The sequence below is a fragment of the Pinus tabuliformis genome, chromosome 4_2, assembly GCF_031772625.1.
Source record: "Pinus tabuliformis cultivar Carrire ecotype Pingquan chromosome 4_2, CPIR1, whole genome shotgun sequence".
NCBI classification, from domain to species: domain Eukaryota; kingdom Viridiplantae; phylum Streptophyta; class Pinopsida; order Pinales; family Pinaceae; genus Pinus; species Pinus tabuliformis.
In genome coordinates, this window is record NC_142304.1 from 111,051,043 (window position 1) to 111,195,221 (window position 144,179).

A 144,179-nucleotide genomic window follows, 5' to 3' on the forward strand; every position below is an offset into this window, starting at 1 on the left:
GGATGAGACATCTTCCAGCACAGGTGAGACACCCGTGGTGACAGACATTGAAACTCCGATCCCAGCTACCTCTCCACTCCCTCCACGATATCAGTCAGTGAGGGATAGGATAGCTGCTAGAACTACTTCTACGACTATATGGGATCCTAGTCTTATTGCCACCACGGGGCCCTTTATTTCGCGACCTCTTAATACGCCTGTTACCTCAGGGCTTAATACGCCTGTTACCTCAGTTCCTACCAATCCAACCGTTTGTGTAGCGCACTCGACTCCGGTCGTCAGTGCTGTGACAGCATCCTCATCTACAAACCCTGGGGCTGGTCCCTCTTACAGTCAGGGCCAGCCAGGGGTTTCGTCTGGAGTCATCGATCCTGCACAAAGTGCTCAGCCCTCTTCTGGTGGTGTTCCAGGAGCAGGGCCGTATGATGCCCATGGGCAGCCCATTGTGGACCCAGATTACCAAGGTCCACTCTTTTATTATGATGCTAACGGTCAGTACCTCGAGAACGTTTCATCCCTGCCTCGTCAACCTTTCGTTGAAAACTCGGCACCGTTGGACGTTACGTATGATCCCGTTACTCATACTTTTCGAGGGTGCCAGAATCCTCCCAGACAGCCCCAAGGACCGCCAAATCAAGGCCAGTTGCCTTATGTGCAAACCCCTCAAGGGCAACCACTTTATGGCCCACCTTACCCAGGAAAATCTGGGGGCCAGCAGGGACAACCCTACCCGGGACAACCCTCGGCCGTTGGGGGTCCGTCGTTTTCATATCAGAGTCAACCTTATGGATATCCAGGGCAACCTGGTACCCAGCAAGGTTACCCAACTGGACAACCAGTGCAGCCTTACATTCAACAAGGCCAACCCGGTTTCCAGCAGGGGTACCCATCTGGACAAGCTGGACAAGTTTACACTCCTCAAAGTCAACCAGCAGTCCAGCAGGGATATCCTCTTGGGCAGGGGGGACAACCCTACTTACAGCAGGGCCAACTTACTGCCCAGTCTGGTCATCTTTCTGGGCAGGGTGGGCAACCCTACGTTCAGCAGGGTCAACCCGCTGTTCAATCCATGCATCCTTCTGGGCAAGGGGGGCAGCCTGCTATACAGCAAAGCCAGCCCTCTGCTCAGTCTCTGCACCCTGGGGGGCAGACGGGCCAACCTTCTATGCAGCAAGGTCAACCCGCTGTCTGCCCTAATCATCCATCTGGACAAGCTGGCCAACCTCGGGGTCAACCAGTTGTTCAGCCAGCTCAGTCATCTGTTCCGCAAGGACAACCCTTGGTGGTCCACGGACAACCTGGCACCTAGCAAGTTCATCCTGCTGGCCAGCCAGGTCCATCCCAAATCCAACCGAGTCAACCTTCGGGCCAGATGATCCAAGCCCAGCTGGTTCAAGGACATTATTCTGGGCCTCAAACTCAAATGGGTTATCAAATGCAAGGTGGGCCACAGCCTCAACCTTCTTACCAGATGCAGCCTCCTTATCAGGCTTAGTATGGGGCCCAGCAGTCATATGGCTACCAGCAACCCCAGGGGCAAACTCAGTTTGCTCCTTATCAAAATTATCAACAGCCACAGGTCACTCCTTACCAAAATTATCAGTATGCTGCACCTGTAGGGCAAGCTGCTAATACATGGGGAGCTGGGGGGCAGACACAGGGACAACTGTCCGCATATGGCCAGAATCCGTATGGACAGAACTCCTATGGGCAAAGTCCCTATGCACCAGGTCCTTTCGGGCCGGGTCCATCTGGACAGAGCCCATGGGGGCAACCACCACCTGGTTGGAACCCTAATGTTGCCTCGAATCCGCAGCCACAAATGTCCTTTAACCCTCAGTTACCATTCTTAGCGACGTTGGAACTGCCTGATGTGTTCAAGTTGACAAATGATCCTATTTTGCATAATCCATATTGGCCACCGGTTCCAACCAAAATGTCAGGTGATTGTCCAAAGTTTGATGGCAAAGCTGGAGAAGATCCTCAGGCCCATGTAATGACTTATCACCTTTGGTGTTCATCGAACTCATGGCTTGATGATTCTATCCGACTCTGCCTCTTTCAGAGAACTCTCACCGGTTCGGCCGCTAAGTGGTACATCGAACTGAATCGCGGCATGTTTCAAGATTTCAACTCGTTGGCTATGGCCTTCTTGACTCATTTTCAGTTACCTATTCGGTACGAGACTGAGACACATCTCCTCACGTCTCTCAAACAGGACACGGCTACGCACATCTCTGATCATATACATGAATGGAGAAGGCGTCGTCGCCTGATCAAATTTTGGATTCCTGATCAACTCCTGACCGATTGGTTCACGACTTCCTTTGTCCCTAAGATTGCAAAAGACATCGCAATGGGAGCGTGTGTAACTGAAGAGCAAGAAATCGTGCGAGCTCAGTACCTCGACTTAGTGTACTCTCAGTCGGGTACTTTGTATGAGTATTTGCCAGATGCCCCGAGGCCTGGACAGCCCAAGGCTCCACCAAAGCCTTCTGTTGATGGAGTCATTGGTTCTGTGAATTCGTCATCAAAGAAATCGGCCGCGAACCCTGGGAAGCAGAAACAGAACGCCTCTAACGAAAATGCTTCTCAGGGCCAATCAATTTCTGGGAGTACCTCCGAGGTAAACGCCGTTCAGTCCACCGCGGCGGACAAATCCTCAAAAGGGAAAAAGAAAGGGAAAGCTAAAGATAAATCTGGACAGCCCAAGCAGGATCCCCCTAAGCCTCCCTCCGAGGAAGGAGCTAAGCGGAAACCTAAGTATCATTTTCTCATCTGCGATGAGGATCACTATACCAAGGATTGCCCAAGGCGGTCCGAAGTTAGTCGACTTTTGAAAGGTGCTCCGAGGCCTCCTGCTGTGCTAAAAGAGCCTTTCCCTTCCCAGCAGACCCAAATGGTGGCAGATCCGTCTCAATCCTCTTCCTCGTTCGGTTCTCAAGTGTTCATGGCTGGAATGATTCCCATCCATGTTTCAACTTGAGCGAAAGATTATCCATCTCAAGCCGGGAAAGAGCCAGAGGTCCCCTCCAGCGCTCCTCCGTCCAGTTCTGGTCCCCTTCACATCGAACGGCCCAGCACCGAGACGATCCCCCGACCCCCTCCCAAACGTGTACTCAGGAAGTCATCTTATAACCCCAATGCTCGTGCTGCCCAGCACTATAGCATTGTCGAGGACTTAGCTCAGGCTCCGTCTGCTATGTCCGTGTTAGAAGTCCTCCAGAGCTGCCCCTCCCAGAGGAAGTCCTTGCTATCAGCCATTGGTGGCGTCGACCCGGCAGATTCAGATTTAATTTCTTTTGATCTCGAGGGTTTCACACAGAGACTGCCTCACCAAGTGGCTTTCCTTATACAGGTCCTCATCAATGGCAAAACGATTCATCGTACAATCATTGATGAGGGTGCCTCGACCTGCATCATGTCTGTTGCTTGCTGGAAGGCTATTGGTTCTCCTGCTCTGAGCCAGTCTCCTACGACCCTGGAAGCCTTCGATGGAAGAGAATCTCGTCCATATGGTATCCTCCCGCGATTGCCTATCTCTTTAGAAGGGAAAACCGTAGAGGTAGAGGTTGAAGTTGTCGACGCTAATCTCACTTACAATCTCCTCCTTGGACGAAGCTGGACATATGCCATGCAAGCCGTGGCTTCCTCCTTGTTCCGTGTCATCCGCTTCCCTCATCAAGGGAGAATCGTCACGGTGGACCAGCTGTCCTTTTTTGCTTCTTCTTCTGAAGGTAATGTGTCGTTCGTGGAACATACCTCCAAGTCATTAGTGAGTGTGGGTGCCGGACTGTTCAAAGATACCTCCTTAATGGGAGTCTTTCCCCTCCCACCTCCGAATCTCGCCCCTGTTAACATGATTTCAGTACGTTCTGGTCCATGGGTTCTTCCTCCCTTGAATCAGGAAGACTCTTGGGGTGATATGATGCCGTTGAGTCCTGCCGAGCTCAACTACATCGAGATTGTCGCTGCATCAGCTCCCCCTCCTAAACCTGCTTTTCTAAGCAGTGTTCCCGATTCATATGATCATTTCCCTTGGCTGGGTGATGAGGCCACTTTGGATCCCCTGAAGGAAACATTTCCCTCCGATGAGGCCATCATAGAGACTATGTCTCTCGAAGAGCTCCCTTGGTCAGATCACCACCATCGCTCTTCGTTTCTCCCTCCACATTCGGAAATGGTCGCATGTCTCGAGCGGTTTGCTTCATGTGTCCCATCTCCGCCCCTCCAAACACCTGTTCAGCTATATCAAGTGTCTTCAGAGGGCAACATGGGTAACATCACGCAAACCCAGCCTATCGACATCTCTGTTAAACCAGGGATTGTCGAGAATATTTTCATTGGAGTCACATGCACTCCTGAGGAAGTTCAACTCTATACTGCTTTATTTCATGAATTCCGTGATGTCTTCGCATGGTCTTACGAGGAAATGCCTAGCATTGACCCTAGTATTGTGGTGCACGAAATACCTACTTATCTAGATGCTAAGCCTGTTCGTCAGCACTTACGTCTAGTGCACCCTCAAAAGGCTGCAGCCATCAAGGCCGAAGTCGAAAAGCTTCTTCGAGCTGGTTTCATTTATGCCATCCCCCTCACGGAGTGGGTGTCCAATATAGTCCCTGTGAATAAAAAGTAGGGCACTATCCGGGTCTGTGTTGACTACCGCGATATCAATCGTGCCTGTCCAAAAGATAACTTTCCTACGCCTTTCATTGATCAGCTCATTGATGACTGCGCAGGAAGTGAGATTTATTCATTTATGGACGGCTTCTCTGGCTATAACCAGATCAACATAGCCCCTGCCGACCAGCATAAGACAACTTTCATTTGTCCTTGGGGCACCTTCGCTTATAAGAAGCTCCCTTTCGGTCTCAAAAATGCCGGTGCCACTTTCCAGCGTGCGATGTCATATGCTTTTCATGATATTCGACACATCGTACAGCCTTACCTGGATGACCTCCCAGCTCATTCAGCTAAGTGTCAGGACCATCCATCTCATCTACGCGAAATTTTTCTTCGCTGTCGACACTACCGTATTCGACTCAACCCGCATAAGTGTGTCTTCTGCGTAGAATCTGGCCGACTACTAGGGTTCATCGTCTCCTGGGAAGGCATCCGTTTGGATCCCCTCAAAGTCGAGGCCATCTTGAATCTTCCTCCCCCTGCCTCTTTGCAGCAATTGCAGAGCTTGCAGGGTAAAGCTAATTTTCTCAAACGATTCATTCCAAATTATGCCGAGGTGGCTAAGGGTTTCACACGGTTATTAAAGCAAGACACACCCTTTCGTTGGGATGCTATCGCCCAGGAGTCTTTCGCGCGCCTTAAAGACCTTCTTGTCTCAGCTCCGCTCTTAAGACCTCCGAACTACCACCGTGATTACACTCTCTATCTAGCTGCCGCTGACACCACCATCGGCATGGTTCTAGTGCAGGATGATGATGCCGGCACCGAGCACGTTATCTATTAGCTTAGTCGCAACCTTCTGGATACGGAAACTCGCTACGCATATGTCGAGAAGTTGGCATTGGCAGCTGTATGCGCCGTCCAACGATTCCGGCATTATATCCTGTTGCGCACAACGACCGTGATCTATGACTGCAATCCCATGACCTACATTTTGTCGCGTCAACTACTGGGGGGCAAATACTCGAAGTGGATTGTAATCCTCCAAGAGTTTGACTTGGAATTCGCTGCAGCCAAGTCTAAGAAATCTCTGCTCTTTGCTGAACTGCTCTATTCCTTACCATCTCACTCTGCACCATCTCGTTCGGAGAAGCATATCTCGGATGAAACATTGTTTCTCATCAGCACCCTCGACCCGTGGTACGGGGACATTATCGTATATTTGCAGACGTCTTCCTTCCGTCCAAATGTATTGAAAGATGCTCGACGGCGAATTCGTCACCAATCTCAACCCTATCGCATTTTGGGCGATACCCTGTACCGCCTCGGCGTTGATTCTGTTCTCCGCCGATGTTTGACTCTCGAGGAAGCTGAGCGGGTGTTGAATGACTGCCACTCTGGTGCTTGTGGCGGTCACATGTCCGGATATGCTACCGCCCAGAAAATTCTCCGTGCTGGTTACTTCTGGCCTTCTATCTTCAAAGATTGCATTCTTGCCGTTCGCGCATGCCATGAATGCCAAGTATACCACCGGAAAATGCGTGCTCCTCCTGCACCACTGCACCCTGTTGTCACCATAGGTCCATTTGCCAAATGGGGCATCGATTATACGTCCTGTAACCTTCGTTCGGCCGGGGGGCATGGGTATATCATCGTTGCCGTGGATTATTTCACCAAGTGGGCCGAAGCGATGCCTACATTGAACGAAGACGGTTACACAGCGGCGCAGTTTTTATTTAATCATGTCATTACTCGTTTCGGAGTCCCTCGGGCTATTGTCACGGATCACGGAAAACATTTCCATAATCACATGATGACGGAACTAACGACCCAACTAGGCTTGCGTCAAGATATTTCGACACCATACTATCCACAATCCAACGGTGAGGTCGAGGCCGTGAACAAAGTTTTGATCACTATGCTTCAACGCACCGTCAATACGCACAAGTCTAATTGGCATCTGATGCTGTTCCCAGCCTTGTGGGCCTACCGGACTTCCGTGAAGGATGCCACCGGTTTCACTCCCTTTCAGTTGGTTTACGGACTGGAGGCCACCCTTCCCGTTGAGTGTGAGATTCCTTCGTTGAAATTAGCTGTCGAGTTGCTTCCCAACACCACTCCGGTGGAGGAACGGCTTCTTTACCTAGAACGGTTGGACGAGACTCGTCGTTTAGCTTCTCTGGCTATCGAAGCGCAAAAGAAGAGAGTCAAGGCTCACTTTGACCATAATATTCATCCTCGTTCCTTCGTTGAGGGAGATCTAGTACTGCTCTATGATCAAGCTAAAGATAAGCTGGGGGCAGGAAATCTCGAATCCATGTGGCTAGGTCCCTATATCGTGAAGAAAGTTTTACAAAAGGGTGCATATGAGTTGATTGATTACGAAGGAAATCCTCTTGACAAGCCTCGCAACGGGCTTTATTTGAAGAAATATTATGCATGACTTCGTGCACTCAGTCTGTACATACGCGTGTTTAGTGTGTTTTGTGTGCATGATTTCATGTTTTGCTTTGGTGTGAAGGCGTGTTTGCCTCTTATTGTGTTTTCTCCTTCTTGTGCAGATGTCTAGTGCACCTTATGTTGGTTTCGCTGATGGCGCCTGCCGTAGTACTTGCAATTTGTCCTCTGCGGCGTGGGCAATTTATGATCCTCACGGAGAGTTGCTAGATCTTCAAGGAGTCTGCCTCGGTCGTACCACTAATAATGTTGTCAAATACAGTGCCGTAATTGAGCTACTAGCCGAAGCAGTTGATCTCGGCATTCGTGCAATGATGGTAAACCTGGACTCCCAGCTTGTCGTTCATCAACTCAACGGGCGATATTCCTTCAGAGATCAACGTATCCTAAGGTTGTATCTACGTGTCAGATTGTTAGAAAGGAATTTTGACTATATCACATATCAACATATTCCGAGACGATTAAACACGTTGACTGACGCATTAGCAAATCATGTGTTAGACAGACATTTGCGAAATAGATAAACATCATACAAGAAGACATAGAAAGCATAATAAGACCATAGAGTAAAGCGTATGTAAATAAGATATTTTCCAAGCATAGTTTGCATGCGTGTCGTGTGTGCTTTTTGCATTTAAAACATTAAAATACATGGGTCATGTCATGTGTTGTGCAATTCATACATAAGATTACATTTGTACTGAACATTTGCATAGCATAAGCAAAACATCATCATATGTAACAAGATCCATCCAAAAAATCGGTATGTATATATATATATATATATATATATATATATATATATATATATATATATATATCGTGTGGCGCACTAAGGCACTCAAAAATAAGTGTATATGTCAAAAATAGAGTCATGGTCCTCGATACATCCGAGACATATGTCTCTCAAAACATCGGTGGAAATAAACCTAGGCGACTACTGTGCTGGGTTATGCTCTTTGTAGCATACAGCTGCTCGTGCCACCCGCCTCAAAAGGCGGTGCATCCTGGGTGCCACCCCCACTGTGTGGATCTGATGCTCTATAGGGACCTCCTCGACCCCCTGGTAATCCGGCACTCCCTCCAGCAAACCCTCAAGGTTGCGAGCCACAGTCTCCGACGTATCCACTCCTGGAGGAACCAAGGCCAGGGCTCCAGCTCCTTGCCCCTCTCTCCGTGCCGTTGGGGCTAGGCCAATGGGTCTCACGGGTCCCACATCTGCATACAGTGACATTTATTAAGACATGTACATGAAAAATCAAAAAATATTAAAAAATATTGAAAAGAGATCAAGTATCATACCTCCGTCGTCCCAATGCTCTCCTGCAGGCAGTGGCATGTCAGGATCGTTGCGGAAGTCCATGCCAGCATATGGCCAGTCCTCCACAATGACAACCTGGCGGTCCAGCCACTCTCTGAAATACACTCCCCAAGATACTGGGCGGCCTCCACCTCCACGTGGCATGACACGGGCCCATCGGCTGGCCCTCGTCTCCCGGGGACCTCTAGGTGGATCCACAGCCATCGTCTGTAACTGTAAAGCTGGCACCCGCTCCAGCATGAGCGGAAGAAGAAGCGACCCGTACGCAAACTGCTTCGTCTCTCCGCGACGGCAGTTGTTTAGTTGCCTCTTCATGCTGTTAGTCACAGCTGTCGCCCAGTTGAAAATAGTGGGCTGTAGGCACTCCAAAGCTAGCAGTAGTTGGTTCTTCGAGGCCTCATGATTGGCCAAAGAACCCGCTGCTCGTGTCACTAGGAAGAGTATAGTGCGAAGAGGCATGTCTCGCACTGTCGGGATACCAACCTTCCCGCTCCGTGTTTTCGCGGCTCCTGGGCATACTCGAGCCATCAGCTGGTCCAGTGTCTCACCGCTGGGTCGCTGCCCCTCCAGGATGGGCATCTGACCCCGGCGTGACAATCCAGTCAAAAAGTAAATGTCCGTGGAGTCAAACTCGATATCCTCACCACGGATTCTGAATTTCCCATCTACGGGGTTCCAAGCTCTGATTAGGAACTCCAGTAAGTCAGGTTGCGCCCTCAGGCGCGGAGTCAGGAAGAATTTCAGGAAACCGCATGCCCGCATTGCATTTCGGCATTCGGGAAGTGCATAAGCCGCTATATCCTCGTCATCATGGGATCTCTCTTGCCACACAAAAGACATTTTGCCCTGCAATACCATGAAAAAACATTAGAGTGCTAATTGTGGAAGTTTGAACGTTCATTTTATTAAATATCAAAATTTTCCGCGCCAGCACGACTGTTTTTAAAACAGTCGCGCTGAAAATGGCGCCCCTTTGTTTTTTCCTTGGGTTAGCGCGGAAGCACACGTTTTTTCCGCGCTGACCCAAGAGGTGGTACGTGTAAAAATAAGTCGATCAGCGCGGTCCCGCGCGGGAAACCCGCGCTGACCGAGAGCGCACCAACGCTCAAAAAATCCGCCCATAGGGCCACATTCCACCATGGAATTGCTCAAAAAAATGCTCAAAATGAAACGCAGGGAGAGGAGAACCTACCTGGAAGAAGCTGCCGGATGAATGGTGTCCGCACGGGCTGGAAATCGCTCCGTCAACTTTTCAGCTCCTCAACGTTCTTCACGATCCAAAATGGTAACAATGGTAAAAAATGACTTTTACCCCCCTATTTATGGTAAAAAACTCATAATTTGCTATAATTTCTTGTCAATGTGGGTTTTTGTCGTATTTTCACCATGGATTTAGCACTAATGCCACTGTATTATGCCTTTATGCATGTTTTAATATGTTTTTACACATGTCGAACAGATTTATGCGGGTGGTGTTCTTGTGCAGGTTTAGGTACCCGGCGTGGTCGTAAGCAGTCTTTCGTATACTTGGTCCCAAAAATGTCGTCTTTGAGCTCTTTTCCGACATAAATCAAGAAAAGATTACCGAGCTTCCTTTCGGCTCGTTAAAGGGAATGAGAGGTGGTCGTTTTAAGCTCTTTTTCCGACCGTGTAACTTAAAAAGATTGCCGGGTGTTTTTCGTTTCGCACTCGTTATTGGCTCTAAAACGACGTGCTTCCAACCGCTTTTTTACTTTTTCGGGTCGAAGGCACTATTCACGAAAAGTACTCCTTGATCGTAATGGTCGGGCGGTTCTTTCGAGCATTGTTTTATACTTTTTCGGGCTCGAGAGACACAACTTTACGAAAAAGGACCCCCCTGGAGTCTCCTTTTCCACTGTCTTTTCAGACTCTATAAACAAGAAAAGACGCCGAGTTTTTCCTTTTTTAGGCTCGTTAAACACTTGATGACATCGGGCATCGTCGAAATGACACTCTTCAAGCATATGTTATCCTCGTCAAGCTTGTCATCCAAAAATAACCGGGGTACCTGCCAGAAATGGTGGGGAAAATGGAACTGCAATTGTCGTGTCGGCAGTATGTCGCTCTTGAACATGGCACTGGTCTGTATTCGTGTCGGGTGGGAATTTCTCATTTTGTTTCACAACTGACCTCCGTGGGTACGGGTTATCCTATTTGACCTCTCATTTTCTCATTACCATACCCTCTGCTCATTTGATGTCAAATACTGCCAAATCCACTGTTGTGCCGCTGATATGTTCAAGAGAAGTGGACCTCTACAATAATACAACCTCGTCTGCTATCTCACACAAATCATTTTACCTCTGTCTCGTGTCGATGATGTGGGAGACATTATGGCCCACCTTCGATCAGGTTTACTTCCTGTCGACTTCAGCTCATTATCCAGGAAAGTGACCTAGAGACTCCCTTCAGGTGCCTTAGAGCCTGCATGCCTCAATGGCAGGTTCTTCGTGTTCGACGCGAGGTTTTCATCATTGTCCTCCGATCGGATGATTCTGCGGGTGTTCGACACCAGCTCATTGATTCACACGCCGCAGATTGTACCTATAGTACCTTGAGGACCATTGTCATTATTGGTGGTACCTCTCGCGTCTGTTAACAGTTCTCATTATTGACTAGTAATCAGACGATGTCCATGCATGTTCGAATTCAGCTCATGTATTCACATGCTTGGACTTGTACTTTGTTCAGGTCGGGACGGAGCGCAAGACCCTGGATCTCTATCTGTTATGGTCCAGGTTGCGATTTTGTGGATGATCTTTACATGATTCATTGATGGATGGTTGTGCCCATACCTGAGTCTTCATGGATGGCTACGACCATACCTTATCATTATTCTGGTCTCTTTAGCTGGGTGGCTGCGTCCATTCCACAGACCTTTCGCACGTCTTTCGGATGGCTACGCCCATGCCTAGACTGCATGTACTTGATTATCAGAGATATTTGATCCTTCCTGGTGGTGTTCCGGTTCGGCAAGTTTTGTAAAGCATTTCACCCCTCCTACTCTCTCGGTCTTCATGCTTTAGGGGGCATCTGTTACACAGTAATTTGTCACTGTCTCCCTGTCAGTCACCCTACTGTGTCAGGAATTCACAATAATCAAGTTCATGCCTTCTGAACTGGCCAAAAACCGACTTTTCCAAAGTTTTCCTCATCAGCGCGTCTGTTTCTAAAATACCCGCGCTGACTGGCGCTTCATAACAGACCGCGTGCGCTGCCAGCGTGGAAGCACACGACTTCTCCGCGTTGATCGAATTTCATGACCAGCGCAGCCTCTGTTCATATTGAACCGCGCCGACGTGGCCCTTTCCATTATGTCTTTGCGACGTCAGCGTGTCAGCACAGTTATGCACCCGCGCTAATCCAGTTTGGGCGAATTTGTTCCAACAGCCAGCCTTCCAGATAACTCTAGACTTGGTTGTTGGCCTTGTGAGTATCGACTCCCTTCTATGGCATGTCTGTTCGACCCTTTGCAACTACTTCCCTTGAAGATAATCTCATCCTTCCACATGTTATCACTGGGGACTGCAATTGCATGTATATAAGTTAAGTCCAAAATTTCATGGGTAAAAATGAATGTTAAATGGTTGTTCTCCTATGTTTACCACTTAGGGGTCATGTTCTTCAATGATATTGTTGAGAATCATTTTCAAAACCATTAGTCATCCTCCATCATGATTGATTAAGACATGTCTTGTCTCGTATATGTCATTTGTCCTTTTCGCAGTTTCGCAGCATCTTTTCGCAGTTTCGCAGCACCGTTTGATTGGCTGATTTTGAAGCATAGTAATGTTTTAGCCTTTTCGTAGCACCAGCCATTTCGCAGCACATGTCGCTAAATTATAACTGTCTGCGCTACGAAATCGGGGATTCGGGGATTTTGCAGCGCACATTCTTGAAATGTCATGTCCGGGGATGAGTCATTGTGTCCGGTTGGATTTTTGTCAGTTAGTGTACCTTCCAAGCACTTACGAGGCATCATTCCACCAATAGGTTCAGAGTCATGCACATTAAGTTCATTCAAACGTTTTTGTCATGCATGGTTGTGTCATGATGTTCTGTTATTATTACTTGAAGTGGCCAGCTTATATGTTAAGTTATTTGAATTGAAATGAGCCCGAGTTTCTTCTTCAAGAGAGCTGCATTGCAAGCGAGCCTGTGTTCTAAAGTTTGAAGTTGCTTTTCGAGTTGAAGCTACCGGTGTTACTGTGTGCAAAGGAAGCTTTATTGCAAATGCATTCTGTTTTAGTAAAAACAACAGTTTCGTAGCGTGCTACGAAACTGCTGTAGGTGCTGTTTTATAAGAAAAACAAGGAGTTTAATGATGAGGTCAGCAAATTTTTGAAGGAAAAGCCTCAAGGACATAAGGGAAACCATAAAAGACTCTCCAAGCTATTCAGAGAATGACAGATGTGCATTTTGAAAAGGTGAAATATTTTGTTTCTAGCTCAAGTCTCGTTAAAGGTACTTTATGACCGAATTGTTAGGGTTCCTGTTAAGGTTATCGGAGATTTTTGTTTGTACACTTGTTCAGCTCACAAAGCTTCCAGATCATTGGAGAGTATGGTGATATGTGTTGTTTATGAAGAATTAGAGAGCAGGGGACATGTTCTTTAAGAGATGAAGGATGTTGGGAGACAGGGACCGTAAAAACAGAGCACTTCTCTTGGTTAATTAATGAGCCATCTGCGCAACAAGAATCCAAAGCCAGCTCGTTCAGTGTATTCTCTTCCAAAATACCTCAACCAAAGCAGATAGAGGACATGTGTCAAGACTCAGAAGAGCATCATGCTACGAGGAGGACAGATTTGGGGTTTTGAGTAAATTAAGACCATTTGTAATTACAGTTCAGCAATCATGTAATTAATGAATTAGTTATACAGTAGATAAGGATAGTGAATAGCAACCTTCAATGCTCCCCTCATGCTGGAGGAGGAAGCTCAAGGTGGTTAAGCATGTAGTCCTATATATGAATCAAACTAGGATGTAATAGGGGTTGGATGTTTTTTGGAAAAAACAGAGTTTATATTGGCTTATGTAAAGACTTGTTATAGTAATATAAAAGACTACTTTTTTTCTTCTCAGGATTCATACTTTGTTCAGATGCTCAAGATGTATATGGCTTTGTCTTATCCTTTATGTTTTACAGCTCTATAGATATACAATCACTCTGAATTCACCTAGTTGCTCAGATTTTCTGTGTATATTTATGAGTTGAGGTTCATTTGAGAAATGTTTTGAGTGTTTCGACTTTACATGCCCTGACTTCCATGAATGAGTAGTTTATAGTTTACTGAAATGGTGTTTGACTCCATGAGCCCAATGGAAGAAATTTTATATTGTCTGTCCAACCAGCATGTTTATTAAGCTTTCATTTCAAGAGTTAGCCCTCTTAGTGTTAATCATGATCAATAGTTTGTTTTGAGAGAGCCCTCTCAGGTTAGGGAGGCTAATCCTTAGCCAGGAGTCTGGTCTGAAATAGTTACATAGAGTCTAACTGATTGATACTTCATCTCTAGTGTCACAAAGAGATAAAGAAGAGTTTTGGAAAATTGTCACCTTTGAATTGTTATTAGAGGAAGAAGATTTGAAACAGCTTAAAGAGCTTGACCCTTTTGAAGTTTTACTTAGATCCAAAACTGGTTTACCTCTTCCAAATTGGAGTTCTTTTGTCAGTGGCTTACAAAGTCCCAATAGCCCTTTCCGTACTCATACTTTATCTTCTGCCTCTGCTAGTCCAAATACTCCTCAGTCAACATCTCATACTAGTTCTGGTCCTCCTAGTCACACAGTACCTGTTATCCCTGCTCCTCTTTTCATTATGGCTGTGCCTGCTAGGTATGCTCCTCTAGCTCTCCCTGCTGTTTTGCATGATCTTCCTAGTAAGTATGCTGCTAGGATTCCAACATGGGGAGGAGATGATGAAATTTCAGCTGAGGAACATGTGGATAGATTCAATGACTTTGTTGATAGGGAAGAAGTAGATGATGAAGATGTAAAGTTAAGACTGTTTGCTCAAACCTTTATTGGGGAAGTCCGAAAATGGTTTAAAGCCCTTGGAGCTGGTAGCATTCATAGTTGGCTTGAATTTGAAGATAGTTTTCTGAGAAAATGGGGAAATAGGACCAATCCTGTTCAAGCCCTCAATGAATATAATGGTTTAAGAAGAGCTCCAGATGAAACTGTCCAAAATTTTTCCAAGAGGTTTAATAAAGTATATAATTCCATTCCAGCACATTTGAAACCTCCTGGAGCCTTGGCACAGTTAAGATATGCTGAGTCCTTTGATTCAGATTTCTCTCTTTTACTTAGAGAAAGAGAGTCTGCTACTCTTGCTGACATGCAGAATGATGCAGTTAAGGTAGAGGGAAATATACTAGCTGCTAAGAAGTCAAAGATGGCAAAGGCTAAGATAAAAGAAGAAGAGAAACCTTCTACCTCCGCTCAAGAAGACAAGTTTGAAGTCATGATGAAAACCATGGAGAAACTAATGGATCAATTAGCACTTGGGAACGCTGTTGCTCCTCAAGCTCAACAAGAACCTCGGTTTAGGAACCCTCAATTTAGAAGGCCTCAAAATCAGCAAAGGCCAAGGGAAAATAGAAATCAGCCAGCAGATGCTCCAGTGAGACCTCCTTTCCAACAAAACATGGTAGATGAAGAGGAAGATCCTGAGGTACCTGAGGAGTCTATTCATTGCTTTGGTGAAGAAGACTCAGAAATTTTCTTAACAAAAGAGGAACATGATGAGTCTAGTTTGGTAAAGACAGAAGAGGAACCCTTTGATTTCTTAAAGGGTTATCAGCATGCTATATTTGAAATTCAGAAGAAGTACAATCTCAGAAACCGAGATGTCCCTATTATAGAAAATAAAGTACAGCCCAAGAAAAATGTTTCAAAATCAGTTGAAGACAAAAAGGAAAAGTCAAAGCAGACTAATGGTAAAGGTGATACTTCTATTGATAAAAAAGATATTCAGAACCCTGCAGTTCTTAAGGAGATTGAAAGGTCTACTTTTGTTTTTAATATAGAAAATGAGATTGCTAAGATTAAAATATCAGTCCCATTTAATGAAATTCTCAAAGTAGACAAATATAGAAGTAAGATTGTGGAAATGCTTAATTCTCCACCAGGAGGGGCTGACATTTTAAGTGTGCAAGAGGATAATCCTATTATCTGTTTAGGACCAAGACTTGAAGATGAGCAAAGTGATGAGTTTCCTCCTTTTTATATCAGCATCAATATCCATGATATGACTCTACATAATGCCATGTTGGATTCAGGGGCGTCACATAACCTCATGCCCAAGGTAATCATGGAGAGGATGGGATTAGAAGTAACTAGACCATACAAGGATTTATTTTCTTTTGATTCAAAAAGAGTCCATTGCATTGGGTTGATAAAAGATGTTGTTGTGGCTTTAACACAAATCCCAGCAAAAACAACTGTCATGGACATTGTTGTTGCAGACATTCCACCTAAGTTTGGGATGCTCCTTTCAAGATCATGGGCTGCAAAAATCAAGGGTACTATGCAAATGGATCTGACATATGCTACTATTCCAGTATTTGGCGAACAAAGGAGGTTGTATTGTGAAACAAGGATGGCATACATGGTAAGCAGCAAGGACAAGCCTCAAAATTTTCCTATTTACTCATGTGATACAGGCCTGGGGTCAGCTATCTTGTTTCATGAGTCGGTTGATAGAGAATCACAAGATGAGCATGCAGAAAATCAGTGTCAGGAGGAACAACAAAGTAATGCAAGAGATATCAATGGTTGTTGGTCCTTATACTTCGATGGAGCAGCAGGAAAAGATGGCGCTGGGGCTGGAATTTGGATTATTAGTCCAACAGAAGAAAGTAAGTTTCTATCATACAAACTTAACTTTGATTGTACCAATAACATGGCTGAGTATGAGTCTCTGGTGTTAGGCTTGGAAACCTTGATAGAGTTGAAGGCAAAGAACATTGTTGTTTGTGGAGATTCTGAATTAATTATTAAGCAAGTACAGGGTACATATCAAACAAAGGATGTCAGGATGAGAGCCTACAGAAACTTAGTATTGGAGCTGTTAGAAAAGTTTCAATCCTTTTCCTTCAGCATTAAGAATAGAAATCAAAATTCTATTGCAGATTCTCTTGCTGTAGCAGCCAGTCTTTTTGTTATTCCCAAACATTCCTCTGACAGTTATGATGTGAAGGTTCACCATAGACCAGTCATCCCAGATAATATCATAAATTGGCAAGTATTTGAAGATGATCAGCAGGTAAGAAATTTTCTTGAGTTGAAAGAGGAGTTTGAGAATAATCAAATAAATCAGCAGAATATGTTGGCTGAGACAAAGGGAAAGTCTGAAGTGTTGCAGCTGCAAAATAACTCAATCCCCAAAGGCTTCATTCCTCTTGAAAAGCTATTTGATCAGAATGATGTGTTTAAAGCGCCAAGGTTGCAAGCTAATGAAGAGGAAATAGAAAGTTGTAATTTAGGTGACTCAGTTGTGCCTAAATTAGTCAAGATTTCAAAGTTTTTATCAGCTGATTTGAAGGTCAAGTATGTTGAAATGATGAAAAAGTTTATTGATGTTTTTGCATGGAGCTATGCTGATCTGAAGCAGTATGATTCTTCAATCATACAACACACTATTCCAATTAAGCCAAATGAGAAGCCTTTTAAGCAGAAATTAAGGAGAATTAATCCCCTTTTGATGCCACTGATTGAAAAGGAGGTGAAAAAGATTTTTGATGCAAAGATCATTGTTCCAATCAGATTCTCAAATTGGCTTGCTAACTTGGTTCCTGTCAGGAAAAAGAATGGGGAGATTAGAATTTGCATAGATTTCAGGAACTTGAACAAGGCTTCACTGAAAGATAATTACCCTCTTCCTAAAATGGATCTTATTTTGCAAAATATTGTTGGCTCCCAAAGAATGTCTATGTTGGATGGTTTCTCAGGGTATAATCAGATCCTTGTTCATCCAGAGGATCAGGAGAAGACAGCTTTCACCACACCTTGGGGCACATTTATGTATGCAAAGATGCCCTTTGGTCTCATGAATGCAGGAGTGACTTTCCAGAGGGCTATGGACATTGCTTTTGCTGAAGAAAAAGATAAATCAGTGGTGGTATATCTTGATGATATCACAGTATTTTCTAAGAGGGAAGAAGACCACTTAAAGCACCTAGAAAGGATCTTGTTGAAGTGTAGAAGGTTTGGTATTTCCTTAAATCCAACCAAAAGCATCTTTGCTTTAACCTCTGGTAAATTACTTGGGCATATTATTTCTGAAGGAGGTATTAAAATTGATCCTAATAGAGTCAGTGCTATTCAAAGACTGGATTTGCCAAGAAGCAAGAAAGAAGTTCAATCTTTTCTTGGAAAGGTTAATTTTGTTAGAAGATTTATTCCTAACTTTGCCGAAGTGGTCAAACATATAACCAAGATGTTAAAGAAAGGATCAGATTTCAAGTGGACAGCTGAAGCAAGGAAGTCATTTGAAGAAATTAAAAAGGCCCTCACTCAAGCACCAGTCCTCATTAGCCCGGATTTTACCAAGGAATTCATAATTTTCACATTCGCCTCTGAAGATACAATTGCTGGAGTTTTATTGCAGAAAGGAAGTCAAGGTACTGAGCAGCCCATCTCTTTCTTTAGCAAGACATTGGCTAATACTGAGTTAAAATACAACATTTTAGAGAAGCAAGCATATGCATTAGTAAAGGCAATTAAAGATTTTAGAATTTATGTGCTGCATTCTCATATTGTTGCATACGTGCCAAGTGCTGTGATAAAAGACATCCTTACACAAGCAGACCCGGATGGAAAAAGAGGAAAGTGGATAGCTAAGTTGTTAGAATATGACATTGAGATTAGGCCCACCAAGTTGGTGAAGGGTCAAGGCTTGGCAAAGTTACTAACTCAGTCAAATCTGGACTGTATTAGTATCAATTTGAGCACAGAAATATCAGAAATTTCCGAGAATGAAGAAGAGTTGGTCCAAATCAGTGAAATTTTTTTAACATCAGAATGGTATAGGGATGTGGCATTTGTGTTGCAGCACAATAGAGCCCCTGATAACCTCTCCAAATCTAAAGCTCGGTTCACCAAGCTAAAATCCCTTAGATACTTTGTGTATGAGCAGAATTTATTTTGGAAGGATGCTGGAGGGATTCTTTTAAATTGTCTCATTGAAGAAGAGGCTGATAAGGTGATTGATGAATTTCATAAGGGAGATTGTGGAGGCCATCATTATTGGAAGGCCACTGCAAATAAAATTTTGAGAGCTGGATATTTTTGGCCAACTATGTTCAGAGACATTTACAAGAAAATAGCAGCCTGCCATGAATGTCAAATATTTGAAGGAAGAAGAAAGCTTATGCCATTACCATTGGTTCCTATCTATGTAGAAGCACCCTTCCAACAGTGGGGATTAGATTTTATAGGTGAGATACATCCTCCTTCATCAGGACAGCATCGCTGGATACTCACAGCCACTGATTATTTTACAAAGTGGATAGAGGCGATACCTACCAGGCAAGCTAATGACTCAGTGATAATTTCTTTCCTAGAAAATAATATTTTATCAAGGTTTGGTTGTCCAATCAAGATTATCACAGACAATGCCCAGGATTTCAAGTCTAAAAGGCTGATAAATTTTTGTTATCAATATCATATTTCCCTTGGTCATTCCACTGCCTATTACCCATAGGGAAATGGTTTAGCTGAAATCTCAAACAAGAGTCTTGTGAGGATTGTCAAGAAGCTGCTGCAGGATAATAAAAAGGCATGGCATTTGAAATTGAAGTATGCCTTGTGGGCTGATCGAATTTGCACAAAGAGGTCCATTGGAACCTCTCCCTATGAACTGGTGTATGGAGCAGAGGCAATTTTTCCAACATCTCTTGGGGTACCAGTTATGAAGCTAATTCAAGGATTAGAAGAAGAACCAAATGCCATACAGAGGAGGATTAATCAGTTGATAGCTTTGCAGGAGAAGAGGAATGAGGTGTTTGAAGACCATCAGCAAAATCAGAATAGAGTTAAGCGAGCTTTTGACAAGAAGATCAAAGAGGTCACATTTCAAATTAATGATAAAGTCCTAAAATGGGAAGCCAGAATTGAGGAGAAAGGCAAACATGGCAAATTTGAGAATTTATGGAAAGGGCCATATCAGATTTCTGCTTTCCATGGAAAAAATACTTACATTCTGTAGGAAGTTGATGGAACACCATGTGCTGGAGGGCCTGTTAATGGCAGGTTCTTAAAGCATTACACTCAGTAAAGGTCTGCCAACAATCTCATGAGCATTGTATATATCCGTTTTATGAAGTTTCTTGTTAAGAATAAGTGATAAGCTGAACAGAAGAGCTTTAGCCCGAGGAGAAGGCCCACAAAGCTTGAAAGAGAAGCTTGCCAGTTGTGTGTGTGTTTTGTTTTTTTTAGAAAATGGACAAGGCACTGGTTCTACGAGTTCTTAGTGTACTACAGGAGCACACTATCCCAAGTGGAGCCACTGTTATCACTGGGGACTGCAATTGCATGTATATAAGTTAAGTCCAAAATTTCATGGGTAAAAATGAATGTTAAATGGTTGTTCTCCTATGTTTACCACTTAGGGGTCATGTTCTTCAATGATATTGTTGAGAATCATTTTCAAAACCATTAGTCATCCTCCATCATGATTGATTAAGACATGTCTTGTCTCGTATATGTCATTTGTCCTTTTCGCAGTTTCGCAGCATCTTTTCGCAGTTTCGCAGCACCGTTTGATTGGCTGATTTTGAAGCATAGTAATGTTTTAGCCTTTTCGTAGCGCCAGCCATTTCGCAGCACATGTCGCTAAATTATAACTGTCTGTGCTACGAAATCGCGGATTCGGGGATTTTGCAGTGCACATTCTTGAAATGTCATGTCCAGGGATGAGTCATTGTGTCCGGTCGGATTGTTGTCAGTTAGTGTACCTTCCAAGCACTTACGAGGCATCATTCCACCAATAGGTTCAGAGTCATGCACATTAAGTTCATTCAAACGTTTTTGTCATGCATGGTTGTGTCATGATGTTCTGTTATTATTACTTGAAGTGGCCAGCTTATATGTTAAGTTATTTGAATTGAAATGAGCCCGAGTTTCTTCTTCAAGAGAGCTGCATTGCAAGCGAGCCTGTGTTCTAAAGTTTGAAGTTGCTTTTCGAGTTGAAGCTGCCGGTGTTACTGTGTGCAAAGGAAGCTTTATTTCAAATGCATTCTGTTTTAGTAAAAACAGCAGTTTCGTAGCGCGCTACGAAACTGCTGTAGGTGCTGTTTTATAAGAAAAACAAGGAGTTTAATGATGAGGTCAGCAAATTTTTGAAGGAAAAGCCTCAAGGACATAAGGGAAACCATAAAAGACTCTCCAAGCTATTCAGAGAATGACAGATGTGCATTTTGAAAAGGTGAAATATTTTGTTTCTAGCTCAAGTCTCGTTAAAGGTACTTTATGACCGAATTGTTAGGGTTCCTGTTAAGGTTATCGGAGATTTTTGTTTGTACACTTGTTCAGCTCACAAAGCTTCCAGCTCATTGGAGAGTATGGTGATATGCATTGTTTATGAAGAATTAGAGAGCAGGGGACATGTTCTTTAAGAGATGAAGGATGTTGGGAGACAGGGACCGTAAAAACAGAGCACTTCTCTTGGTTAATTAATGAGCCATCTGCGCAACAAGAATCCAAAGCCAGCTCGTTCAGTGTATTCTCTTCCAAGATACCTCAACCAAAGCAGATAGAGGACATGTGTCAAGACTCAAAAGATCATCATGCTACGAGGAGGATAGATTTGGGGTTTTGAGTAAATTAAGACCATTTGTAATTACAGTTCAGCAATCATGTAATTAATGAATTAGTTATACAGTAGATAAGGATAGTGAATAGCAACCTTCGATGCTCCCCTCATGCTGGAGGAGGAAGCTTGAGGTGGTTAAGCATGTAGTCCTATATATGAATCAAACTAGGATGTAATAGGGGTTGGATGTTTTTTGGAAAAAACAGAGTTTATATTGGCTTATGTAAAGACTTGTTACAGTAATATAAAAGACTATTTTTTTTCTTCTCAGGATTCATACTTTGTTCAGATGCTCAAGATGTATATGGCTTTGTCTTATCCTTTATGTTTTACAGCTCTATAGATATACAATCACTCTGAATTCACCTAGTTGCTCAGATTTTCTGTGTATATTTATGAGTTGAGGTTCATTTGAGAAATGTTTTGAGTGTTTCGACTTTACATGCCCTGACTTCCATGAATGAGTAGTTTATAGTTTACTGAAATGGTGTTTGACTCCATGAGCCCAATGGAAGAAATTTTATATTGTCTGTCCAACCAGCATGTTTATTAAGTTTTCATTTCAAGAGTTAGCCCTCTTAGTGTTAATCATGATCAATAGTTTGTTTTGAGAGAGCCCTCTCAGGTTAGGGAGGCTAATCCTTAGCCAGGAGTCTGGTCTGAAATAGTTACATAGAGTCTAACTGATTAGCAGCCATCAGTACGTGATTTTGTGATAACACCACCATTCAAGGAGACTCCTTCTCCTATATAAACCTCTACCATTACCATGAGTAGCTAGTTTGGAATAGCTTGGATTGTGTGGAGCTCATAGTGCTCAGATTGCTGCTACTATAGGTAGTTGGTGTGATAAGTGTGGAAGTGTTTGATTGCTTAGGGAAGGTTGTGTTGTGTTGCTTGTATGAGAGAGAGAGTTTCTTGTCTTGGGAGAATCATTTCCAAAGGTGAATTCTTAAGAGACTTGCTGACTGGCCCCTCCTGAGAAGGATACCGACGTCAGAACATTTGGTTGTACTCTTCTCTGTTTGATTAATAATAGATGACTACTACTATTGTTCCATTCTCATTTGTCTCTGCAATGGTTAAATGTGAATTACATCCTTTCTGACTGATGTATGGTTGCTTTTATTAGATTTCACTCTCGTGTTTGTCTTCTCTTCGTGTGTGCAGGTATCTATTCGCGGAGATCGCGGAGGATCGTGACCAGCTAGAGCGAAGGAGCGAAGGTGGCATCTCTTCATCAAACAACAGCGCTGGAATCCAAGTAGGTGTTCTTTGCCTACCTTTTAACTGCAATTAGGAACTTGCATAGTAGCATTGACTGATTGTTGCTAGACCCACTCTGGGCTAGTAGGGATCGCCTCTATCCGTAGAGGGGATTTGCCTCTCCAACACTAAGTCCTTTAGATCGAAGCATACAATTAGCCATTTCCTTTAAGGTGTGATTCTTCCTTTCAGCTACACCATTTTGTTGTGGAGTATATGGAACAGTATGTTGCATTTGAATTCCATGCTCAGTGCAAAAGTTAATGAATTTGTTGTTAACATATTCTCCTCCATTATTAGATCTTAGCTTAAGAATTTGATGTCTAGATTGTTTCTCAACAAAGGCCTTAAAGGAAAAGAACATGTTAAATACTTCACTCTTGAGTTTTAAGAAGTATACCCAAGTGTGTCTGGAGAAATCATCAATGAAAGTTAAGAAATGCTTATAGCCAGAGAATGAAAAACTGGAAGTGGACCACATAAATCACTATGCACAAGCCATAGAGGGGTTGAGTTGTGCCAAGAGGCACATTTTTCAAAACTATCCCGATGATGTTTTCTGATTACACATCTGGAACAAACACCATCTTTGCAAGATACCATAGGAAGACTGTCACCACATTCTCTTTACATAGATTTTGAAGGGAGCGATAGATTAAGTGACCAAATCACTCATGCCAAAGTTTGTTCACTTCATCATTATGAAAAATAAATACCGAGGGAAGTGTTGATGACCCAAAGTTGTTAAAATTATACAACCTTGTAGAATCATCAACAATGCCAATAGCTAAAATCTGTCTAAGATCTCTTAGGTCCTTAATTACAACATCATGAGGTGAAAATTCAATGGTTTTGCCTTCAACTGAATGAGTTATCTGATATACAGATAGAAGGTTGCAGGATAAGGTAGGAACACATAATACATCATTAAATTGACCATTTTCTAGATGAAGAGTTCCAATCCCTAAAACACTAAGAGATCTATCATCGCCAACATATATATTTTTGGTGTTACAATTATTTAAAGAAAAAAACATGGATTTTTTTTCTCCATGTGATAAGAATCTCCATAACTGATGAGCCACTCATGAGAATGAGAAGAAGAAGATATATTTAATGAATAACCACACCGAGATGCTTGACAACCACATGTAGAAAGTGATATTCTTGAAGATGAAGTTGAAGTTGAAGAGTGCTCCAAATGGATGTTATGCTTCTTCATTGTTGCTGCCAAGGCTTCCATCTTCTTAAAGAATTTGGATTCTTTTTAGGATGCTTCTTCTTAGGATTCTTTGAACTTGGTTGTTGTTAGGCAGCTAAAGCTTTCTTAAAAGAGTTTCCAAGATTAACAAGACCAAGATGTAAGAGTTCTTCTTGTTATCTTATTAAAGAATCGCAAAAGGCATTAAAATAGGGGGACTTGTAGTCTTGTCCTAGAGAAATAAAGGTTTCTCTAGTAGAATGGAAGGTGGAAACAAACACAGAGTAGGCTAGTCCCAACTTAGTAAGAATGGAATAGATAAGGTTATCGTCTTCTTTCTTAACCTTAACACCTTCCAAGAGAAGTCTAAGGGTCTTGAACTTGGAAAAAAATATTCAATGGAAGAAAAATTATTGGGGTCCAATGTAAGCAACTCATTTTCGAGTTGATGGGCTATAATTTCATTTTTAATTCCAAAAACTTTATTGATTTGTTTCATTGCTTCATCAGGGGTATCAAGTTTTGTGGTATGGAATCTAAGGTCTAGAGAAATCCTATCAACCCACATGCTTGATCTTGCCTATTTTCCCATTTGGCTTGCTTATCTTCATCTTTAGGTTTAGACTCTTGGCCTGAGGCTATTCTATAAAGACCTTTACTTCTAAGTAAATCCTCCATGTAGGACACCCATTGGAAGTAGTTGGTGCTGTCAAGAATAACTTGGTCTGGACTTTCCATTTTAACATAAACTGAAGTTGTAGATGTTGAAACTAAGTGTTCCAATGGAAAGATCTCGAAAAATTAGGCTGATTAAAAAAAATCGGCTTTGAAAACGACTTCTGGATGAAGAAGTTATCGTTTTTTGAAGAAAAGTTGTTGAAGATGCCAACGAAGTACGTGAATGTGTGGAAGTGAATGATAATGTTTATTTAAAAATAAAAAAAATCTCTTCCAAACTTAATTTAATTAGCTAACTTTAAAAAAATTATTTTATGTGACCCACTTTTATAAATAAGTGAAAGTCACTTTTATAATGGTACTTTATGAGTTGCCCACTAACTTGTAACTTAAATAAAAGATAAAGTGATTTTAGAATTATAAGTGACTCACATTTTGTAATGGGTGAGAGCACTTTTACATAAAGTAATTTTAAAACATAAGTTACATGTGTTTTTTTAAAAAGTAACTCAACAAAAAGAAACAGTTGAACCCAAGACCTCTATTCTCATAAAGTAACTTTGGACCAAGTGAGCTAGTTTAAAAGGTTGGTAATTTTTGGAAAAGAGGAAGGCGTTTTCTTTAGCCACTGAAGCTTTGGAGTGTGTGCTTACTTGAAAAAAACCCTTTTTTCCTAAAAAACAAAAAACCACACAACCCAACATGGACATGCAAAAAAAAACAAACCTTATGGCTTAAAGTTAGCTTTCGCCGAAAACTATATATTTTCCTCAATGTTTTTGATTTTTTGAGATCACACTAAGGCGTGGTGGAAAAGAGCATACCCATGAGAAAAATCCTTCCTTTTTGTTTCCGATTTGCTCAAATCGCACATAATCGCGGGGCAAAGAGCATACGTAGAAATGAAAGGTATAGATCCAGTAATAAAAAACAAAGAGATAAATAAACCGAAATAAACACAGAGATAAATAACAAAAAATGAAAATAAAGATTGTATACCTCTAGATCTTAGCGTAAATAGGGCTACCAGAAACCTTTTTCCATGAAATGAAAGGGGTTCCTCACTGGAACAAGTGCTCCTAACACAATAGAGCAATCCTCTTGGCCCGAAAGTGGTCAGAAATAGTAGATCTAGGAAACGACATTTGGATGCAGTTGTATAGGCTTCAGATTTGGATCACCAAGAGATGTGGCCCTCAAATATCTCTCATACCATGTAGGAATTTATAGGGTAAGTTCCCTATATAGAACACCAAAGGACACCGCTCACAAACAGATCACAAATCAATACACTAGTATTCTTGACGTGGTTAAAACCTTGAAAGAGGGGAACAGTCCATGGCCTGACCCTTACAAATGACCCTCCATTCTCTTTAAAGAGATATCATGGACCAATCGAGTGTTAAGCCATGGATCAAGTGTTGGTAATACCGAGGATAGAATGAACCATGATATCACTTCATGTCTAGAACATATCGTGATCGTTGGATTGTAACTTACAAAAGTACATAGTAAAGAAACACACTTTACTTAACTCTATACTAGACCAAGTTATATTTAACTATTTCCTATGTGTCAGAATATCCTAACACAACCATCTAGGAATGGGAGAGGATGAATTTATAGGTTGGGAAAGGGAGATAGGACCTCTCCAAAGATAGAATTAGGCCCTCATTTCAAGGAGGTAGCTCATAGGGATAAGACCAAGAAGCTAAGTAGGGAGGATTCAACCTCATCTATGCCAAACAACCTCCAGCTTGTCACTCTGGAAGCTTCTAGATCATGAAGCTTCTCATCCTCTTTGGGAAAATTACCTCTTTGGGATCATCGCAGGTATGCAAGGGAACAGAGCGATGCCATCGCTAGACAATCACAATGCAACATGCGACCATCGTTGTTTTAAGCCTTACAAGAGCGATGATTCTCAATTTAGGCTTTTTAGAGTTATTTCTTTAGGGAAAGCTCAAGGCATTTTCCAATCAATGTCTTAGGAGGGATCTGAGCTGCATACATGAATGACTACACTACATAACGGTCATGTTTGGGGCAATTCGGGGTATGTCACAAAGAAGTGCAGGAGACGTGACAAAATACTATGTAACAGATGACCCCTAAAGCATGAAGGTAGAATGAGAAGTCAAGGATGAGATTCTTTACGAGCTTTGGTAAGGACGAGGACACACACTATCAAGAGACCTGCAAATCAAGGACGCATATACATATACATATCTGAGATCAAGACATGAATCTACGATATGGATGCAGCCATCTGGATGATGAAGAATATATGAAAATATCCATGGTGTGGTCACAGCCATCCAAATGAGAAGGATCATATGCGAACATAAGATCTAAGGTATGGTTGTAGCCATCTGATATAGAAGGATCATCATAAATGTAAAGTCTCACGGTATGGTCACAACCATCCGCATAGCAGAAACATGTGTACAATCATGAATAACATATAACTCCATGTAGTCTGAGTCATATCAAACAAGACTCGGGGTCTTGTGCTCCATCTCGACCTGATCAAATTAAGAATCCTAACTTGTGAATAAACATGTTGAAGTCTAACATGCTAGAAAACCACCTGATTGTCGGCTAATGATGTGGATTGTTAACTGGTACAAGAGAAACCATCAATAATGAAAATGGATCTCAAGGTACGATAGTACAATCCGTGAATTTTATAATGAAACTGAAGTCAAACACTCGTGGAATCATTGAATCGAAGGTCAATCATGAAGACCTGTCATCGAATACGAAGAACTTTCAATTAGGGCAAGCAAACTCTAAGGTACTGAAAGGGAGTTTCTAAGTCATCTTCCTAGATAATGAGCTAAATTTGACAGGAAGTGACCCGTCGAAGGAGGAAAATGATGAGCCCATCATCACCGCAACGAAACAAGGAATAAAGTGTAATGAAATGAATGAGATCCAAGACTGTAACAATGGGTCAAACAATGTATAGGTAAATATCTGTAGCTTGGAATTCTCTTGAACACTAACAACACGACTTCGAAGGGTGGAAACATCTGACTCAACATAGGACTAAAGGTCAAGATGACAAAATGGAATAGTCAAATGAGAGGAAAAAATGGATCACCCAAACCCAAGAATACAATTGATTGAGTGAGGATATCCCAAACCCGACATGAGAGCAAAAGAGTGTCATGTTCAAGATTAACATGTTGCCTATACAAAGGATGCTTCATCTTCATTTTTTCCCTGCTATTTATAGTGAGTACCCCAATTGTTTTATCACAAGATTTAAGGGGATATCATATGCTTGTCATGTAAGTTCATTCTTTGAATGAATCCATTCTAGTAATTTTTACGAGCCCTAGAAAGGAGAAGCTTGCTCTCATCATGGTGACGAGTCTTTCATCGTAAAGTTTTAACGACTCTGAAGTAAGAATAACTCGACATCTTTTTCACATTTAGAGAGTTTGAAAAAGAGACAAAAAAGAAAAATCCATCATGGCCCTTTTTGTGATTTGTCTCTTGAATCCGAAAAGGTAGAAAATAATATCCAAGAGAACCTCTTGACCATGTTGATCAAGGTGTACCTTTTTCGTAAATAGTCAATCTTAGCCCAAAAAAGGGGTAGACATATACTGAGATGACGTCGATTCATTTACTTTAATGAGTTAAAAATGACAAGTACTCAACAATATTTTTCAGTTTTTCAAAGTAAGAAAAGAGCTCAAAGATGACTCCAAGGGGGTTCCTTTTTCATTTATTTAATGAGTTCAAAAAGAAGATAAAACAAAACTCGCAATAATCAGTCAATATTGATCATTGTTCACCTGAAAGTACCTGTAACTGCACAAAGAAATGCACCCATCACTGATATCAAAAAATAATAATAAAATATTATGAAAATATTGACAAAAACGACTTGCAAAACTTATAAATAACCAAAAGTAATTTTATTTTTTACCATTTTACCATAGTAAGCTCTGAAAGTGCATTTGTGTCGTAATTCCCTTGATTTTCAAGTGGCCATTATGGGAGATCAAGAGTGCCATTTCGTGAACCATTCGCAATAGGTAAGAGGCCCATATTTTATCTTGCATGTTATCACCTTTTTATGTGTTTTTAACAGTAATTTATTGTTATAAGGGAGGATTTTCAATTTTTTAGGGCATTGGCGATCATCGCAAGTATTGTCATTAGACTCACGATGATCTTGCTTGAGCCAAAAGTCTCACACGATGATATCACTATGTTTTTAAAAACAGGTGCAATGGCATCGAGCAGAGTTCTTAGAAGAAAAAACCTTATTTTCAAGCAAAAATCTTTGATTTTAATCCATGAAAAAAGCATTAATTGGTGTTAAATGATGTTTTGGAGGAGATCATGGTTCTGGAAGGGAAAGAAAGAGGCCATGAGGCTGAAGACCACCAAGCAGCTCAGGATCCTGAATGCATCAATGCTCTAAGGAACTGTAGATTGCTAAAGTTCTTCAGGACCACAGGGTTAAGGGCCCAGATGGAATTGCTGCCCTATTTTATCAATCTCTATGATGTAGATCGAGAGATCTTCATCATAAAAGGCCAAGAACTAGAATTTGAGGAGGTGTATATCTACTTCATCACATGATTATCCTAAAGAGTAGAAGCAATCCAACACTTTGGATCTCACCCAGGGGGTGAGAGTACAAGAACTCTAATCCAGAGGCAATTTTTAGGTGCCGAAATGACCAACGGAGGGAAGGTGAAGACACTAACAATCACCAATAATGTTCCCTTGAGAACGATCTTGTTCACTATGGCATGTGTATCTAGCACGCAAGCCTTGCATGAGGATTCAAAATCCTAGTTCCAATATGTTATTGCATGTTTGACCCCCACCATATTTAACTAGTGGAGGCCTTCTGACAAAAATGAAGAGACAGTTGTCCAAGGCGAAGCATGGACACCTGAAGAAATTGGGGTTTTGTTCAATATTGGTGACCTTTTTAAAGCGAGTGCCCTTATTATGGTATCAGTGGGCAGTAGTACCAAATCCTGCCCCCGAGATCCGAGACTAGTGAGATGGAGTCGACTCATGCATTGAGGAGGAACGGGTCAGCATATGCATTACCCACCACAATTTTTCACTTGGCTAGAATGCCAACTACTCATGGTAGATGAATATGCTTATGTTGGTATGGATTTCAAGTGGGATCTAGATCTACCTCTTCCACCAGGAGAACAGTAGACAGATGCAGGTAAAAAAATTGCTTTTTGGATTTTTTCAAGTTTTTTGGATTTTTTCAAGTTTTATGATCTTTTGTAAAAGTGTAAACTGAGACTAAACTTGTGATAAATGTGTAGATGTGGGACCAGAGAGGCCACCTAGCACGTCGCCAATAGCACGGCGAGTTTCTCATCAGATAGTGGGCACAGACTATGAAGAAGGGGCAAACCCCTTAGGTGAAATGGAGCACAACCTAAGGCGATAACTCAAGGAGTCCTAGAGTATGCCACTATTGATGAGGTGCCACTGCATTGGCATAGACACATAGTGGGAGTATCTGCGAGACTGTGATGGCTATTAGGCTGATTGATCAGAGCGGTCTTGTGCTAGCATGAGCACCGTGCAGGCTAATAGCCTTTCTAACTCTTTTACACATTTTGTAGGCTTTGAAAGCCAAGTGTTCCGAACACTCTATTTTTTGATATCTTGATGTAAACAATCTAATAGATGTGATATATATATATACATGTTTTATTTTCTACTTATGTGTCCATAATATGATCAGTTTTATAAATGACGCAAATTCCTATCAAGAACAAAATTTGCTAATGCATCTGTTAATGTATTTAAATTACGTGGAATATGTTGATATGTGATGAAATCAAAATTTCTTTCCAGTAATCTAACATGTAGATACATACGCAATATTTGTGCATTTCTCACTAAGTAATGATTGTTTAATTGTAACACAACGAGCTGTGAATCCAACTTGAAAACTAAATCCCTAATGCCAAGAAAAACTGCTTCTGACACGAGTTCAATGACTGCACTATATTCAGAAATATTGTTAGTTGTTCGACCAAGGCATATACCTTGTAAGTTAATCATCTCGCCATTAGGGGCATAGGGTACCCATGCTACAGAAGACACATTCAATGTTCTACGACAAGAACCATCAACAAAACCAACGTAATGGCTTGATGACATCTGCAAACTGAGTAAGCATAAAAATACATGTCTGCAAAGCAAAAAAACACACCAAAATTCAAAACGCACACTAATGAATTGACACACTAATGTACAAAAATTCATTACATGAATTTCACGCATAATACTTCTTCATATACAACCCATTTCGGGGCTGTGACAATGGATTTCCCTCATAATCACATAGCTCATAGGCACCTTTTTGTAGAACATGCTTGACATTGTAGGGTCCATGCCACATGGGTTCGAACTTTCCTACTCCCAATTTATTGTTGCCTTGATCATAAAGAAGTACCAAGTCGCCTTCAACAAAAGTGCGTGGAGAAACAGTTTGGTCAAAATGAGCTTTGACACGTTTCTTTTGAGCTTCGATGACCATCACAGCAATGCGACAAGTCTCGTCAAGCCTCTCAAGATACAGTAGTCGTTACTCTTCAGGTAAGGTATTCGGAAGGAGTTCGATAGCTAATTTGAGTGAAGGGATTTTGCATTCGATTGGAAGAGTTGACTCTAAACCATATACTATTTGGAATGGAGTGAATCTAGTGGTTGTCTTAGCGGAAGTTTTTTAAGCCCAGAGAGTTGAGAATAGCATCAAATGCCAGTCCTTTTTGTGCTTCCCAATCATACATTGAAGCATATTAATCTAAACTTTATTAACTGCTTCGACTTCACAATTGGTCTGTGGATAATAAGGAGTTGAGCTATCATGATAAAGGCCCAACTGAGCAGCTATCTCTGTCATCATGTACTGACAAAAATGTGATCCATGGTCAATGACAATGGCTTGAGGAACACCAAAACGTGTTATGACATGGTTAAAGAGGAACTGAGCAGAAGTGATACCATGAGCATTGTATGTAGGCATCGCCTTGTCCCATTTAGTAAAATAGTCGATGATGACGATTATATAACCATGCCCCCCGGTTGAGTGAGGTTTACATCTCATGAAATCAATGCCCCATTTAATGAATGGGCCAATGGTAACTACTGGGCGTAAGGGTGTTGGCGGGGCACGCTACTTATGGTTAAAAATCTGGCACTCATGGCATTTATGAACAGCTAGAATACAATATTTAAAGATAGAAGGCCAGAAATAACCGGCACAGAGAATTTTCTGAGCGGTGGCGTAGCCTGACATATGACCATCACAGGCACCTAAGTGGTAATCATTCAAGACCCATTTAGTCTCTTCTAGGGTGAGACACCAGTGAAGAACAGAGTCCACACCAACCTGATACAATGTATCACCAAGGATCTCATAGGGTTGAGACTGCTGTCGAATGCGGCGTCAATCGGGTCGAGACAACTCAGAGCGGAAAGTTTGGTTTTGAAGAAAAATGATAATATCTCCATACCATGAGTCAAGAGTGTTGATCAGAAACAAAGTTTCTTCGGGTATTTTCTCAGTGAAATCAGTAGAAGTGCTTGCAGACAGAAGGGCACATATCAACTCAGAAAAAACAAGCGATTTCTTTGATTTGGTAGTAGTAAACTCCAAATAAAACTCCTACAGGAAAACAATCCATTTGGAGTATTTCCCCCCAAGTAATTGATGAGTCAGTATGTAGGTCATTGGGTTGCAATCGGAAATCACTGTGGTTTTCCGTAAAAGGATATAATGTCAAAATCTTTGGACAACATGGACTGTTGCCAAGGCAAGCTTCTCGACATGGGCATATCGAGACTCGGTATTAAGAAGATTTCTTCTTAAATAATAAACCACATGCTCATTGCCATCATCGTCATCCTGAACTAACACCATAAAAATAGTACTTTCTGTTGCAGCCAAGTATAGGAAATAATCACGTCAATAATCAGGGGGATGTAGTAAAGGAGCATTGATAAGCATGGATTTCAACGCATCGAAGGATTTTTGGGAAACTTCATCCCAAATGAAAGGGATCCCTTCTTAATTAAGTGAGTAAAACCCTTGGCGAGTTCAACATACTTAGGAACAAATCGGCAGAGAAAGTTAGCCTTTCCTTGTAGGATTTGCAATTTTAGCAATGAGGTAGGGGGGGTAAGTTGACAATGGCCTCAACTAATAAAGGATCAATTTAGATACCTTCTCAAGACACTACAAAACCCAAGAGTTGACCAGATTCAATGCAAAAAATGCACTTGTGTAGATTGATACAGATGTTATAATGTCGACATCACAGAAAGCTGGAACTTAAGTGATTTGGATGGTCATGACACTTAGCAGAATGGGCTGGTAAGTCATCAAGGTAAGGCTGAACAATGTGTCGAATATCATGAAACGCATAGGACATTGATCTTTTGAAGGTAGCGCCAACATTTTTTAAACCGAAAGGGAGTTATTTATAAGCAAAAGTGCCCCAGGGACAGATAAAGGTCATTTTATGTTGATCAGTAGGTCAAACGTTGTTATGGTTGTAGCCATAAAAACCATCCATGAATGAGAAAATCCCTCTCCCAACGCACTCGTCGATGATCTGATCGATGAATGGAGTAGGATAATTGTCTTTTGGACATGCGCGAATGATATCGTCGTAATCAACACAAACACGAACCATGCCCTACTTTTTAGCAACAGGGAGAATGTTTGACACCTAATCTATCAATAGGATGGGATAAATAAAACCCACTTTTAAAAGCTTCTACTTTAATAGAAGCAACCTTTCGAGGATGCACGGGGCAAAGTCGTTGGAAAATAGGCTTGTTACCAGGATAAGTCGGTATTTCATGCACCACTATTGTTGGATCAATACCAGTCATTTCTTCGTATGACCACGCAAAGATGTCTTGAAATTATTTGAAAAGTTGAGTGTAAATCTTGATCTCATCAAGAGAACAGGAAACCCCAATATGAATGTTCTCGACAAATCCAAGTTTAATGGAAATGTCAAGAGGAATAGTAGTCGTGATGTTTCCCATGTTACCCTCCAATAGGACTTCATGCACGAGGACAGGTGTTTGAAGTGCAGGCGTTGGGAAATGAGAAACAAATGCTTTAAGACACGAAGGCATCTCACCGAGGTTGGGAAGAAAGGAATAATGATGATGGATATCGTTCCAAGGAGTTTTGTTCAAATACATAACCTCAATGATACTCTCGTCGGTGGGGAATGTCTCATTCAAAGGATCCAGAGAATCCCAATAACCAAGCCAAGGAGATGGCACATAAGTATCCTGGTTCATACTGAAAACAACATGACTTTCTGAAGTGGCCATTCACAAGGACAACAACCCCCGTATGACGGATAGCGAGGAGCGAAGATCCACCTACTACACATCAACACAGAAGATCTGTCATGGTCAACTTCCATCTCAAGCGAGCGAGGCACCAGCGAGATCGAGGGTTCACCTTTCTCTTGGATGGCTAGATGCACGTGCATGGTACCAGTGGACTACTCTTTTGAGTAGATCTTATTATTTGTGTTCTTCCCATGTTTCGGGGATGAAACATGCTAAAGGGGTGGAGTGTTATATACTTAGGGGGGATAATATGGGGTACCAAGGGAGGTACCCAAGGTAATAATGTAATAATGGGATGGGCCATAGTAATAAATGAGGTGGTTAACCCATATCATGTAAGGGACCACAAGTAGTTAATAATAATGTAATGGTCCCATGGTATTAGTTTGATGGTATGAGGGAACCATGGTAATGACCCATGGTATTGTATGTATGAGGCCTATATAGAGGCTAGAGACTCCATGTCAAGGAATATAGTGAAGGATTATTGTATGAATAGGCATATGGCTTGTGGAGTGTTCTCCTTCCTTAAGGAGTGAATGTATGGTGTTGCCCTACCTTAAGGGTTTGATCAATAAAGAATCATTTCATATTATTTCTGGGTTTATTTGCATTGTCTTATATTTTCATATGAGATCTATAATATTCTGGGTTAGATCTATAACAAGTGGTATCAGAGCTATAACAATTGAAGCCAAGACAATTTCTTGATAATTCTGCTCCAATGGACTTAAAGGCATAGGATCGCCAAATGAATCAATTTGATCTGGAGTAGGAATAATCCAAGGATCCATAGAAACTGAGATCATATTAATTGATGTAACATTCGAGGTGGGAGAGTAAAAGTACCCATTAAAGCAGAATCTTTGAAGAGACCTGCCCCCATATTCTCATAAGGAATCTCAGTATTTCCCGTGTAAGGGAAATTGTCGTTGGATGAACTGGAAGAGAAAAAAGACAGTTGGTCAATGGTGACAATTTTTCCTTTGTGAGGAAAATGAAGCACACGAAACAAAGAATAAACCACACAAAACATAGAGTGGGTCCAGCTTCACCCGAGAAGAAGGTTGTAGTTGACATTCGCATCTACAACTTCCACTTCTAGTTCAACGGTCTTTCCTTCCAATGTAATTGGCAAGTTCGTGAGAATACCGTATGGATGAGAGCCTCTGCCATCAAAGGCTTCCAAAGTGTTCAGTGACTGGTTAAGAGAAGGAGATCCAATGGACTTCCAACATGAAATAGGCATGATGCAGGTGGAAGCACCTTCATCAATAATAGTTCGATGGTTCGTATTTCCTCTGATAAGAACATGTATCAAAAAATAAATCTAATGAGGAAGACGAGGAACGTGGTTTTCAAGATCAAAGGTAATCAGACTTGAATCAACAGGATCAATAGCGCCTATAGTAGACAACAATGATTTTCGCTGCGTTAGACAGGTTTGTAGAACCTCCAAGGAAAACATCGTCGAAGGTGCTTAAGCTAAATCCTCAACAATATTGTAGTGTTGTGTAGCTCTAGCATTCGGATTATAAGATGATTCCCGAAGTACACCCTTGGGAGGTGGTCGAACCATGGACTCACTATTAGGGCACTCAATAAGGAGCGGACCAGAATTGGACAAAGTAGAAGTAGAAGGTACGTCAGTGACTTCTTTCTCCACCATCTGCTTATGCAGGGTTTGGTAGTTCTTTTCTCAAGTAATAATTGAAATAGGTGATGGACCTTGCATCTTGAAAACTTGGGAACCAGAGGAGGTAGAGGATTGTGGTTGGTCTACCAACTGTTTCTGCTGAGATGGAAAAGGTTCTTTTAAAACAGTCAGAGTTCCTTTCAATAAGCAGTTAACTTCATAACATCGGGGACAATCCTTGGCGTAATGATCTTCCAAATAGATGAGGCAAGGATATTTCGGCTTCCTCTTAGAAGCATCATCATCAGATGATTTGGGTGGATCCTATTTTGGGGCTGTTAGATGATCCAAAAATACAATTTTATCATAGGTTATAAAATTAGAATAAAATAATTATTAATTTAAGATATTAAATTAATAATTATTATTCTATAATGTTTAATTATTTAATGGAGACTTTTAGAATTAGCATATTGTTGTAACTAGATATGACTCTCCAAATGTGTCGTATCTTAGGCTCTATTTTAGGAGATTTTTTAGCTAGTTCGTTTTTATAGCATTTATTGTAAATGGAAACTTGTTATTTAATAAGTGATCCATAATTAGAGGTAGTTAGGACATGGAGCTTATAAATAGCTCATTGCAAGAGTGTTTCTGTTGTTCGGGTGTAAACTCTTGCAAAATCATATTATGTAATTGTTTTTTCTGATTAATAAAATTATGTGTCTGAGGACACTTCTGCCATTATTGTGGTATCAGAGCTCCAGTAATGTTGCAGTTGATTTTAGGAGGAGATTCCAACTCTATCAGATCGTGGAAAACTCAACTCCGTTGAAGTGATCAGCAAAAGATTGAGAAGCTGTCAGATGGAGAAACACCATCATTGCCTTTCTTCTTAGCATCATCCATGGCCACTGAAAACAATGCTGAGGTCTTCCAAGAATTGTTTAATGCTTGCAGGAAGAATCCAAACCAGGTTTGCGCAGTTCTGTGTGTTCTGTTTCGAGGACAGCGTGAAAACAGTCAATCCTTTTTTGTTTGTTTGTTTAATCCACGCATTTCCATCACTATATGCAAATCCTCTCTCTGTGATGCCTTTGTCATGACCTTGAATGTTAACGGAGAAGTGTAATAGATCATTGGTGCATTCAGATCTATTGCGAGAGGAGGCCAGATTAGTAATATTTGTTCGTTGTTTAAAATTGTTGTTTGAAAAGTGTTGGAGGTTGTACATGTCAGAGTGATCTATGTTGATAAGAGATGTTGTAGGCCATTGGGAAAACCAATTGTGGCGAATGTAATCGGATCGGAGAAGTGGAGGTTTATACCGAATCGGAGACAGTTGGAAAGTGCATGCGGTCGTCGATGTTTATAGAGTCAGAGGTATTATAATTAAAATACATATATTTCTGTGTGTTGTATTATGGTTTGTGATGGAGTTTTATTACTTGACACGTATCTTGTATGCTTTTGACGGTTATAAATGGCGTTCAAACGCTGTTGTTAAGTGGATTAAGGGGATTCCTGATTAAACAAAAAGAAAAAACCAGAAGTTGATCGTTGTTCCAAGTTCATAGACCGGAATCTGATCGTTGTTCCACGCATTAATTTGAAAATTAAAAGTCTAATCGTTGTTCCTCGGTGTTCATGTGTTAATTCAAGAATTAGAAGTGCGATCGATGTTCATAGATCGGAAGCTGATCGGCGTTCTTCGGTGCTGTGGCCTTTTAGGCGTGCTGAATTTTTATCTTCGTGCAATATGCGGTGTTTGGCTGAAGCATCGGATCTCTAAGTTGTTGTCTTTTTTTTTTTTACCTTCCCATGTTCAAGCTTTATTTGTGCTTCTCAACGATAGTTTATTTGATGTATCAACATAAAATAACCGATTTTGTCATGAGTGATATGGTGTTAAACAAAAGAAAGTTTAAAGTTAAATTGTAAAGTGAAGAAGCAGAGAGATAAGGATATTTTAATATTGTATTTTGGAGAGATATGGAGTTTTTTAATTCATTGTTTGTGGAGTAATAAGGGGATTTGTAAATTTTTGGATTTTAATTGTAATATTTGTGGAGGAATAAGGTCATTTGTAATTTTTGGAGTAAGAAGGAGTTTTATTTGTAATTTGTAAATTGGAGACATAAGCTGTGTTGGGTAATTCGTTTTTAAGAATTTCTTTTTTATTTTTCAATTGGGATCATCACATTGTAACTCAAAGTAATTTTACTTTGAAGGGGGTTAACTTTTTTTACCAGATTGTGCAAAAACACCATTGTAAAAGTCAAATTTTGGAAGCTGCCCTGTAATTTTTGAGAAATTGACTAGAGCCAAGTGCAAAGCTAAGTCAATTTTCTCCTGTTTCGACGACTATTCGAGGGTTAAGGCCAAGCCCCGATAGATCATGTATTTTGCGTGGTGTGTTGTGTTGACTATCTTGTCATTTCTGTTCTAATTCTTGGTGCGACGCTTCAACGCTACAATGTCTAAGTTGATTAATTTGTTTTCTGATTCTAACAAACTTGAAGGCACAAAATCTTATAAAACATGGCATCATCTCATCGAAAGAACTCTCATTTACAATGAATTATGGTAGGGTATATGTGATGGAGATGTTAAGCCGAATAAACCCACAGATGCAGCTGCACTAGCAAAATGGGAAATCAAGAATGCTAAAGCCTTAGTTCTTATTAAATCGTCTGTGAATGATGAAATGTATGTCCATATAGAAAATGCTACAGATGCATGGTTTGCCTTGAAAACTTTTAAATACCTCTTTGATACTCAGCCTAAATCAAAGAAAGTTGATCTACAATTAAAATTGTTGCAATAAGAATTAACTGAAGGCGGTGATGTTCTTGAATATATCTCAAGACAAGAATATTAGGCAAGAAATTATTAATGCTGGTTTTCCCGCAATTGATGATAGATTTATGGTAACAATTGTAATTGCTAGACTTCCTTCTTCCTACACGCATTTTTTGGAGACTCTACAAGTAACTGGGAAATTAGAGAAAATAAAGTTTGATGAACTCTGTGAAATGTTGACTCAACATGATAAAACTTTTGGGAAGAAGAAGAAAGTTGGTGAAGATGTTTTTCTCACAGAGGCCAGCAGTAGTAAATCATCAGCAGACAGTTCTCGAGGCAGAGGTAGAGGGAATTAGAATCAAGCAGCACATAATCGAGGTCGAAGCCAAAGTAGAGGAAACAATTTTAACAGAGGAGGAAGAAATAATTTTCAAGGTAGAGGAAACAACCAAGGAAGAGGCAATTTTCAAGGACAAGGATATAATAATCAAGGTAGAGGACAATCTCAAAATAGAAGTCAAAGAAGAGGCAGAGGAAAATCTTCAGGAAGAGGAAGAGACTTAAGTCAAATTGTGTGTCGAAGATGTAACAAAGTTCGCCATTATGTTGAAGATTGTCGAACTTCACTTAATAAAATTCCTAAGTTTCAGCAGCATTCAACGCAATTTGCCAATGATCAAGATGAAGATAACTCAGAATATGTTTTTACTTCCTCGCCAGCATCACAACTTTCATCCCATCTTAGAAGTGACTATGAAGATGCCTGGATCATGGATTTCGGGGCAACTCAGCACATGACTTGTCAATGTGATTTTTTCTGGAATTTTCAAGATTGCCAACTTAATTCCATTTTTCTTACTGATGATACAAAACATACTCCTTATGGAAAAGGAGTAGTAAAAGTTTTTCTCCCTGGCATTGGAGAAAAAATGATTTCCAATGTATGGTATATATCGAGTTTTAAGAAAAATTTGCTCTCTTTAGTCACGATTCGACAAGCGGGACATCAGGTGATTATGGAAGATGGTTTAGTCAATATTAATTCAGTCAAACAGAACTTGAAAACAGTCATGACAGGTTATGAAGATGGAGATGAAAGGGACAGTTATTCCAAGGCATTTTGATTTTGCAGGGGCAGTGACTACAGATACTTCACCTAAAAGACTATGGCATGTAAGATATGGACATTTAAATTTTGAGAGTCTTTCTCAATTGCATAAACAAGGAATGGCTAAAGGACTCCCCACTTTCAAAAGGGAAAATGCAAAATGTGAAGCTTGCATTTATGGCAAACAAATCGAGAAAGTTTTCCAACAAGTTCATGGCGTGCAAACAGGCGGCTACAACTACTTCACAGTGATGTTTGTGGACCACTACAAACTTCCTTTGGTGGATGCAAATATTTCTTACTATTCATTGATGATTTCAGTAGAATGACTTGGGTTTACTTTCTGAAGAACAAGTTAGAAGCATTTGATAAGTTTAAAATTTTTCGCCAACTTGTTGAAAATGAAGTCAAAGAAAAGATAGGTACTCTCAGGACAGATAATGGGGGAGAATTCACTTCAAATGAATTCAAAATTTATTGCGGTGAAAATGGGATAAGATGCCATCTTACTAATGTTTACACTCCACAGTAAAATGGAGTAGTCTAAAGAACGAATCGCACTTTGTTAGGAATGGCGAGGTCCATGTTAACTTTCAAGACGTTAAGTCCAACATATTGGGCGGAAGCAATTCATACAGCTGTCTACTTAAGAAATAGATCTCCAACTGCTTCTTTAGACGGAATCACACCTTATGAAGCTTGGTTTGGTTTCAAACCTCGAGTTAAACATCTTAGAATTTTTGGGTCAGTGTGTTATGCCTTAGTTCCGAAAGAAAAACGAACTAAGCTTGACTCAAGAAATTTAAAATGCACAATGATTGGCTATTCTGATGAGAAGAAATGGTATCGTCTTTTGACCAATGGAAAATTCATTGTGAGCAGGGATGTCATTTTTGATGAAACTGAAAGTAAGAGTGCTGAAGAAATTGAAAATCTTCTTCACAAGTTAGAAACTAAGGGAAGTAAAAGAAATGGAAAAATGCAAAGTCAACCAACTTCACCAAATTGGTATGAACTTGATTTTCCTTCCTCTGAAGATGAATCATCCAGTCCATCTACATCAACAACATCATCTGGGTCTTCTAGCAGTTCATCCACATCTCCAAGTAGCAGCAGTTATTTTGACAGTGATTCTCCACATTCTTCACCTGAACGATGAACATCAGTTTATATTAATCCTCTTTACAATGATGGATACTTTACAGAAGCGCAAACAAGTGAGCACCAACTTCCGAAATGGGCAGTCCAACTTTTGAAAGATGTAAAGCCTGATAAACAGAATAAAATAGGCACCAAAAGGGCACATAGAAGTGAAGGCAATTTTGCCTTGATAGCAAATGATTTTTCTGAACCTTCCACATACAAAGAAGCAGTAAAACATAAAGAATGGCAACAGGCTATGGTTGAAGAATATCAAGCAGTAATTGATAACAACACTTGGAAACTTGTTGATTGTCCAGCAAATGTTAAACCCATAGGATGCAAATGGGTTTACAAAATTAAGTATAATCAAAGGGGAGAACTTGAAAAGTATAAAGCACGACTTGTCGCAAAAGGTTTTGCGCAACAGGAAGGCATTGATTATGAGGAAACTTTTGCTCCTACAGCTAAACGGAACACCATCCAATTAACACTTGCATTGGCCGCTTAGAGAGGATGGAAAGTTCATCAAATGGATGTGAAAAGTGTTTTTCTCAACGGGGATTTACAGGAGGAAGTGTATATGACCCAACCGCCAGGTTTTGAAGTTGAAGGACAAGAACATAAAGTCTACAAATTGATCAAGGCTTTATATGGATTAAAACAAGCTCCTCGAGCTTGGTATGCAAAGATGGATGACTACCTTAAGAAAGTTGGTTTTCAACGAAGTGAATCTGATGATACTTTGTATGTGCGACAACAGGGAAAATATCTGGTAATTCTTGTTATGTATGTAGATGATTTGATCATTACTGGCAACCATGATGATCATATTGCACAAGTGAAAAAGGAGTTACATGCCAGTTTTAAGATGACAGATTTGGGATTACTTCACTACTATCTTGGAGTTGAAGTCTTCCAACGTCCACATCATATTTTCATTTCTCAGAGTAAGTATGCGGCAGAGGTTCTTCAGTGATTTGGCATGCAGGATTGCAAGCCCGTTCTTACCCCCATGGAGCAAAACTTGAAACTTTCAAAATTTGAAGGGAGGAAAGGTGGACAGTACAACTTACAGACAGTTGATTGGCAACTTGATTTATTTGACAAATACTTGTCCTGGTCTATCTTATGCAGTGAGTATTCTTTCACGTTTTCCACGAGACAGCCACTGGAATGTAGCCAAACGAGTTCTTCGATATATCCAAGGAACAAAATATTTTGGCCTTCTTTACACAAAGACTAAAAATTTTGTACTTGGTGGATATTCTAATGCCAACTTTGCTGGGAGTATTGATGATCGAGCATCAACATCAGGTTATGTAATGAACATGGGGTCAACAGCAGTATCTTGGAGAGAAATAGGCTACAATGGCCACTTCTTCCGCAGAAGCAGAGTACATTTCAACATGGGAAGCAGCATGTGAAATTGTTTGGTTGCGTCGAATTTTGCAGGACTTGGGCATTTCTCAGACAAAAGCTACATCATTATTCATTAACAGCCAGTCAACCATCAAACTTGCCAAGAACCCAGTTTTTCATTGAAAGACAAAGCATGTGGACACCAAGTATCATCATATCAAATCTCTCATTGCCAAAGATGTCCTCAAGCCAGTGTATTGTCCTTCTGAAGATCAGATCTCCGATATTTTCACGAAACCGCTTGGCAGAATAAAATTTACTAAGTTCAGGAATGAACTTGGTATCTGTTGTAATGTATCTTTGGATCATAGGGGCGAATGTTAGATGATCCAAAAATACAATTTTATCATAGGTTATAAAATTAGAATAAAATAATTATTAATTTAAGATATTAAATTAATAATTATTATTCTAGAATGTTTGATTATTTAATGGAGACTTTTAGAATTAGCATATTGTTGTAACTAGATATGACTCTCCAAATGTGTCGTATCTTAGGCTCTATTTTAGGAGATTTGTTAGCTAGTTGGTTTTTATAGCATTTATTGTAAATGGACACTTGTTATTTAATAAGTGATCCATAATTAGAGGTAGTTAGGACATGGAGCTTATAAATAGCTCATTGCAAGAGTGTTTGTTTTGTTCGGGTGTAAACTCTTGCAAAATCATATTATGTAATTGTTTTTTTCTAATTAATAAAATTATGTGTCTGAGGACACTTCTGCCATTAGGGGCATTGGCTTTGGCTTTACGTTTTCCCTTTTTCTTACCTTTAGAGGCCTTATCTGTTGTTGTAGACTGAACCACATGTACCTTAGAGGTTTTACCAGGACTTGATTAATTTTTCGAAGGATTATTGGAATTGGTGTTTGAAACAGATTTCTGCTTTGAGGAATTCTGAGACATAGAACCAATTACACCATCAATAGGTGATGCATCAGGAGATTTTGATGCTTTCAAATCCGAAGATGGTCTCAAAGCATCAGGCAACATCTCATACAACGTGCTACATTGCGAATAGACTAAGTCTAGCTACTGAGTGTTGGCTTGAGGGGGCTTGACCCAGGTTCAGCGTTAATTATCCAAACAAATCCCTACACTACTGACCCTTTCGGCATCAACCTATGGAGTGAGGACCAAAGTCTCACCCGAAGCAGTATGGGGGGATGCTGGAACCAAGTTTCTGCACCCTGAGATGGTTGTGATGTCGTTTGATTCCCTCTATTCATGCCTTTGCGCAAGTCACTTCTCTCTAGGGCTTGAAAGACAAGACCTTTATTTGTCCTTTAATACTTCCGCAAAAGGGTATGATCGACCTTCGCGTAGCCCTAGCTTGTTGCTTAGATACTTTCGCTACTATGGCAGCGTGCCGTGCAGATTCCCAAATTACTCTAAGTGACTTGCTTATCTTATCCAATAATTATAGTTATCACCGCATAAACAGATAATCGTAATTGCGTTCAATTATTCAATGTAATTGCATTCATTCACACATCACATAAGCATAATAAAGGAAATTCATACATAACATATCAAGATGCAATAACAGAACAAAGACATAGGAATTTCAAAATATCTTTCTTTATTAATATCTTCCAAGTGTTTACAACTCTGTCCACCTTGCGCACACAGTTGCAGGGGTCTACGCACTCAGCTGTGGACTTCTACCCTAGGCCTCTACGCATTCAGTTGTATAGCATTTACCTACGCTACAACCCAAGACTTAGACTTCTTACTTCAGAGCTACCACTCTCTTACATTATTCATCATTCTATGTCCCCAAAACTACTTAGAGCTTAGCTCTTTTTATACAATCCCATGGTCCGTGGACCATGGGTAGATCTCTTACATCTGCTTTACTTTTCAAAACTAAGGGCGGACTACCCTTTATGACACCTAACGCCTTCATGCTCTACGACCACAAAATGCGGAGACTTTACCATTTTATTACAAAATTTAACTCAAACATGGGCTTTTAGCCCCAAAACTGCCCTTGGGGGATCCCACTCCCAACAGGCCCCCAACACAAACATCGTGACTTGCCCTCGAGTCACTCGGTAGGCATGAAGATCTTTGCGCAAATCCCATCCAGCTCAACCTGTATGACCGCTACCTTGGCCATGCACTGAGCTGCCACCTGCTTCATATCTTCCACCGTCTTCTCAGCCACTACTCCTGCGCTGTCATCCTGAAGCTTTTGTTGCGTCACTTGTAGAGTCGTAAGCTTGCCTTAAATATTTCTTGTTACTATGTAAGCTTCCTCCATCCACGTCTTTAGTCGCGCCTTCAACACTGCTTCCCTATGCGGCACTGCATCCACCTGTTCCTTCAGCTTCTTGGCCTCCTGCAGCTTGGCTAGCCTCTGTGTCAGCGCGACGGTTCGCGTTATGCCCTTCACTTCATCGTAGCACTCTTGTAGCTCGTGTGCTTCCATTTCCAGCCTCTATCCATTTGGGTCCTCCTACAAGCTTGTTAGGACCTCAAATGATTGCTCGAACAACTGTGTGTAGTCATCTACTACACTTTCCACCAACACGACTACCTCTATGACAGCGGTCGCCCACTGTTCCTTTACTTCTGGAGGTGTGTAGGGTTGGGACCTTAGCTATAGCTCGGTAATTTTCATGTTCAACTCCAGCTGAACCTGCGCCATCTTCGTTTGAGTGTCGCGCACCCCTGTGGCCAACTTGCGGATGCAGACCTCGACTGGCTCTTCCTCGGGAATGGCCAACTCTAGGACCATTCTGCATGCCTCCTCAAGGACCTGCATGATCTTCTTGCTCTGGTTGGTTGCCTCAGTTTCAGAGGCGATGGCAGCATTTCTCTTTAGGGCCATTTTTTAATTATTGATCCATTGTTTGTTGATCACCTGGAGGGCGCAATGCTCTCGGGCCCTCATTTATGCAATTACTCCATCCTCCAAGAGGTGGAGTGCTTCGTGCAGAAGCACTGCCAGGTTTAGCCCAACTCCCTTCAAGGCACTGATAGTGGACCTATTAGCCTCATTTCTTGTGGTCATTGCTCCATCCAGCAGCACTATCGCACATGAAGCCTTCGTGCGGATCATATCGGCAGCCTATGAAGTGCCGATGGCCAAGTGTGTAGACACCGTACCAGCCTGTGACGGTCGGGTCTACAACTCCTGCAACCCAGTCTGGATAGCCCCTGGTATGATCTGTTGTTGTTGTTCAAATTGCTGCAGGGCCTCCATGGTGACATCTCTGACTATGTCACTGATATCATGTAAGTCACCCTCTGTCAATGTGATAGGGTCCAATGAGATCTTGGTTGCCTTGGATTTCTTTCTAGACCCTCCATTTTCTAGCTCTCTCAGGCCCTTAATGTGAGTAGACATCTCCTGAGGGTTCGTATCGTGCTACTTTGTGTCTTCCTCTTTGGTCTCAATTGAAGGTGACCGCACGCCTTTGTTAGAGCCTCACTCTGTTCCACCTGTTTTTTTCGTGTCTCCTTTCATGCCTGCTCTGCCTACGCCTTTTCAGCGACCTCCTTTTTCATCTTTTTGACCAGCTTGGCCTCCTCCTTCTTCTTTTACGCGACGGACTTGCTTCCACCCACAACCAAGTCCGTGATAGTGCGCCACTCCGGTGGCCATTTATCAAGCACTGCATCAATGGCATCATCTGTGGCCAGATACAGAAAGTCATACCACTTCTGCGTAGGGTCCTTCTGCGCTCTAATTGATACTCGATGGAAATCAGATTTAAAATCGACATAGCTCTGCAGGTTAGCATATACCATGGGCGAAAATCGCGGCTTGCGATTAATGGCCATCCTAATATTCATCTCCATCAAGATCTAGAAGGTCTTGCTATCCCGAACTCACTATGCATCCTTTGTCGCCCATAGCGAAGCATACTTCGCTGCTTCAAGGAGGTTTGGCACGATCGAAGGGAACTGGCTCTCCTCTGGTAGCTCCCACGCTACCAGCACAATTTGACAGCAAGAGCCACACGTAGTGGAATGTCTTGATTTTCTCTTGTGCTTCGCGACAATTCGCCAGGAAGTCTCTACGAAGGTAGTCTGACCAGTTAAACTGGACTCCTTCCACGCACTACTATGCGAGCGTAATGACAGGCATCGGCACCTCATCGGTACGGCACTTCCACATCACCTTCCCTACAAGGATTTGCGTAGCTACCTTCATTGTGGGGTCATAGATGCTGTAGATAGCGTACCCACGCGGCTTCTTCACCAACTTGAATTTCTCTTTCATTGACTCTGCAAGAGCTTGCTCACCACCCTTACTGCCAAAGATCATTACTGGATTCTCACCTGTTTATGGCAAGTGTTATCCGGTGAATCAACATATTTGTGATGGGTATCGACTCCTCCAGCCACAGACAGCCATCATGCACCAAGAATAGTAGCTGCTTGATGACCAAAACTGTCACTACGGTACGGTTAAGTGTGGCACACAGAGCAGGTTCAATAATCTTTCCTTCTCTACCCCTTTGAGCCACCTTCATAGCTCCAACGCAGTCATTCCTTTATTTGTTTCTATGATGTGGCGCATCAACTGCTTGGTCACCAGGTGCGGGAACTTCTTGTGGTATACCAAGTCCCAGTCTTCTAGCTTCAGTATCGACACCCGTATCAGGCGCGGACCGTCAAAAGAAATTTCATCCGGTAGCAGAGGGGTTTGCAGGGGAGTCTTACTCTCATAAATGTCCTTTGGGACCTTGGACTTAGGCTTGCGTGGAGGGACATACTCTGGCAACCGTGTAATAGGGTCCACACCCTGGGTTTCAACCTCCTCTACTTTCATTCCCACATCCTCATCATCCATCGGGATGTCTTCGATATCTTCCTCCTCGGCTTCTAGGTTTATAGCCTTGCCTTTCTCTTGTGCAGTGGGATTTGGTGGGTTTTGCCTTGGTGAGGTGTGCACTGGTATGGTAGGTTGCTTGCCCTTCTTGTCCTTCCTAGCTTCCTTGGTTGGGGTTGGCTTTGGTCTCACTGTTCTCGGTGATTTAGGGACCTCTGCCAATACTTCAGTCACTTGTAGAGTAGCTACTTCTGCTTCTATGTCCATTTCCTATGTTGACTCCTCTAATACTTGCTCAGAATTTATAACTTCTGGAGGTGCTGACATAACAATCTCTATCAGTGCTCGCGACTTCTCGGGCAAGTTCACAAATGCAGGAGTCTGTTTGAGAGCCTCAAAGAACTCAGGGTCCATATGTGTCTGAGAGCTCAACAACTAAATACTCAAAATGCCAAGTGTTTCTTGCTAGAAAACCACTTGTAATTTATAGGGCATTTTGAATGCAAATCCAACCATTCCCCCCAAAATTGGTTCATTAATGTCGGATTGGTGGTAGATCTTCAAGGATCTAAGCCATAAATTTTGTCTGAAATGTCGGCCGCCCACTTCATTTGGCCTTTCTTCTGCTGTATTTTCATGAGCAGTGAACGTAACGGTCACTTTCCGAACAACCTGCGTGATTTCTCCCAGGGTAGTGTAGCTCCCTCTATGTTGTTGCAGACCCAGTGACACTCCCTTGCTTCGCACCATCTTCCAATTGCACATCTCCCCAACCCGGGTAGTGTAGTTTATAGTCTTGTGCCTTCTTTCAGCTGCCTGGAGCGCTAAGACTATGCTACCTTCATTTAGTCACATGGCCAAACTACCGGTATATGGCTTCCAGCAACTGCCATTCACCTTTCCGGGTAAGGGTTCTCCATTCAATTTGACCAGCTACACAGCTCCTCCGTCAGTAATCTCCTTAATAACATGGGGCCCTAACCAATGCATCCTGAACTTCCCTAGAAATTTATCAAACTTACTATCATATAACAAAACCAGGTCATTTACCTTAAATGAGCGCAGCTTAATGTGTCGATCATGCCATGCCTTTTCACACTGCTTTTGGACCTACTAGTGAAATCCAACCAAAAATCTCTCTTCTTCAAGCTCATCCTACTGTGCGAGCCTCTCCTCCAGGGCTCCGTGATCCATCATCCCTATGAGCGCTACTATGCGCAAACTAGGCATGATGTATTCCATAGGCATTACTGCTTCAACCCCATAAATAAGCCTAAAGGGGGTTTGTCCAGTCAACTTCTTGCATGTCATTCGATAAGCCCATAATACTGCAGGTATGTGTAGGTCCCAATCACTTCGTTGAGCATTACAAACCTTAGTCAGTGTGTTTTTGAGCACTTTGTTGAACGCTTCCAGCATCCCATTAGCCTACGGGTGATAAGGCGTGCTCTTCTGGTGGTATACCTAAAATTCCTCCATTAGTGCGCTGATCGTCTCATTCAAGAAGTGTGTACCATGATCACTCATCAAGATCTTTAGACAGCCAAATCGTGTGAGTACATGCTCAAATAGGAACTTCGCGGCAGTTGTGCCCATGCAATCCTTCACAGGTTGTGCCTCTGCCCAACGAGTCAAATACTTTGTCGTGGTGATAATGTTCCTTGCTCCCGTCTTTCCTTGGGGCTGAATGGGTCCCACAAAATCTATCGCACACTTCTCAAAGGGTTGCAACATCATCTATGGATTCAAAGGCATCTCATCCCTCTGCGATGGCCTGCCAGTCCTTTGACACACATAACATGCCTTGCAATATTCCTTTGAGTCCTGAATGAGGGTTGGCCACCACAACCCTGTGCGTAGAATCTTATGTGTGGTTTCTCTCCCTACATAATGTCCTCCCGCAGCACCCCCATGAGTGTTTGTGAGGATGTTGATTCTTTCGAACTCAGGTACATACCATCGCAATATCTCATCAGTCTCCATCTTGTACAGATGCTCAGCAATGACAGAGAAATCTACCGCGTGCACCACTAATTCCTTTTTCTGCTGGACAGTGTATCCTTCTGATGCAGTACCTGTCGTTAGGAAATGTATTATATCTTTGAAATGACCATCCACCACGCGCATTGCAAATAGTTGCACATCAGGCAATCCTTCTTCCAAGATGGTAGGTTCCTCCCCTATTTCGATGTGCAACAGATGGTTTGTTCCCACATTCAGTCATCCAATCTTCATGACAACTTCAAAATCATACTCCTGGAACAATAAGAGCCACCTACACATTCTCCCCCCCAACACAAGCTTATTGACTAGGTACTTCAGCGCAGAGTGATCCATATACATCTTAAAATGGCCTCCCAGCAAGTATTGCCTATACTTCTGGGGCGCATACACCATAGCTAGCCCTTCGCGCTCAGTGGTGGAATAGTTCTTCTCTGCTTTGGATAATCTTTGGCTTGCGAATGTGATAGGATGATCCAAGCCTTCTCCGCCAGCTTGTGTCCAATTGGCCAAATGCGCATGCAGATCATCCTACCCATCATATTTGTCTGTCATTCGCATCTTCGGCTTCCCAAAGTGGATTCTCATCATTCCCCTGCATTTGCGCCAATCATCAAAGCTTCCCTTATGTGTACCCCACCATCTTGCGGGTGTAGCGGGCAGTGCCCAATCCAATGCCTAGAAGCGCTACTTTTCTGGTATCTCCCTTTCAAATGCATCCAAAAAGATATCTACCTCATTCAGACCATCATAAGTAGGCAAATTTCTTACCTCTAACGACACACATCATAGCGATTGGGTCATCATGTTACAGTTCAGCGTAGTCACTTCATGTAACCGGTTCTTCCAGTGCTCTAACTCTTCATCAAAGTCCGAAGTGCGGAACTCTCATGATCCCATGTAATTCGTCCATCCATGGTGGGATTCACCCAATCTTGATCTCGTGCTGTTATCTTATAGATACAGTCCAAATCTTCATCGCTCTCATAATCGCGGACTGGTTCCGCATAGCGCAATCCCTCAGCGGGATCTAGAGGTACTATTACATGTAGCGATTTCTTCTCAAAGATCATCTTTCGCTTCTTCAGATTGATTACCTTGTTCATAACAGTAGCCTAGTTAATTCCTAGGAGCACAGGATAGGGATTTCTATCATCCACTATCTCTATTACTTCAAAATCATCCAGCGTGCTCACTCCCTCAATATTCATGGTCACCCCCTGCATCCGCCGCATGGGGATGATATTCAGTTGATTGGTCATCCTTAGCTGAATTCGAGACCATTGCAGCGCAGGTCTCCCCATTCATTCCCAAGTCTGCTTTGGTAGGACGTTCACGCCTGACCCCAAGTCCAAAATAACCTGTTCCATCTCATACTCTCCTATCTGCGCGGTCAATCTCATCTCCCATCCCATTCTTGTTTTATGCTTTCCAATCTTTCGTACTACGCGTGGCTCACCCCACGTAGTTCCAGCGCATTTATTGATGAGCTCTTGTAACCCTTTCACAACCTTACTATCGCATAGTAACTTCATACAGGTCTCCATGAAATTTGTGAGCATAGAGGGGTCCATCTCCTGCTCAGGCTTATCCTTGCTTCCTAAGGTGGAGGCCTTAGCGAAGTTCTTCTTAGCTTCCATGAAGGTTTCACGTGTGCACTCCAAATCGAACTTAGCCTCCTTCGTCGGAGCTTTACGAACCCATGTACTGTCTTCTGGCTATTTCCCCTTGTCATCTCCTATCATGATTCCACTTCTAAGCACTATATTTACATTTGGATCCTCTTCGTGTGGCTCAGACCTCATCATCTATAGGTTCTGAGTCGGTGGAGGTGGTAGTGCCCCTTTGTCGCATATCCTAGCTATTAGCGTAGGACAGTCTTTTGTTTCATGATCAAACAGTGTGCAATACTTGCATGACAGACATGTTGGGTTACTGCAATCACGGGCATAATGTCTTGGCCCTTTGCAATTGTAACAAATCAACTATCCCCGACCTCTACCGTGTCCTCCTCTACCTCGGCCTCTTCCGTGCCCCTGAAATCCTATCCGTGCCATCCATGTGCTCTGGTCAGGGGGTCGTGTTTTGGTTTGGACCCTATAGGCAGGAGTTCTATCCATCATCAATTCATAGTTCCTGCAAGTACGCTCATCTAGCCCTACCAACCTACAAAAGTTGCAGAACAGCTATTGTGGTGTCTGTAGAAACTTTTGTAGCAAGTGACAGTTATCCGTGGCATTTTTTCTGGCTACCTGACAGATAGCGCACCATAATGCAAGCCCTGCGCTAGTTCCTGCTTGAGATTCTAACCTTAAAGGGTCCCCCTCCTACAATATAGTTCGCAAAGACCGAGCAATGGTCCTTCTCATGCCCCTGACTCTTACATGTCAAGCACCATACATCCTCACACACCTCTAGTCGAACTGTCTTGTCCTACTTCAGACTTTTCATCTCAAGGCACAGATTCTTCAACCACGCATGGATCTGCTGAACTCCTAGATTTGGATCTTGCATCGGAGTTTCAGTAGTCTCATGGAAATCTCCAAGGCCTCTGCCTGAGTGGTTATCTTCTGTTGCGACAACGCAACCCTTAATTGTGGCAGGAGCAAAGCAACAAACCACTCATGATGTTGCATGTCTGTTAGGTTCATGTTGGCTTCATAGATTGTACATTTCAATCTTTGATCTAGTTTAAAAGGTGTCTCGTATGGCTGGATCACGATTTCTTTGAATCTCGCAACTGACTGCACCTCAGATTTAGGACGACTGAATTCTTTATTCAGTGTTGTTTGGATGTCTGCCACTCCAGCATTCGGGTTATCATTAGAGTACTTAATATACCAGGTTAGCGCACGACCTTGCAGAGCACTAACCAGCATCACCTTCTTTATATGATCATCTGTAACACCTTGAGCTTCCCATGCAACTCTTACAACGAACCATAAATGGTCTGGGTCCTCATTTCCAAAGCCTTTGAACAAAGGTAGCTTCACTGTATTTGCCATATTGAACTGTCGTGGAGGTAGAGGTGGTACAGGTGAAGTTGTAGGTGATGGTGGTGAGGTCGGAGGTGGTGTGCGTGGAGGTGGTATTTGTGGTAATCCTTGTCTTATTAACTGAATAGAACTTCGCAGAAAAACCTTCACTATTTCTTCCTCGTCACCTCGTGGAGGTGAAATCAATGGACTATACTCCGGACCCTTTTTTCCTTCATTTCTATAAGTTTTTCCGCTTCGCGTAGTTCCAAACATCAAGATAGTTGCATAACCTATTTTTCGCACAATAGCATTTTAATCCATGTATTCAAATATTTTACGTACTTACCTCGCGGTCCCTTGAAAAGCGTCACTCCACCTCACTGTAGCTGACTGAGGTTTCGACTGCGAATTCATTCACAAATCCTCCTATGACACGATCAAGCTAATGATCGACAGCGCAAGTTATCTTATCCTCCGATGCTTCCAATTTCTTTATTAGCTTCGGGGTCCACACAATAGGACTGTCAAGTTTCCACCTTCCTTGGCTATCTGCTAGCTTCGTGATCCACTCGTATAGCTCAATAGGGAAGGAGAAGAAAAATATCTCATGGATCTCTGTATACAGGTATCTGTCCAACCACTATTCTTTTGTCGGTCACAGGTTTCTATTCTCCTGCGCTGCAAATTCCTGGATCTTCCTATCCAACAAGTCTCTGATCTCCTTCTTAGTTGGATTCTAGTGATACGACATCACACATCTCTTATTTAGATTTCAGTCTCGACAACGAAACCATTTTTTGGATTGAGGGGGCCTGACCTAGGTTCATCGTTAATTAGCCAAACAAATCCCTACACTACTGGCCCTTTCGACATCAACCCGCGGAGCGCGGACCGAAGTCTCACCTGAAGCAGTATGGGGGGATGCTGGAACCAAGTTTCCACATCCTGAGATGGTTGTGATGTCATTTGATTCCTTCTATTCCTGACTTCGCACAGGTCACTTCGCTCTAGGGCTTGCAAGACGAGCCCTTTATTCTGTCCTTTAATACTTCTGTGAAAGGGTATGATTGACCTTCGCACAACCATAGCCTACTTCTTATGTACTTTCATGCTGCTATGGCAGCGTTCCGTGCAGATTGCCAAATTACTCTAACTAACTTGCTTATATTATCCAATAATTATAGTTATCACCACGTAAACAGATAATCGTAATTGCGTTCAATTATTCAATGTAATTGCATTCATTCACGCATCACATAATCATAATAAAAGAAATTCATACATAACATATCAAGATGAAATAACAGAACAAAGACACAGGAATTGCAGAATATCTTTCTTTATTAATATCTTCCAAGTGTTTACAACTCTGTCCACCCTATGCACACAGCTGCAGGGGTCCACGCACTCAGCTACGGACTTCTACCGTAGGCCTCTGCGCACTAAGTTGCAGAGAATTTACCTACGCTACAACCCAAGACTTAGAATTATTAATTCAAAGCTACCGTTCTCTTACATTATTCATCATTCTATGTCTCCAAAACTACTTAGAGCTTAGCTATTTTTATTCAATCCCATGGTCTGCGAACCATGGGTAGATCTCTTACAGCTGACTTTACTTTTCAAAACTAAGGGCGGACTACCCTTTATGACACCTAACACCTCGCACTCCATGACCACAAAAGGACGTGATCTGAAATAAGGGTTTAACATTTTGTTATACTTACAAGAACCTCTCACTCTAAAGCTTAACAATTATTTGATCTAGCTTAAGTTGACAATTGCGGAATTAAGTACTTGAAACAGGTGTATGTCTTTGTTTGTTTTTAAGTGTTTAAGTGCTTTAAGTTGATTTGTTTCTGCTAATATTAGACTCACATAACATCCATATAATGTAGCAAATAAACATCAACACATGACAGCAAATTTAATCTAGGAGTTCACCCGAATATCGTGGGCTACGTCTCCTTGAGATTCTGTCAATTTGACTTGGCTCTTTGGGATTATGGCTTCAATTCTTTTACAAGTTCCACACTCAACTCCTATGGTTATTGACTGAACCAATGGGCTTAGAAAACCATCAATATCCCTGTCATGGCTATCATCATTCTGCAAACAGATCTAAGATCCTTTATACTTGATTTCTTCAATTGGTGCACTGATCTTCCCTAAGCTTCTTGATGGCACTAACTCCTTCATAATTCTTCAACTATATCTAGAACCTCTTCCATTGTCTCCAACACATATCAGACATCAAAAATTGACTGTTCATTTGCTCAAAATGAGCACTGCATCCCCAATCTAAGCCTTCCTCCACGGTTGGCACTAGGTTGCCTCAAACTTCCCTGTAGCATCTCGGTCTTTAGAAGTCTTCAGATGCTTTTGTAAACCCTTGCAATGGATTTAGAAGGTTCATTATAGTCAGGAATAATTGTTGGTTCACTGAGAACAGATACTGGTAGCTCTCGCAACTGCCTCCAACCCCTAGTGGCCCTGAGCTCCAAAATCTCCCTGGATGAAAATCTCCTTGAAGATGGCTTCTTCAGCTTCTCTGGACTATTCCATTGGCTTTAGAAGTCCTCAATTAGCCTAGCTAGCCTCTTTTTTCACTCTCTTAGGTCGAAAATCACTTCTGGAGTGCATTTAGACAGTTTCTCCTAGAAATACTCCACTAATTTTGGCAAACTTTAGTTAACTGTAACTAGATTTGGAAAATTTCGCCTTTTTGTTTGCTCCACCAAGCTTGACCGCCAGGCTAACCATTACTGGAACCATTGGCACGTGCACATGTGGTGGTTAATCCGACGGTTATGGAGGAAGACTGTTAAGCTGGCAGTGAGTTGACATGCCACTGCGTATGACTATTTGCAACTAGCGGTTAACCACATCAGAACATGTGAATGGTTCATTTGGGACCACTAGTGGTCCTGACCCTCAAATCACCAACCGTTATAACATAAACATAACCCGGGACCCTTAGATGTTAAGAACCACCGTTAGCAGAGTTGGTAGACAGCTATGCTGGTTTGCCAAAGGTCACGGGTTCGATTCCACTGGACCCCGTAAAAATTTTACATGACCATTCCAGGGCCACGTGGCAGCCTCCGAACTTGCCACGTGTCAGCACCTGATTGGTCAGTCAAAAGAAATATTTCGAGGAATATTCCTTGGAATATTCTTTTTTTAATATTTTCCAAAAATCAATTTATTCTTGAAAATTGCAATTTACTAGACTTTTTCAAATGGCGATAACTTCTTCATACAGCGTCAATTTTGCGAACCATTCACGGTGCCGAAATCAAGAAGACGATATCTATCCGGTCATTTAGGTACAACACTCTTTTGAACACTTTGAAATTTGAGCTATCATTAAAGTCCTGGATCAATATCTAATTACTCGTCCCCATTGGGAACCTTTTGTACCCAAAAGACTGATATACTGATCTAAACAATAGAGGAGAGTACAATACCCTCTTCTTTCAGCCTTCATACATTTTCCTGCATGGCGGGTGCCTTTGAACCAAATCTCGAAGGTAGTCGACACTTCCCTTCCTGCATGCGCTTGTCCTCCTGTTAAGAATTGTCTTCCTTGAACTCATTTAGAATTTACAGAAGGTAGTTGAACATCGCTTCCAAGCAACTTCCATGCAACCTTTGCTGCTACAAATCTCCTTCAGTAGACGATGTCAAAATACAAGAAAATAACTTGACGACATAAATTCTTGCTTCACCAAAAGAAACAAATTTCACATCATGTGAATCATCATCTTGTCTTTGCATCTTGTGCACAAATGATCGACTAAATCCCAAGTTGACAAAAATCATGCCTTTTCAAACATTTGACCCTTCAAGTCAAGCATGTACAAAAACAATTTTAACGATTCTTTTACAAAGATGAAACACTTCATCATTATCTCCCTTTTACATTATTAGAGACCAAATCAACTTTTCCATGTCAACATGACATTACATGCATGTTTAAACAAAACAATATCATGGTCGATATCTTTCCATCAAGTCAATTACATACATGTTCAAATACAAGGAAATCATTAACATCCCTGTGTTCATACATTCCATCCTGATGCATGTATTTGATTCTTCAACTTTCTATCAAGTACAATCATGAGTACAAGATCCTCGATCACATGTACATGTACTTTCAAAGCTGAAATGAAGATAGTTTTGCTGCAATAAAGTGAGTCTAGATACTCGAATTTTCCATCCTACAACTTGCATTCCATTAGAAAAGAAATGCAAATAGACGTGACACATTTCTTTTCTCATCAAAAAACATGTAACTTTAATTAGATAAGAACTCTAGCCATTTCTTACCAATCCACACCAAAGGTTCTTCCTTTAATTGCACATTGACATCTACATGTGGATCATTCTGAAACACATCGATTATGGAAACTTCCTTTCCATTCTTACCATACTCTTTCTCTGCTTTCTTCAGATTTCATGGAAGCGTTGTTGGATTCATGAAAGTCCAACACCTTCCAACAATATGCCCTTGCTTATGGCAGTAAGTACAACACATATTCATCTTCTTGATAACATAACTTTGGCTTCTTGCCTTCTTTCCCTCAAAATTTTCTTGTATGTGGACATTCTCTTCCAACTTCTAGAAACACTATGGTTAACCAAACCACAAAAGGAACATGCAATTCTTTTCCAATGCTTATGTGGAAATTTATCATGCTTAACATAATCAAAAGAAGTGTGATGGAAATCAGATTTATACCTTTCTCTTTCACCTTCATTACCTTCATGAGGAGGTGAATCAAATGAAGAAGTAGCTCCCTTTGGAACACCATCAATCCCTTCAATGGTTTTAGAGCTTTCACAAATCTCTGGTTCAAGTGCATGCTTATGAACACCTTCTTCCTGCAAATGATGTTTCAAACAATTGCATTCCCCAAGAATACAATCTTCACAAACTTGAGGTAGAGAACCTGAAATGAAACTCCTTCCAAGAACTGTTTCAATTGCCTTCATGACTGCTTTGGAACTTTCTCCATAAGATTGTCCATAGCCAAGACCCAAATACTTAGGCCTTTCTTCAACCATTATTGGCTCAACAATACCATGTGCATGTTTACCCAATCCTTATCCTTCATAACCCATTTTGGACAGTAACTTGGACCCTATGCCTCTTGTATGTTTTTCAAAAGAACCAACATAAACATTCTTAGAGGAAATTGAAGACAAACTAGAATTGTTTACCTCTTCTTCAAGCTGATACTTGACTAAGGCTTCTTTGGCAGCAAGGAGTTGTGTCTCCAACTCATGCATCCTTTCCAAATCCATATTTGCAATATGAAGTTGTCTCTCCATTTCCTGCAATTTGTCAGAAAGCAACTGCTTCTCTTCCTTCATGGAATTCAATTGCTCTCGAAGTTCAATACTCATTTCTCTCACCATATCCATCATGATGAACAAATCTTGCTTCAAGTTTTCATCAAAGAATCTTTTGAAAGAGGAGGATTTGGAAAACTCACTTGTAGAGATTGTCATTATCAAAATGAAAAAAATCAATTCAACAAAATTCACAAATCTTTCAAAGAACTAATGACAAATTTCTTAACTAAATGGCAGTAGAATCAAATTCTTATTCAAGCATCCTTTTGCTAAAAAACCATCTTAGGCTTCAAGGATTGTCTTGAGGTCCTTGGGTAAGGAGAATGCCTTCATACCTTCTTCCTTCTTGTCCTCTCATGGACTTGGATTATCAATAGCTTTCCTTTCACCTTTGTAAACTCAAACAATAGTCAGTTTACAAAACAATCAAATAGTAGAATCCTTTGTACTGTTTAAACACCTATCAAGTCAAACAAGAAAATAGATTTCTCTGTCAATAAAGCATCTTGCTATGATACCACCTGATCTGAAATGAGGGTTTAACATCTTGTTATACTTACAAGAACCTCTCACTCCAAAGCTTAACAATTATTTGATCTAGCTTATGTTGACAATTGCGAAATTAAGTACTTGAAACAGGCGTATGTCTTTGTTTGTTTTTAACTGTTTAAATGCTTTAAGTTGATTTGTTTCTGCTGATATTATACACACATAACAGCCATATAATGCAGCAAATAAACATCAACACATAACAGCAAATTTAATGTAGGAGTTCACCTGAATATCATGGGCTACATCTCCTTGAGATTCTATCAATTTGACTTGGCTCTTTGGGATTATGGCTTCAATTCTTTTACAAGTTCCACACTCAACTCCAGTGGTTATTGACTGAACCAATGGGCTTAGAAAACCATCTATATCCCTATCATAACTGTCATCATTCTGCAAACATATCTAAGATCCCTTAGACTTGATTCCTTCAATCGATGCATTGAGCCTCCCTAAGCTTCTTGATGGCACTAACTCCTTCAGAATTATTCAACTATCTCTAAAACCTCTTCTACTATCTCCAACGCATATCATACATCAACAATTGATTGCTCATTTTCTCAAAATTAGCACTGCATCCCCAATCTAAGCCTTCCTCCAAGGTTGGCATTGGGTTGCCTCAAACTTCCTGTAGCATCTCGGCCTTTAGAAGTCTTTAGATGCTTCTGTAAACTCTTGAAATGGATTCAAAAGGCTCATTACAGTTAGGAATGATTGTTGGTTCACTGAGAACGAATACTGGTAGCTCCTGCAACTGCCTCCAACCCCTGGTGGCCCTGAGCTCCAAAATCTCCCTAGATGAAAATATCCATGATGATGGCTTCTTAAACTTCTCTGGACTATTCCATTGGCTTCATAAGGCCTCAATTAGCCTAGCTAGCCTCTTGGTTCACCCTTTTAGGTTGAAAATCACTTCTGGAGTGCATTTAGATAGTTTCTCCTAGAAATACTCCACTAATTTTGGCTAACTCCAGTTAACTGTAATTAAATTTGGTAAATTCTGCATTTTTATCTGCTCCGCCAATCTTGACCATCGGGCTGACCATTACCAGAACCATTGGCGCATGCACATGGGGCGATTAATCCGGTGGTTAGGGAATAAGATCGTTAAGTTGGCAATCAGTTGACATGCCACCACGTATGACTGTTTGCAACTGGCATTTAACCGCATCAAAACATGTGAATGGTTCATTTGGGACCACTGGTGGGTAAGACCGCTAGTGGTCTTGACCCCCAAACCATTGATCATTATAAAATAAATATAACCCAAGACCCTTAGCTGTTAAGAACCATCGTTAGCGGAGTTGGTAGAGAGCTATGCTGGTTTGTTGGAGGTCACGGGTTCGATTCCACCGGACCCCAATACAATTTCACATGACCATTCCAAGGCCAAGTGGCAGCCTCCTGGCTTGCCACGTGTCAACTCCTGATTGGTCGACTAAAAGGAGTATTCCTTGGAATATTATTTTTAAATATTTTCCAAAAATCAATTTATTCTTGAAACTTGCAATTTATTGGACTTTTTCAAATAGCAATAACTTCTTCATATGGTGTCAGTTTTGCAAACCGTTCACGGCACCAAAATCAGGAAGACGAGATCTATCCAGTCTTTTAGGTTCAACACTCTTCTGAACACTTTGAAATTTGAGCTATCATTAAAGTTCTAGATCAATATATGATCATGTGGAGACTTTACCATTTTATTACAAAATTTAACTCAAACATGGGCTTTTAGCCCCAAAATTTCCCTTAGGGGATCTCGCTCCCAACACTGAGCACAGGTAATAGCTTTTTCTTCAGTAACACATCCACCCATAACTACATCCTTATAAATCTTGTTAGCAAATGATTTTGTGAACCATTCAGTCAACAACTCATTAGCGATATCGAATTTGATGAGGTGACGCTGATGTACCCATCCATGGATATGATCGGAAATGTGGGTCACGGTATATTTCTTAAGGGATGTGAGCAAATGAGTGTTAGTTTCATACTGAACCCGAAATTGGAATTGGGTGAGGAAATCCATAGCTAGAGAGTTAAAGTCAGTATAGGTAGCTCAAGGCAACTCAATATACCATTTTGTGGCAGCGCCTATGAGGGTTCTCTGAAAGAGGCGAAGACAGATAGAATCATCAACATACGAATTGGAGGAGCACCATAGGTGATATGTCATCATATGGGCTTGTGGGTCCTCCTTAGACTTTCCTTCGAACTTAGGGAAATCTCTTGGAATTTTGGTAGGAGCAGGAGGCCAATAAGGTGAATGAAGAATAGGATCATTTGTGAGCCTCAAGACATTAGGCAACTCCAAAGTAGCCAAAAAGAGCAATTATGGATTGAATGGAATGTATGGCCTTTGAGGAGACCAATGCAATGGGTTCCAACCTTGCTAGTAAGGATTCTAACCCCATAGTGGAGGATTTTGACCATACAGATTTGATTTTGTCCCCACTGAGGGATACCTTGGCCATAAGGCGAATTTTTCCCGGGGTAGGTTTGATATTGACCTACCATAGGTCGTTGATAAGCATTATATGTGGCATACAGATTATAAGGTTGTTGCACCTGTTGACCCTGGACATAAGGAGATTGACCCTGCTACTACAGGGGTTGACCTTTTGTTTACAAGGGCTGACCTTGTGGATATACATATTGAGCCTGTTGCAGAGGTTGACATTGTTGTTGCAAAGGTTGACTTTGCTGCTATAAAGGTTTACCTTGATGTTGTAAAGGTGTACCTTCTTGCTACAAAGGTTGGCCTTGCGAATACAAATGTTGAGTAGATTGTTGAACAAACTGAGTTTTTTGCTACAAGGGTTGTTGAGACTGCGGAAAAGCTTTCCCCTACTACTGTAATGGTTTCCCTTGTTGCTGCAAAGGTTGTCCTTGTTGTTGTATAGGTTATTGGATAGTTCCTTGGGATATACCCTGTGGGTATTGGTAATTTCTGAATTGAATCTGACCATATCCACCAGGAACAATGGATTGAACAGGCTAGAAATAAGATCCTACTTGAGGAATGTAAGACGGATTGACCAAGGCTTGCGAACCATATGGGACATAATCATGTTGGAGTGGAATTTGAGCCATATAAGGTTATTGATATGGGATGTTACCTGACCCGATGGACCAAAAGGGTTAGGAATACCACCATAATAAGGTCGATTAACTCCAACCATGTGAATTTGTAATCCACTCACATTGGTTTCACCTAAAACAAGAGGAGTATTCAGATCTTTCCCCCCAGGCGATGGCACATTCTATCCACTTGACAGAGGGGTGGAAGAACTAACTAAAACCTGACCTGAAACAGTGGGTTGCACTGGAAGGGTCAGTTGAAACAATGATACAGGTTTCGATGGAATTGTAGGTTGAACGGGAACTGACATGACAATAGTTTGTACAGAAACTTGAGAGGTTGTGTTTGGAATGAACACACCAGAAGTAGGCATGGCATTAGATTACCAAATAGGATTTTGGTATAATGATAAAGCACTAGGTGTTCTCGAAACCAACTAAGCTAAGGTTGTAGAACCATGTGAAATCAAAGGTCCACTGGTTCTAGGGAATGTGTGAGATGGGGTTCTTCCTACAAAAGGAAAATCTTCAGGAGGAAATTCATATGTTAGATCTAAGACTTTTGTGATCCATAATGTAGAAAATAGTCTTTCAAATTAATCACATTGTAAAAATTCATAGTCTTGCTCCTCATGCACTTTAGGAGTATGAGTTGCGGAAACTTTTGGATGACCTTGACGAGAAGTTGGTATTTCGCCTTCTAACTCCATAGATGGAAACAGCTGGTGTCGAGGAATCCGAGATGTGCGAGGAGATAACTCCAAAGGAATACCAGGAAGATCGTAAGGAATGTAAGGATGATAACGAGATATCACAACAGAATCGAATAACGGATTCGGCAGATGAATAACAAGCCTCTGCAGACTCTCAAGGGTCTGTATAGGATTATCAAGAGTATCAAGATCAAATTCTTGATGTGACCAGGAATCCGATGGAGGTGGACAAGAAGATATCGGTTGGATACTTGGAACAATCCCAAGTTTAAAACGTTGATCTTCAAGTGACTAAGAAAGCTTCGGATGAAACTCCTTGGGAGAACCCTTCAGTATCAAAAAATGAAATGTGAGATGAACTCAATAGTTTAGCCACGATGACCTCCTCAAGAGCAGAAAAGGAAAGGAAATTCGTTGAGGGCTTATTAACAATCTTAAAAATTAATAGGGAAATACCCAATATTGGTCCAAGAAGCAATTGCATGGGTTGCACATGTTTATCATAGGCAATTATTTTTAGAAACAAAAACCTTTCCTTTTCATCTTAGTCGAGAAAAGGATGAAAAGGTGACTCTAGTCACTTTCAATGGTTTAGAGAGCTTGAAAGGACAAGTACTCGATATTTTCAAATTTAAAGAGACAGAAAAGATCGAAATGACCACTCAGGTAATTCTAGGCAAAAAAGAGTACCAAGTAACCATGAACTGAAATATACACCTCAGCAAATAAATTTACCAAGGACTTGACCTACGTGCAGTCTATCTCCCCGAATACTATGTTCAATGTATCACGTTTACAGGGCGGCGGACTTGGCTTCCTATGGATAAAGGTTTGCAGCCTATGGGGGTCTCCCTTTATATACTAGACGGTACGAGGAACACAAGTTCGTGCTAGCATTGTCTAATGCAAAAGCGAACGCCAGATGCTAAGTTTTATAAACACTGGAACACGTCTCTAGCCTAGACCACTAAATTTGAATGTTAATGTTTCAAATGCTCCTTATATTAATTAATAAATTTTAAAGTTGATCTTGAAATTATGTTTCTATTTCAAGGCCTTAACGATGTTACCTGTTCCTAAAATGCAACTAGATGACGAAATTGAAATCCTTCAATTCGATGAAAGCTACCTATGTAGGGAAGAGAAACACCTGAATCATGCATCAAACAAGCAAAAATGCATCAATGACAATTTTAAAATGCTAAATGCAAAGCATGAAATCTAATCTTTCATATCATAACCAAATGCAAATGCCAAAACAAAAACCTTAAAGAAAACTACCTTGAGATATAATGATGATTTTTTTTCTTTTCACTTTAGTGCAATCAATGTAATTTAGTGCAAAAAAGTAAAAGAGAATACAAGAAAGCCAACAAACATGAAAATCTCGAATGCAACAAAAAATGCTTCGAAAAATACTTAAAACATAAGCACTTTCGCTTTCGCTTTTCGAAACACAAACTCAAAGCAAACACTTCCATTCAATTCAAAAGAGACAATCAATTTGTAATCTATTGTTTGTCAAATAGAACTTAAGCGACTTTCACAGTGTCTACTCAATCTGACATTAATGAAAACAACTTAAGACTCAAGAACCAAAAGTGATTTGCAAAGGACGCCCAAACACACAAAAGACTCTTTAACACAGGTAATTGATCTCTGATGAGAAGACCAACGAGTGGATGAAGGATGACCTAGAAACCCTAAAAGGCTAATCAAACTTCAAACACACTTAAACCAAGTTAAGAGGTGATTGCAATCAGACAAGAAAAGAGTCAACTAAAATCACACTGGTAAATCATTGGGAGAAGGCAAAAAGAACTGAAAACAAGAAGACAAACCCTAAATTTCTTTAACTTCTGCTATCATCGCACATGTTAAGAGAAAATTAGTGATCATCACTACTATAATCAACACATTCACAATACCATCATGACTTTCACGGCCAAAAACGCGATGGGCAAGAAAAACAAAGAAAAAAAACAAAATATTCAAGAACAGTTCAAATCAACAACCTTCAAGCATCTACCAGAAAGTGAGACTGGCTACAGACAAACAATGAAGTCTGGGAATGGATGGTTGATCAAACTCGTCAAAATACAAGGTGAAGAATTGAAAGGAAAGGACCATAGGCTCCCTAGCAGAGTCGCCATTTTGTTGACAAGGTTAATCCTCTCTGCAGGCAGAGACGATCCCTCTAGCCCAATGAGTGGGTCTAGCAACTGAAGTGACAATCAACTAAACATCTTCCTATGTACAATTGAAAATAAGAACGAAAGAGATAGCCTACCTCGTTCTGATGCTATTATGATCTCCTTTGTTGAGGACCCTAAATCACTTGTGTCACGAGCTTGTTCCTACTTCTCTCAATGTTTATGTACCTACACAAGTGATCAAGACACAACAAGGCATGCCAAAACAAATAGAAAATCTAATAAGAACCTACTTAACTGATCAAGGAATGTCAAGCTAAATGACACATGAATATATGCATTTTGGGAAGATGAACCAGCAGATGTTTATTATTAGAAAATAAAGGGAAGCTTACAACCAAATCGTTGATGTTGATAGGCTCTCCTTGAGTGGTAATCCAAGTCCAAACCAAGAATTCTCTAAGCAATCCTTCTCCAAGTCAAATGAATAGCCTATAGGCACAATATTAGCATAAGGGTGAAAATAGACATAGACTTTCCCATTTTGGAATGGGAGAGGATGAATTTATAGGTTGGGAAATGGAGTTAGGAGCTCTCCAAAGATAGGATTAGGCCCTCATCTCAAGGAGGTAGCTCATAGGGATAAGACCAAGAGGCCAATTTGGGAGGATTTTACCTGATCTATGTCAAACAACCTCTAGCTCGTCGCTCCGGAAGCTTCTAGATCATGAAGCTTCTCATCCTCTGTGGGAAAATTACCTCTTTGGGATCATCGCAGGTATGCAAGGGAATAGAGCGATGCCATCACTGGTCAAGTACAATGCAACATGTGACCACCGTTATTTTAAGCCTCATAAGAGCAATGATTCCCAATTTAGGGTTTTTAGAGTTATTTATTCAGGGAAAGCTCAAGGCATTTTCCAATCAATGTCTTAGGAGGGATCCAAACTGCATACATGAATGAGTACACTACATAATGGTCATGTTTGGGGCACTTCGGGGTATGTCACAGGGAAGTGCAGGAGGCATGACAAAATACCGTGTAACACTCCACAAGATTTCGAAGTTTATGCTCCTTTGATCAAGTTGGCTCTACCCCAAGAGACACTTATTTGAACCCATTAAAGTGTGTATAAATAGGTTATTTGACCCCTATCCAAAGGGAAATTCGGATCACATCCAAAACAAGTATATTTTTATTCTCTAGTGAAGGAATACGAGAAAAAAGTTCGAAGAAAGAGAATACAAATCAGCCAAAGTTCCAAGTGAGGAAGACTTTTGCACGTGTGAATATGGCCTCTTCCCTCATCGCATGTGTGACTGCAAGAGGTCCAAATTTTTCTGTGGTGAAGTCTGAGGTTAGTCTGAGATTTTCTATGGGAGAGACAGGCCAACATTTGGCCCATATTGCATACCTTTGACCGAGTTTTGTGGAGGGTTCAATTGGATTCATGGCAGATTTTTGACATTGTCATATTGTTGGTCATTTTGTCTATGATTTTTAACTTAATGGCTATTTTATTGAATTGACTCTATAAGGAAATTAGTGTTGGGGTTTCCCCCCATGTGGGTTTTCCTAAGGTAAACTTTTGTCTTCTTGTGTGCAGTTGCTGAGAAAACTAAGACAAACTGAATTAGGATTTATTTATTTGTTTTCTCTTATTACATTGAAAATTCTTGTGATATAGATTATTCCATCTTCATTATTAGTATGTTGTGTTTATTATCATCAATACAATGCCAATAAATAAGATCACAATGCAAACAAAGACACCAGAAATAGGCATCAAGCTAGGGAAAAACATCCAAAGGGGAAAACCCAGAAATTATCTCTTCTTATAGAATTTGACCAATGAATACTTCCAAGACCAATACCAAGCCAAAACACAAGTGGTAATCTAGATAGAAACCAAAACCAAAAAATTTGCAAAATATTTCTTGTGGAAACCCTAGTTCCTTTAAGGAACTCGCACGTGTGAGCTAAAGCGACACATATTTGCCTTCTACCTTTTCTCAACAAAATTTTTGCTCCTCTTATGCCTACGTTGGATCAGATTTCCTCTCCCCCTTTTCATTGGATTAGAGAAGATAAATTTCTTGAGTGTATGTGTTTCACAAAGGAGAATAGGATCCTCCTTCTATAGGCTTCTTAGGTGAGCGAGTTAGCCTCTCTAGGCTAACTTGATGTTGGTTTGTTGACTTATCACTAAGAGGCTTATAGACTTCACAAAATACATTAATATTTTTTCTTTACTATTACATAAGCCCTCCAAGGGCTAGTACATCATGACCTTTACCTTTGACTTGTCAACGAGACCCCTAGAGCACTCAATGGGTTCTTTGACCTAGGACCACAACAAGATGGGAAAGAAACCCATTTACAAAAATAATATTTTTATTTTACAAATAGTTTATTTTCTTTTTCTTTTTTACAAGTAAATCAATAATTTTATTAGACAAGTACATCATCAAGTCATGACCCAGTACAATAAATGAAGACCGAACCTAGTTACTTCTTCAAGACTCCCTCTTAACTAGGGAGGTATTCATCACTGGAAACATGTACAAGGATAGTACTTCCATTGGAACATTCTCATAAAAAGAGTTAGATTGGTAAGCCATCTTTACCATCAACATTATGATAAATGTACCATCATTTTCAACATAGCAAGGCCTTGACTAACAAGCCCTATCTCTCAATAGATCAGAGCACAATGGTGGGAGGATTTACGTGAGACACACACGACCTCTTTCTAACAGCCCTGGTGAAAATTCCATGTAATAAAATTTAATAAAAGAAAACTAGTAACCACAGAATATGGGACATTTATTCCAAGATAAATGTTGGGCAAAGAATCCTAGTGTGGGTGTTCATTTGGTTTATTATGGCTAAATAAATTGGCAAAAGAAATGGCTAAGGCATTTGGAAAGGCAAAGTGGCATTAATTGGCATTTTATTTATGAAAATAATGGAAATTTGGAGAAAATGAAGGTGAAAGGTCACAGGTTGCATGTGAGGAGGAAAATAAAGGAAAATGAAGGAAAATGAAGAAAATAGAGGCCTAATTGACAAAACAGCTTCTGAGGATCTGTTGTAGCTCATTCTGAAACAACTAAAATAGCAAAGATATTCAAGAAAGCTCCAGCACAAGTTTGAATTTTGGAAAATTTGATGGCACCTCATAATATTTTGCAACAACTCTACAAAGGGAATACATTTTTGTTTTTATGATAAAAGTCAAACTGTGGAGAAATGGCCATGATTTTGATATATTTTACTATTCCCCAGAGGGGCAGAAGTGTTAGTAAAAGCTAGATGTTGTTCAACATTTAGGCCTTGTAATAGATTGTATTGAACAAGAGAATAATTCTTCAATATAGAGAAGTAAATAGAAGGCTTTATGTTATAGATTTTCATAGATAATGATGAAAGTAGCCCCAAAGACAACTTTAAATTCTCCATCGAGGAGCAGAATATTTTTACCTCATTCTTCCCTAGAGAAGTGGAACTAAAGAGTTCCTCGGAGAATACGATGTTGGAAAATATGAGTTGAAAGATAACAAGGAGCATAATTTTAGTCTTGATGTACCCATCAATGTTAAAATGCAAACAAATACATAAGATATGTACCATGCCCCAGAAGAAATCAAGTTATTGCAGCACTGGAGTTCGAGGACACACTCTTTTCCAGGTTGCTTTCCTACTGTTGATAAACTTGATTCTTCCAATAGGAAGAAGATGAGCCAAGACAATGAGAATTCAGTATATTCAAAGGAGGTATGATTTAAAGTTGTTATGTATGTCAGCATTCTCAATAAATCAGTACAGACAATACAATTGGGGTTCATAGGGCCAATGAGAGTTCAGGGCACCGGTCTTCCTCTCTTGTTGAAACCTCCTTGAAAGCATTACTTTGATGTATCTACAAGTGACCGACCTGGCGGATGAACCCTTTAATGAGTATGGTATTTACAAATGATCTCAGTTTACTGAAACGATGAAAAATATAGACAGGGAAGATGAAGACATCAAACATTACATGAAAGGACATGATGATAAACGGGATTGTCCACTTCTCGAGTCTCGGCAACTAGAAGAAAAGAAAATGGACAAAGTAGATGAACTAGGTGTAACAGATTCAGGCAGGAAATTATGTGTTGGAAGGGATATCTCTGAAAACATATCAATGATAGGGGATCAACGGGCCTTATATCGAAAGTTATCCAATTCTAGGGAGCTAAAGAGTATACAAGGGAAGTTGCCAGATCTCATGGAGGGATGAATTGTACATGCTGGTGATTTGAGTAACAGATATGTAAATTCTCAGAGATCATGTGAAGAAATTGGACACATCTGGGTTACTGATAGATTCTCAGAATGAGGGAATTTCTTAAATTATGGGGAACAAAGGGGCATATGTGAGGAGTGTTTGAAATCTAGCAACCAAAGTAGTAGTAGAAGTCATGGTAATGTCTTGGATGCTAAGAAACTATAGAAATTCCCACTGTAGATCAACAGATTATGCAATAGACTAAAGAAAAATACAAGATCTACTTCTACAACAAACTTTGTGGAAGCTTAATCAATTGAGAAAGATCAATGAGAACACATATAACTGAGAATGAGAAATCAATCACACATAACACAGAAGAAATAACCCGAGGAAAGCATCAGCCTAAAACCCCAATATTTGTATTATCATACAAGTGGAAATATGTTCAGTATTACAAAAAAAATCAGCTCACAAGCTATCCTGCTCTCTCTGCAATCAAACAATGTTGCTCATAGACAATCAAAGGCTCTCACAACCTTCTCCTCTACCTTCCAAGCCTCCTATTTCCTTGTGCAGATTTTCTTGGGGTCCAGTGCTTCCACTTGTGTGAATTCCCACCTCACACTGCTCACTTGGCTCAGAAATAACTGCACAAACCTGAAGGAGATAAATCCTTCTCCATGGATGAGCTTCCTTTAAAGGAAAAATCCATCCAACTGATAGTACATTGTCCCTCCTCTGATCTCAACTGGGTCTATGTCTGAACTGACATGCATGAGTTATATATGAGAGAATCATCAGTTATCTGAAGTGCAGTAGTTACATGCATGCAAGCATTAACTAACTGAACTCACATTAATTTAAACAAACTATTTAAATCAATCTAACTGGACTTGACTCAGTTAACTGAGCAAACTAATTACAACTCAAATAGAACTCATCCTTATCTATTTAACTGATGGATAAATTCCTCACTTAATGGAGAAACTGTTGCATGTCCTCACATAGACTTCATGTTTGATTTTTCACAACTAATTAACTCATGGTGAATTAATTAATTAATTTTCAAATAGCTGTTAAGTTCAAATTCGAATTTTACTTCACTATTTTAGTTCAGGTACTAACTAAAATAGGAATCTATCCCGAACTGCTAAAAATAGCAATGTTATTTTTAGCACTTCCATTTTTCATTCCTTGTTGCTCAATCCAGCACTGGTACCCAAACTGCTATTTATAGCACTTCTATTTTTAGCATTTCTTGTTACTATTTTCAACACTCCCTCTCAACAAGAAAGACATTCAACTCGAACCTGATCCTGTACCTTTGGAATGTTCTCCATGCAACACTTCTACCAAGTGTGGTTGCTCCGACAACTCTAGAAACAAAAAAAACTCCCCACTAACATCTTTGTTGGGCTAGAAACATACTCTGCTCCTGAAACGCTACCTACTGCTAACAAGTGCTCCCTCTATGACCTCTGAGCTGCTGCAACACTCCATGCATCTCGCACTATTGCACACCTCTCTGTGCCATCCTGCACTAGTGCAACACTCTTGTGCCTCTCGCATTGTTGTAGCCTGCTAGTTCTACATAGTCCTGGGACTCCTGCACTGTAGTTCTCTCTGTCGCTCCATCCGCATCTTTCTATACCCACTCATTCAGTCCTGCTACTCCTCGTCAGGGCTCCCATAGCAAGGTCTAATCAAAGAGTTTGGGTACCTCAATGATCCTGCCCCCATTCCAGCCTTCTTGGGACTGTCACTCCATATCGCCCCACCTCCTACCTGGAGGTATGGATTCATGTGATCCCTTTGCCCACCTGGCTCGAAACTTCCCCCTACTGGAGGTCTCTGCATGAGTATATGTCTCTACTTGATCTCCTCTCAACTTCTCTAGTTGTGGCTGATCCACAACCTCCTGAAGCTGCTTCACCAATTGTGGTGCCTCCACAATCGTCTCAGACTTCTTCTGGCACTGCATGTTGAGAGGTAATGTACTCTTCCTCTCAACCGCCAAGTATATAACCTTTGCCCTGTTCATCAAGGCTTTGCATGCATCTTGAACCTGAAGAGCATATAGGTGTTTGGCTAGCACACCAATCTGTTTCATCTGTCCTGTCGTCACGAAATTTTCGGGAAAAAGAGTTGATTTTAAATCAGCGATATCTCCCTCATTTGAACTCTAATTCAACTATTTTTTTTCTTGAACTTGGGCATTTTTTCACAAGGAATCCAGATCTGATATTTTTTTCTAAAACTTTTGCACAAAAATTTTCAGATATGCTCTGCCAAATCGCGACCCAATTTTTTTTTAATTTGATTTCTCTTCTTCGTATACTGTTCACAGCTCTAATCACCTTTGCTCTGATACCATGTAGAAATTCCCACTGTAGATCAACAGATTATGTAATAGACTAAACCAAAATACAAGATCTACTTCTACAACAAACTTTGCGGAAGCTTAATCAATTGAGCAAGATCAGTGAGAACACATATAACTGAGAATGAGAAATCAATCACACATAACACAGAAGAAATAACTCAGGGAAAGTCTCAGTGTAAAACCCCAATCTCATACAAATGGAAATATGTTCAGTATTACAAAAAGAATCATCTCACAAGCTATCCTGCTCTCTCTGCAATCAAACAATGCTGCTCATAGACAGTCAAAGGCTCTCATAACCTTATCATCTACCCTCCAAGCCTCCTATTTCCTTGTGCAGTTTTTCCTGGGGTCTAGTGCTTCCACTTGTGTGAATTCTCACCTCACACTGCTCACTTGGCTCAGAAATAACTGCACAAACTTAAAGGAGATAAATCCTTCTCCATGGATGAGCTTCCTTTACAAGAAAAATCCATCCAACTGATAGTACATTGTCCCTCCTCTGATCTCAACTGGGTCTCTATCTGAACTGACATGCATGAGTTATTTATGAGAGAATCATCAGTATCTAATGTGCAGTAGTTACATGCATGCAAGCATTAACGAACTGAACTCACATTCATTTAAACAAACAATTTAAATCAATCTAACTGGACTTGACTCAGTTAACTGAGCCAACTAATTACAACTCAAATTAGAACTCATCCTTATCTCTTTAACTAATGGATAAATTCCTCAATTAATGGAGAAACTGTTGCATGTCCTCACATAGACTTCATGTTTGATTTTTCACAACTAATTCACTTATGGTGAATTAATTTATTTATTTTCAAACAGCTATTAAGTTCAAATTCGAATTTTACTTTACTATTTTAGTTCAGGGACTAACTAAAATAGGAATCTATCCCGAACTCCTAAAAATAGCAATGCTATTTTTAACACCATTGCTATTTTTAGCACTTCCAATTTTCATTCCCTATTGCTTAATCTAGCACTGGTACCCAAACTGCTATTTATAGCAATTATATTTTTAGCAATTTTTATTTTGAGCATTTCTTGTTGCTATTTTCAACAGAAACAGCATAGCATGTTTGGAGAGCTATTTCGTTCTGACAGTCAAAAGAGCATACCAGCAAAGCTCTCAAGTTTCAGGGATCAACGTGGAAAACTATGAGACAATTGCCTATGGAAATTGAGTTAGATGGGGAGTTTTAATTACATTCTATATTTTCTTGTCCAGTAACACAAGATCAAAGGGCTGAAGAAAATCCTCCAATGATTTATGCAATGTGGTCATGCGCTTTGCAAGTTGTCTATAGTAAAACTTTCAAAAGGTAGGGCGACTCTCAAACCAGTTTTATAGGCATGTTAAGGCTATCAACCTATTTTCAAGAGTTTGTTTTATCAAAATAATTGGACCTCAGATTCAATCTTAAAGTTAGAAGTCGAAGTATTGATTTAACTAATTGATAACATCACCGCGAAGTGAAAGAGGAGCCTATAATCAACGTGGAATATATATATATAAATGCATCTTATATGCATCATTCTCTCATGGGTGGAGGCCTGACATATAAATAAAAATACAAGCAAGAAGTAAAGCCCCAGTGTTGCGTGTGCCACTATATTGGAATGCAGTGCATGAAAATGTTTTTGAAAAAGAATATGTGTTGTGTTGCGTGATGAGATGGTTTATAAAGGAGTTGTCTATAATGCGACTTTTTGGAGATTCCGGTGACGGAATCCGGCGGAAGAAATTGAGGTTAAATCTTGATTTGTTGCAGTTAAAATGGTTTTTCAACTGCATATTTGGATTCAGCACCCTGAAAAACCCCTGGGACGCTTTGATTGTGCAGAAACTAGCTATCAAACATGTGATTCCAATAAATTACTGCCGGATTTTGACCGGAAAAACCCACCAGAAAAGCTTCCAAAAAATCTCATTATAGACAACTGCGTTTCTAAATATTGTTCCCCTCCAAACGATTGTTCCATATATGGACCATAGGGAACAACAAACACTACACTTATTGTCTGGCACCTTATTCATCATACACGTCGATCACAGGTGGTCAACTTCGTCCTCACTAGCTAGAAGGTTTTCAGTGGATGCTTTCTTTCACAAATATTTGAATGGGATTCTCATTATTGAAATGAGATTGGGCAAGATGATTCAGACAATGACACTGCTTTCCTACTTGATGGAGAATAAGGGTGTGTCTAGTTCACATATGATTATTGCCCCAAAAGCTTTTATATGATGGCCGTTTGGATGAAGTAAGGCAATGAGACAAGAATTTGGAAAAGATGGTAAATTTAAATCGCTAATTACTCATTATGACCTCATCATACAGGACAAAGCATATTTGAAAATGATACACTGGTTTTACATGAGGGGCACTGCTTAGAAAAACCAAACCATGAGTGTGCTCTTGCACAGACTTTAGTAACGGGGTATTATGTTCACCAGATGCTCTTGCTTACTAGTACCCCAATTTCAAAACAGTCTTCAGGAACTGTCGGCTCTACTTAACTTCTTTCTTCCGAGCGTATTTAACTCAATCCAAAATTTTGAGGAATGGTTCAATGTACCATTAGCTGATCGCGGTGAGGTTTCTCTTACAGAATAGGACGATATATTTGTTATCTGTCGACTACATCATGTTAAAAGACCATTTCTACTAAAAAAATGAGACGGAGATATACTTCTCATTAAGTTACAGCCTACACATCACAAGCCTAGTAGGATGACTCACGTTGCTCGTAGGTGTACTAAAAGGGTAGGAAATGCTTCAGATGCAGCACTTGCAATACAGACTTTGATGTCGTTGAAATGAATGTATAGAAAAAAACCTCTTATTTTGTTGAATGGATATTCCAAACAATGTAAAATCCAGCGTTTGTGACATTCCTCCCACATGATTGACAGTGACATCTATTTTTATAGGAAATTTCACCTATATTCAATAGATGGAGAATTCCCAAGTAAATTTTGATGTAACCCAAACCTTTTATACATGTAACAAGGATCAAGTCTTTGCTAATCAGATGGGGGATCACATTAGCATTGAACCAGAAATGTCATATTTTATACAGAAGGTAGAGAACCTTCCACATATTTCTGGGATTGTGAACTCAGTATCTATTTGCAACTCAGTTGAAAATATCTTCAATGGGGATGATAAGGAAGATTATAGTAGTGAAGATTGTCAGGTAAGCGCAGTGAAGGATAAGGAGAAATCAGAAATTGAGACACCGGGAAACAATACATTTGTATAATCCATTACAGATGAGGGTTACAAGGAAGACTCTAAACAACAGGTTGTTGGACAAAATGGGTCTCCAAAAATATTTTTCATCGATGGTTCGCACTTCCTTTCTCCAGATCCAACGGCACTCTGGTGGCACAAATTGCATGATGTTTATACAAAAGTTATCCCCCGTAGGCAGTTTTCTCAAACCTCCTTTTAAAAAAAAATTGATGGCTATTAATTGTTTAGGGGGGTCTCTCCTCATCTCAAGAAACCACCAAAGGTACCCCGTAAGCAGTTTCTCGTTTTTATAAATGACATATGCATGACAATGATTGGGATCCACGGTGACATCCATCCTCCAGCTCACAGACTTGGGCTTTCATGCAATCTTAATGGATTCTAACACAAGCGTCATTTCATATTAAAGAATTTGGATCATATGAAATATTGTATATGTTTTATGTATATAATATTTATAAAAAAAATTGTAATTTACATAATTTGTTTTAATGGTAAATCTTCTTTAAAAGAGAGGGTAGTTTGATAATTGTTCCCAAAGTTAGTTTTTGGAACTGATTAAGATATTTTAGTTAGGCTAGGCAATTGAATAAAATGGCAGAAATGAGATGGGGAAAGGGTTCATGCCACAGTCATCCAGGACTGGCAATGTAAACAAAACACACTCTCTGAAATCTGAAGAAGAAATTGTAGTTTGATTCCAGTATTGAGAATCTACCGTGATTGTATTTCCCTTGAGTTTCAGCATTCACATTTATGTATTTTCCTCTCTTGGATATTGTAGTTTGATTCCAGTATTGAGAATCTACCGTGATTGTATTTCCCTTGAGTTTCAGCATTCACATTTATGTATTTTCCTCTCTTGGATATTGTAGTTTGATTCCAGTATTGAGAATCTACCGTGATTGTATTTCCCTTGAGTTTCAGCATTCACATTTATGTATTTTCCTCTCTTGGATAGTGTAAGATGCATCTGGTACTTTAGTTTTGTTTTTATGAATTTACGTAAATGTACTCATTGTTAATTGCCTATGCCAAAATTTTGTCTCCTCCATTTTCTGCTTTACACCTCCACCCTGCAACTCTCACAGCCTCTTTGTCCATTCTTTTTTGGAATGCTATGGTTTCAGAATTAGAAGCTTTGCTTACAAGTCCTCATGGCTTGTACTTCTAGCCACTGAATTTATTTTTTTTAATTAATCTCAAAATGTCTCGGGCACTAGTTCACCCACAACTAGGAATTGTCTCATGTGGTACAACATTTTTTGTCACCGTTGCCAATGAATAGAGATACGAAGCTATTTTTCCTTCGGTTTTATAAAGTTTGAAGTTGATTCTTGGAGGATGACAAGTCTCAACAGTTGGTTGTATATTTTCACCTGTGATCTTCACTTAGGGGTTTCCTTTTCTAGGTTTTTAAGATGGAAATATCTACATTCCATTTTAACAAGTTTATTCCAGCAAAAGAGAAATTAATTGAATTACAGACAAACCCTCAAAACTCTTACATTATATATTTTTCTAGTGCTCCTATGTGTGATGTTTATTCTTCAGATGAGGGTTTTGATACCTCAGTAGATTCTCCAATTTATGACACCTATAGTTCGGAAGATGAAGACTTTGTTGCAGATTTCCAAGAAGATTTGCTTGCTGGAAAATGGCAAGAAAATGTCATGCAGCAACCAATTCAGGAAGAGCCCAGAGGTGAAGAGCTTAACAATGTTTGTGGCCACCCTGTCCAAAGAGATATATGTCAGCAAATTATTCAAGAATATGAGGCAGTTAATTTTCGCTCGTTAATTTTATGACCTAGTAGATGTCTACATGACAACATTATTTGGTTAGCAGCAAATGTTATTTTTGGGGTATGTATCGAGTTTTCTGTTTGAGGATTTTTCATGGTGCATACTTGTTTTGATTTTTAATTTTCAGAAAAACAGAGGCATTAGGTCCAACACTCAAATGCTAGCTTGGTACCATTGAAGTGGATTTTACTTGAGATAATACAACCTTGTTTATAATCAGAAACTATACATAAATAAGCTCAATCAATGAGCATTTTATTTTTTTTAGTTGAAGTTCTTCAATTCAATTTTTGCTAAAGGTTTTTAGAGGTTTCAGTTTTTCCAAATTTCATGATTTCATCATTCTCGACTCCATGCCCAACTAAGGCCACTGATATACATTTCTTAGCACTTTGCACGCAAAGTGTTGTCCCAGATGTTGTAGCTCATTCTAGCACAACTAAAATATCAAAGATCTTCAAGAAAGTTTCAGCACAAGTTTAAATTTTGCAAAATTTGATGGCACCTGATAATATTTTCCAACAGCTCTACAAAGGGAAGACATTTTTGTTTTTATGATACAATTCAAATCACGGAGCAATGGCCATGATTTTGATATTTTACTATTCTCCAGAGGGTTAGAAGTGTCATTCAAAGCTGGATGTTGCTCACCATTTAGGCCTTGTAATAGATTGTAACTGTTATGCTCTTGACCTACTAGAAATTCCAGAATACCAAATATGCGAAGAAATACAACCCAAAACACAGAATAAAATAAGAAAAACAACTAGTATTTTATTATTCAGAGATAAAAGCAATGTTCACTTGTCGATTCGAGGGGACAACCTCTAGCAGAACAGAGTTTGATTACAAAATAAAACTCGATGATTATCCCCTTCTAACTAAGACTATTTATAGCTAAATGACCTTCAACAACCTAACAACTAGTGGTCCTTTGCATAACATAGGTTAACCACTTTATTTATTAATTATGGCCCATTTACAACTAACTCTGGTCTCTTTCTTAAATGCAAGTTAACCACTTACAAATATTAATACGGGCTTTATTGACTCTTTAACTAACTCTAACTATGACTTGACTCTATTGGGTTTATTACATAAATAAAGGGGTTAGGGTTGGACCCTAACATGCCCTCCCCCATCAAAAGAAGCCTTGTCCTCAAGGCTGAAGCTGTGGAAAAAACTGAAGAATAGTGGTTGGTTCCCAGGTTGCATCTTTTGGAGAGGTGTCTTTCCACTTGACTAGGACTTCCTTGATCGTGCGGCTGCGAAGATGTCTTTCATGAGTATCGAGGACCTGTTCAGGTTGGAGCCAGAGTGAACCTTCTTCATCCAATTTAGGTAGACTAGTTTGAATTCTGCAATTGTTCCCCACAACTTTCTTAAGGCATGATACATGGAATACTGGATGCATTTTTGAAGTTGGTGGCAAGGCCAGCTTGTAGGCCACTGCTCCAATGCGCTAAAGTATTTGGTAAGGTCCGTAGAATTTTGGAGCTAATTTCTAGCATCCCTTTTCTTTGAGCGATGTTTGCTTATATGGTTGCAGCCGCAGGAATACCTGATCCCCTTTTTGAAATGTGCGCTTTGAACGATACTGATCTTCCTGTTGCTTCATTCGATTCCAAGCTTGATGGAGATTATCTTTGAGATGAGCTAGCATGGCGGCACGATTCTGTAGGAGTTGATCAACTGCTTGCACCTTAGAGCATCTAGGGATATAAGAAATAGGTGAAGGTGGGAGTTGGTCATACACTACTTCATATGGAGTCATCTTGGTGGCTTCATGATAGTTAGTATTATACCACCATTCAGTTAAAGGTAGCCACTGTACCCATTAATGTTGCTTTTATGAAGTGAAGCACCTAAGATATGTCTCCAAACATTTGTTGACTGCTTCAGTTTGACCATCAGTTTGGGGACGATAGGAAGTACTTAGTTGGAGTTGGGTGCCTTGTAGCTTGAAAAGTTCTTGCCAAAATCTACTGGTGAAATTCGGGTCATGATCAGACACAATGGAATTTGGCATGCCATGCAGTTTGAAAATCTGGTCTATGAAATCTTGAGCCACCAAAGTGGGGGTAAATGGGTGGGGTAGAGCACAAAAATGAGCATATTTAGAAAATTTGTCCACAACCACCATGATGACTGATTTGTTTCCCAACTTCGGGAGACTAGTAATGAAATCCATAGAAACATCTGTCCAAACAGAGGCAGGGATTGGAAATGGTTGTAAGGTTCCTAGTAACTTGATTGTTTCTCCTTTGTGGCGTTGACACACATCACATTCAGCTACAAAAGTAAGAATGTCATTTTTCATGCCCGTCCAAAAGAAATAACGACGAGTGCGAGCATAAGTCTTCTAAAATCCTGCATGCCCTGCAGTGGGAGATGAGTGCAACTCTGCCAAAATGCGAGTTTTGAGGGTGGATGTCGGTGATATAACTACTCGATCCTTGTAGCAAAGAATATCATCCTTCCAAGAGTAGCCAACTAAGGAATTAGGATCTTCTCTCAAGTTATTAATGAGTTGGGAGAGAGAGGGGTATGAAAACCATTCCTTGTGGGCTTCTTCAATCCAATCTGATATGGGAAGAGAGATTGATATCATGGTGCTTTCATCCTCAAATTGGCGTGATAAAGCATCCGCTACTACATTGTCATGATCTTTCTTGTAAATTATCTCATAATCATATCCCAACATTTTGGCTAGCCATTTATTTTGTTGTGGCAAGGATAGACGTTGCTCCAAAAAATATTTGAGGCTTTGATGGTCTGTGCGGATTTGGAACCGTCGCCCCAATAAGTATGGTCACGAGGTATCTACTACGTGTAAAATGGCCATCATATCTTTTTCATAGGTAGATTTTCCCAGATGTTTCCCACTCAGTTGTTAGCTGATGAAATCCAAGGGTCGGCCTTCCTGCATTAAGACAACACCAATACCAGTACCTGAAGCATCACATTCAATAACAAAAGATTTGGTGAATGCAGGTAGTGCCAGTACTAGAGTGGAACACGTGGCCTGTTTGAGAGCCACAAATGCCTGTTGTGCTGCATCAGTCTAGAGGAATGAATTTTTCTTGATAAGGTTAGTGAGGGGCCTAGCAATGTGACCATAATTACAGACAAATTTGTGATAGTAGCCGATGAGACCCAAGAATCCCCTCAAACTCTTCAAGGTTTTTGGTTGGGGCCAATCTTGCATTGTCTGTATCTTTTTGGGATCAACCCTGACACCTTCACGACCCACAATGTGTCCAAAATACTCGACTTCTTCCACGCCAAAAGAGAACTTGGACAATTTGACAAATAATTTTTTATTCCGAATCAGTTGTAAGATCAAGTCCACATGTTGAAGATGGTTTTCCAAGGTTAGGTTGTAGATGAGAATGTCATCAAAGAAAACAAGGACAAATTTATATATATATATATATATATATATATATATATATATATATATGGTTTCAGGAGGTGATTCATGAGGCTTTGAAAAGTAGATGGGGCATTACAGAGACCAAATGGCATGACCAAGAATTCATAATGGCCTTCACGAGTTCGGAAAGCAGACTTCGAAATGTCTACTTCTTTCATGCGTATTTGGCGATAGCCATAGAGAAGATCTAACTTAGTAAAGAATTGAGCACCATGTAATTTCATCAAGCATATCATCAACAACTGGAATAGGAGCCCCAAGAGTTAGCTCAATCGGTCAAATCAAGTGCCTTGCCAATGGGAGGTCACAGGGTCGAATCCCGAAAGCTCTTGGGGTTAGGTCAGTAAATAGGCCGAGGGGTGTTGATGCCTTCGGGTGCGTCCACTCAGTGTTGAACAACCCTGGATGTAGCGGCTACCCATTGACCCGAGTATCCGTGAACCAGAAAGTGAAAAAAAAACCAACCGGAATAGGGAATTTGTCTTTGACAGTGAGCTTGTTGAGGGCCCGAAAGTCTGGATACATGCGCATTCCCCATCTTTCTTGAGCACCATGACCACTGGTGATGAATAAGGACTGATGTTAGGATGAATAACACCAACTTCAAGGAGTTCCTTGATGTTTTTTTCAATTTAATTCTTTTGGTCAAAAGGATATCGATATGGGTACACCTGTGGCAGCTGTGCCCCTGGGACCAAAGTGATTCTATGATCATGTTCTCCTCTAGAAGGTGGAATCTCTTTAGGTTTTTCAAATACCTGCCGGTAGCGGTTTAAGACCTGTTTCATCTCAGGATGAATATGAAGAGTAGTGGATTCTATGGCCTAGATGGCATTAAACTAGGCGATGGAAATGACTCCGTGATGTCCCTTTTTCAACAAATTTTTCATTCGATGTGAGTTGATGATAGAAGGAGCACCTGCATGGAATCCATGGATTGTATGAATGTGGTCATTCTGCTTAAAGCTCATATATAACTCCTGGAAATCCATTGTGATTGGGCCTAGTGTGCGAAGCCATTCAACACCCAAGACAATGTCACAACCACCCATGTTAATTACAAACATGTGGGTCTTTAGGTGGTAGTCTCCCATCTGAAGTTTAATATTTTTGCAGCAGCCTTCACATTTCATTGTCCCCCCATCATAAATAAGGACCTGGAAATTAGAGATCGCCCTTACAAGACAACGAACAGCTTCGGTGACTCGCTTATGGATAAAGTTATGAGTGATGCCACTATTAATCAATACTACTACAGGGCGATTTTAAGAAAGGCTCTGATTTTGAGAGTTTGGGGCGCAAAAATGCCCACCAAAGCATGTAGCGAGATAACCGGTTCATGTGGCGTAGCTGTGAGATTATTGTCCTATTGGGTTTCCTCAACTTCGTCCTCTGGATCCCCAAGGGATGGGGCTTCCTCAGATGAGTTGTGATCAGTAACATCAATTTGAAATAATTTTGGTTCCTTGCATTTATGCCCTGGGGAGTATTTGTCATCACAGTAGTAGCAAAATCCTTATTTTCTTCTTTCATCCATTTCTGCTGGAGACACCTTTTGAACCTTAAGTGTTTAGGTAGGGCCTTGAGCCTAGGTGGAACACCGCTTAGCTATGAAATTTGGACGAGTAGACTAGGCAGCTAAAGCACGTTCCACTTCGATAGCCTTTGTGCAAGAGTCTATCCATGTAGGTGGGTGGTGCATCTAGACATGTGCTTGGATGGCTTCTTTGAGACCACTTATGAAACATTCCAAGTAGAATTCATCTCCTAGACCTTCTGTTCGGATGGCCAATGTCTCAAAGGCTGCAATGTATTCTTTTATTGTGTCTATCTGTCGGAGCTTAGTAAGACAACCCAAAAAATTATATTCTCTGTCAAAGCAGTCACAAAGGGATTTTGAGAACACCTGCCAAGTTATGTTCCCAGGATAGCATTTCACATGCCACTGCCACCATTGTCATCTCTCTTGGTCCAGGTAAAGGGCTCCCACACGTAGTTTAGTTGGATCGTTACGTATATCATTTAGAATGAAATATTGTTCCATTTGTTCTACCCATAATGGCAAATTAGAGCCATCAAATTTATACATGTCCAGCTTGGGTGGTCGAGGGTGGGAATGTTGGTGATTTCCATGGAAGTGAATATGATGGCTAGATTCTCCTTCAAGGTGTTCATCAATACTATGTGCCTCCTGATGCAACCCCAGCGTGCTCTTAGTGATGTTTTCAATGAATTGTGAAATTTTCTGCAGATCTTCCTGGAAAGTATCCAACCTTTTTTCAAGGCACTCGATCTTCTCATTGGCCATGACTTGAGCTCTGGTTTCTACCATACACAGATCTCAGTCACTTGATGTCACTTCAAAAAAAATTGGGACCGCCAGAAAATTGAAGCTAACAAGTGAATGGTACCACTGCGATCAACTCGTCGTCCTAAATCTTATGGGCTAAGTCTCTTGTAAGCGTCCCAGGATCAATATTGTAGTGGCCAAATTCCAGAAAACTTGATCTTGCCCAATGTCCTGCGAAAATCGGGCCTAGACTATAGTAGCCACAAGCCTCATTGCACAAAGGGTCAGATCGGCCTGCGAAACCCCAACGGTTGAATGTGAGTTGGACTATGGTGGCAGAACCCCAACTAGTGGACCTGATTGGTGTGGCGGCAACAAAACCCCAACTGCTAGATCTTAATTGTACTGCAACGATAGAACCCCAACTGGTGGATCTGATTGTTGTGCCAGTGATAGAACCCCAACTACTAGATCTGAATTGTACTGCGCGGTAGAACCCCAACTAGTGGATCTAATCTGACAAATAAGATAATGGGCGATCTTCAGAGAGTAAAGGCAACTATGGTCACAAAGGAGTGTTAGGTGCTACAGATCGCAATATACATAAGGGTCCAACAATAGTACTCGGCCCAATATTTCAGGGCATTAACTAAGGAGGATCAATTATACCCTTACTCATACTACCCGACTACCCTATCGTGTGTGCGAGTAATCTCCCTGAGTGTCATTCTCAGTGTACTGTAGCAGCAAGACGAATGAAGGCTTATCTAAGGCGAGGTTTCAAGTGAGCCTAGGGGGCTTCCGATATAACCAGAGGGTACGTGGAAGTGCAGTCTGTGTGTGGTTTTGTCTAATGCACTACTACTCGAAGGGGTACCCACAGGGGTTACAAGGGAGTCCAACAAGTGTGACCACCTCTTATATTTCCTGTGTGCATGCCTCCCCAAATCCGCAAGTTTATGCGCTCGACGATAGATCTCGTGGTTTAAAGACATCGGAACACGTCTCTAGCCTAAAAAGAAACTTCTGCAAAAAATGGAGGTACCACCGGCCCTAGAAAGTGCTCTGATACCACTTGTTATGCTCTTGACCTGCAAGAAATTACAGAATACCAAATATGCGAAGAAATACAACCCAGAACACAGAATAAAATGAGAAAAATAGCCATTATTTTATTATTCAGAGATAAAAGCAATGTTCACTTGCCTCTTCGAGGGGGCAACCTCCAGCAAATAAGAGCTCGGTTACAAAATAAGACTCCATGGTATTTCCCTTCTAACTACGACTCTTTATAGCTAAATGACCTTCAACAACCTAACGACTAGTGGTCCTTTGCATAACATGGGTTAACCACTTTATTTATTAATTATGGCCCGTTTGCAACTAACTGTGGTCCCTTTCTTAAATGCGAGTTAACCATTTACAAATATTAATACAGGCTTTATTGACTCTTTAACTAACTCTAACTATGACTCGACCCTTTTGGGTTTATTACATAAATAAAGGGGTTAGGGTTGGACCCTAACAATAACGAACAAGAGAATAATGCTTCATTACAGAGAATTAAATAGAAGGCTTTATATTGCAGAGTTGCATAGATAATGATGAAATTAGCCCCGAAGACAACTTTAAAGGCTCCATCGAAGAGAAAAATATTTTTACGTCATTCTTCCCTAGATAAGTTGAACTAAAGAGTTCCTCGAAGAATATGATGTTCGAAAATATGAGTTGAAATATAGAAAGGAGCATAATTTTAGTCTTGTTGTACCCATCAATGTTAAAATGAAAAAAAAATACATGGGATATGTACCATGCCCTAGAAGAAATCAAGTTATTGTGACACTAGATTTTGAGGACACAATCTTTTCCAAGTTGTTTTCCTACTGTTGACAAACTTGACTCTTCCGATAGGAAGAAGATGAGCCAAGACAATGAGAATTTAGTATATTCAAAGGAGGTATGATTTAAAGTTATTATGTAAGTCAACATTCTCAAGAAGTCAATACAGACAATACAATTGGGGTTCAAAGGGCCAAGTAGAGTTCTGGGCACTGGTCTTCCTCTCTTGTTGACACCTCCTTGAAAGCAGGACTTTGATGTATCTACAAGTGACCGGCCTAGCAGGATGAACCATTTAATGAGTATGGTATTTACAGAGGATCTCAGTTTATTTAAACAGAGAAAAATATAGAGAGGGAAGATGAAGACATAAAAAATTACATGAAAGGACATGATGTTAAATGGGATTTTCCACTTCTCGAGTCTCGCTAGAATAAAAGCGAATGGACAAAGTAGATGAACTAGGTGTAATAGATTCAAGCAGGAAGGTCTATGTTGGAAGGGATATCTCTGAAAATATATCAATGATGGGGGATCAAGGGGCCTCATATCGGAGTCTATCGAATTCTAGGGAGTCAAAGAGTATGCAGGGGAAGTTTCTAGATATCATGGAGGGATGAATTGTACATGTTGGTGACTTGAGGAACATATATGTAAAGTCTCAGAGATCATGTGAAGAAAATGGACACATCTGGGCTGCTGATATATTCTCAGAATGAAAGGAAAATGCAAGGGAATCTCTTAAATTATGAGGAACAAAGGGGCATATGTGAGGAGTGTTTGAAATATGGAAACCAAAGCAAAGCAGCAATAACAGTCATGGTAATGTCTTGGATGCTAAGAAACATCATGGCATGTTTTGAGAGCTATTTCGTTCTGGCAGTCAAAAGAGCATACTCGCAAAGCTCTCAAGTTTTAGGGATCAATGTGGAAAACTATGAGACAATGACTTGTGGAAATTGAGTTAGAGAGGAATTTCAATTCCCTTCTTTATTTGCTTGTTCATTATCACAAGATCAAAGTGCTGAAGAAAATCCTCCAATGATTGATTCCATGTGGTCATGCGCTTTGCAAGTGCACTATAGTACAAATTTCAAAAGGCAGGGAAACTCTCAAACCAATTTTATAGGTACGTTAAGGCTCTCATCCTATTTTCAAGAGTTTGTTTTATCAAAATCATTGGACCTTGGATTCAATCTTAAAGTTAGAAGTCGAAGTATTGATTTAACTAATTGATAACATCACCGTGAAGTGAAAGAGGAGCCTATAATCAAGGTGGAATATATATATATATATATATAGTACTTAGAAAATTGGATGCACCCATATAAATACGTCATCCTCTCATGGGTGGAGACGTGACATATAAATAAAAATACGAGCAAGAAGTAAAGCCCCGGTGCTTAGTGTGCCACTATATTAGAATGTAGTGCATGAAAATGTTTTCGAATAAGAATATGTGTTGTGTTGCGTGATGAGATGGTTTCGAAAAATTGTTCCCCTCCAGAGGATTGCTCCACATATGAACCACAGGGGACAACAAACACTACACTTATTGTCTGGCACCTTATTCATCATACACGTCGATCACAGGTGGTGAACTTCATCCTCACTAGCTAGAAGGTTTTCAGTGGATGCTTTCTTTAACAACATTTTGAATGTGATTCTCGTTGTTGAAATGTGATTGGGAAATACAATTCAGACAATGACACTACTTGCCTACTTGATGGAGAATAAGGGTGTATCCGGCTCACATATGATTATTTCCCCAAAAGCTGTGTTGCCAAATTGGGCTCATGAATTCTCAATCTGGGCTCTAAGCATTGCAAGCGTTTTATATGATGGTCGTTTGGATGAAATAATGCAATGAGACAGGAATCTGGACAGGATGGTAAATTTAATGCACTAATTACTCATTATGATCTCATCATACAAGACAAAGCATATTTGAAAACGATATAGTGGTTTTACATGATTGTTGATGAGGGGTACTGCTTAGAAAAACCATGAGTGTGCTCTTGCACGGACTTTAGTAATAGGGTATTGTATTCGCCACAGGCTCTTGCTCACTGGTACCCCCTAATTCAAAATAGTCTTCAGGAATTGGCGGATCTACTAAAATTATTGCTTCCAAGCGTATTTAACTCAGTCACAAATTTTGAGGAATGGTTCAATGTACCATTTTCAGACCACGGTGAGGTTTCTCTAACAGAAGAAGAGGAACTATTTGTTTTCTGTCGACTACATCATGTCATACGACTATTTCTACTAAAATATGAGATGGATATATACGTTTCATTAATTGATAGCCTACACTTCCCAAGCCCAGTATGATGGCTCATGTTGCTCGTGTACTCAAAGGGGAGGAAACTCTTCGGATGTGTTATGCCAATTGCAACACTTACAATGCAGACTTTGATGGCAATGAAATGAATGTACATAACATAAACTCCTCCTCCTCTTTTGTTGAGTGGATTCCAAACAGTGTAAAATCCAGTGCATGTGACATTCCTTCCACAAGATTGACAATGTCATCTATTTTTATAGGCAAATCCACCTCTATTCAAGAGATGTTCAAGAGAATTCCAAAGTAAATACCAATGAAACCCGAAACTTTTGTATAGGTAACAAGGATCATGTCTTTGCTAATCAGATAGGGAATCACATTAGCATTGAATTAGAAATGTCAGATTTTATACAGAACGTAGAGCACCTTCCACATATTTCTGGGCCTGTGAATTCAGTAGGTATTTGCAACTCAGTTGAAAATATCTTCGATGGGGATGATAAGGAAGATTATATTACTGAATATTGTCAGGTAAGCGTAGTGAAGGATTAGGAGAAATTGGAAATTGAGACACCAGTAAAGATTACATTTGTATCATCCATTAAATATGAGGATTACAAGGAAGACTGTAATCAAAAAGTTGTTGGACAAAATGGGTCTCCTAATATATATTTCATGGATGGCTCACAATCCCTTGCTCCAGATCCAATGGCACTTTGGTGGCACAAATTGCACGCGATTTATAGAAAAGTGTGCCCGCGTAGGCAGTTTTCTCAAACCTCCTTTAAAAAAAAATCAATGGCTATTAATTGCTACGAGGGGACTCTCCTTGTCTCAAGAAACCACCAAAGGTGCCCCTATAAGCAGTTTCTAGTATTGATCAATGACATATGCATGAAAACAATTGGTACCCACGGTGACATCCATCCTCAAGTGAAGAGACTTGGGCTTGCATGCAATGTTAAAGGATTATAACGCAAACGTCATTTCATATTAGAGAATTTGGATCCTATGAAATATTATATATTTTTATGTATACAATTTTTTTTTTTTAAATTGTAATTTACATATTTTGTTTTTGTTTTTGTTTTAGTTGTAAATATTTTTTAAAAGAGAGGGTAGTGTGATATTTTTTCCCAAAATCTGTTTTTGGAACTGGTTCAGTTAGGCTAGGCAGCAGGATAAAAGAGCAAAAATTAGATGGGGAAAGGGTTGTGAATGCTATAGTCATCCATGATTGGAAATGTAAACAAAACACACTCTCTGAAATCTGAAGAAGAAATTGTAGTTTGATTCCAGCATTGGGAAGTTACAGTGATTGTCTTTCTCTTGAGTTTCAACATTCATATCTATGTATTTTCCTTTTTTGGATAGTGTAAGATGTAGTTGGTACTTCATTTTTGTTTTTGATCGTAACACCCTCCTCTCAGGTCTACCCAAGAAACCATGCCAACTGGGGTAAACATGAGATGAGAGGCTACTATGATTAGATTCAAACTCCTAGGTGACATTAAGGAATTGGACTCGATGAAACATCACACATAGTCATCCAACATCATCCACAGCACCTTCAAGAGACAAGTCAACCACTCAGACAGCCTGTCCCTGGGTCCTACTGTTATTTAAGAAACTTAGGACAGGGTAACACTCCCTAGACACTAACCAGGGGAGTTGGTATCAGGACGAACGCTCCCCAAACACTGGAAAGGTGCTTTATAACACTTCTCAGACACTGCCCAGGCGAGTTAGTCTCAAACTAACGCTCTGTTTTGCTAGCATTCCAGGATTTGAGCCACCTTTTTTGGCCTAGAGCCCGGGGCACTGCCCCGAATGGAATGATCACTTAGAATTAGTATGGATGCAAGGAAACAAGGATGCAAAAGTGATAAGATGAACAAGATCATAACCATACCCCTACTAGCCATGACAGGCATTTCGTCAAACATATCACCAACATGTAACCTACAAGTGTAAATAACATAATTGAGTGTAGGGATCTCATATTTATCTAAGAATCGCTATGAACCATCATTTCCTCATGTCTCTTGCTGCCTTTTCACTTATTAGTTCATAGATACAATATCCATTCAAATACAAGTAAAAACATGGTGAGAGCCAAACATAGTTGTTGCCATAAAATGTACATATAACCAACGTAATAAGAATAGAAATACAATGGACATATCAACCATCAAAATAAATCTATACATCAGTACATTTGCACATGAAAATCAAGGGAATGAATTTCTCATTAATAATTGTGATGAACCAACCGGTGATGGGACTACCACGTTCCACCTGACCATAGATTGGCTTAGCCAAGTCTCTCTTCAGTCAATCACCCTCGTGCCATATTCCAAGCATGAATGTGGGACTCAAAGAACACATCAAAAACACCAATAAATTTGGATGCCACCAGAGTTCTTCGCCTACACTGTGAGGAATTTGAGTGCCTCCTAATCTCTCAGGCTTTACGTGCATCCATAGTCTGATCCAAAGATCACTAGGCCCTACACTGAGACATACTCTCCAAGCTTTACCATGCATTCCATCCCAGAATCACTAGGCCCAACAAAGAGAAAATCCACCTCTTGGCTTTACCATATATCCTGCCATTCACCGGCAAGGATTCCTAGGCCCACCGAGGCACACAATCTGGATTTACCGCAACCCACAGTCTAGTTCAGGGGTTACTATGCCAGTGGCTTCGTGCATCCTCATTCTGGTTCAGGGACCATTACCACCATGTGTTTTTCAATTCGGAGATCCACCCCACTCAGATTCAAATCCAATCTGTCTATCCCCCACAAACTGCATGAGAGAACCCATCTCATCAAAGCTATCAAGAAATAGCAAGGCTAGGCTAAAAATATTGTCACACCTGGAAAAACCCATGCCATGGTAGAAAAGAAACACATGAAATTTCATGCATGCCAAATGTAGCAAGGAAAATACACATGTAATTTAATACATGCAATGAAGCCTGTTGTAGCTGCTTGATCATGCCTTTCCCTACTTGATCTTTGCTTCCTCTTGCCTTCTTTCCTTTCTTGCTCCAATGCCAAAGTGCTCCAAGAAAACTCTAAGTGTCCAAGAGTATGAGAAAGAGAGAGAATAATGAGAGAGATCCAAAGCTAAACTGATCAAGCCTTGCCCACTGATCCTCATAATCATTTTTATTTATGAGGCCTCTATTTTCTTCCTTTTCCATTATTTTCTTTCAATTTCCTCCTCACATGCAACATGTGACCTTTCACCTTCCTTTTCTCCTAATTTCCATTATTTTCATAAATAAATGTGCCAAAATACCTTTTTGCCTCTTTAATGCCTTAGCCATTTCCTTTTCCACTTTCCTTAGCCATAAACAACCAAATGAACGCACACGAGGATGTCTTGCCCACCATTCATCTTGGAATATGTGTCCCATCATCCGTGGTATTTATATATTTTTACATGGAATTTTCTCCAAGGTTGTTACAGAACCCTCCCCCTTGGGGGAACACTATCCTCGGTGTTTAATGACACCTATAACTAACATGACTATTGAAAACAAATCATACCGCCCATGGAGCTTTATAACACAGCTCGTTGTAGTATTTACAATGAATGAACCACTCAAAAGAAAAACATCATGACAACATGACTAGATAACAACCATACTGCATGTTGAAGCTTTATAACACAGCTCATTATGGTATTTACAATAACCACATATGCACATTTTCTCAATAAGTAAATAAAACAATATGATGTCTACATTTCCAATAAGGGAATCTAGAGGCTCACACCTCCACCCTCAAGGTAATAACAGGATCCACCTCCTTCCCAGGAAGACCAGAATCCACTGCACAGTCAAATCTGCATCCAATGTCCAGCGCTATAATCTCGCGCCAATTTTCCTCTCAGCAAATAGTTACCGACTCATTCTTCTAGGGCACACTCCCGATGTGCATTTGATTCCATCTGGTAATGCTAATGACCAAAACAAATCCACTTCGGCCTTGTCTTCTCTACAACACAGTCCCTCGGGTAATCTGGTTAATCCCTTCCATGCGGTCACTCACCTTCCAAGTTCCGCTGGCACTCCCATCCCAGGCATTCCATCCCTTGGCAAGGCTTCCTCGCATCAGAAGATACAAAAACCAAGGCATATCCCTACATCAACACATCATACCAGTCATAGCATGCTCATGTAAATCAATGTACATTATTGGGTACTAGTGTCCAATAACAGCCCTACTCCTAAATACTTTACCAGCATGTTGTTGCATGTTCCAATTTCTTTTTTTGTTGCTTCCAATTCTTGCAGTTGATTTCAACCACCTAACTAGGCATGTTCATGCTTCCTGTACCAAGAACATAACTTCCATTAGATTCAAAATAAATTGAAATAAATTCACATCATACCTCATTGGTAGCTTGTCAATAAGGTATTTGCAATCTTGTTCGCTTCCTGTCGCAACAAATCAAACTAGCATATTTGACCAAAACATGTATAAAAATATCACATTCCGTTAGCTCAAAAGATAACCATCAAAATCATAAATCACATGTAACCATCATAAACCATAATCATAGATCACATACCAGAATCATAGATCATAAATCAAAATCGTAGACCATAAATCGGAATCATAATTCACATGTAATCATCATATACCAGAATCATAAATCACATGCATAATAAAACTGAAATACAATACCAATACCTATCTTTCATCAATCCTTACTTCTACCTTGTTCTTTTGTATATACACTCGATCGATTGCCACACCTAGCAAACACCCAGTGCCTTCTCCTCTACCAGGTGCACATACGCATAGTGTGCATCACATACATACAACCACACCTTACACACAACACCATGCAATACATGCAACTACACCTAGTGTACAATGCATACACCTACAACCAATGTACAACACAGTGCATCCATCTATACTCGATGTGCAATACCAACCAATGCATGTACCTACACATAGTACAACACAACGAGTACATGGGTCGCAATACCACGACTACATGATGCACATACATAATACTGCATGCCCATAACACAGCGTGGATGACATGCACACAATATCATACATACACCAGTACCATATGTACAACAAGTACACAATACCACCGGTAAACCACACCACCTACACAACGTGTGCACGGCATCACATGTACATGGCACCACCTACACAACATGTACACAACGCCACATTTACAATGCACCACTTGTATAATGTGTACACAATACCACATGTATGACATATACGCGACACCACATGTACTCAGCGCCACGTGCACGACTGCACATAGCACCACATCCACACAGCGCCACTTTTACAACATGTACACAACACCACATGCACACAACACCACTTGTACAATCATGTACACTACACCATATGTACATAGCACCACATGTACAACATGCACGCAACACCACTTGTACATAGAAATGCATATCCAACATGTACATAGCATCATCCGTACACAGAACTGCATATCCAACATGCACAGAGCACCATATGCACACAAAATACCGCATATACATCATGAAGACATTACAATATGTATACAATACCCCATATGCAATATTTGCACAACCTTATTTGTACCATCATGTACTTATTACATAAATAGCATGTACACATGCTATGTATACATAACGCCATAAGTTCACACATCATAGATGCAACATGTACAACATATACAATGTATATACAACAATAGTACCACACATCCAAAACCACACTGTCCTTACCAAGAAACCTTGTTTCCTGTGTCTTATCCATGCTTATCCTAGCATGTCGCAAACCACACTGCTTTCACTTTGTTGATGTATCCTTCAACATTACCTGTCATAACACAAACATAAGAATAATACAAGTATACAATATCAATTCATATCCACATGATACTGACCTCGTATATTTGTCGTGACTACTCTTCCCAATTTATTCCTCGTAAGACCAGGAACCTCTTCATGTCGTTCTCCTACATAAGAAATCATTCCTCCACAAGAATGATCCTTGACAACCCTATCAAACAGTAACATAGAGACATAGATACATACATACATATATAAACATTAGCATAAAACAATCATGATCCTAACAGACAACGACATACATACATACATGTATACATATATAAACTTCAACATAATCATGATCATAAAATAATTACTAGATAACATAAGGTCTAGGTTAAGGGAACTTCCTTATTTATTCACAAGCATTGAGAGCAACAGTTCCCAACATAGCCAAAGCATATGACACCTTTGATCCATTTACTTTACCTTTTAATGTTACCTTTCTCGTGACTATACTACCACCGTCCATTTACCACAATGGACCCAATCAGTCCAACTGAGTGTCATAGTCTTACCTTCCACTGCGCTTACTCATGAACCAAGCTTCATCTAAATCTTACATTACCTTTCGGGTACCACATAGCTCTCCTCGAGTTCCATCAACTTTCCTCTTTCCCAACCAATTCCCAAGACTCAAAACAATAAAAGAGAAGACAAGAAAAAACCAAGAAGAAGACCAAGAAAACCCATAATGATATGACACTAAAACAAAGTGGCAAGGCCTTGCACCAAACATAAACAAAACCACAAATCAAGCTCAAAATACCAAAAGCATAAGATTGACACCATGACTCTAATCCCCATGGTTTCCAAGGAAAGCGCAACCTGAGCCATCTTCAAGATTTCATGGCAACCAGTCTTGCCAGGCAACTCCCTACATCATGCTGCCATAAACACATAACTGTCAATGTATAATTAAGCATAATAATACACCAGTTACCTCATCTTATTGTTCCAAGCACATTGATTGCAACTGAACACATCCACGCGATCTCTCTAGGGACTCTAATCCTTTAATAGATCCAGCTGTAGCTAAAGACTAGCTAATATACCTGTCAAGTACATTTTCATGAATATATCACATATCCACGTAATTTCAGACAAAATCAAGGTTAAGAAGACTTGCCCAATTCCTTTCTTTTACCTTCTTACCTTGTTGGAATCAAGGCTTACTATGTGTTGTCACACCACCCAACTGTTAGTTATATAGACACGTCAACTATTACCTTGTCATGCTAATACCAAGCATTTTACCCTGCAATTGCAGACACATGTCAACCACATGTTCCAAATATAAAAACAATCATATCTATGAATTTGAAATCAACCTTAGCAAGACTAAAAATCATGTCATAATCCATAGTTAACTCATAGTCATTAGTCATAATACTACAACTATCACCTACTATACTCAAGTACATATCAACTGTCTCAACACATATGTGTTAGTACATTCATCTTAAAACAATATCATTTGAACACATACTCATATTATGCAATTCATCAAACATTCAACCAGCTTGCAACATACCATGTTAAATAATTCAACTAGGCACCAAACACTCAAACACCAAATGGACGTCATAATCAAATAACCAAGTGCCAAATATACAACATAACAAAACTCATACCTTACTATATATCAGGGGAGGCTATCTTTTCCACACAATAAAGCTAGGTTTGCATGATACAACTTCACAACATATCAACTCAAACACAAATCATGATATCCATAGCAGTAACTAACTAGCATGTTCACATCATAAGATCATAAGCATTTGTCATTCATGCATAACAATCACATATGTATGATCAATGTATATTAGTACGACACCATATCACAAATATGTTGACTCATACCTGAATATCACAACCATAACAATCTGCATAGGTCAAACCAGGTTAACACAATACATATAACATCAAGATCTTCAATGAAATGAGCCTAACCATCATGCATATGACCAATCCAAATTACAATATCAAGATATCAATGAAGTAACCCTAATCATCAAGTTAATCATATAACAATAATCATCTATAGATCACGCTCATCAACAACATATAACCTAATCATCAGGTTATCTAATATAAAACAACAATAGCAATGCATACAACTACAGGTTACTATATTCTTGACTATCTTACTCATGTGCATATAACCACACTAGTCATCTAACATCTATCATGAATGTAAGCATAACATCAAATACATGTTCATAAACCTAATTTGTATAACCCTAATGCATATAATAATCCTTAACTTACATACCTGCATGTCAAACATACAATACATGTATGATGATATGCTCTTATCCCAAAGTCCAATGTTGCAACCTCATTATGATGATCTACATATCCAGCTCTAACTCAGCTAACACATTAGCATCATAACAACCAATAGCATCATGATGACCTAAATTGCATACAATGACTTCACGAGGCATGTTTTACCTACTATACATGCATAATCATAACCAAGACCATACATGCATAACAACTGCATATACACACATAAAAAATGAGTACCAAACCATATACACATCATTCCAACTAGAGTCTATTCATCAATGCATGAACATGTCAACTACACAAACCATGACCTCATGCATGACAACAACCATTACTCCATTCTACACATTGCCACATGCAACCAAAAATATGCATAAGCAATGCCAAATCAACTACACCTACGCATAAACGCATGTAGTCGAACATAAGCGATCAAATATTGTAATCAACCTACAAGATTGATACATATAATCCAAAATATTCAAGAATTTAACCTAACATACAAGGATGTAAGTAGACTACATGAATTCAACATGTAAGCGATATATAATCCATATGCAGCCAGTCACATACTCATGACCAATACATTTCACGAAATCAACATCAAATTCTCCATAACAACCATACTACAACCATAATCAATCATCAAGCCAATGCAACAAGCACATGAAATGCAAGCATAAAAGACACACATGCAACTAACGTGGATGCATTACTAACACATTCAACCCATCCAATTCGAGAGTTGAACCATGCTCTGATACAACTCTATAACACCCTCCTCCCACGTCTACCCAAGAAACCATGCCAACTAGGGTAAACATGAGACGAGAGGCTACTATGATTAGATTTTACCTCCTAGGTGACCTTAAGGAAGTGTCGATGAAACATCACACAGTCATCCAACATCATCCACAAAACCTTCAGGAGTCAAGTTAGCCACTCAGACAGTCTGTCCCTGGGTCCTACTGCTATTTGGGAAACTTAGGGCAAGGTAACGCTCCCTTGAAACTACCCAGGCAAAATAGTCTCAAGACTAACACTCCCCAGAAACTAGCAAGGTGCATTATAATGCTTCCCGGACACTGCCCAGGCGAGTTAGTCCCAAAATAACACGTTTTTTTGCTAGCATTCTGTTATTTGATCCACCTTTTTCAGCCCAGAGCTCGGGACACTACCCGGAATGGAATGATCACTTAGTATTAGTAAGGATGCAAGGAAACAAGGATGCAAAAGTGATAAGATGAACAAGATCATAACCATACCCCTACTAGCCATGACAGGCATTTCATCAAACATATCACCAACATGTAACCTACAAGTGTAAATAACATAATTAAGTGTGGGGATCTCATACTTATCAGAGAATCACTATGAACCATTGTTTCCACATGTCTTTTTATTCCTTATCACTTATTAGTTCATAGATACAATATCCATTCAAATACAAGTAAAAACATGGTGAGAGCCAAACATAGTTACTGCCATAAAATGTACATATAACCAACATAATAGGAATAGAAATACAATGGACATATCAGCCATCAAAATCCATCTATACATTAGTACATTTGCACATGAAAATCAAGGGAATGAATTTCTCATTGATAAATGTGATGAACCAACCGGTGATGGGACTAACACGTTCCGCTCGACCATAGATTGGCTGAGCCAAGTCTCTCTTCAGCCAATCACCCATGTGCCATATTCCAAGCATGAATGTGGGACTCGTAGAACACGTCAAAAACACCAATCAATGTGGATGCCACCAGAGTTCGCTGCCCACACTGTGAGGAATTTGAGTGCCTCCTTGTCTCTCAGGCTTTACTGTGCATCCGCAGTCTGATCCAAGGATCACTAGGCCCTACACCAAGACATGCTCTCCAAGCTTTACCGTGCATTCCATCCCATAATCACTAGGCCCAACGAAGATAAAATCCACCTCTTGGTTTTATCGTATATCCCGCCATTCACCGACAAGGATTCCTATGCCCACCGAGGCACACAATCTGGCCTTACTGCAACCCATAGTCTGGTCCATGGGTTACTACGCTAGTGGCTTCGTGCATCCTCAGTCTGGTTCATGGACCATTACCACCATGTGTTTTTCAATTCGGAGATCCACCACACTTAGCTTCGAATCAATCCAATCATCACCCACAAACTGCATGAGAGAACCCATCTCATCAAAGCTATCAGGAAATGCCAAGGCTAGGTTGAAAATACTGTCACACCTGGAAAAACCCATGCCATGGTAGAAAATAAACACATGCAATCCCATGCATGCCAAATCTAGCAAGGAAAATACACATGCAAGTTGATACCTGCAATGAAGCCCGTTGTAGCTGCTTGATCCTACCTTTCCCTGTTTGATCTTTGCTTCCTCTTGCCTTCTTGCCTTTCTTGCTCCAATGCCAAAGTGCTTCAAGAAAACTCTAAGTGTCCAAGAGTATGAGAGAGAGAGAATAATGAGAGAGATCCAAAGCTAAACTGATCAAACCTTGCCCACTGATCCTCAGAAGCCTTTTTATTAATGAGGCCTCTATTTTCTTTATTTTCCATTATTTTCCTTCAATTTCCTCCTCACGTGCAACATGTGACCTTTCACCTTCCTTTTCTCCTAATTTCCATTATTTTCATAAATAAATGGGCCAAAATAACTTTTTCCCTCTTTAATGCCTTAGCCATTTCCTTTTCCACTTTCCTCAGCCATAAACAACCAAATGAACACACACCAAGATGTCTTGCCCACCATTTAGTTTAGAATATGTGTCCCATCATCCGTGGTATTTATATATTTTTACATGGAATTTTTTCCAGGGATGTTACATTGATGAATTTACATAATTTTACTCATTAAAATTAATCCTAAAGCCCTTAATGGGCATTCCACATCCAAGAACATCATTCATATTTTCTCAGTCTTACATCATTCTTTATACAGAGTTAAAGCACAGATTCTTAATTGCCTATGCCAAAATTTTGTCTCCTCCATTTTCTGCTTTACACCTCCACCCTACAATTCTCATAGCCTCTCTAGCTATTCTTCTTTAGAAGGACAAGTTTTCAAAATTAGAAGCTTGGCTTACAAGAACTCATGGTTTGTACTTCCAACCATTGAATTTAATTGTTTTTAATTAATCTCAAAATGTCTTGGGCACTGGTTCCCCCACAGCCAGGAATTGTCTCCTAAGGTACAATAGGATCAGTTGGTACCTTTTTTGTCAATGTTGCTTTTTGTCAGTTCAGTTTTGGAGATCCCTCTTTATTATCTCTCTCCCACACACTCTTCGACACCTAGAGTTTTCTTGGAGCATTTCAGCATTGGATCAAGAAAGGCAAAGGAGGCAAAGAGGAAATAGAGATGAAGGAAGGAAGAGCATGATCAAGCAGCTACAATAGGATTCTTTGCAGGTATCGATTTACATGTATGGTTTCCTTGCTATATTTGGCTTGCATGGTGTTGCATGTGTGTTCTTGGTTCTCTTTATGTCATTGACATGGGTTTTACCAAGTGTGACAGTTTTTTTCAGCCTAGCCTTGCCATTTCCGAATAGCCATGGTGTGATGGAGTTCTCATGTTTTGGTTGAGATGGATTACTGAATGGATTCAAATTTGAGTGATTTGGATATCTGAATAAAAGGACACATTTCTTAGTAACCCCTAAACCAGAATGTGGGTTGCATTAAAATTGGATTTTATTTTGCCTCGGTGGGCCTAGGAATCCTCGAACGGTGAATGGCGGGAAATAAGGTAAAGCCTAGAGGTGGGTGATCTCCATCAGACCTAGTAATCCTGGGATGGGATATACGGTAAAACCCAGAGAGTGGATTCTTGATTAAGGCCTATTGATCTGGTGTGGATTGCAATAAATCCTAGAGACTAGGAGACAAGAAAATTCCTCACGGTGTAGGTGGAGAAATTTGGTGGCATCCATGCTTGTTTTAGCCTAGTGATTTGGTGTAGATCATGGTAAATCCTATTATTACATGTTTATTGTTTTGGCCTAGTGATCCGGTGTGGATTGTGATAAAGCCTAGTTTCTATTGATGAGGGTGAGGTGGTTTAGCCTCGGGATGCCTGGGTTAGTTCTTTTGGTTTGAGTCCCACATTCATGCGTGAAATATCACACAAGGGTCATTGGTTTAAGAGAGATTTTGCTCAGCCAATCTATGGTCGGGTGGAACGTGGTAGTCCCACATCGAGTTGCCTTTTGAATTAATTAATAAGAGGTTATTTCCTTGGTATCTCATGTGTAAATGTATTGGTTTATATGTGGATTCTATGGCTAATGTATCCTTGATATTTATGTTGTTGTTATGTTGGTTATAAGCATGTATTATGAAAATGATGATGTATGGATCTCCTCATGTTTTTATTTGTAAATGAATGAACAATGTATCTATGACCTAATAGATGGTAATGTAGCTAATGATATAAGGGAACAATGCTTATAAGAAATTCTCAAATAATTATGAGACCCCTATGCTCAGATATGTTGTTTAAACTTGTAGATTACATAGTTGTGACATGTTTGAAGAAATTCCTATCATGGCTAGTAGGGGTCCAGTCAAGCCCTTGTTCAAGTAATTGCATTTGTATTATTATTCTATTTTTATCTTTCAGTTCTTAAAGTTTCATGGATTTATGGGCAATGACCTGGGCTCTGGGCCTAAAAAAGTGCCACAAGTATCGGTGTCAGAGGCAGAGGACTGAGGGGAAATGACCCTAGATGAACCCATGCCTTGTTGTGGGAGTGACCGGAGCTTCCAAGAACAACCTTGTCCATATCAAGGGAGCTTCTAGGGGTTTAATGGTCTAAAAACTCAATGGGATCCAAGGACTAGTCATGGGGATAACTAGGAAGGCTTTTGGGAGTCTTGTAGCAAGTATAGAAGGTATGTGTTGTGGGTTTCCATCGATTCCACTTCATTAAGGTCACCTAGGAGGTTGAATCCCAATATAGTGGCCTATCGTCGCATATTTACTCCTGTTGGTCGGTTACTTGGGTAGATGTGGGATGAGGGTGTTACAGAGTGGTATCAAAGCGAGTTTCATTCTCTTTGGGTGGTGTTTGGTTTTCGTTATTTTTGGGTGATATCTGATACCATAGAGTGGTATAAAAGCATGGTTCACCCCTTGGACTGGATGGGCAGTGTGTGTTGGTCATGCATTCATGTCGGTTTCACATGTGTTACTCATCCTTGTGGTCTATATGCTTGTTGCATATGAGTGGTGATAGTCATGATTCTAGTGATGTTTCCATGTGAAAGTGAGGGTGTTGTTGTGGAATCTTTCGTCATGATTGTATGATTGGTTACATGCTTTTTATGCTTGTGTATTGTCAGTGTACATTTGTATGGTTGTTGTTGTCATGCATGAGGTCATGGTGTGTGGCTGATATCGTCATGCATTGATGACTGGACTCTAGCTAGAATGATGTTTATATGTTGATACAACTATTTGTTATATGTCTATATGTTGTTGTTATTATGTTTGTACATGTATTACATTGATTTGGTTGATCTTGTAGATGAGATATCCTCCCCAAATTATGCTAAGGTATGTTGGTTTATTGTTATTTGGTTTAGCTGACATAGTATGCCTTGTAGGAAAGAGATCAAAAATGACTATCAAGATCCAGTATACTACAAATATTATCCCTATAAATAAAATGAGTAGCATGGTGTTGGGCACTCTTCTGATTTAGCAAACAAATTGAGAAGCTTGAAGAAAGAAATAAGGAGTTGTAAGGCAGACAATGACAAAATCATGCAGGCACAAGAGAAACAATCATAGGTTAATGCAATACTCCTTAAGAGTTTGTCAAAATTGCAGCAATAAGGGCCACTTTGGATAAGCCATGGACAGGAGGATAGTACTAATGGGGCATATGGTAATAGGTCTCATGGTGGTCACATTTTAGATAGAGATGACACTATTAGATATGGCAAGTTGTTGGATACTCCGGATAGGAGAGGTGATGGATACAGGTACTATTCTAGTTCTAGTTCGAATAAACATCATGATCGTCATCGTTATCATCCTTATAGGAGGAGTGTGATAAGCCCCAGAAACGGGCAACTATATGGGCTCATTTTGCCTATTGATTCCATTTAATCCACCATTCTCCATAGTTTTGTGCATGTTTTCGAATATATTTATGTTAATTGAGTGAATGGCGATAGTCACTTTACCACAAAGTCTAATGAGTGTTTATTGCAGATTTTTGGACATTTTGGGACCAAGACCAGGCATTTATGAGTAGATTGGCAGCCAAATTCGAAGAAACAAGGCTAAGTAATTATAGGAGGGGTGTCTCCTGCATTAATGACCCCTTCCTCAAGTTCTCCACCAACAGCTCAAATTTCAAAGGCCACCACGTCGATGATTACAAGGGCAGCTGAGCAGGTCTAGTGAAGTTGTTGTTATCTGCAGTTTTAGGCAGTCAAGTTCCTAAAGTTTAGGAGGCCTGTTGGGGGTCCTCACTTGTATAAATAAGAAGGCCTCAAGCCTCAGTAGGTTAGCTATTTGAACAGTCTATTTCCACACTTTAGTGCAGCCCTGCATTCAGCTCCTTTTCAAGCTCTTTCTGTAGACAGTTTTGTGATGTGACTATTATTTTTTGATCAATGAAGATGATTCCAGCCTTGAACCAGCACTGATCTTTGTAAGGGGGCTGTAGCTCTTGGGGTTGGGCCCAACCCAAGTGCCCAACACCTCCTTTGTGTATTTATATGCTTTTATTGCATTCATGAAATAATTTATGTTGTTTAGATTAAATCTTGCTTTGTTACTTAGGTTGTTTTTTATGATTAGAATAATTGTTCTAGTTTCAGGATTGATTAGATAGTTTGTTGCAATAAGAAGAAGATTTGCAAAAATGCCATCAAGCATACCTTGATCTCCTTTCTCCCTCTGTGGGACCATGAATTGAGACCAAGGCACTCTTGCTGCCACCAAAACATTGTTTTTGCTTTCCAATGCAATTGCTAAGTGAGAGATTTTGAGTTGGACAAGTTAATGTTAGTTGTATTTACATGATTAGATTTTTTATTGTTCAATTTCCATGGCTTTCTTGCATCAGTCCCTGTCCATAAAGTTATGTTCAACACTTTTCTGGTTTTTAGGTTAGAATTAGGTTAAAATAGATAAAACCCTGTTTTTTTAATTCTCCTTGAATCAGTTTTCAGAAGCAAATGTGAAAATAACTTGAATACCATCCCAACTTATCATCCTTTCATCACCCAACCTACTCCAGCCCATCTCTCAAGGTTTTCTCCACTCATTCGCCACGCTTTCTCAAACAACCCTAATTTCTACGTTCTTGTGCAAAATTGATTCCTTAACCTTTAAACAAATCCAACCATCTCTTTCATGTCTGATCCTCATTGACAGAGTCCTAGACCCTTTGACACCTCCATCTAGCCTTCATTTCCCTTTTCCCACCATTTTTCCACCTTCAAACCTCCAAAAGCCACTTTCAGCCTCCTCTTGTAGAACTTCCTGTAGAATTTCCTGTAGATCCCCTGCAGACTTCCTATAGAAGTTCATGCTAGCGATTTTTCGAAGTCTGATCACAATGGAAATCTCCAGAAGGGTGCTAGGGACTCCTTAGGTCATATCGACACCTTCCTCGTCATCTTCAACAGCCAACTCCATCTCCCTTAGCCACCAAAGCTCTGCACAGTCACAAATAGTTAAAACACAAGCATAATAATTCTGCATAAAATTGCTCAAAAGTACAAAAAGATGTTTTTTCCATATTTTCCTTCAGAAGTAGCTTGAATATATGCATTTTACCTCTTCAGTAGTCAATGGCATCCATTTCAGTAGCTTCATCTCTTTTTCTTGCAAAAGTAGGGTTAGTGGGTAAAACTAGGGTTTGCATTTCCTTCTAGTTTTCATCTTCTTTCTGCAAGTAGAATAGCCTCCTTTGAGTTAGCTTTCTTCCATCACAACTAAAAGCTTCTTCTGAGAACTCATAGAAGTTGGCTTAAGCTCCTATCGAACTTGTGCCATTTGATCAAGTGACAGCCTGCAGTAAGAGCTAGTACTTGTGCATACAGCACCATCACTTCCAAGTTTGTTACAAACTACTGGGTTGATAAAAGTAAAGTAGCAAGTCCCAGGAGTTGCAGCATCATTGCTGCAATACTGGAGATCACCATATTTTTGGCACCGTTGCCGGGGAAGCGTCAGAGTATTTTGTGATTACTGCTTTTCTTCTATTTTCCTACTGCAACATTCTGCTAAGTAGTTTATTTCGGCAAGAGTAGAGTATTTGTTTCATTTCAATTCTGTAATTTCAATTCTGCAATTTCAATTCAGAAAGCGTAGATTAGACATTTCCTGCTTTCATTTCAATTCTGCATTTTCATTTCAGCAAGATAGATTTTAGTTAGTTTCAATTTGTTGTTCAATCCATTTTAGTTTTTGCAGGTACAAGTAGAAAAAGAAACAAAAATTCAAAAAAAAAAGAGATTTCCTTTCATGCCTCGTAGGAATATAGACAATTCAGGAAAATTCCTACCCAACACCCCCAACACATCACTGAGTCACCCTTCTCTCTTCTTTGGTGGCAATGATCTAAAAGATCTTATAGATGAACCTCCAGAGATATACGAAGATCCTATAACAGAAGAAGAGCAAGAAAACATTCCTCCTGAGATCATGGCTGAAAACAAAAACATTAGAGGGAATGGGGAAAGAATAGAAGGTACCTTTCCTATCTGGGAGACCAATGGGGACACAAAAATGAAAAACATAATTCCTTCAGCCTTACCTCACTTCCATTGCCTAACTACCGAAGATCCTAATACTTTCCTATTTGAATTTGTTGTTCTCTGTCGAACCTATGACTATGCAGAAAACGAGCAGAAGTTGAAGTTGTTTCCTTCTACCCTCAAGAATGTAGCCTTGCGCTGGTTCATGGGGTTACCTGGAGACAGTATCACAACTTGGGATCAGATGCAGCAAGCCTTCAACAACAAATATCGAGACTATTGCAGGTCAAAGGAAACCAAGGAAGAAATCTTTTGCATGACCTTGGGTAGTGATGAATCTTTAGAAGACTATGAAGAGAGGTTTCAACTCAGTTATAAAAGGGCCAGGTGCACACTTGACCTTGAATCTATGAAGTTGGTTCTGCTCAGAGGAGTCCCTGAAGACCTTCTGGATGCCCTCTATTTGTTGGCTGGGGGGGACATCTATCAACTACCTTATGATGACATAAAAAATGTGTTTAGAAACCATTCCAGGTCAGCTAGGAAGAGAGGTAGGGGAAGTCAACCATTAGCCAGTACATCCTCATCCAGCTCATCCCTTAGAAACGAACTTGAGGATTTCAAGAGCGAGGTGAGGCAGACTCTTGCCATGCACATGGATACCTTGCATATCAAAAGAAAACAAGAGGAAGCCGAGAAAGCTCTGGCCATCTTCTATCCTAAGTGCATGAGAAAGTACCCTAGGAACAAATGCCCACTGCACTCTATAGAAGTGTGTGTAGTCTGTGAGCAAGACCATCCTACAAATCAGTTCCCTTCCTTGCTATGAATTAAAGGTTCATATCAAGGGGATGAGGGATCCACTGAACCACTCTATTTCATGAACCAAATGAGGCCACATGGGCCCAGACCTTATTAGCAGGGAATGCAAGGGACCTCCCAGAGCTATTACAACCCTAATCCAGCCACTTCCATGCCTTCTTGGGGCCCCCCTACTCATCCTTCCTGGTCCACACCCCATCCTTGGTCATATCCTCCTCAATACCAGACTCCTCTAGCTGCTCATTCGTTTCATCCTTATGCTCAGCCACAACCTCAGTGGAGTGGACCTCATCAGGGGTGGAGACCCCAGTATAACCCTCCCCCCACTCTTTTGCCTCCACCACCTGCTCAACCACAACCATTACCTCCTGCTCCTCCAAGACAACCCCAGATACCTGCTCAAACGAACCCGAACCCCAACAACAAATAGGCCCAGCAAGTATATAGTGGGGAAACATCCTGTCCAACCTATGCTGTGAATATTTAGAAGATTAACCTACGATCTGGAAAGGTTCTCCCAGATAGCCAACCTCCTCCTGAGGAGGATGAGGAAGAGAAACGGGAAAGTGAACCCAAGGTCATTCCACCCTTTCCTGAGAGACTAACTGGAACCACCCAACCAATCCTAGAAGAAACTGAACTTCTGGGAGAACTGAAACAGTTATGTGTAAAAATACCCCTTCTCCAAGCCATAAAGGATGTGCCTATGTACAACAAGATGATCAGGGAGAAGTGCTTCAAACAACCAAGTAGGCGAAAGAGAGACACCCCAACTATCAATGTCATAGGAAAATTGTCTGATCTGATGTTGGGGCAGGTAATTTGCTCGAAATATCTAGACCCTGGGAGTCCTGTAGTCGATGTCCGCATCAATGGCACCATAATCCCCCATACCTTGATTGATCTAGGGGCTACTATTAATGTGATTACCAGGGACACTATGCTCAAACTCAACCTTCAGGGTTCCCTAAGAAAGACCTCAATAGTGTTGTAGTTAGCAAACCGCTCCACCGTGACACCTGAGGGGATTGTGGAGGATGTCATGGTCTCTATTGATTCCTAGGAGTACCCTACTGATTTCCTGGTTCTCCAACCTAAGGCAAATCTCACTAGGTATCCTCTCATCCTGGGAAGACCTTGGTTGGCTACTGCAGATGCCTACATCAGCTGCCGAGATGGGAACATGACAATCAAGAATGGGAATATGTCCAAGCAACTAGTCCTCTATCCTCCTGCCCAACCCCTACTGGAACATGATTTACCTCTCTGGTTGGAGGAGGAAGATGAGGATGAAGTCTATTTCGCACCATTGTGTATAGTAGAAACTACCATGGGGGGTCCACAAACTGAGGATGATCTTAGTGAGAACTTGATCCAAAATCCACCCCCAAGTGTATTGCCCTTAGAAGAGCTGGTGGAAGAAACCCAAGCTAATTCTCTAGTTGATCTTTGTGTAGCTGATCTGACCTCCCACTGAGTCAAGAACGTGGAATTTGGCCCAGAAAAAACTTTGAAGATCAACTCATCCCTGTCCACCTCTCAAGAGAAAGCACTGTGTAGCTTATTGAAGAATCACTTGGATGCTTTTGCTTGGAGTTATAAGGAGATGAAGGGAGTCCACCCTTCCATTTGTACTCATCACATTTACATTAAGGAAGATTGTAAACCAGTTAGGCAACCTCAAAGGAGGATGAATCCAGCCCTTAAGGACATTGTCAAAGAAGAATTGCAAAAGCTGTTGGATGCAGGATTCATCTACCCCATCTCTGACAGCGAATGGGTTTCTCCTTTGGTGCTAGTGCCAAAGAAAAACGAGAAGTGGAGAATCTATGTAGATTATCGGGAACTAAACAAGGCCACCAATAAGGACCATTTCCCTTTGCCTTTCATAGATCAAGTGTTAGATGGCTTGGCAGGGAAGAAGTTCTTCTCCTTCCTAGATGGGTTTAGCGGGTACAACCAAATTCAAATCAGCCCGAAAGACCAGGATAAGACCACTTTCACTTGTCCATGGGGTACTTTTGCATTTCAGGTTCTTCCTTTTGGGTTGTGCAATGCTCCCGCCACTTTCCAGAGAGCAGTATTGAACATATTTTCTGAACTAGTTCATGATTCAATGGAGATCTATATGGATGACTTTACCCCTTATGGTTCTAACTTCCAGGAAGCTTTGACTAACCTGGGAAAAGTTTTAGCCAAGTGTATTGAAATGAACCTATCCCTCAGTCCTGAAAAATGAGAATTCCTAATGACTGAAGGGACCATGCTAGATCATACAATTTCTCAGAAAAGATTACAGGTGGATCCCAACAAGATCGCTATCATCCAAAGGGTCCCACCTCCTCAGAAGGTAAGAGATGTTCGGAGTTTTCTAGGCTTAGTAGGGTATTATAGGAGATTCATTAAGGATTTTAGCAAGCTATCCTCTCCATTGTTTGGCCTTTTGGGGAAAGAAGTTGAGTTTATATGGACTGACGACTATCAGGAGGCTTTGGATGCCTTGAAAGGTAAGCTGGTAACTGCCCCAATCTTGAGAGGTCCAAATTGGGCCCTACATTTCCACATCCACACAAATGCCTCAAACAAAGCAATAGGAGCAACCTTAGGGCAAGTCAAAGAGAAGTTGTCTTATTCCATATATTTTGTCAGTAAAAACCTGTCTAAGGCAGAATTAAACTACACTATAACTGAAAAGGAGCTCCTAGCCGTAGTCCATTCCCTAAACAAGTTCAAACACTACATCACTGGTTATCAAACATTCGTACACACTGATCATGCTACAATTAGGTATTTGATGAATAAACCAGATGTAAATACTCGTATCATTAGATGGTTACTTTTATTGCAGCAATTTGACTTGACTATTGTTGATAAGCTAGGTAAGGAAAATGTTGTTGCTGATTTTCTGTCTAGACTAGATCTGTCTGCAGGTGAAGAAGGAATGGTGGATGATCAAATGCCAGATGAACACTTATTTGCTATTTCAGTGCTCTCTCCATGGTTTGCTGATATAGTGAATTACTTGGTTTCAGCATAGTTTCTGCCACACCTATCCTCAAAAGGGAAGAGCAAGATTGTGAGGAAAAGTACCTCATTCACTTGGATTGGGGGCAATATTTTTAAACTTGGCCCAAATCATATTTTGAGGCGATGTGTCAGGGAGGAGGAAGTTTTCGACATCCTCCTAACCTGTCATGATGGGCCCTATGGGGGCCACATTGCAGCAAAGAGGACTGCTTTCAAAATTTTATAGGCAGGTTACTATTGGCTCACTTTTCATCAAGATGTCAGGAGATACAACAGCCAATGTGACGTATGTCAAAGGATGGGGAAACTGACTCCAAGGGATGAGATGCCCCTGCAACCTCAAGTGACTTTCAAGCCATTTGAGAAGTGGGGAATGGCCTTTGTGGGTCCTATCAACCCTCCTTCAAACCGAGATCTTACATCATTGTGTGTACTGATTATCTGACAAAGTGGGCAGAAACAAAGGCGATCAAAGCAGCAACAGAAGAAAAAGTAGCTGAGTTTTTAAGGGAAAATATCTTCTACAAGTTTGGCTACCCAAGAGAGTTAGTTACAAATCAAGGGAGTCAGTTTACCTCCAATTTGGTTGAAGACCTACTCACACACCACAAGATTAAGCACAGAACTTCCACCCCTTATCATCCACAAGCAAATGGACAGGTGGAAGTCACTAACAGAGCTTTGGAAGGGATTTTGACTAAGGTAGTGAGCAGCAGAAGAAAATATTGGGCAGAACATTTGGTTGAGGCCACTTGGGCCTATAACACTACTTGGAAAACCGCCACAGGTTTTACACCCTATGAGCTGGTCTATGGGTAGAAAGCTATGTTGTCAATAGAATTTGAATATAACACATTAAGGATGGCAGCTCAGCGAGACCTAGACCTCAGCCATGCACAAAAGGAAAGATTGTTTCAGCTAAATGGATTAGATGAACAGAGAATGAAGGCCCTACTCCACTCAGAGGTACTCCAGCTCCAAAGAAAAATATGGCATGACCGACACCTCAGGGAGAAACAATTTCAGCCAGGTGATTGGGCGCTGCTATATGATTTGAGATACAAATATTTCAAGGGCAATTTGAGGACAAGATGGCTGGGACCATATAAAATAGAAAAGTGCAATGACAATGGTTCATTCCTTATCTGGACCATTGATGAAGAAGCCATCCCCATGCTCGTCAATGGGCATCGATTGAAGATCTACAGGAATCCCCTTTCCAAGCAGGAGTTCATTGAGACTCTGGGTAAATCAGTGTTGGTAGTGGAGCAAGTCCTTGTCTCCACTCCACCCACACCCTGAGCAGAACCAAAAAAAAAATGGAAAAAATGATCCTTGGGTGAAAACCTCCTAGAGGCGCCCAAGGCAGGTAGTGAGGGTGAAAACCTCCTAGAGGCGCCCCAGCTGTCTCAAAAAAAAAAAGAGAAAAAAAGAAGAAAAACCTAACTTCTTTTGAATAAATTGCAGGTTGCAGGAAGGCCATTACAGGTTGCAGAAGGGTCGCATCAGAGGAAAAAGACATGGCCAGGCTACATGCACCCTTCATCACCCCATCACCATTATCCTTCCCCAAGTTTTGGTCTCATTTGTTCCGGAATTTCGCATCTTACAGGAAACTCTGTGTATTCTACAGGAGGATCCTATAGAAACTACAGAAAGCCCAAAATCAATCTCAGAGAAGGACCCGAGGGTTGGAAAGTTTTCTATGAGGTCTGTGAACCTCCCTACCACCATCTGTCTTCCTATTTCGCCATTCCATCCCTGTACACCTACACTTCCACTCTTTTTTCCTGTGTCCCTGCACAGCCACATACAGAAATTTTGCTTCTTTGATTCTGCAAACGAAAAAAAAAAAAAGAGAGAAAAAAATAATGACAAATAAAGGTAGTAGCATTTTTTCTCATTCCTACCTGATACCTTCTAGCTGTGATTTCTTTTCAGTTGAGACCTTCTTCAACAGTTTTAGCCCTACTCCAATATTAGCTTGAATTTCAGAAGGAGAAGTAGCTACAGGAAATCCTACAGGATTCCTATAGCAGCTGATCCCTTTGAAAAACATACTCCAGAGACAGGGTCAGCGCAACAGGATGTATGAAACATGCAAGGAGTGATATTTGAACAGGAGATCATCAGCAGAAGCTCAAAGCCGAGCATGCAAAGAGCAAGTAGCCACAACGACGAGGAAACGAAGTGCCCAAGTCCAAAAAATGCATCACACAACAGCGACTGAGCAGGTAAGTGCCTAAACCTATTCCTCGATTGCATGAATAATATTTCAAAACTGCATGAACTATGGGAATGGTCAATCAAATGGAATCGGTGGCTAGCTAATTGGCCACCCTCATTCATTTATGCACCCTCGTGGAATTCAAATGAGCCCCGTTCAATTCAAACTATTGATCAGATACGCAGCCATCATGTGTGATATGTTAATCCGAGAAAAAACATTCGGGACTGGTAGTGGTGGCAGCATATAATGAGAGTAAGGGAGGTGATGGCAGTTAGGCGAGCATGCAGAACCATTATGACCGTGACGTAGGACCAACGGTCCGGATGGAGGTGACATACCCATCCGGCCACCTCATCTCCTCACCACGGATTCCGCCAGCAGTTAAAGGACAGTGCGGTTGATGCCTCCGCCACCCTTTGGTTCATTCTTCGTTCACGACATTCCCGACTACAGTACTCACCTACACTTCCAAAGCAGTAAACCAGTCGTCCTCCACCAATTTTCTACAGGTTTTTCAAAACCCTCCCTCCTATCGGGCTCTACAGGAGCACTGCTACATTCTACAAGAGCCAGAAGATATTCTACAGGAAGATTTCTACAGGAGGGACAGAGCACATGCCTGCAAAAGGAAAACCTGAGATTTTTGTTAAAAAATCGATCTTAAAATGAGGTAGGCTCGGGAAACCTCTCTGCATATAACTTATTTGTATAAGGTGGTGGATTAAAAACACAGCATTGGCTTGAAAGAAAGGAGAGTGAAGCTTAAAAGTGTGCCTGCATATTTTCCCTGAGTTCTACACAGTGCATTGTTTTCTTCTTTGCATTCAAAATCTGTCTTCTTCTTTCTCACATTATATTGTAAAGAGAACACATGAAACCGTAGAAACCAGCCTATGTGAAAAAGGAAACCAAATTTGTATATCTGTCTACGCTCTGAGAAAAACCCTGTGTTATTTATCCTCTACTCTGTTAAAAAAAAAATCTTTCCAAAAGCAGAGAATCAAATTCAAGATAGAAGTAGTTTGAAACAGGGGAAATATTGCAATTTGATGTTGTAAGGAGAAAGCACACATGAAATTTCTTATCTGGTTTCAGAAAAAGACAGAATTCATCTATCCCTCTGTTTTCAGTTTTGCCTGCTTACTCACCTGAGCATTCCTTTTTTTTTTTAAAAGAAGAAAAGCACTCAACACCATGCCAGGAGGTTTTATAAGGAAGGAGCCTTTGAACTCCAACCAATTGCATGAACACCCTGAGGTGGTGGCCCTCTTCACCAGGGCAAATTGGATGATTTTCTTCAAAAGAATACATGGATATGATGATGAGGTGACTGAAGAATTTTTTATGTCCTTAAGACCCCATTCGAAAACACATGCTACAGTCAGTTTTAGGAGTCTGACCCTAGAGCTTACACCTAATATTATCAGTCGAATCACAGGTCTTCCACTTGGGCTTCGTTGGAGCAAGGAGGAAAAAGCATTGGGACAGGTTGCCAAGAAGACATTTTTTCAACCTGGGGAGAATCCTATAGAGGATAAAAATGGGGTGAGAAGGACAAGCTTACCTCCTCCATGGAGTGAAGTCAGCTTCCAAATAATGAAATACATCACTTGTGAAGGAAGGTTCAGCATAATTTATGGTTATCACTTGAGACTATTGCATGAATTGAGGTATGGGATGGACCTACCTCCAGCCAGGAAACTCAGTCTCCCATATTTCCTCCTCCAGTCTTTGATAGAATGTAGCACCAAGCTAAATGTAGGGGTCCCAGATCAGCTGGCCCACCATGGGTTCATCAAAATTTTGGTATAAGATGCCTTACACACATATACCATTCCCATAGCTTGGGAAATTTTCAGGAATATGACCAGCAAATATGAAATCAAAACTTTGACTGAGGATATCAGCCCATCTAGCAGTGAGGAGGAAGAAGAGAAGGAGGAAATTGAGGAAGAAATACATGAGGAGACATAGGACATTCAAACAGAAGGAAAAAAGAGGAGAAATCTGACAAAACTACTGCTGAGCCTAAGGCAGAAAAGAAGACAATCTCAAAATCAGAGAAGAGAAAAGGGACAAAGGCTGAGAAGAACAAGCCCAAGAAAGCCCAAAAGAAGACTGCCATAGGCAAGACAGGGACCCAGCAAGGAAAAGAGAAGACATTACTAGAGATAGTAGAGACACAAACAAAAACAACAGACACATAAACGACTGCAGAAGATGAAGGGGAACAACAGCAGGAAGAGACATCCCCTAAAACATTAGCAAAAGAAGCAGCAATTGTGCTGGCTGCATTAAGCACTCTAGCAAAACAAAAGGGAAAAAGAAAAAGAGAAACATCCATGTATTTCAAGGCCAAAAGGAGCACCAGGATAAAGGTGGGCAAGCCCCGGCTAACATCAAAAGAACCGATAATAATTGAGGATGCACCTACTAATAAAAAGGAGGAATCCCCCTCCAAAATCTCTATCACTTATGAGAGAGGGAGTCCCAAAACTTCCACCTGGAAGGAAATAATCAGACTAATGGACACCAAAGCAGTTCTATAGGAAGCTAATACCTCTCTACAGGAAACACTGGCCAAGCTAAAGGAGACTGAAAAATTAGAAGAGGAGGTAGCAAAACAGTTACAAGAAGAAGACAAGACCGAAAAGATACCTGAACCAAGCACTCGGCCTAATTTAGTCTCATATTACAAGTTTTTAGAAGGTGGGAAGATCATCCCATAGAAATTCATTATGCCCCTTTTCTTTGAATTAGAACAAGAAAGAGTTAGGACACACACCTAGATGAAAATTTCTAAATCCAAGGGAGTTGCAGATATAGGACACATGGAAGAACAGTTGAAAGAATTAAGAAGGGAGTTGGCAATGGTGAGACACACCGAGAGCATTAAAAGAGCACAGCTACAGGAGGAAAATGCACTGCTGAAAAAGTAGTTACAGCAATAGGAAACTCAAAGGGGAGACATATCACAAATTTTTGAAGAACAACAACTACAGGAAGGTCCCCTAGCAGATAAGGAAGCAGCAGAGAAACAGCAGCAAGAGGAAGAGCCACAGCCTGATGTTGAAATGATGATAAAGCAGCAGCGAGAAAGAGAGTCTCAGGCAACAGCTGAAATACTGATGCTGAAGTAGCAGTTGCAGGAAAGGGAAGCAACAATGGAGGCTTTGCAGTGCAAGCAACCAGCTAGATCCTACGCACTATATCTCAAAGATCAATACCTCCAATTCTAGATTCAAACATTGGCCCAAAGGGGCACAATACCATTCCAGAATTATAATCAGTTTATACATTTATGTGATACTAGTTCAGCTGAGGATAAGGCCAAATTAGCATAATTCTACTTACACAATATGGCACTCCTTGATATGAACTTTTGGGATCTGAATGCTGCATTGGGGGACCTACAACTCATGGCCATGGCTTCTTGGATGAGCCATGAGGAAAAAAGAGCAGTGGAAATTCAACAGATCATGGCAAAAGAATTAAATGAGCCCCTGCTAATAAGGGCAGAACCGGAAGACCCCTCATCTCTCATATATGCTCATCACCACCTTGCAAGCAACCCTCAAGTTCTCCTTAGTTATGTTGAAAGGAAAGCGCAAGCTATCGCTCATTTTGAAAATATGGAAAGATTATTTGGCAATGATTGCCTTCATGCTTGCACAAGAAGATAGAATAAATTGTCCCATAGCCTAAAGAGAAGGGAGTATCACTCCCCAACCAGAATGAGGGAGGCTTTGGTGAGAGTGCCCCTCTATAAACAACCAATGCAAAATTTGAAAGCCAACTGGATTGGCCTTAAGTTCAGTCCTCAACTACTCTTAGCACTATTGGAAGGGGTTAAGGAAGAAGAAGAACAAAAGCAATGGGAGGAAGTGGACAGAAAGGCAGGTTTTCATGACAGGGAAGACAACATCACCTCAGAAGCTTGGGATGTCAGGGAAGCTGTTAGACCCATCAAGGATGAAGAACTGGATTAGTTGCTCAGAGGATGAACAACCCATTTAGTAGGGGGTGATGATGAGCCCCAGAAATGGGTAACTATATGGGCTCATTTTGCCTATTGCTTCCATTTAATCCACCATTCTCCATAGTTTTGTGCATGTTTTTTAATATATTTATGTTAATTGAGTGAATGCGGATAGTCACTTTACCACAAAGTCTAATGAGTGTTTATTGCAGATTTTTGGACATTTTTGGACAGAGACCACGAATTTATGAGCAGATTGGCAGCCAAATTCAAAGAAACGAGGCTGAGGACTTATAGGAGGGTGTATCCTACATTAATGACCCCTTCCTCAAGTTCTCCACCAACAGCTTGGAGTTCAAAGGCCACCACATCGATGATTACAAGGGCAGCCAAGCAGGTCTAGTGAAGTTGTTGTTATCTGCAGTTTTAGGAAGCCGAGTTCCTAAAGTTGAGGAGGACTGTTGGGGGTCCTCACTTGTATAAATAAGAAGGCCTCAGGCCTCAGTAGTTTAGCTATTTGAACAGTCTATTTTCACACTTTAGTGTAGCCCAGCATTCAACTCATTTTCGAGCTCTTTCTACAGACAGTTTTGTGATGTGACTATTATTTTTTGATCAATGAAGATGAATCCAACCTTGAACCAGCATTGATATTTGTAAGGGGGTTGTAGCTCTTGGGGTTGGGCCCAACCCAAGTGCCCAACACCTCCTTTGTGTATTTATATGCTTTTCTTGCATTCATGAAATAATTTCTGTTGTTTAGATTAAATATTTCTTTGTTACTTAGGTTGTTTTTTATGATTAGAATAGTTGTTCTAGTTTCAAGATTGATTAGATAGTTTGCTGCAATAATAGAGGAAGATTCACAAAAAGGACATCAAGCAGGCCTTGATATCCTTTCTCCCTCTGTGGGACCATGAATCGAGACCAAGGCACTTTGGTTGCCGCCAAAACATTGTTTTTGTTTTCCAATGCAATTGCTAAGTGAGAGATTTTGAGTTGGAGAAGTTAATTTTAGTTGTATTTACATGATTAGATTCGTTCTTGTTCAATTTCCATGGCTTTCTTGCATCAATCCCTGTCCATAAAGTTCTATTCAACACTTTTCTGGTTTTTAGGTCAGAATTAGGTTAAAATAGGTAAAACTATGTTTTTTTTAATTCTCCTTGAATCAGTTTTCAGAAGCAAGTGTGCAGCTCACTTGAATACCATCCCATCTTATCATCCTTTCATCATCCAACTTACTCTAGCCCATCTATCAAGGTTTTCTCCACTCATCCGCCACACTTTCCCAAACATCCCTAATTTTTATGTTCTTGTGCAAAATTGCTTCCTTGACCTTTGAACAAATCCAACCATCTCTTTCATGTCTGATCCTCATTGACAGAGTTCTAGACCCTTTAACACCCCCATCCATCCTTCATTTCCCTTTTCCCACCGTTTTTCCACCTTCAAACCTCCAAAAACCACTTTCGGTCTCGTCCTGTAGAACTTCCTGTAGAATTTCCTGTAGATCCCCTGCAAAGTTCTTGTAGAAGTTCATGCGAGTGATTTTTCAAAGTCTGATCACAATGGAAATCTCTAGAATGGTGCTAGGGACTCCTTAGGTCCTATCCACACCTTCCTCATCATCTGCAACAGCCAACTCCATCTCCCTTCGCCACCAAACCTCTGCACAGTTACAAATAGTTAAAACACAAGAATAATAATTATGTATAAAATTGTTCAAAAGTAAAAAAAGATGATTTTTCCATATTTTCCTTCAAAATTAGCTTGAATACATGCATTTTACCTCTTCATTAGTCAATGGCATCCATTTCAGTAGCTTCATCTCTTTTTCTTGCAAAAGTAGGGTTAGTGGGTAAAACTAGGGTTTGCCAGGGTTTGCATTTCCTTCTAGTTTTCATCTTCTTTCTGGAGGTAGAATAGCCTCCTTTGAATTAGTTTTCTTCCACCACAGCTAAAAGATTCTTCTGAGAACTCATAGAAGTTGGCTTAAGCTCCTAGCGAACTTGTGCCAGCTGAGAAAGTGACAGCCTACAGTAAGAGCTAGTACTTGTGCATACAGCACCGTCGCTTCCAAGTTTGTTACGAACTACTGGGTTGATAAAAGTAAAGTAGGGAGTCCCAGGAGTTGTAGCATCATTGCTGCAATACTAGAGCTCACCAGAGTGATAGGGGATACTTGCCAGATTAGTTTAGGAAAACGAAGCCACCTACTTTTGATGGATATGTGAAGAAGTCGGAAGATGCAGAGGCTTGGATACTTGGGATGAAAAAATTATTTGAGTTGCATAACTACATAGATAAAATGAATGCCAGAGTAGCTATCTTTAGCTTGAAAGGTAAAGAAGACATTTGGTGGGAAGATGTGAAGCGGGTTAGAGACATCAGGACAAATGACTTGAGTTGCATGAGTTCAAGAGGATTTTCGGGAAGAAATACTTGTAAGAAAGGTACTCAACAGTAAGGCCAAATAATTATATGAGCTAAATATGGGATCAATGACAAATGAAGAGTACACGACCAAATTTCTAGATCTATTCAGGTATGTACTGTATCGTAAAGATGAGAAGGATAAATTTCAGAGATTTGTCAGTGGATGTCCATTAGCATTTAGAGATCGGATTGAGTATGATGAACCTAGGTCACTTGAGGAATTTATTGTGAAATTGAAGCATTGTTATGAGCAATCGAAGTGTAAGAATGAATCTCATCAAGGATGGAAAGAGAAAGATAAAGGTAAAGGTAAATGGAAGACGAAAATAATAAGGCCTAAGAATGTAGAAGAGAGAAAATATGGCACCACAAAATAAGTTCAATGTAGCTAGATAGGGACATGGGTCACAACAACAACATAGAGGTGATGCCACTAGGCAGTTGGAGTGTTGGATATGCAGTAAGGAGGATCTCAAGAGAGATTTTCCACAGAATCAGGGTGGTAGGCCTTAGATATATACTGCACAAGAGACATAGACTGTTGGGGATGTTGGTCAGAGTGTTCCTCATATCGATGTAGCACTGGATAATAGGCAAGTAGACCATCAGGTATCTATCATTGACATGGACAATAAGCTTTGTGATCAAGTTGTTTCTATTTTGATTGACCTTGGATCTAATCATAGTTATGTTAGTCCTAACTTGGTAGATAAGTGTGGTTTGAATAAAGAAGTGCATGTAGAGTCTTAGTTAGTGCAGTTGGCTACAGGTACAAATAAAGGAGGTCATCATTCGGTAAGAGTTTGTGCATTTGAGTTGAATGGCATGTCTACATCAGTGTATATAAATGTATTGTTGTTGGGATCATACAGTATGCTCTTGGGTATGGATTGTTTATATCTTCATATGACCAAGGTGGATTGTTATGACAAAGCCATTAAGTGCTTGGATGACAATGGGGAGCTAAGAATATTATAGGGTAAGAGGAAAGCAACATCAATTAGGATGGTGACAGCTATGCAAGAAAAGTGCAGCCACAGAAAAGGGTGTGTGTTATTTGCAGTGCATATTTCTAGCAACAAAGGTAAGGAAGTTTAGGATGTAAATGTTTTGAGCAAGTTTCGAGTTCTACATCAGTTTCCATATGTGTTTCCAGCAGAGATTTCAGATTTTCCATGTCACAGGGAAGTAGACTTCTCTATTAAGTTGGTGCCATGGGCAGCTCTAGCATCAAAAGAACCTTACAGGATGACTACTCCTGAGTTGGTAGAGTTAAAGTTGCAAATCAAAAAGATTCTTAACAAAGGATACATTAGGCCAAGTGTATCGCCTTGGGGTGCAACCAATATTTTTTTTGAAGAAGAAGGATGGTATTCTCAGGCTATGCATTGACTACAGGAAGTTGAACAAATTGACTATCAAGAACAGGTATCTATTGCCAAGGATTGATGACTAGTTTGATCAGCTCAAGGGAGCAGCAGTGTTATCGAAGATTGATTTTAGATCCAGATATCATCAGGTACACATTAAAGAGGAGAACATTTACAGGATAGCTTTCTGGACTAGGTATGGGAATTATGAGTTTGTTATAGTTCCATTCAATTTGACTAATGCTCCAACACCTTTATGTGTTTGATGAATAGTGTGTTGCATCCCTATTTGGACAAGTTTGTTATTGTGTTCATTGATAACATATTGATATATTCTAAAAATGAGGAAGAGCATGTCGAGCATTTGGAAGTAGTGTTGAGGTTATTGAGAGAGCATCAATTGTATGTTAAGCTCAACAAGTGCAGTTTCTTTTAGACTGAGTTACATTATTTGGGACATATTTTCTCGAAGGAGGACATAGCAATGGATCCATAAAAGGTAAGGGCTATCATCGAGTGGGCAGCTCCTAGAAATGTGGATAAGGTGAGGTCCTTCGTGGGGTTGACAGGTTATTATAGAAGGTTCATCAGGAACTTCTCACAATTTTTTTTATCTTATTACATCATTGCAAAGAAAAGGTGAGAAGTTTGAATGGAAAGAGGAATGTGTAGCCACTTTTGAGTAGTTGAAGCAGTTGTTGACACATGCACCAGTGTTAAGAATGTAGATCCGGACAAAGAGTTTGTACTATGTACAAATGATTACAAGAGAGGACTTGGTGGAGTCCTTATGTAGAATGGACAAGTGGTATGCTATGAGTCATGGAAAGTTAATGAGAACGAGAAGAACTACCTGCCACATGATCTTGAGTTGGAAACGATCATACATGCATTGAAGGTGTGGAGGCACTATGTTCTTGGTAGCAAGTTTGTATTTATGAGTGATCACAGTGGTTTGCAGTATCTATTTGACCAACCAAATCGGAATGGCAGGCAAGCTCAGTGGTTTGCGGTATCTATTTGACCAACCAAATTAGAATGGCAGGCAAGCTCAGTGGTTAGCCACAATCAGTGAGTTCGAATTTGAGATTAGTTATATCAAAGGTAAAGAAGAACGGGGTGGTAGATGCTCTTAGCAGGCGGATACAGGTAAATCACATAGTAGCTATGATATTCTATGGGACAGATTTACAGGATAAGATCTTGTAGGAAGGTCAGCAAGATGATAGGTATATAGAGACTGTGCACAAGTTACAGTAGAGTACAGGTATAGGTACAGATAGTGGTACAGGTATAGGTACAGGTAGTTGTACAGGTACAGGTACAGGTGTATAGGGTGTGGACTATTGTCTCACAAAAGATGGATTGATCAGTTTTGGAGACAGGATATATGTGCCAGATAGTAGTGAGCTCAATAAGGTGATCTTTAGGAAGTTTCATGTGAAACCATATTTAGGTCACCGAAGCTATTAGAAGAAATTGACCGCAGTGAAGAAGTTTTATTATTGGCGGAATCTAAAGAAGGATGTAGCAGAGTTTGTGGCTAGGTGCTTAGATTGTCAACAGATGAAGGCAGAGTGTAAGAATCTAAATGGACGGCTATAGTCGACTGCAATTCGAGAATGGAAATGGGAGGTCATTTCCATGTATTTTATCACAAGTCTTCCCAAGACATATAGATAACATGATTCCTTCATGGTTGTTGTGGACAGGTTGACAAAGGTTGCAAACTTCATTCCAGTGAAGTATACATTCTCAGCTAGCAATATAGCATAGGTATTCATTAGAGATGTGATTAGGTTGAGTGGTGTTCTGAAGAATATTGTATCAGACAGGGATGCTAAGTTCACTTCCAAGTTTTGGAAGGAGTTGTTTGCAGGATTAGGGACAGAGTTGGTCTTCATTAGAGCTTATCATTCACATATTGATGGACAGATAGAAAGGATCAACAGAATATTGGGGGAGATGTTGAGGATGTATGTGATGCATCAATAGCGAAAGTGGGAAGAGTATATTCCACTAGTAGAGTTCACTTACAATAATGGGTATTGTTAGAGTCGATCTGGTCAGCCCTCCGTCAGAGATCAAAACTCTTTGTGCATTTCAATTTTAGGTGTCCCGCTCCATTCACTCAGCTGCATTTCACTAGGGGCATGCCATGATCTGATGGAGAAAGTCATGCTAATCATTTTCCCTCATGTCTGGCTCATGCTGGTTCAGGTCTTTGTCCATAATCACCGAAGTTCATGACAGTCAAGGTCTGGTCCTTTGCAGGACAAAGTCATTTTTATGTTTGGGTCTAGGAATTCATCAATTTGGTCTTTTAAAAACATGTCCAGAACAAGCCATGCACGCCAGAGGGAACCCTTATGCAACTACGGTTCAGAGAGCTTCATCGTCACGTGGATAGACATCGACTCTTCTTCAAAACTCTGCTTTGAAGAAAAGTCAAACAAGGTCATTTATGACAAAATTTTCCAAAAAATCACCAGTTGACTTTTCAGATGCAGTTATGATTTACATGGCCAAATACTCTGTCATACAATCCCTACAAAGAGGTGCCGAAAATTTCATCTTTTGAGCCAAAATGTCAAAGGGAAAGTGAAAATCAATGTGTTTAAAGGTCAATGAAAAAGTGCAAAACACAACATTAGAAAAGGGGTTTTCAAAGAGGCAAAAATCAAACCCATCTCCTCCAAGGCTATAAATACATGTTTTGACACAAATCAAAGGCATTGTGCTCTTGCAAGACTTGGAGAAAGCATTTCAAAGGTGTGAGCATGAGGTTGGAGAAGTTTGAGTGAGCGGAAGCAGGTTTTGGGAGCGCGCAACGCACTCACCGGGCGCGGCGCACACGCAGCCAGCCCGTCGTTGAAAGATTGCACAGGCGTGGCGCATACAAGGAGTATTGTGCACTGGGAATTTTGCGCGGCGCACATAGTCCAACGGCCAAGAAACAGTGCCAAACCACTTCAAACTTTGGGGAAGGCTATCAAATTGAGAGGTAAGCCTTATGACATCACCTGCTCATCAAGTTTTGTCAAGGATATGGTGTTTGTGAAGAGGTTTGAATGTCACCCAAAATGCATAATTTCAACCATGTGAAAATCCCCAAAAAAACGAGGGTTGGGGTCGCGAAATTGTGTTGCTTGTGCCAAGGTTTCACTCCACCCACCTATTCCCCTCACCTATTACATTTTCCCCATCCTCCCTTATCATTTTTCCTAAACCCCTGCCCTAAGTCACTACCAAACCCTCTCCTTTTTCCTCCACTGTTTGGTTAATGCAAAATCACCATAGAACCAGCTTATTGGGCAAGAAAAGCTTTGGGAGAGGGATGCATGGTCAAAAGGTCGAAGAGTCAAAGATTAGGAGAAAATTTGAGTCATTGCATAGCACGCGGCACACACACCAACAAGCGCGGCGCACTCATTGTGCGAGGCGCACACACCAACGAGTGCGGCGCACTCATTGTGCGTAGCGCACACAGGGCCCGCCCACTATGTAAATATAACACTGGCGCGGCGCATACCCGGCGCGCGGCGCATTGGGCAGAGCGCGCGGCGAACAGAAATATAAGGCCCAGAAACTATCCAATCTGCCTAAAAACTTTTGGAGGCTCACCAAATTTGAAAGGTAGGCCACCTACCTTAGTTCTTGTATCAAAACTTGAAAGTGATAGCATGGTGGAAGGGGTATAAATCAAGTGCAAACATTTTTATAAAGCCAACAAAAGAAAAACAAAGAAATCATGATCCTAGGGTTTATGCTACACTGACAAGGCCACCAATATGTTTCAAACCCTACCCCATCAACACTATACCCAAGTTACTCCCAAATCCCTGATAAATCTCTCCCTTTAAACCCTTATTCCTATTTTATCATTCCCCTCCTAATACTCCCTGTTTTATTGTCCCCTTGGCGGCAGATTTTCAGAGCAGCTACCAGCTTCATTGGAATCCAAAGGCAGCATAAAACTCAGGGTACAAACAGTAGAAATGGCATCGAAATTTCATCAGAGTATGAGGAGGAGACCCACAATGACACAGCTTCAGGAGAAAGGGCCCAAAGGAGACATCACCAGAGTGGAAGACATCTTAGAGATGAACCAAACACCCTCACCGAGTGGCAGGCATGCCCTCTTGCTATGTCTTGCTTCCAGCACTTAGCATGTTTCGAATTTTGTCAGAGGGTGGCAAATGTTAGATTTCATCATGAGTTGGCCCGAATTTTTGCACTTCACCTTCATGGAGGACAGTCCATCTTGGCTGGGGTCACTTTCACATTGACACCCGAGATCATATTAGTGGCAACAGGCATACCAAACATTGGAGAGCAGTGGCATAAGAAAAATAAGGTAGAGAGGCATCATTATGAGCCTTACATCAAAGACAGTTGTTTGAGCCACCTCACGAGAGTTTTTCCATTTAGATTTCTGAAAGATGAGTATGCCCCGCTCATGAAATTGATCATGAAGTACTTCAGTTGTGAGGGGAGGTTTTCTCGCCTTTATGCCTATCACAAAAGGTTGCTCATGCACTTTACCAGGGTGTGGATGATGAACCTCCCATTTTTCATCTGTGGGAACATAAAGAGGATGAAAAATTTCATGCAGCACAAGACCCCTCGACAGCAGCTCAACAGTGTGTATCACTCTGCCCTTATCCGGATTTTGGTAGACCATCAATTGGGATTGCAGGGTATTGCTTGGGAGGACTTCATCTACCGTGACTTTTTCAGTGCTCCACAAGTGGTTTAAGAGGCAGAGCATGAGGTAGGGGGCCCATCTCATCAGTATGAGCGACATGAGACTGCCACTATGCCAGTATACATCACCTATCAGAAAGGCAATAGACCTTTATTTGCAGCAGCAAAGCGAGTGTTATCTCCACCCGGGGTCGAAGGGCATCGCTTCCGACATCAGCATCACAGGAGCAGGGGAAGGGTAAGGAGCCAGTGTAGGAGGAAGGGCCATCATGTGAGCAAGAGACCGAGTTTTTTCTCCTCCAGGATGATGAGACAGATGCAGAACCAACAAATGAGGAGCCCACAGAGATCATCCAGGAGCAGCAATCATTGATTGACTCCTTGTCCCTTGACTTGGAGAGGGCCAAATGGAACATGAACTACCAAAATCAGAGAAACAAACAGCTCGAGGACCAACAGATGATCATGGAGCTGCAGAACATCCGTGAGCATCGCCAAGCTGCTCAAAGAAGAAGGGTTGCGATCACATCTTTGGAGCAAGCAATCAATGAGGATCGGGAGGCCAACCTTGAGAGGGTTAACACGCATTTGGAGAGGCTGCTGGACAAAGCTGACCAGGACCTTGCTCTATTGAGACATATGGCTTTCCGTTACAGGGTGCGAAACATGAGTGCACAGGCCAGGATAAGGAGTTTAAAAGCGAAATTGAGGAAAGCAACAAGAAGGGCAAAACGGGCAAAAGAGCAAGATAGCCTTAGAATCTTGGCTGAGGCTTCCTTGTTTCAGTATGGCACCCCATTGAGAACCTGCAGCCCAAATTTCAAAAAATTTGGGAAAATTTTGGTCACTTGATAATTTTTTTAGTAAAAAACAGGGATTTTCTCCCTGTGCGCCGCACCACTGGCGCGACACTAAAATTCTAGGGCTCCAATTGAGAAATGGCTTGCAGATTTGGATTCAGCATTGAAAATTACGACTACTGGTGTCCGGGCAAGAGATTGGGCAAGGTTTGGGTCTCCTAAAGGTAAAAAAACACCCGAAAATGGCCTCTCTGCCATTTTTTTGACAGACAGAAAGCATTCTTGGGAGAATGGAGATTTGGAGGGGAAAATGAGCACCAAATTTGAAATTTTCAGTTGGGTTAGAAAGTAGATATGACAAGCTTTCTAGAATGCCCACTTGGGCACATTTTGGACACCTACCAGTGCCCCAAAATAGGTCCCAAAGTAGCGCGACACACAGAAAAAATGGCACGGCGCACAGAGGAAAAAATTGCCAATTTGGTTCCCTTTCGCGAAATTTCGGTTCGCAACTTCTCCAAGTGGGCTCGCTCATCTACACTTCAGTTTTTTGGCACCAAAGGCGGAATTTAAATATTTTTTTCTCTAGATTGGCTTCTATCCAAGTGGCGAAGGAAGGCAAACGGTCACCCCAAAGCCAAATGTCATGTTTGAAACGCTACACCTGTAGCTGATGGTTGGCTCTCCATCTCCATTTTGTAATGATTCGAGTAACTTCCCAACCCTTGGGTGTTCTATCTCTTCCTCACACATTCTATATATTGTATGCAAGTTATTTGCAAAGGGTGGGTTGACTTGTAACTTCTGGGAGACTGTGGGAAAGAAACTTTGTTTCTTCACTGTGTATTTTTGACAGAGAATTAATGAAAGGCAACAACTCTGTGTCATGAGATTCTTGTGGTTGTGAGTGTAGCAAATGTGTCTCTTATGTTTTCATATGTATTTCGTTATGTTTCATAATTCAATTCATGTTCATTTCCAGTGAAATTTTCTGAGTGAGAATAGGTAGAATTCAATTTTATTGCTCTGCCTGTGGGAAAATTTCATGTTCAGTGTTATTCCTCTGTTGAAAAGGGTTCATGTCAATATGCCCTTTTCACTTTCTTCAGCAATCTATTCATGACGCGATACCTCAAACTAAATTGTTACATTTTCCGCCTACCTTGCCTCACGGAATAATTTGTGCCTTTGTATTAAATTAACTATTCTTTGTTGACCGTTGGTCCCATACCATCCCAGAAGCTCGGTCATTCATGAAAATTGTTTCCCGAATCCCTATTCACTTACTAGCCTAAGGTAAATATTGCATTTTAAGTCATCTCAGACCGTTTTCGATCATCTATTCATTGAGCGTGACTCGGAGAGAGCCCTCTCCTGCTCTTGTAGGGCTAGCTAACAGACTGAGCGTGGTTTGTGGTTACCCTAATTTTTGCCTTCCTTCAGCCTAAGGTAGATTTAGGTGCCAACATAGTGGCGACCATACTGGGGAACTAAGTTGAAATCAAATCCCCTTGTTTCATAATAATTCTGAGCTTCCCGATGATGAGCTTAGGATTGGAAAGGCTGAGTAAGTTGGTCGTGTCCTGTGATTTTTCTCAATAGCACGTTGGCTTCGAGACGATATACCAAAGCCAATCCAGACCCGAATCCTCCTCATATTTACGAAAACCCCAATTTGATCCCAAAACTCCTTCGTCAAGAAAGCACCATAACTCCCGTGTTCAAATCCTATTCATGTCCCGACATTTTTGAGTATCTTGAAGAGCTTGAATTTGACAAACAATTTGAGATATCATTGTTTGAGTCTAAATCTGAAAGGGCTGTTGATTATACTGTCCCCAATCCGCAGTTTATTGTAGACCTCGAAACAGAAAGATCTAATAGATTAATTGATAACTACATTGCAACACAACCCCAAACTCCAATTGCAAGCCCCTTGCAAACTGTGCACACTCCTCCAACACATCCAAGGCCAAATCCACCAAGAATGATGGTTGCCCGTTTTGCACCCCTTCTTCTACCCCAAGTTCTAGATTATATGCCAACTGATTATCAAAGTAAAATCTTGTTTTTTGATGTCACTCCTAACAGCATTACTGCTCAGCAACATGTAGACAAAATGGCAGACTTCTATGAACTTCATGAGATCGATGTAGAGAACGTGGCAATGAGGCTCTTTGTACAGACATTTGCAGGTGATGTGAGGAAATGGTTCAGAGGTTTTCCAGCAGCAAGTATCACTACCTTGGCTGAACTACAAAGACAATTTTTGAACCGGTGGGAAGTGAAAAAGAATCCCCTTCAAATTCTGGCCGAATATGAACAAATCAAACGGAACGTTGGTGAGTCGGTCCAATACTATCGTGTAAGATTTAATGTAGTCTATAACAAAATTCTAGATCATCTAAAACCGCTTGTGGGACTAGCAATGATGAAGTTTCCAGATGGTTTTGATGCTGACACGGCGTACCAATTAAGAGAAAGAGAACTAGCCACAATGGAAGACATGCAGAAAATTACGATCAACGTTGAGGCAAATCTGTTGTCCAAAAGAGCTAGAGCGAAAGCAGAGAAGAAAACCACTATGAAAGAAGAATCTTCTTCGATGGATCAGCTTCTCAAAAAGGTAGAGAAGATGCTTGAAAGGGTAAAACTTGACAAGCCAGAGCCACAAGTTAGGAATCCTAACTTTCGTGGCCAGCAACAGCCACAATATAGAATACGACAGAGAGATCAGCGAACTCAAGAGCAGACAGCACAACAGCCGGTACAAACACCTTTGCAGCAGAATTTTGTACATGGACTGGAGTCAGATGAGGACGGGAATGTAATAGGCGAAGAAAACCATCTCTTTACTCCAGATGAGCTGCCTACTTACATCACCGAAGAGGAAGAATGTGCAGTGAATTCAGCTGCACACCAAGATACTGATTTTATTCTAGCTAGCGACACCGTGTTGGAAGAAGAATCAGAAGAATATCAAAGGGGTTATATGAATGCTCTGTCTGCACAACAGCAATGATATTCTCTTAGAAACAGAGATGAGCCAGCCAAACCAATTCAGAAAAAGGAGGGTGAAACAACAAAAAATGATTCATCAGCTACACAAAGAAAGGGAAAGGAGGTGGTTGTCTCGGAGAGCAGCAAATAAAAATCAGCAGAACAATCACAGCAACTAGCCACATCAAAAGAAAAGGAAAGGAAAGAGATCCCAGTGAAAGAAGTAGAAAATACTCCCGCTTTTAGCTTAGAGAACGATATTTCTAAGTTAAAGGTATCCATCCCCTTGACTGAAATAATGAAGAACAACAGTTATAGAGGACAGATTTCTAAGATGTTGAATTTGGACCCAATGTCTGACATGGTAAATGTAGAAGATGATCAGCCTAAAATGATTTTTGGACCAGCAATGAATGGTGAGTCTCCCAATAGCGATGTTCCACCCTTCTATATCAGTTTACGATTGCATGATTTTGTGTTACACAATGCCATGTTCGATTCCGGAGCTTCTCACAATCTCATGCCCAAGGTTATCATGGATAAGCTTGGTCTGGACATCACCCGGAAATATCATGATCTCTATTCATTCGATTCCAGTAGAGTAAGGTGTATAGGACTCATCAAAGACTTAGTTGTGAGTTTGGATCAGCTTCCTATGAAAAATGTATTGATGGATGTGGTGGTAGCAGATATTCCTCCAAGGTTTGGCATGCTTCTTTCCAGGTCTTGGGTAGTGAAATTGAAAGGGACACTACCGCTGGATTTCTCCTATGCAACAATCCTGGTGTTTGGAGAAATGAGGAAGTTATATCGGGAACAGAAAATGAAATATATGATCACAAGCAAGGAGAAACCTATAAATCATCCTATTAACTATGTACATACAAATTTAGAGTCTTTTGTTTTTTTTTCAGATAGTTTAAATGAGATAGATAGTCAGATAGTAGAAGCAGATGACATACCAGAAATCACAGAAAATTTCAGAGAAATCTTGAAGAAAGAAAGACAAGAAAAGTAGAAAAATGTTGGGCAATCAGCTGAAAGTAATGGACAGCAAGCAGACAAGGCACGGAAAACAGATTTCCAGCACTTACATGAGGAGTAAGAAGACTTGTGGACCATGGATTTCGATGCAGCAATAGGGAATGATGGCGTTGGAATTGGAATTTGGGTATGCAGTCCTTTCTCCGCCCCAAACAAATTGCCTAGCAGTGTGAGGGTTTGCTCTTACAGGCTGGCCTTTGAATGTTCAAATAATGAAGTGGAGTATGAAGCTCTGATTGCTGACCTGAAGATTCTTAGAAAGCTGAATGCAAAAAGGATTTCGGTATATGGCGACTTCGAGTTGGTAATAAAATAGGTCAGAGGTGAGTATCAAGCGAAACATCCTAGGATGCAGGCCTATCGTAATGTAGTTTTATACATCTTGAAGTTATTTTCAGAATACACCTTGACATGTGTGCCTCGTATACAAAATAGTATTGCTGATGCTCTTGCCCAGGCAGCGAGCAGCTTGAAGATCCCCATGAACTCCAACAATAAATTTGAAATCCATGTCAAGCATCGTCCAACCATTCCAGACAATCAGCGATATTGGCAAGTGTTTCAAGATGATGAGGAGATTAAGGATTTTCTGTTGAACAAAGGCAAGTTCAAAGAAACCTCAATTGATGTAGAAAACGATGAGGGCAAAGGGAATGGTACCGATGAAGTGCAGATCAATCAAATGGACGTATTGCAGCTGAAGAATAACATCATTCCTAAAGGCTTGATACCTCTAGAGGAACTTTTTAATCAGGATGATGTAGCCCGCAAGCCAACATTGCAGCCAACGGAGAAGGGTGTAGAATAAGTCAACATCGGTACAGCTGCCCATCCAAAGTTGGTAAAATTGTCCAAAGCATTACCGCCAAAGATCAAGGACAAATACATCAGTTTGATGGCTTCATTTGCAGATGTGTTTGCTTGGGATTATTCTGATTTAAAGACCTATGATACAAATATTATTCAGCACACAATACCCATCAAGCCCAATCAAAAACCATTTAGACAAAAGCTGAGAAGGATAAATCCAAAGTTGCTGCCATCTATCGAAAAGGAGGTAAATAGGTTGTACAATTCAGGTATCATTGTGCCCATTAGATTTTCAGATTGGATATCTAACATAGTGCCTGTACGCAAGAAGACCAGTGAGATCCGCCTATGCATTGATTTCAGAAATATAAATAAGGTCTCATTGAAGGACAACTATCCACTGCCCAAGATGGACCATACAATTCAGCGAGTAGTGGGGGCATCTCGTATGTCACTGCTTGATGGTTATTCCGGATATAACCAAATTTCTGTCCATGAAGATGATAGAGACAAGACAGCATTCACCACTCCAGGGGGAACCTTTCACTATGCCAAAATTCCCTTCGGTTTAAAGAATGTCGGTGCCACATTTCAGCGGGCAATGGACTTGGCTTTTGAAAATGAGAAGGATGTGTTTTTGGTCGTGTACTTGGATGATTTGACGGTATTTTCCAAATCTGATGAAGAGCACATGCATCACCTAAAAATTGTCTTTCAAAAAGGCAGGAAATATGGTTTATCGCTGAATCCTAAGAAGAGCTTGTTCGCCATGGAGGAAGGCAAATTACTTGGGCACATCATTTCAAAGGATGGCATTCGTATAGACCCAACACATGTGCAAGCAATTCAACAAATCGATCTGCCTAGGAACAAAAAGGAGATACAATCATTCAATGGTAAGATGAATTTTCTGCGTCGCTTTGTGCCTAATCTAGCAGAACACTTAAGAGAAATACCAACATGCTTAAGAAGGACAGCCAGGTGAAATGGACAGAGGAGGATGTAAAATCTTTCAACTTGGTTAAATTGGCCCTTTCTTCAGCTCCAGTTCTAGTCAGCCCGGACTACACTCAGGATTTCATATTGTTTTCATTTGCTTCTAAGCACACTATGGCAGCGGTATTATTACAGAAGAGAGATGATCATGAAAGATCCATTGCATTCTTCAGCAGGGCTATAAGGGACGCAACTTTAAAGTACAACATCATTGAGAAGCAGGCCCTGGCATTGGTGAAGGCATTGAAGAATTTCCGGGTATATATCCTACATTCTCACATTCTGGCCTATGTTCCTAATAATGCTGTAAAAGATGTTTTAGTGTAGACTGATCCGAAAGGGAGAAGAGGCAAATGGATTGCAGCCTTGCTGTAATATGATGTGGAAATAAAGCCTACAAAGTTGGTCAAACGACAGGGGTTGACGAAGCTAATGGCCAAATCAAACTTGCATGCCTTGGACATAAATCTGATCGCTTCCATATCCGATGAGAATGAGGAAGGAACGTCAATTCAGGTATCCAAAATGTTTGCTTTGTCCCCATGGTATTTAGATATAATATATGTGCTGAAAAATCTATCACCACCGCCCGGCATGACTAGAAACAAAGCGAGAACACTCAAATTGAAGGCTGCCAAGTTTTGTATTTTGAATTCTGCACTGTATTGGAAAGAACCCAGTGGGATTTTGTTAAATTTTCTGGTGGAAGAAGAGGCAAAGAAAGTCATGGAGGATTTCCACGGAGGAGAGTGTGGTGGTCATCTTTTTTGGAAGTCAACAGCGAACAAAATTTTGAGAGCAGGGTACTACTGGCCTACTTTGTTTGTTGATGTGCATAAGATGGTCAAGCACTGTCATAAATGTCAAATTTTCGAAGGAAAATAGAAATTACATCCTTTGCCACTTAAGCTTATTGAGGTGAGCGCTCCCTTCCAGCAGTGGGGGTTGGATTTCATTGGGGAAATTCATCCCGCCTCTTCTGGACAGCATAGATGGATCCTTACAACGACAGACTATTTTACGAAATGGATTGAGGCATCCCCTACCAGACAAGCCACAGACACGGTAATCATTTCATTTCTCGAAAATAACATCTTGTCTCGCTTTGGTTGTCAAAACAAATTAATCACTGATAATGCAGCATCTTTCAAATCGAAAAGGATGGTAGAATTTTGTCATAAATATCACATAATTTTGGGTCATTCAACTGCATATCATCCACAAGGCAATGGATTGGCGGAATCTTCGAATAAATCTTTGGTAAACATCATCAAGAAGCTGCTGGAAATAAATAAGAAGAGCTGGAACAAGAGTTTGGTCCATGCGCTTTGGGCAGATTGGATCAGTCAGAAAAAGTCCATTGGTATGTCACCATTTGAGCTATTTTATGGAGTCGACACAGTATTCCCCGCCTCTCTTGCTACCCCAGTAGTCAGAACTCTTCAGGAGGCCGGCAGTGAAGAAGATCCCATGCAGAGAAGGCTGAATCAAATGATCCACTTGCAGCAAACAAGACAAGAAGTTTTCAAGAACACATCCAAGTTGCAGGAGAAGATAAAGAAAATCTATGACAGAAAAGAAAAAGTAGATAAATTTCAGTTAGAGGATGTGGTGCTGAAATGAGATGCAAGTAATGAAGAGAAAGGCAAGCACAGAAAGTTTGAAAATCTTTGGAAAGATCCTTTCAATATTGCAGCATATAGGGGTCAAAATGCCTTTCTTCTGAAGGAAATGAATGGGGAAGATTGTCCTGGAGGGCCGATCAATGGTCGGCTGCTCAAGCGGTATCACTGCTGATCTATTAACACTGCTTACATTGTCATTGTAAATACCATTTTTATTTCAGTTTGGTTTCAGTCTGTAAAGTTAGTATTTTGAGTTATTTCAATGTCAAGTAGAGCCAATTTCTTGGTCATTTCAGTTTTATAAATAATTCAGATTTTGTGTTTTTTATCGAAATGATGACTCCATAGCCCAATGGATGAAAGGAACTATCTAGCTCCTCCAGAGATCTATTGTTCTTGGCACCTCCAAGGAGCTACCATCCCCCATTGGAGCCAATGTTAGAGTCGGTCTGGTCAGCTCTCCGTCAAAGATCAAAACTCTTTGTGCATTACAATTTTAGGTGTCCCGTTCCATTCACTTAGCTGCATTTCACTAGGGGCATGCCATGATCTGACGGAGAAAGTCATGCTAATCATTTTCCCTCATGTCTGGCTCATGCTGGCTCAGGTATTTTTTCATAATCACCGAAGTTCATGACAGTCAAGGTCTGGTCCTTTGCAGGACAAAGTCATTTTTATGTTTGGGTCTAGGAATTCATCAATTTGGTCTTTCAAAAACATGTCCAGAACAAGCCATGCAGACCAGAGGGAATCCTTATGCAACTACGGTTCAGAGAGCTTCATCGTCATGTGGATAGACATCGACTCTTCTTCAAAACTCTGTTTTGAAGAAAAGTCAAACAAGGTCATTTATGACAAAATTTTCCAAAAAATCACCAATTGACTTTTCAGATGCAATTATGATTTACATAGCCAAATACTCTGTCATACAGTCCCTGCAAAGAGGTGCCGAAAATTTCATCTTTTGAGCCAAAATGTCAAAGGGAAAGTGAAAATCAGTGTGTTTAAAGGTCAATGAAAAAGTGCAAAACACAACATTAGAAAAGGGGTTTTCAAAGAGGAAAAAATCAAACCCATCTCCTCCAAGGCTATAAATACATGTTTTGACCCAAATCAAAGGCATTGTGCTCTTGCAAGACTTGGAGAAAGCATTTCAAAGGTGTGAGCGTGAGGTTGGAGAAGTTTGAGTGAGCGGAAGCAGGTTTTTGGAGCGCGCGGCGCACTCACTGGGCGTGGCGCACACGCAGCCAGCCCGCCATTGAAAGATTACACAAGCGCGATGCATACAAGGCATGCGGCACACTGGGAATCGCGCGCGGCGCACACAGTCCAGCGGCCAAGAAACGGTGCCAAACCACTTCAAACTTTAGGGAAGGCTATCAAATTGAGAGGTAAGCCTTATGACATCACCTGCTCATCAAGTTTTGTCAAGGATATGGTGTTTGTGAAGAGGTTCGAATGTCACCCAAAATGCATAATGTCAACCATGTGAGAATCACCAAGAAAACAAGGGTTGGGGTCGCGAAATTGTGTTGATTGTGCCAAGGTTTCACCCCACCCACCTATTCCCCTCACCTATCATCTTTTCCCCATCCTCCCTTGTCATTTTTCCTAAACCCCTGCCCTAAGTCACTACCAAACCCTCTCCCTTTTCCTCCACTATTTGGTTAATGCAAAACCACCATAGAACTAGCTTATTGGGCAAGCAAAGCTTTGGGATAGGGATGCATGGTCAAAAGGTCGAAGAGTCAAAGATTAGGAGAAAATTTGAATGATTTCATAGCGCACAACGCACACACCAACGAGCATGGCGCACTCATTGTGTGCGGCGCACACAGGGCCCGCCCAATGTGTAAATATAACACTGGTGTGGCGCATACCCGGCGCACAGCGCACTGGGCAGAGCACGCGGCGCACAGAAATATAAGGCCCAGAAACTATCCAATCTGCCTAAAAACTTTTGGAGGCTCACCAAATTTGAAAGGTAGGCCACCTACCTCAGTTCTTTTATCAAAACTTGAAAGGGATAGCATGGTGGTAGGGGTATAAATCAAGTGCAAACATTTTTATAAAGCCAACAAAAGAAAAACAAAGAAATCATGATTCTAGGGTTTATGCTACAGTGACAATGCCGCCAATATGTTTCAAACCCTACCCCATTGACACTATACCCAAGCTACTCCCAAATCCCTGATAAATCTCTCCCTTTAAACCCCTATTCCTATTTCATCATTCCCCTCCTAATACTCACTGTTTTATTGTCCCCTTGGCGGCAGATTTTCAGAGTAGCTACAAGTTTCATTGGAATTCAAAGGCAGCATAAAATTCAGGGTACAAACAGCAGAAATAGCATCCGAAATTTCATCAGAGTATGAGGAGGAGACCCACAGTGACACAAATTCGGGAGAAAGGGCCCAAAGGAGACATCACCAGAGTGGTAGACATCTTAGAGACGAACCAAACACCCTCACCGAGTTGCAAGCATGCCCTCTTGTTATGTCTTGCTTCCAGCACTTAGCATGTTTCGAATTTTGTCAGAGGGTGGCAAATTTCAGAGTTCATCATGAGTTGGCCCGACTTTTTGCACTTCACCTACATGGAGGACAGTCCATCTTGGCTGGGGTCACTTTCACATTGACACCCGAGACCATATCAGTGGCAACAAGCATACCAAACATTGGAGAGTAGTGGCATAAGAAAAAGAAGGTAGAGAGGCATCATTATGAGCCTTACATCAAAGGCAGCTGTTTGAGCCACCTCACGAGAGTTTTTCCATTCAGATTTCTGAAAGATGAGTATGCCCCGCTCATGAAATTGATCATGAAGTACTTCAGTTGCGAGGGGAGGTTTTCTCGCCTTTATGCCTATCACATCAGGTTGCTCATGCACTTTACCAGGGTGCGGATGATGAACCTCCCATTTTTCATCTGCGAGAACATAGAGAGGATGAGAAATTTCATGCAGCGCAAGACCCCTCGATAGGAGCTCAACAGTGTATATCACTTTTCCCTTATCCGGATTTTGGTAGACCATCAGTTGGGATTGCAGGGTATTTCTTGGGAGGACTTCATCTCCCGTGACTTTTTCAGCGTTCCAAAGGTGGTTTCAGAGGCAGAGCATGAGGTAGGGGGCCCGTCTCATCAGTATGAGCAACATGAGACTGCCACTATGCCAATATACATCACCTATCAGAAAGGCAGTAGACCCTTATTTGCAGCAGCAAAGCGAGTGTTATCTCCACCCGCGGTGGAAGGGGCCTCGCTTCCGACATCAGCATCACAGGAGCAGGGGAAGGGTAAGGAGCCAGTGCAGGAGGAATGGCCATCAGGTGAGCGAGAGACCGAGTTTGTTCTCCTCCGGGATGATGAGACAGATGCAGAACCAACAAATGAGGAGCTCACAGAGATCATCCAGGAGCAGCAATCAGTGATTGAATCCTTGTCCCTTGACTTGGAGAGGGCCAAATGGAACATGAACTACCTGTAATGGAGAAACAAATAGCTCGAGGACCAACAGACGATCATGGAGCTACAGAACATACGTGAGCATCACCAAGCTGCTCAAAGAAGAAGGGTTGCGATCACATCTTTGGAGCAAGCAATCAATGAAGATCGGGAGGCAAACCTTGAGAGGGTCAACATGCATTTGGAGAGGCTACTGGACAAAGCTGACCAGGACCTTGCTCTATTGAGACATATGGCTTTCTGTTACAGGGTGCGAAACATGAGTGCACAGGCCAGGATAAGGAGTTTAAAAGCAAAATTGAGGAAAGCAACAAGAAGGGAAAAACGGGCAAAAGAGCAAGATAGGCTTAGAATCTTGGTTGAGGCTTCCTTGGCTCAGCATGGCACCCCACAGAGAACCTCTAGCCCAAATTTCAAAAAATTTGGGGAAATTTTGGTCACTTGATAATTTTTTGGGTAAAAAATAGGGATTTTCTCCCTGTGCGCCGCGCCACTGGCGCAACGCTAAAATTCTAGGGCTCCAATTGAGGAATGGCTTGCAGATTTGGATCCAGCATCAAAAATTACGACTACTGGTGTCCGTGAAAGAGATTTGGGCAAGGTCTGGGTCTCCTAAAGGTCAAAAAACACCCGGAAATGGCCTCTCTGCCACTTTTTTGACACACAGAAAGAAGTCTTGGGAGAATGGAGATTTGGAGGGGAAAATGAGCACCAAATTTGAAAATTCTAGTTGGGTTAGAAAGTAGACAGGACAGGATTTCCAGAAAGCCCACTTGGGAACATTTTTGACACCTGCAAGTTCCCCAAAACAAGTCCCAAATTAGCGCGATGCACAGAAAAAATGGTGCGGCGCACAGAGGAAAAAAATTCCAATTTGCTTCCGTTTCGCGAAATTTCGTTTCACAACTTCTCCAAGTGGGCCTGCTCATCTACACTTCAGTTTTTTGGCACCAAAGGCGGCATTTAAAGAGTTTTTTCTCCAGATTGGCTTCTATCCAAGTGGCGAAGGAAGGCAAATGGTCACCCTAAATCCAAATGTCATGTTTGCAACGCTACACCTGTAGCTGATGATTGGCTCTCCATCTCCAATTTGTAATGATTCGAGTAACTTCCCAGCCCCTGGGCATTCTATCTCTTCCTCAAACATTCTATATATTGTATGCAAGTTATTTGCAAAGGGTGGGTTGGCTTGTAACTTCTGGGAGACTGTGGGAAAGAAACTTTGTTTCTTCACTGTGTATTTTTTACAGAGAATTAATGAAAGGTAGCAGCTCTGTTTCATGAGATTCTTGTGGTTGTGAGTGTAGAAAATGTGTCTCTTATGTTTTCATATGTATTTTGTTATGTTTCATAATTCAATTCATGTTCATTTCCAGTGAAATTTTCTGGGTGAGATTAGGTAGAATTCAATTTTATTGCTCTGCCTATGGGAAAATTTCATGTTCATTGTTATTCCTCTGTTGAAAAGGATTCATGTCACTATGCCCTTTTCACTTTCTTCAGCAATCTATTCATGTCGCGGTACCTCAAACTAAATTGTTAAATTTTCCGCCTGCCTTGCCTCACGGAATAATCTGTGCCTTTGTATTAAATTCTCTGTTCTTTGCTGATCGTTGGTCCCATACCATCCAGAAGCTCGGTCATTCATGAAAATTGTTTTTCAAATCCCTATTCACTTAATATCCTAAGGTAAATATTGCATTGTAAGTCATCTCAGACCATTTTTGATCATCTATTCACTTAGCATGACTCGGAGAGAGCCCTCTCCTGCTCTGGTAGGGCTAGCTACCAGACTGAGCATGGTTTGTGGTTAGCCTAATTTTTGCCTTCCTTCAGCCTAAGGCAGATTTAGGTGCTAATAGGTATCATTAATCCTTCAGGACGAGTCTGTTTGAGGCATTGTATGGGTGGAGTTGCAATACTCCCATCAATTGGAGCTTTCCAGTGAACATGGTGTTGATTGGACCGGAAATGTTGGCAAATATGGAGTAGGTAATGTAGGCAATCAATAAGAATCTAAAGGAAACACAAGATGGGTAGAAGATCTATGCAGATTAGAATAGGGTGTTCAAGGAGTTTCAGGTTGGGGAACATGTGTACTTGTGCATCAAACCGAAGAAGAGCTCCTTACGGATTGGATCATGTGTCAAGTTGGCACTGTGGTTTTGTGGACCTTACGAGTTTCTTGAGAGGATTGGACCAGTAGATTATCTACTTGCATTGCCCCTGGAAGTGAAAGTCTATGATGTTTTCCATGTGTCATTTCTTAATAAGTATGTTAAATATGTTGATCATGTGATTAACTGGTTTGTATTGCAAGTGGAGCCAGATGGAGAATCCCAGTCGGGACCTCAATGTATATTATAGAGAAAGAAGCTCATGCTAAGAAACTGAGTAATCGAGCAGGTTAAAGTGTAGTGGAAGCACTTTTGGCCTGATGAAGCTACATGGGAGATGGTGGATCATATGTGGGCTATGTATCCTTCCTTATTCGTTGGTTGAGCGGATTTTTTGTATATATATTTGGTATATATTTTTGGTACATGTTTTGGTGTTGTTTGGTATATGTACATATGTATATGGATGTGAATACCTCCATGAGATATGTTATAAAGCTCCAATAAGTTGTATGGGTGCCATGTTATTATAATGTTATGTTGTCATTTTGGTTTCATTCTCAGTAGGGTGATCATTGTAAATACTGCAACAAGCTAAGTTATAAAGCTTCATGGGAATTATGTTTTCTTTTCATCAGTTTTGTTGAGGTATAGGTGTGGTTGGACACCAAGGATGGTGTCCTCCAAGGGGGAGGGTTCTATAACATCCTTGGTGAATATTCCATGTAATAAAAGTTAATAAAGGCAAAATAATAACCACGGATTATGGGACACTTATTCCAAGATGAATGTTGGGCAAAACATCCTAGTGTGGGTGTTCATTTGGTTTATTATGGCTAAGGAAATTGGAAAATGCAATGGCTAAGACATTTGGAAATGAAAAGTGGCATTAATTGGCATTTAATTTATGAAAATAATGGAAATTAGGAGAAAAGAAGGTGAAAAGTCACAGGTTGCATGTGAGGAGGAAAATAATGGAAAATGAAGAAAATAGAGGCCTAATTGATAAAAAGGTTTCTGAGGATCAATTGGTACCTTTTTTTTCAATGTTAGTTTTTATCAATTTAGGTTTGGAGCTCTCTGTCTATTCTCTCTCTCCCACTCACTCTTGGACACGTAGAGTTTTCTTGGAGCATTTCAAAATTGGATCAAGAAAGGAAAAGGAGGCAAAGAGGAAGCAAAGATCAAGCAAGGAAGATCAGGGTCAAGCAGTTATAGCAGGATTCTTTGTAGGTATCAATTTACATGTGTGGTTTCCTTGTTATATTTGGCATGCATGGTGTTGCATGTGTGTTCTTGGTTCTCTTTTTGTCATTGGCATGGGTTTTGCAAGTGTGACAATGTTTTTTAGCCTAGCCTTTCCATTTCATGATAGCCATGGTGTGGTGAGGTTCTCATGTTTTGGTTTAGCTAGATTGTTGGATGGGATCGAAGCTAAGTGAGGTGGATCTCTGAATAAAATAATGCATGGCTTATTAACCCATGAACTTCACTATAGGTTGTGGTAAAGCCAGATATTGTGTTGCCTCAGTTGGCCTAGGAAACCTCAACTGGTGAATGGTAGGATATACAGTAATTCCTAGAGGTGGGTGCTCTCCATCAAGCCTAGTATTCCTGGGATGGGATATACGGTAAAGCTTGGAGGGAGGAGTCTCCGTTAGGGCCAAGTGATCTGGTGTGGATTGAGGTAAAGCCTAGAGACTATGAGACAAGAAAATTCCTCACAGTTTAGGTGGAGAAATTTGGTGGTATCCATAATTTTTTTAGCCTAGTGATCTAGTGGATATCATGGTAAATCCAATTATTACAATTTTATTGTTTTGGCCTAGTATCCGGTGTGGATTGTGGTAAATCTTGGTTTCTATTTATGAGGGTGACATGGTTTTTCCTCGGGATGCACGGGTTGGTTATTTTGGTTTCAGTCCCACATTCATGCTTGGAATATGGCATGGGGGTGATTGGTTGAAGAGAGATTTGGCTCAGCCAATCTATGGTCGGGTGGAACGTGGTAGTCCCATACCGGGTTGGCTTTTGCATTCATTAATAAAAGGTTTTTTCCTTGGTATCTCATGTGTAAATGTATTGGTTTATATGTGGATTTTATGGCTGATGTATCCTTGATATTTTTGTTTTCATTATGCTAGTTATAAGCATGTATTATGACAGTGATGATGTATGGCTCTCCTCATGTTTTGATTTGTAAATGAATGAACAATGTATCTATGACCTAATAGATGATAGTACAGCTAATGATATAAGGGAACAATGCTTGTTGGGTCTTGAAATTGTCATTCACTTCCATTACACTTTCACTATCATGTCCATTATAGCACCTCCATTTCACCTTCATTTCACTCCCATGTCACTACATTCATCTCACTTTCAGCATTATTGGGTCACATTTATGTTTTTCCAAACTTTATTAATTCTTATCATTTTTAAGTGAATTTGTGATTAAAAATTAGAAAATAATGTGCATATGCTTATACCTAACAAGTGGGATGAGATTGTTGACATGTGTAGGTCAAAAGGAAGCTTCTAGAAGACCTTTATGTGGCATCCTACGGCCAAATTCGAATTTGATTGGAGAGGATCATGGGATCATGAGGATATGTATCGCATTTCCTATTTGTATTGAACTCTAAGAATAAATGTGTCTTATCATTTCCTATTTTGATTATAACTCTAGAGGTATAGTGGTATAGACATTTTTGTGCCTTATAGCTACAAGCATGAAATGTCCATAATTCAAGGGATCCAAAGTCCCTAAAGATGTTGTTACAGCTCCTAAAGGAACAAGGTCAACCAATGACAGCTTCTCCCAGAAGTTCTCCACCAAAAACCACTCAGAAACAGTCAATTCAGGATCAATTCAGAGGCTCCACTAGTTGTCTGCGCTGAAATGCAGAGATTACACTGGCTAGGTGCACTGCAACGCAAGTAGAAGCACTACCAGGGTGCGCTAAGAGGGAAATGACAAATGGAAAGTTCATTCAATGAGGTGGAAAGACTCGGGAAGCTTCCAGAATCTTCTCTAATGACACTTGCCTCAATGAATTCGACTAGTGATGAGTAAGAGGTTCTCAACCTCTAAGTGGAAGCAAGAACTGACAGAGAGAAACCACAAGTCAAAACATGAGATGACTCATCCTCTCTGCTCACATCTATATATGGATCTCTCACCCAGAGGTTCAGGAGGCTGGAATTTTGTACTTTGCAGAGAATTGTTGTTGGTTTGAGATTGACATTAGCACATTGGGTGATTTATGCTTTGTTGGAGGAGAGGAAGGGATTCCTTTGCTGGGAGGTAGATGCTGGATCGGAACTCACTTGGTTGTATCTCCTCTTGAACTTTATTATCTTATCAATAAACTATTTGAGTTTCTCCTACATGTTGTATACCAATGATGTTTTGTTATGCTTACATGTTTAGCTTAATCTGATCTTGGGCTTTTTATGAATGTATATATGTATCTTTGTTTAGTTTCTCTCTCTTGTGATCTTGCAGGAATTCGGTGAAGTTGGGCCAGTGAAGGAGCAAGAAGCTGGGAGCTACTGAAGAGAGGAGTGATTTGGATCGACAAACTAGCGGAAGATACAGGTTAGTTAGATCCTTCTTCCTCACTTGCATTTCATAAAGAAGAATACTCGAATAAGTTTACCTGTTTGTTACTAAGGCACTATCACCTCTTAGAGTGGGATAGGGGCATTTCGTATTGGATACTTTTCCCAACAACAAATTGGCGACTCCGCTGGGGATCGTATCTTGTTGGTTTATTTGTGTTTCTGGTGTTGTTCTTCTCATAAACTCAGGAGTGTCGAATCGAAATGCACTTGCCATTTTCAAGTGAAAAGTAGAGATCTGCCACTCTAGTCCAATCACTGGGCCTATTTTTATGATCTAAACAAACTGATCCACAAGTGCTCTAACAGCCCTTTGTGATAGATCTTAGTCCTCCTATAAATCATCCTCCTAATTGTACCTAATTGATAGCTTTGATCTGGCCAAAAACTGTTGATTTAACTGCAAACTGTAATCCAGAACCCAGAAACAACTCTCGTTTCTGCTTCAGCGCAGACTCTATGAAGAGGTTCTGCATTTCAACGCAGGTCCCGTGAAGGCTACCTGCGCTGAATGTCAAAACCTCTGTGTTGGGAGTGCGCTGATCAGTCTTTGCCTTGTGCAGTTGTGGTTCCCTGCTTCCTTTTGCTCAGTTTCATCTCTGTTTTTTGCAGCGTGTTATCAGATAGTGTACCTATCTGAAACCCCTTTTCTTTGCCTCAATTCCGCCTCAGTTGTATAAAGAAACTGTATTTGTTCTTTGTGTATTTGTTACATCATTTGCAGTTTCCCATTACAAAAGTAAACTAGTCATACTGTCGCCCTTAGATCTAGACCTGTCATAAGTGTCGTTTTGATCTTAGGAGTGAGTTTGTTTGCTGTTCACAGTTGATTTAGCTTTTACTTTTGTCGTTTGGTTTGAATTTATGCATTTCTAGTGTCGAAACAAGTAAATCATAAGGTGTCGTAATCGTCTTTTTGATTTTGAAAAAGGAACTTGTTTATGTTTTCACTTGAAATCGAATTCAAATTTGTACAACAGCTTTCTTTTTAGGCATCAATATTAAGGAAGTGAAAACAAATACATGCATTTGTGCATTTGCATTTTGATAGTTTGCATGCTTTGATTTAGGGAAAAGTGCATTACAGTGTGCTCTATGCTCTTTGAGAAAAGTTTGTATCTTCCTTTTCCCCTTGTAGCTAGGATTTTCATTGTTGAAAAGATATAAAGCTTGCTTATCATCTTTAGACTGCATTTAGGAATTGTATCATACATCTCGTGGTGATCCAAAAAGGCAAACTTCTAAGAAAGATCAACCTAAAATAAATTGAATGAACTTAACAACGCTTTGTAACATAACGCACAACATAGAGGTCTAGGCTAGAGAAGTGTTCCGGCGTCGTAAAACCTGGTGACTGTCGATCTCGCTGATGGTTGGGTGATTCCTCCTGAGGGACGATAGCGCCAGTACGGATTGTGCTCCCACGTACCATCAAGTATATATTGGGAGACCCCTATAGGCATAAAACCTTTATCCTTAGGAAGCCGTGTCGGGCGCCCTACTGATCGCAATGCACTGAACACAGCATTCAGGAAGATTGACCGCCCGTACCTTAAAAAGTATTCTGTGGTTTTGCGAAAATTTTGGCACACCCTCTACCTAGAACTCCAGAGCAGTTCCTTTCGGCCTTTTTCAGACTCTATAACGGAAAAAGTCCATCCGAGCATTTGTCACTTCGGGCTCGTTAAAACATCGAAGGAGACTAGAGTCATCTTTAGCTTTTTCTCGACTCTTTAAAATTGAAAAAGCAAGTTGTGTCTAAAGCATCGTTAAAATTTATTTTAAACGGAACAATCACCTCTTTTTCCTGCGTTGATCTTTAAGTTGAGAAAATGGAACCCACCAACCAAGGAATTCTCCTTGGTGGAAATCCTAGTCCCTTCTCCTCTTGGGGAGATGTTGGTGCACCCCATATGGCCACATTGTCGATTCCAGGACTGACAATTGGCTTGCCGATCTGGCTCTTCTCAACCAATGTCGTTCAGAACACCACTATTCCTGAACAGTCGAATCAACAGTCAGACCAGTCCAGAGTTGCCCACCAGCCTTCTACATCCTATAATTCTTCCTCTCCTCCTTCCTCTAGCTGGCCCGCTCAAGTAGTCAGCTGAAGTGCCGGTCATTGAAGATGAACCAGCTGAATCCATACCCGACGAAAGTCAAAAGGTCGAGACGGCAGTTGACCCGGTCTTGCCTTCAGAGGATTTATCTTCGAATGATCCAGTCACTGAAGAGGATAAAGATGACACCATCCAAATTCTCTTCATTAACACAGACTCCGACGAGCACGGGGGCACTCCCTCCATTCCTTTATCGCAGGAAGGAAGTTCGTCAGAGCGATACCCGGCCGTTTACTCGGTCCCACCACCAAGCAACCTAGTTGTCTCCTTCAACTGGAACCAACTAGGCAGACCCCGTTTGCCAGCAAGCATACCATTCAGAATTATCGTCCAAATATACAGAATGGTCATGGCTGGCACCATCATTGATGAAGGGGCATCTGTGAGTATCCTTTCCTCCACTGCTTGGAAAGCGCTCAGTTCGCCAGCGCTTTTGCCTGAAATGAGAAATCTGACAGGCTTTAATAAAGGAACCAGTCGACCTTTAGGGATCCTCCCCAATGTGCCTATCACATTGAAAGGGAAAACCGTTCAAATGAACATGATGGTCGTTCAAGGACCCTTGGATTATAACCTACTCCTTGGACGAGACTATATATATTGCATGGGAGCCATCGTCTCCTCACTCTTTAGAGTAATGTGTTTTCCGCACGAAGGAAGAGTGGTCAAGCTCGTGGACCAGCTTTCATTTCCCGGATCACGCATCGCAAATAGTCATATACCTTCCCTAAATGGTCTCTTCACGCAAGAAATGTCTCAACCCACGGTCCATCCTCCCGATGAGCGCGAGTAATTCGGAGGGATATGACTGGAACCCAGGGGGCATGCATCCTAGTCTGCTTCGGCAGGAAAACTTTGGGTATAGGGTAGGTTTCCGCGGGAGAATATGACTAGTCTGTACCCCATCCGTCTTGGAAGAGGGGTTATTCTAGAATAAGATTCTTTTGTCAAAGTTATGTGTTTGACAAAACAGGGTCACTCACCTTTGTTTATCTCGGTAGACATCGCCAAAGAAGTGTTTTGTTTGAAAGATTAACGAGACAATCTTTGGGTAACCTGAAAGAGGTAGGCCTCTCCCGGTAAAACAAATGTTTTATTGGACTAAGAAGGGGTAACCTTGAAATCGTACTTTATGCCTGGGGGCATGCAAACCTTTTGGAGTGCAAGCAAGGGGCGACTATTTATTTTTTAAATTTTTAGGTCCTCCCTTTAAACCTGTAGGTCTAACCCTTTAAACTCGTAGAATTAGTCGTTTTCGAACTTGCATAACGAAAGGATGCGGGGCAAAGCTTTGTAAGGCGCAAGCTCCATAAAAATGGAATCTTACATGAGACATTCTTATCATATGACTGGAAAACCGAGCAGTTTTAGCGTATATTACATGCTCGTTAAAAAATAAACATAAAATTGAGCAGTTTTAGCACATAGTTCATGCTCGTTAAAAAATAAACATAAGACTGAGCAGTGTTTTTCCGCGTTTAAGCTCATTAAAAAATGAACTATCTTCCGGTAAATAACCACCGTGAATGTAACATTATCAGCCATTAAAGCCTTGGTCGTGTTTGCACCGTCACCTCCACTTTTCCATTGGCCGATCATTCACCTCCATATGATTGTTTACCCATTTTGAGGAACAGCTACGAAGAGTGAATTCACTAGCCATCCTTGTGACACTGCCGTGATTGGAAAATTCCAACTCTTACCTGGAATCAGCTGCTAACCCGTTTTATCACTCGTTCCTCAAAAGACAAGTCTTCTTTAAGCTCTTTTCATCTGACTCGTAAAATATGAAAAGATTGCCAAGTTTTGGCCTTCCATCTTGTTAAAGTGACCGAAAGTGCTATCCCTCCTTTAGATTTTAATCTTTTTGGACCTGAGGGATTATTGCACAAAAAGATCGAGCGCTTGTTTTGTTCGGCTCGTTAAAACTATCGAAAACTCATCCCTTCTGTATTGTTTTATACTTTTTCGGACTTAATGGATTAGATGACGAAAAAGGACTTTCAGAGTTGACTTTACGTACCTTTTCAGACTCTCTAAAAATGAAAAGGACCGAGTTATCTTTGTCGTTAGACTCGTTAAAAACATTAAATAGCGACAAACTTGTCTTTAGACGAGAACGAGTTTCACTATCGCTAGGCTCGTTAAAACATAGCGATGGGTTTGCCCGAAGGGCAAATTATAGAACAAGCATATGTTATCCTCCTCAAGCTTGACAAAAATAAAGAGGTACTGGTCAGCAATGACTGGGGAAAAATTGGGAAGAAACTCAAAGAACTTTATTGGTAGCAAGTCGCCCTTGAACATGACACTTCCACTGCGTGCCTGAGTAGGGTTGGGTTGTTTCATTCACCGGTCACATCGCCATGGTCTCGCCATACCATCCATCTTTGGGGTAAATGCTACCAATCCATCACACAAGTGTCGCCGATATGTTCAAGAGAAGTCATCCAGAGAAGTCAACCGTGTTCCATCCACTACCATACATTATCCTTCATCCTTTCATGACCGCCACCCTGAACCATATATCATCAGATCGTTTTCACCTCCATCAAAGTCATTTGCTCCATTCCGTGTCACTGATGTGGGATACATTAAGGCCCTCCTTTGACGGATCACTTCTTGTCGACATCAGCTCATTATCCAAGAAGTTGATCTAGGAACAACCCCTTCAGTACTTTGAAGCTTGCATGCCTCAATGGCAAGTTTCTCACTTTCGGCGACAGGTATACATCAATGACCTTCGACCGAAAGATTTTGTGTGGTGTTCGACGCCAGGTCCTTTATTCACACCACGTGAATTGTACTGCAGTACCTTGAGGGTCATTATCATTATTGGTGATTCCTCTCGCGCTTGTTAACGGTTTACCTCATTGACCGGTAATCAAGCGATGTCTTTCCATGTTCAACTTCAGAACATTTCTCACATGGATCGACTTGTACTTAGAGTGAAGATCGGACGAGATTGAAGACCCCGGATCTAGTTTCATCCATCCGGGCTGCGATATATATTCAGGAAAAAATAAAGACATTGACATGTACAGCATTGCAACAGATAATCATCCTACCAAAAGGATGATGATTTCAGCAGGATCATCAGTCTATCATCAGACGATTGTCTGTTCTATGTACAGAAAAATGAATTTATAAAGCTGAGCATGGGAATGCCCGCCTCAGCTAGATCATGAAAGCAATATGAAAAATAATGTATTGTATTGTATCTTATTACAGGTCTCCTCCCAGCATTGAGTGAACTTCGGATCATCCTAATAAAGCATTTCACCCGATAAACGGCCTCATACTTTAGGGGGAAACTATTATAGACATTTTTGTGCCTTACAGCTATAAGCATGAAATGTCCATAATTCAAGGGATCCAAAGTCCCTAAAGATGTTGTTACAGCTCCTAAAGGAACAAGGTCAACCAATGACAGCTTCTCCCAGAAGTTCTCCACCAAAAACCACTTAGAAATATTCAATTCAAGATCAATTCAGAGGCTCCACTAGCTGTCTGCGCTGAAATGCAGAGATTACACTGGCTAGGTGCACTGCAACGCAGGTAGAAGCACTACCAGGGTGCGCTGAGCGGGAAATGACAAATGGCAAGTTCATTCAACGAGGTGGAAAGACCCTGGAAGCTTCCAGAATCTTCTTCAATGACACTTGCCTCAATGAATTCGACTAGTGATGAGTAAGAGGTTCTCAACCTCCAAGTGGAAACAAGAACTGACAGAGAGAAGCCACAAGTCAAAACATGAGCTGACTCATCCTCTCTACTCACATCTATATATGGATCTCTCACCCAGAGGTTCAGGAGGCTGGAGTTTTGTACTTTGCAGAGAATTGCTGTTGGTTTGAGATTGACATTAGCACATTGGGTGATTTATGCTTTGTTGGGGGAGAGGAAGGGATTCCTTTGCTGGGAGGTAGATGCTGGATCGGAACTCACTTGGTTGTATCTCCTCCTGAACTTTATTATCTTATCAATAAACTATTTGAGTTTCTCCTACATGTTG